At 39.4% G+C, this 144,179-nt stretch overlaps 2 protein-coding genes across 3 annotated transcripts; one reads left to right on the top strand and one right to left on the bottom strand.

Annotated features, from left to right (window-relative positions):
- Nucleotides 1–58,086: 58,086 nt before the first annotated feature.
- On the top strand, nt 58,087–65,288 carry NRSN1 (neurensin 1). Of its 2 annotated transcripts, none has more exons than XM_035549609.2 (3): nt 58,087–58,238; nt 62,587–62,784; nt 63,733–65,288. In XM_035549609.2, the coding sequence occupies exons 2-3, from the start codon at nt 62,596–62,598 to the stop codon at nt 64,129–64,131; spliced, it is 588 nt and encodes a 195-aa protein (XP_035405502.1). In that variant the 5' UTR covers nt 58,087–58,238; nt 62,587–62,595; the 3' UTR covers nt 64,132–65,288. The 2 variants fall into 2 exon arrangements, with proteins under 2 accessions (XP_035405502.1, XP_035405500.1); XM_035549607.2 differs by lacking the exon at nt 58,087–58,238 and adding an exon at nt 59,034–59,363.
- Nucleotides 65,289–74,343: 9,055 nt separating this feature from the next.
- On the bottom strand, nt 74,344–138,446 carry DCDC2 (doublecortin domain containing 2). Its single transcript, XM_035549610.1, is given in 11 exon segments — nt 74,344–75,942; nt 75,944–76,009; nt 77,228–77,581; nt 85,492–85,592; nt 105,811–106,012; nt 108,538–108,592; nt 109,741–109,887; nt 114,771–114,902; nt 115,025–115,101; nt 134,769–134,820; nt 138,154–138,446. Coding segments are annotated over 11 exon segments (1,521 nt in total). The 3' UTR covers nt 74,344–75,900.
- Between the last annotated feature and the right edge of the window lie 5,733 nt (nt 138,447–144,179).

The raw sequence follows: 144,179 nt of genomic DNA, 5'->3' as shown, positions 1-144,179 counted from the left end.
CCACTCTTAGAAGTCATAGAATTGCTTTTACCATAAGTGTGTTTTAGGTTTGATCCCTCTGCAAAAAATCCAAGGAGGCCTCATGAGGAATTTCTCCTGATTCTCACATTCTGAGTCATTAGTCAAAGCCATCCCGGATACTTCAAGCTGCAGAAGGGATCCATAATAACATTTAGTCACCAGGTGGCACTAGTACAGAAACTAAGAGGCATGGACAACCTTGTTACCCCCAATGGCATAATATAAAACAATCAGATTTATCTGTAAACATTATTTGAAAACCTTATCTTGAAGTTAACATTCTGAAATCCTCAGAGTAAATCGCAGTGTTGTCTAATCTTTAAATAAATATAGATAAGAAACTTTACAGATATCCATTGTGAATTTTGTTCTTTTTTTTTTCTTTTTAAACTATACAAAGAAGGGAAGACAGTCCCTCTATTACAAAACATACCTACAAGTACTTTAGCTGAAAACAGTAGCTATGACCAGCTATGTTCAATATGGAAATATTACATTTAATTCTGGCATACTTCTTTATTATGAAGCAAAGAACATAGCCATAGCAAAGGTTACTGCAATTACGAGTAGACATAAAAAGTGGGGCATGTGTCCCTCCCTCTCTCTTTCCACTTCCTATTTTTTAGCTGCATGTTAATACACTGTTGTGGGTACTTTCTTCAATGATTCTCCCTTTGAAATATTATCAACTCTTAAAGTAGCCAATGCAACTCTCCTAAGCTCTACGCAGCATCTTAATTCTTTTGTTCTTAATTCTAATGTTCTTAATTACATGTCTACATAGGACTGCTGGAGAATGCCTAGGTCACTTTGCAAACTCAGATACATTCAATTCAGCATTGTTTGTTAGGATTCAACCCCAGAGCTATCAACTGGGGACCCACGTATTTTTGTGTACTATTTTTTCCTCGAGGAAAAGTCAAATCTATGAGACTACTACAATACATACATTTCTCAGATAACCAAGATAACAGCTCTTCTTCCAAAGTAGTAGACATTAAAAGTGTTTGTGTTACCTGGGTATAGACAGATAGATTGAGACATTGAGAGTCTACATAGTAAGCTAAAGGTAAGTGCAACTTCTTATGCATAGTTTGGCAATCAGCTAGAAACACATTGTTTAACCCTTGCAACTGAAGTTGTTCCAACACAATTTCTCTTCAGAGCATGAAGTTTAACACTTGAAAATTACACATTCGGAGAAAAAAGAAAAACTAAGGGATAAAAATGAATATGGCTTACTAAATATCGACAGAGACATGAAGTATTAAAAAACTGGCATAGTAGTTCATGGGATTCAGGCAAGCACTAAGCATAGCTTGCTGAAATATAACAATTCTGTACCTCTGATCTATTCAAGATGGGAAGTGATTGTGCAATTTGGCTATGAAAACTAGTGCTAAAATACTTCACTGAGGTCAAGAGCTAGAAGATTTCAAAGAAGGATTAGATGTTTATATAACTAGTAGGAATGCATAATGGAAAAAGAAGAGGAGAAAAAAACAGAAAAACAAAACAAACAAAAAAAAAGAATTGAAAGGTGCATAATATTTGGGGCATAAATCAACTTCTGAAAAAAAAATAAAATAAAAAAGAGGCTGCATTTAGTTCCACTAAAGCATCGGTCATTATCAGAAACAACAAACAACATAACCTGAAACTTTAACACAATTTCTGTGTTCACACATTTTAGCCTCTTACAAGCAGACCACACAAAGAAAATGTGGAGTAATACAGTCATTCAGAATGAGAAGCAAGAGTATTTATATTAGTTATAACCCCTTACAAGGCAACAACTGGTCAGAGACGAAAAACAGCAGCTTGCCAGCATGCACATGCTGGCTTCAACACATCATACAGCTCCATTCTCTACGTCCTTTATTTTTTTAGATTTCTAAATATTTTACACTGATTTTGAAGCTCTTAAGTACATTAAGATAGAGGTTTGCAGCTTTTTGTTTAAGCTACAGAATATTAAGCGTCTGAAACAGCAGAAAAGGCAGGCTCACACAGGTTATCAGAAATTGTTGACTGAAGCAGTACCAAAAAAGGCCAGTAGGTTGAAAAAGCAATAGCAGTAACGGGAAGGAAAAAAAAAAAAAAAAAAAAAGGTAAGCAGAGGAAAAACAAATGAAGGTCACTACAGTGACATTCAGACTGCAGGAGGCATCTTCAGCTTTGACCATCACTAGCAGAAGTGAAGGCGTACTACGCTATCTCCGCAAACAACAACAACAACAAAAAAAAAGTCCTAGGAACAGGGTTTGGAGGCACAGGTCAAGAAACAATTATTTCAATTTAAACTGTACAAGAGAGATAAAAGCACTGGCTGGAACAACAGAAGTCAATCTAGGGGAGGAGGGAAAGGGGGGGAGATGAGAATAATTCTGTATAGACACATGGAATAGTTTTTCTCACTTCCCTATGGATTTGGTATACTAAGGCCAAAAAAATCTCAGCACTTCAAAGAAATAAGCAAAAAGAAATAATAGAGTGTGGTGAAGGAGAGAGAAAGTGAAAGGTGAAAGTTTGTTTTCCTATTAGGATTTTGTGAGGGCAGTTAATGTACTTTTGAATATTACATGAAAAAAAGTATATATATATATATATATACTTGGCATAATTGAATGTATTTCACTTTGAGCTTGTAAGCCTCAGGAAAGCAGATAATTCCTAAGACGATTATAATGGGAAATTGACTGTTTTGTGCCTGGCTTTTTGTTTGTTTCGATATACACTTTGAATGAAGGAAAACCATATTTTAATTTAAAGCCTAATACTTATTTCAAGTTGGTGGAAAGATGCAATCCTTGTTAACCATTTTCCTTTGTATACAGCTGAAAGGCATTTACATATGCTGCGTTTTAAAGGCAATGTAATACAATAAAGTAATGCTTACTCTGGGTTTGAGGAAAGAAGAAAAAGGCCTTTCAGCTACCTTCAGCACTTCAACAAACTAAAACAGATTCTCAAGATTTGTCTGAATCTCCTCCCCTTACAGCTCATTAAACCTGACCTTTCAAAACACTGAAGCAGCTGAAGCAAGAGGCAACACAGAGAAGATAAAACACAACCACTCCAGGGCTCCAGGCTGCCCAGATAGTTCCTCTAACACATCCACCACCAGCACACTCAGACAGGAAGGCTCAGGCAAGCTGGAGGACAGAGGGGGCACACATTTGGGGAGGTCTGGCCACTCTTTGGTGGCACAACCATTTTACCCAGGCATGGCTTAAAATGGATTTTTAAAATTTATCCAAATTTATCCACATGGCCCAGATTTCAGAAAGATTTGGGGGTCATTTTTAGTTTTTTTTGACCACATAGGTGTTCTTTTACATTTGTAAAGCATGACCAATTTATAAAGGTGCAACTTATCTTCACCATCCCTCTGAGCGGAGTATCACTTGTTGACTGATTTTCTTAGTGTGAGAGATAAAAACAAAACAAAACAAAAACACATTTCTAGTGTACTAAGTCCACCATGCCAAAAAAAAATGCATGTGTCAAAACCAAACCAGGATTAACAGCTTCCAGATTGGGATTCAGCTAGAAATATCCTCATTGGTACTCTTATTTACTCTAGGTACAAAGCAGCTGTACATGGATAAGAATGAAAAAAAGTCCTTAGGCTGCTTCCTGTTCTCCTTTCACAACTTTGCATTGGTGTCATACCACAGCACTGGTGGAACTACATCCTGTAAATATGTAGTACTGTGAAAGGCTTGACAACATTGGAAAGCACAGCCAAGTGTTTTGTGCTTGTAATGCAGGAATACAAAAGGCCAAAGAAAACAAGATGAGGAATTTGAGTAGCAAAGCCATGTGAAACATGTCATTTTTGCATATACTGGCCCAACCGGTCATCATCACATTTCCTCCCATCTGGCTTCTTCCTCAGTGCTCCTTCAATTTAGTCTTCTGGCTAGGTTACATATTGCATACTCATTCAAACACCAGCAGTGCAAATGACTCCCAAGACAAGTCAGCCTTCAAAGCCACCCTCATTATTGCTCGGTCCACCAACACACTGATTGGTACCTGATCAGCCCTCCCCCTTGGGGTCTCTAGGAGACCCTATCACTTCAACCAGTCATCTTATCCCCCTGAAGAAACAGCTTCTCTGCTCTTTTCTCCAGATGGAACGTGAACACTGAGCTTCTAAGCCAGGCTAACAAACAGTTCATTAATGGAGCAAGCTGCCCTGTCACAGCCATGCAAAAAACACCCATGAACTGATGAAATGAAAGGGAGTGAGAGCACCTGCGTGCACAAGCACAAAGCAACTGCCTCCACAGAGGTGCTCTGTAGCAACAGACTGGAAAGACTCTGGAGTGGGAACAGTCAGCATTATTAAAGCACCTGCAGAGAAAAAGAAAGGATTGGGGTTTTGTGCTTCTTGTAAAAGAAAAATAAGGAATTGTGCAATAGAGTGAGTCTGAGTTATAATCAAGCAAAAGGTGACTTAACTGGTGAGTGCTAGAAACTGCACACATTGTAAAATACCACAGAAAGAATACTGGCTGATCTTAAACATGATTTTATGAGTATTATTGCAAGTAATAACAGATAGTTGTTTACAAATCAATGCAGTAATGCTTTACTATATGGTTTGCCAATAAGTGATCTTCGTATGGCTTTTCAGCAACAACTTACTTGTCTGTATCATAAGCATGAGACATCAAGCTTATATCAGTGCAAAAGTTTTAAAAGTCAGCTTGTCCCTACAGTGAAATCTGATTAAGATCCCATTCTGGGATTTTGCTCCAACCTTTCTGGATGGTCAGTGATGCAGAGTGAAAGAATCAGTCTCTCCAACAGCAGAGCCTTCTTTATGGTAGCCAGCCACAATTTAGTAGATTTAAAAGAGGGAAAGCTAATTTCCCACTAGGTGGAATTCCATTTTCCACAACTCCACTTCATGTTTCTGTCTAAAGATACGCCTAGCAGTGGAAGTCAGCAGGCAGAATGTTTTCAGTGAGTGTTCCATGAACAATTTTTTTGTGACAACATTACATTGCATTTGATGATTCATTGGAAGTATTTGATTTGCACATTTTGATGAGCTTTTGTCACTGCATGGACTTGGAGAAAAAGCACATACTTTGAAATTAAATAGCTCTTCTTGCTCTCATCAACAATTTGTCCTAATTTTCCCAAGTAATTCTCTTTGTTTGGGGAACATCAGTTTTGATGACTGTTTTTCAGCTTCTCCCAAATGTGAATTGCTTTTAGTTCACCTGCATAAATTAAAGGGGACTGGGGAGGAAACTGGGAGATTTATTCTATGTGAAAAAGCCTCCCAGCACTGAGTCAACATTAAATTTGGAAAGTCAAGCACCTCGTGTCAAAACACAGAGGTAAGGCTGAAATCCCTTACAACCTTCACTCACCCAGCACAATACAGAGCAGCTTCCCTAGCAAAGCCTGACTGGCATTGTGAAGTTCCTGGAGAGAGTGGAGCCTTTTCCCCTCAGGAGTAGAGTAAATGTGAAATGGGTAACGCTATTGCCTTTGAGCAATTTACAGTTCAGATATCATCATACTTGAAATCCATCAGTCACAAACCACTATTTAGACACCTCCAAGTCTCAGGGTACTATAAAATCCTCTAGACAGCTTCTTTCCTACAAACACCCACAGGCAGCATATGCAAAGTATCATTTTAATGCTATGTAATGGGAACTGAGTTTAGTTCCAAAACTAAGAAAAGACTGTCTAATGTTTGAGTTACCAGTGTAACAAGTAACAAGTGTCCATCTTGGATGCAGTACAAAAATAGGCAGTTCTCAGATTTTGATATATATATATATATATATATTTTTTTTTTTTAATCTGCCTTTTGTTGCACAGGATAATATTACTGAAGTTTAGCCTTACAGACATCCTGAAACTCTGTGAGAATCATTTTCATGTTCTTCTGTATTTTTACCTACCATAATAAAAATCTCATTGATAGATGGCAGATTAAAAACAAGAAATAATCCAAAAAGACAATCTTATGGCAGATACGAGGGTATATTTATGAAGACCTAGCTGTAATAATCTGATACAGGCTTGGTATAGTCACTTGAACAGTTGAACTCTTATGGCTCCTCATTTTATCTGAGTGGGATTAAACTTCCCCTATTTTACATGAGAGCTTTTCTGTTAAAAGTTAAAATATCTAGAAAAAGAACTACAGACAAAGAACATAAAGAGAATTATTATACACTTTCTACATATATGAATCTCACTTCAGAGGAACCAGGTTTGCATCAATTTTCTTGTCAAAAGTAAACTCTGCAGCTACTATAACCAATTGGTTGTCTCTGAAAGGTAAGTGAGATCACAAGATCTTCTTTGGATGTGAAGTTGTGAAGGTACCAAAAAAAGAAAAAAAAAATCCAAGATTTTGTGGACTTTGTGGAAGGACTTCTTGTACCCAGAAAATGAGTACTGTTTTTTACTAACTGCATCAATTAGCTAATAAATGGGTAGTAACGGGTAGTACCTCTACATATGTTGCCTCAAACATATCATGGCTGTAACTGCAAAATCACTATCAGAATAAATAAATAAATAAATAAATAAATAAAATCCCACAAATCACTCTCTCTTTAAAAATGAAGATCATAACAGTATCTAGAACAGAGGATGGAAGAAAGAGAGCTCCCTTTGATCTTATTTCGTTTCTAGTTGCAAAATGACATGTGAACAGAAATCCAGTGAGTCATAGCCAAGTAACATGATTTTGTGCAACAGTAGGGAAGAATCATTAAGGAAACCAAGACACAATTTTAGATTAGTATGAACTTAGCTCTTTTCAGCTGTGACAGGAAGCATGGCAGTTTGGCTAGGTAAGCTTGAGACGGAGAGAACAAGCACAGAATATGAAATGAGGAATCGTCCCTTAAATGTTCAGATTGCAATTGCTCTAGGGGAAACATCTTTGTTTACAGTCTCTACTTGAATATTTTTAATGATGTTGCAAGAGAGCCAAAGCACCACCTTTCCACAGTAATTTTTCATCCAGATTTAATGATCTCCATAGAGTGGCACTGCACAAAACTTAGAAATAAATAATTGATGATTTTACACAGTCTGAGCTGGCTAAGTCATCTCAGATAGACTATTAAAACAGCATCATGAGCTCAGCTGGTATAACATGCCTAGAAATCCCCAATTCTTCCTGCAGCTAGAGCCTTTATTCCACTCAGACAGAGACAGTGAGAAAACAAACAAATTAAGGAAAACATGAGGTGTTTTGTTTTTTTTCTTCCACATTTTCATGAAAAAGTTCCTCTTCTAGTTCAACACAGATCAATTCACAACTTTTTCTGCACATATTATGCAGGTGAGGAAAGGAAACGCAATTGTTCCAACAAGACAGGCAGATTCCCTGTGCAAGAGGTGAAGTCAATAGTAGTGCTTCTGGGACACTTGCAGGGATGTGCTAAAATTGCAAATCGTGGCACTATGTAGCTAAAATGGAGTTTCTTTCTCATTTTATGAGGTAAATTGTATCATAACTCTGCTATTTATATTGAAGAGGGACTCTAGCCCCCATACTGTACATAAGAGTTAACAAATCTCACTTGCATCTTTCTGGAGGGAAGAGGAAATTACATCATTACTAGCAGGTCCTAGGCCATAAGACATAAGCACACCTCGTCACACCTCATGACTCTTATTAGAACAAAATTGAGTTACTTTGTATTTCACGCCTTCTCTAAACACAAGGTTTTTATGACAAGAAATAGAGTACACACAGAGCTAGAAATAATTTATCAAAAAACTGGGACAAAGTAGCCCAAATAGATGCTTTTATTTGGGCAGCAGTAGAAGTTTTACGTGCAAAACAGATTTTTACTGATTCAGTCTTATGAGAAGTTAATAGCACTCTACTAGCACACTTCTAGTGTATAGCCAGGCTAAAAGGACACTAGATCTGACAATTTCAGATCTACAGACTACTATATCAGTCAGGTTATGGGCCTGTCTGCAGGAAAATAATACTATCCATACACATATTGTAACTTGTCCTGAGGAGGGTTGCTACCAGAAGAACAGTCGTCTACTTGTCCCATAATTTGCAGTTTATCACATTATTCTGGGTATGCATACTTCTAATCAGGAATTATGAGTGTAAAACTGACATTGTCAAAACAAAACAAAAAACACACCCACACCTGCCCTTCAGTTCCACGGCCAATTTTTCAGCTTGTGATCTTCTCAGAACACTACATATAAGAGCTGATAACAAATGGAGGCCTAACAAATGAATTATTCCTAATACAGTAAAAATTAGGTACCAAAGATGATCTTGCGCTATCATGTCTTGTTCTGCAGAATTTGGATTTTCCTGGTGTCCAAATACCCCTTTCCACTGCCCTTTGAGCACAGAGTTGGAACTGTTCCCCATCCACACAGGAGAGGCAGGGTTGCTCTCAACCTCTCTTCAGATCAGAAGAAAGCTGTGGAACAGGAAGGGAACACCAGCTCTCTATCAACTAACATCATTAATTTCAGTAGGAATTGCCCTGAGACCAGTATAAACTCTGGAGCTGACCTAATCCTAATGCCTATTGAAATAAACAACAAAGAAACCAGTTCCCTCTGAACAGGGCACTGGAAACCCCATGCACAGAGAACAACCTCTAAAAAGCAGTTCACAGACTCCAGTATCCCATTTTCCTCATTTCCCATTCATATCTAATAATTTAAGCTATAGAAGCTAAAAAAAAAAAAAAAAAAAAGAGTCAGGAAACAACATACTGTATCTGAACTTCTTCCATGAAATTTTGTTTGAACAGTTAACAGTTTCCATGGCAAACGTAAAACAACAACAACAACAGAATACAGTATCCAAGCCCAAAAGATTCCACACCACTCCCCCAAGAACTCATAAAGGTGAAAACTGTGGAAAAATTCCCTCACAAGGAAAAATTGTTTAGAAAAGTTATACGTCTTCCATTTGAGAGGAAACAGATTAACCTGTTCCATCTAAAGAACAGTAGTAATCTGACCTCCAAAATTCAGACAACTAACACAGAAATCATGACTTCCCGAGCTAAACACATAGAAACCTACTTTTATCCAAGATATATCTGTTCAGTGTTATCTACTCATCCAAGCTCTCCCACACAACATGATCATCTGAACTGCTATATCCATGCTGCCATTTACAGAATGGGTATGGCAATATCTTATTAATTCTATAGAGCTAGCAATCAGAAATGATTACACTTTCATTAACGCAATAATCCTTGTAGACTGGGCTGGGACTAAAGAAAGAACACTTGGGTACAGCTAACAGACATTAGAGCACTGGATATGCTTAAAAAGATACCACCCTAAAAGACAGATATGAAAATCCTGAAGTCTCTTTATGGAAACTAGTCCTCATAAAATTACTGCTAATTAATTATTCAAAATGAAGTAGAACATCCAGCTCCTTTTTTATTGAGCAATATTGCAAGATTCTCTTCTTTCCCTGAGTCATCTGAACATAGTGGTTAATGAAATAAAAAACAAAGTAACTAACTAACTAAAAACATCCAAGTCCTCTGAAACCAGGGAAAGAGCTGGGGGTCTGGACAATAAAATGAATCACTTTTGGAAATCTGAGCAGTAAAAACACATTAAAAAAAAGCTACTTGTATATGACAGATTTCTGATGAAAGTAGCATGTTCAGAAAACATGGAAGTAGAGAAGGGAAAGGGAAACTTAAATGCTGAAGAAAAAAAATATAAATCATGAAGATATTATTACTAGTGCCAAGGGGAAAATCTTATATTTTTAAAAATTAGGTATCATCTTCCACTCTTTTCCTGTGTCCTGACAGTTTCTTAGTTCAAAATGTGTGCTGGCAGAAATATCCTGTTTTCTGGATACTATTCCAGTATTTCTGATCGGAAAAGATATGCTATAATGAATCTATCAATTTTGTGTCTTCCTTTACAAAGAACCTAAAACGCTCCCAAAAATAACTGAAACAGTTTCCTAGCTTAAAGTCTTAAAGTATTGCCAGTGCTAAGCAGCAAAGAGAAATGAACATTTCACTAGGTAATAACATGCAATCTAAAAAACAAACAAACAAAAAAAACTTTACAATGTACTGTGAAATTTTATCAGGCATTGGATGATTGAAGTTGTGTTCAAATAGAGATCAGCTGAGGCAATATTTTAAGTCTGTTTCATCAGAGGTAGTGGATCCTAACGGTCATATACAGAACTAATGAAATACACAGACACAGACACAGATTTCTAGGTTGGAAGAGACCTCAAGATCATTGAGTCCAACCTCCGACCTAACATTAAGTACTCCACTAAACCATATCGATAAGCTCTACATCTAAACGTCTTTTAAAGACCTCCAGGGATGGTGACTCCACCACCTCCCTGGGCAGCCCGTTCCAATGCTTAATAACCCTTTCAGTAAAGAAGTACTTCCTAACATCCAACCTAAAACTCCCCTGTCGCAACTTTCGCCCATTCCCTCTCGTCCTGTCACCAGACACGTGGGAGAATAGACCAACCCCCACCTCGCTACAGCTTCCTTTAAGGTAACTGTAGAGAGCGATAAGGTCGCCCCTGAGCCTCCTCTTCTCCAGGCTGAACAAGCCCAGCTCCCTCAGCCGCTCCTCGTAAGACTTGTTCTCCAGACCCCTCACCAGCTTGGTCGCCCTTCTCTGGACTCGCTCGAGCACCTCCATGTCCTTCCTGTAGCGAGGGGCCCAAAACTGAACACAGTACTCAAGGTGCGGCCTCACCAGAGCCGAGTACAGCGGGACAATCACTTCCCTAGACCTGCTGGCCACGCTGCTTCTTATACAGGCCAGGATGCTGTTGGCCTTCTTGGCCACCTGAGCACACTGCTGGCTCATATTCAGCCGACTATCAACCAATACTCCCAGGTCCTTCTCGGCCAGGCAGCTTTCCAACCAAAATACGGGCTGGTACATGCGGTAGGTCTGCATTAAGCTAAAGGAATCTCATTAAGATGATCAGAACTTACATATCTTCCAAATCTAACTTGTAAATCAAATCCTGCCTAACAAATGGATTAAGACTTGTTTTAGCATAACCATGATCTGGAAAATGGATCAGCAACACCACCACCAAAAAAAAAAAAAAAAAAGTGGCAAGAAGGAAGCACTCTCAGACCTAAGTCGGAAATTATGCAGCTTTAAGATCCAGAAATAAACTGTCATCTACCTTAGCATGAATTAATCTTTAAGTAGTCCTGAAATATATATCCACGGCAGATTTCTATTTTGCTACCTATCCCACAGGCAGTGTCACTCCCACCAAGTACTGCTCTTCCTTTGAATATCTGAATTCTTAACATCATACATCCTATCCAGGCGATTAGAAAATATACTTGGATGTCTCTATTTGCCTCACTACTTAAGTGCAACGGGTTTAAATATTACTGTAGAGAGAAGGTAACTCTACATAGCAGCAACACTTTCAGGAGGATTTGTTAGTTTTTAAAGCATCCACAGGCATTTCAGGTTTGCATTTGTTAGGGGATCCTATACAAACAATCTGACATCAGCTGTGATTTTATATGTCACACTTAACTTGTTTACTATGGCTTTATAAAAGCCCTGATGAAAGGCTTATTATAAAAATGTTCCATCTGATTTTTTTCCCCTAATAGCCCTAACAGACAAGATTCTTTACTCCCAGATAGTCTACTTACATTCCTGTGCAGCTGTGCTCTTTAAAAAGCTATTCAGCTGCACATGATTTCACCTATTTCTAGGTTACATGGCAGACACAACAACAATCCACAGGATGAACATTAAGAGTGGACTGCATTCCTACCGCCTGTAAAGAAATAAGGGCTTAGGTCAGCCAAGACTTCTGATGAAAACACGATGACTCTCTTTTCATAGCACTCATTTGTGAGTACATAATACTTTGAATTCCAATTTCAGTGTGCTAGGACAAAATCATTCTATTTCAATCCTCCTATGCTTTTAGAAAAACTACACCATACTGACAGATCAAGATCTGTTTATTCTGAAATTGAGTAAAAATGTTCTTTAAGAAGATTTAACAACATTTTTTGCACCACAGAAAAAGTCGTAAAAGGTCTCTTTTCTTTTTAGCCTGGGGAGATGCAATTTGCAGGCCCTTTCTGAAATAAAGTACAAGCCTCTTGGATGCAACATGAAAATTTCCAATAACTCATTTGTTCATGAATACATTTTGTGTGTTTACTAGGTGCTTGAACTAATGGAAAAATAAGTTCAGAACAGTAAAATTTATTTTTGTAGTTAATGATTTATCACACCTATTCCTTTAAAGAAGGTTATGCCTCAACAGAACATAGGTATTCAGAAAGTATCTATGAGGTAAATGAAACACCTATATTTTGAGTCATGATTTCACTCCAAAATTTTATAGCAGCTTATGCATTACCTCATTTCTTTCACGAGTAGATATTAAAGTACTTAACCAAAGAGATCAGTCCTATTATACTTAACTTTGATGTGGAGAAAGATTCTCATTGACATACACCATTTTGTCCAACGTGATAGTCTGGTCACTCTCTGAATCAAGAGAGTGCCATTCCCTATAGTAGATACTGTTTTGTATTCTTCCTTGTGTTGCTTTCCTGGCTATAAATTTGATATAAAATGCACAAACAGACATACTACATATAAGAACTATGTGGAAGTCATTTGTAACTCAAACTTGTGGCACATTGGAATCAGAGCTTTTTGGATGAATTTTATACCATTTCTATAAAACCTAGTAAAGTTGTCTGTAAGAGAATGCTAAAAGCTAACAGAATAATCTGTAGGATCTCCAACAATTGTTACAAAAACAATCTGATACTGTACTAAAAAAAAAAAAAAAGAGCCTTCATTCTTCATACTCTGGCATTGGATCTGGTATGAACTGGAAATGCACAATCAATTCATCATGTTCGTACATGCTCATTGCAGTGCACTGTCAGATAACCTCAAGAGACACCTTTGCCTTTCGATTGCTACAGATGTACAGTCATGCATAAACAAATGGCAGATGTCATTATTCAAATGATGCATTTATGCAATTGCTTACAAGCTTTAATGCTCTTGAGAAATGCTTTTATATTGACTTGACGTTAGAGAATGAATTAAACACTATGAAAGGCAATTGCTGAGGAGTATCTAACAATTCTTGCTTGTATAAATGTGTATTACCCTCACAAAATGTTTCCAAGTAGAAACATCTTGGCTTCTGCAGGAAAAGCTACTCAAGAACTATCGATAAGCAAGTTTCTTCCCACTAATCTAAAAACATTTATGTTAATCAACCTGTCCAATCATCAGTCTTTACAACCACAACAAATACAGGATTCCTGGGGAGGGTGGGGAGATTAAACAGTGTTCTAGATATTTGTCATGTGTTTCTGGACAAAATATTTTAATACTGGTGATACTTTGTAATAGAAAACAAAGGTAAAATCATCAATACATCTAAAACACACCGTGTCTCACTCAGAGACATCATCCATTCTACTTATTTCAGAAAGGACTGTTAGGAAGCTGTGTTGGAAAATACCTCTTTTCATTCAGAAGTTACTCTGCAAACGATATCTCTGATGTTCACAAGCATGAATGAACCCAGACACAGTCTGAGCAGGAGCACCGTGTTCTCAGGCTGTCTGTACAGTAGCAACATCAAACTTACAGTGGTCTTCCTTGATCTAAGACCAAGGGTAAGACAGCTTCCCCAGACAACCCCCCAAAAATGTGCTTCTTTAATCACTACCAAGATTGTTTCTAAAGGTCAGTACCCATCTTTTTTGAAATCCTATTCTAGAAAGGGAGCAAAAATTCCTGTGGAAGTTGTAGGTTATAGCTCTGTTAAACTCAAAATAAATAAATAAATAAATAATGGCTTCTATGGTTTGATGCTTTCGCATCAGCATATTATGTACTGCAGTAATTAGTGATCCAAAATTAAAAATACCTGCTCTGGAAAATGGATCTTTTAGCTGTTTCATAACGTCAAACAACCTGTGAGAGGGCAATGTTATTTCGCTATGTTGAAGGTGAATGAAAAAAGGAACTGATAAGCTGAATGCTAAATTTACCACTCACCATAAAAAAAAACATGAGTTCCGAAACCAAAATTGAACATTGCAATGACTAATTAGTGGATTAGCAACTTAAATGTTCCATCAATTTCATATTTTTTGGCAAATATTTTATAAGGAAAGTTTCCCTGCTCAGTTTTTATGTGCCAAATTAGATTCTCCCCCTCCACTCTGCTCGTGATACCCCACCTGGAGTGCTGTGTTCAGCTCTGGGGCTCCCAACGCAAGAAGGATGTGGAAATATTAGAACAAGTCCAGAGGAGGACCACAAGGATTATCAGAGGGCTGGAGCACCTACAAAGGCTGAGGAAGGTGGGGTTGTTCAGCCTGGAGAAGAGAAGGCTCCAGGTAGACCTTGTTGCCACCTTCCAGTGCCTAAAGGGGGCCTACAGAAAAGTTGGGGAGGGACTCTTTGTCAGGGAGTGGAGTGACAGGACAAGGGGTAATGGCTTTAAACTGAAAGAGGATATATCTAGATTAGATATTAGGAAGAAATTATTTATTTGGAGGGTGTTGAGGCACTGGAACAGATTGCCCAGAGAAGTTGTGAATGCCCCATCCCTGGAAGTGTTCAAGGTCAGGCTGGATGGGGCTTTGGGCAACCTGGTCTGGTGGGAGGTGTTCCTGCCCATGGCAGAGGAGGTTGGAACTCGATAGATCTTTATGGTCCCTTCCAACCCAAACCCTTCTATGATTCGGTATGCAGGTTTTAAGGCTCAAAAATTTCTAATATCACGCTTTTTCTTTAGACTACTTAGTCTGCAGTATATGGGCAATCATTCAATTTTACCTTTTCTGTTGTAGCATTAAGAAGGTGTTTCGCAACTGCCAACTCTACTAACCTATCTCTTAAACAGCAACAAACAAACTATCAGAGCTGTGAGGACACAGCTAGATGAACCTTCACCAGTACTTTTAGAGTAATTACCCAGAACGCAGAGGGTAGCCCCAAGTGACAAATTGCAAAGACAATAAAAAAAAGCAGATTTTAACCATTTCACAACTCTAGCCAATCCACCACTCCTGCAAGTGAGAGGTGAATGCTTACTGAGTGTAAAAAATTATTCAAATGAAGAAGGCTAAATTCCAGCAAAGTTAGTCCTGCCAGTACTCATCCTCTGCTTGGCTCCAGATGTGCCCCCTTGGAGTGGGTTGTGGTACTTCAGCTGCTGGCAAAAGACCACTGCCTGAATAAACACCTTACCCCCAGAGTAACACCTTACCCCCAAAATTTGTCCATGGGTAGCTGGGGACAGCTTATTCACCCACTAGCAGAGCACATTTAAGGCTGTTCTCAACAGAAATGCAGTAGCTCCATTTTTTTTTAAGGTACTAACTTCCTAAAAAGAAAAAGTTTTTTTCTTCTGATGCTGCTCCCCTCTCCCCACCCCCCCTTTTTTTTTTTTTTTTAAATGTTTTAGAGACCAGCATAGGAGTTGCCTTACAAGAGAACTGTTTGCAGGACAACTGTTTTGCCATTGCTCTGCTAATGGCATCTCTTTCCCAACAGAGCTCTTTGTTAAAAATGGTGGCTGTGAATGCTTTTAGACAAACAAGCTGTATATATCTTGCCAGACTAGAATGCAATCTGAATGCGTTGTCAAAGGCAGACCAGCGGTAGGGAGCTCACTCTTTCCCTGTTCCAGACTGTTTGCTTCCAACAAGCTCATTTCATAGGATAGTTAACAGAGCCTCTCATGATAAAGATGACTGCTCAGAGCATTTAGGATGGTGTTGTGTTAACACAATCTATAGTGAGGTGGTTGCAACAGGGAGTGCTACACTGTGTCTGAGATTTAACATCCTTCCAGAGGGGTTGGGGGGAAGAAGCTTGCAAAGGTTAGCTGAGTGGAACAAGACATCAAACCTTGTATCAACAGATCTCTTTCTGAGAGTCCAGTTACATCTCTTGATGCTATAGGTATTCCTCAGAAATATGATGTTTTCACACAGCACTCTATCTAAAGCAAATATAACTACTCTCGCAGATTAATTGATGAGGTGAAGACTTCACATGTGAGATTAGCTAATATTCCCCCAATTCTTCTGCTCCTTGCACACTTGATATCACTTCAGTGGTCTAATAAGATTATTCTATTTTCATTTTCTTGTGGGGGAAATTTTCTTTCTTTCCCCACTTGAAAATGGGGAAAATAAAAATCACTTGATATCACCAATTTGATGCATATGTCTTAATTTTACATCACCATCACTTATATAGCATTTACAAGGTGAAATGAAATTAAAGATTATACACAGCTACTACAATGAAGAAAATTTTAAGCATTAATAATGAAAATGGAAGAGAGCTCACATAAAATTCTCAAACAGAACATTTCTCTCATTTTCCAAAAGCATTTGGAAATATAGCATAGAGGTGGGACCATCATACTTGAACTTGTCATGCCTGTTCACGTAGCCATTTCTGAAAGTCTCAGCTATCTTGCTATAAAGGTCCTTTAATTTCATTATTGCTTGGATCCACTGGTCACTAGGTATCCAAAAGTAACAGAAAACCCATAATGTGGTGGTTTGTCCTTAATATTATCAGAAGCCATAAGTATTGTGATTGCTTGATTCATGAAGAATATCTTTAATAGCACGGAAAACAATAGATCACGATGATTTTGTTTGCAAGTTATATTTCTGCAGTCTTTATCTTAAAGGTATACACACAATCTCATGTCAGCTGGTCAAATAATGAGTCATTTGCTGTTATGCTGCTCCCATTTTCACCCTCTTTTTGTGTTGACAATTAAAAGGTGAGCATATGGATTGCACTGAAGGTCAAGATCCATTTTAACTCATGGCTAGCTATTTATTAGGAGCCCCCATCAAATTGTACTGGCAGCTAAGGTATCTGTATGATACATTTAAAATAAGCTCCAGGCCTCAGTTACATTGCAATATAAAGGTTCTTGGTCATCAGTCTGAGCTTCTTTCACAACTCCTTCATGGCAAATATAGAAACTGAATCATGAAGCATCCAGGGGAAAGCAGAGTCCCAAAAAAGCCTGTGATTCATTCAGTCTTCTGTTATTTCAGAGGAGTAAATACTATAACCAGCACTCATGACAATGAGCAAGCCTGACTTGGCAACCCAATTTTTTCCAATGCTGAACTCAGAAGCCTGCAAGAAGTCTTATTCATGGTTGCAATGCTCACAGGCTTAGAGACTGGTAGAGCTAATACAGACAGACACTGTTTGAGTTCTGCAACTTCAGTCTCCACAACTAAGTAAAGCATACATTGTATTTATAGTTTTCTGACTTTTTATGTTCTCTGGGTCAGTACCCACAGGAACCTGAGGGACTTTCTGCACTCACTTCAAGAGGCTTGAGATAAGGCCTTTGATTTATTTTTTTTTCAAGGATCTAAAGGAACACGAGCTTCAAAACAGCTGTTCCAACTATGCTTCAGTGACAGTGTTTGACACAGTCATGTTTTCATGAGTGAAAAAAATACAGCATATAAGGTGATTGCTGCAAAGTGCATCTAGTTGTCATATTAATATATATTTATATATATGTGAAGGGAGTAGGCATTTTCCTGTAGAGAACTTAACGCTTTACTCACCCCCATACCACTACTACCCTCCCTGGTAGTATTTTGGTACTGACAATACAGTGCAAATTAAGAGAAGTAAGCCTATCTGCAGGCAGAAATGGACTTATGAAGTTGACCTGAAGCTTCAGTAGGACTCTAAAGAAGCCCCTGAAAAAAAAATAAAATATATATATATATATATATATATATATATATATATATATATATTTATAAGAGACATGTGAAAGAAATATATTTCCTAGCCAAATCATCTTCCTTCAGAGACTGCAGGATGACTTATGGACATTAACCATTTCTATTGGCTTTCTGAATTCCTTCTTCAGGAAGCTGTGAGTGACAGAAAACTCAAAATGCACATTATCCCTTTGTATTGGAAAAGAATTTAAGAAGTAGCAAACAGGTGCCTTTTCTCTGCCCACTGAACAATCAAGCATGACCTTGATGATGTCAGTTCCTAGTTATTGCTCTGGACTAAACTTGTTCATGTAATTCATATATCTGTTTACATGCACATACACACAATCCAGAATATGAATATTATGAAAGGGCCCTGGTTCTAAAGCTCAAATATCAAGCTCCTCACAACTAGGGTAAGTGGATCTAAGGATCCTTCAGAGTCAGCATTAAGGATCACTGATGCACAAGCACAGCACAGTATGAAGAGATTTGTGCTTAATCATTTGTCTTGGACATAAAAAAACAGAATGGACCAGAAAAAGAAAGAAAGCTGCTCTGCAAACAGATTTCAGCCTACCTGTTTTTTGTACTTCTGTCCATAACTGTAGAAGCTGCTGCTTTTCCCTGGCATCGAAACTGTCATTGAATTGATTGCCTCAGTTTCTGAGGAAACCAAAGGGATGAGGCTAATACATACTATTTAGGACACTGAAAAGCTTAGCAAATAAAATTGTTTGACATGAAAAGAATGGCACCACAAGTTAGTTAACAGCTACCAAAGTCTTAGAATAGAAAAAAGAACTAGATAGGATTTTTTCATTTTCTTCCCTCTGATTTTATTTTATATATATATATATATATATATATATATATTTTTGGTCAGATACCTAGTTTTATGCACACCAACTGGCTTGACTGTCAGCATCACTTTGTAGTGATTGTCCTAGTTTTATTTCCAAACATAAATTAGCTCACACAAAAAGAGACCTCCTAATTCCAAAGCAGTGGATCTGGGCCTTTTAAAAGCATCACACACAATGCAAAATAGCATTTGATTTTGAGAATGCTCTCCAGAATTTAGAATTGTTATGTTAAACACATTTAAGACGCTTCCACCTTTGCTTTCATGAACTCTAACTTATGGAAGATTTTTCATAACTCCCATGGCAGACCTCATAAACCAAACTTAGGTTCCTGAAAGTATAATAATTTATAATATCTATGTTTGTATAGAACACATTTGTTATTTGGGGAATCCTAAATATTCCTGTCTATTACAAAAGGTCATATTAAAGCTGTTCAGGTCATATCTGATGCAAAATCCTGACATGACTTCTAAGCTTTTATAGCATGTAACTGTTTTATGATAGAGTCCTTCGTATACATTATGTCAGATTACTTCAGCTCATTTAAAAAGAAAAGAAAAAAAGAAAAAAAAAAAAAGACCTTTTTCCTAAAATATAGAAAAGTATCAAGGAACTGTGAAATATTTTGCCCTTTTCCACAAGCTGTATGTTCACAGCATGAGTCATATATATCAAAAGCAACCACACAAGTCTTGAACCTATACCAGAGCAAAGGATCAAGCTCTAGACACATTTATTTACAGAAGGCTTGAGGAGCTATTTCTGCACTGTAGTCACAGATGACCCGTGCTCAGACACCTCGTTACCATGGAAATCTCACACCACCACCACCCCCCGCCCTGCTCCCAACCAAGATCCTCCTTGCATCCCTCATGGTCCCTTGCCCACCCCAGTTCCTATGGCCCTGTGGCCCCCCAGTCTGGGCATGTGGCTGCTGGCAGGACTGGAGCATGTTTAGCCCTGCCTGGCACTTCCAGTTACAGGAAGGCTGAGGAAGTGAATTTTTTGGCCTACTACACCTGACTAAAAATCTTACACCACCTGACATTCTCGTGCACACAGAGGTTTCTAAAGTCATGTTTTACTACTTAATTAGTATTACATAGCAGTAATTATAGACAGTACTGCCCTTCTGTGCCAGACAGGGGGTTAGTGCACATATTAGGAAGTCCTAGCCAATTAACAAGAATGCATTTCCACTGGAAGGAAAGTGAAACAAAATTCCCTATGGCTGCTCATTCTCATGAGAGAGCCATTTATAGCGGCAATTCAGTGACAGAGTTCATAAGGTGCTAAAAATAAATAAATAAATAAATAAACAGAGTTTTTCTAAAAAAAAAAAAAAAAGTAGTAGTTAAACAACAAAAAGGTTGAAAGAGGGGGAAGAAGACATTCCACCTAAGTGGAACCTACCTGACCATCTGTTTTTCCCAAGGCCATCTGAATGTACTTAACCACCTCCTGAAAAAAAAGAACAAATGTGAGGATTGTCATTAGCAGTGTTCTTTGGAATATATGTGTTCTTGTATATCATTTGAGGGACCAGACTCACAAGGTTGCACATCTGGTGGTATCACAGAATGGTTGAGGTTGGAAGGGACCTCTGGAGTTCATCTAGTCCAACCCCCTGCTCATGCAGGGACACCTAGAGCAGGTTGCCCAGGACAGTGTCCAGATGGCTTTTGAAGATCTCCAAGGATGGAGACTCCACAACCTCTCTGGGCAACGTGCATCAGTGCTCATTTATCCACACAGCAAAGAAGTGTTTCCCAATGTTCAGATGGAATCTGTGTGTTTCAGTTTGTGCCCATTGCTTCTTGTCCTGGCACTAGGCACCACTGACAAGAACATGGCTCTGTCCTCTTTGCACCCTCCCTTCAAGTATTTATAGACATTGATAAGATCCTCTGAGCCTTCTCTTTTCCAGGTTGAACAGTCCCAATTCTCTCAGCTTCTTCTCATAGGAGAGGTCCAGTCCCTTGATCATCTTGGTGGCCCTACTTTGGTCTCTTTCCAGTATGCCCATGTCTCTCTTATGCTGGGGGGCTGAGACCTGGACACAGTTCTCCAGGTGTGGCTTCACCAATGCTGAGTAGAGAGGAAGGACCATCTCTCTTGACCTACTCTCAATTCTTTACCTAATGCAGCCCATGATACCCTTGCAGACTTCCTCATGGAAAGGGCAAATTACTGACTCAAGTTCAATTTGGTGTCCACCAGGACTGCTAGTTGTTTTTCTGCAAAACTGCCTTCCAGCTAGGGGGTCTCCAGCATGTACTGGTGCCTGAAGTTGTTCCTCCTCAAGTGCAGAACTTTGCACTTCCCCTTGCTGAATTTCACAAGTTTTTTTTCTGTCCATTTCTCCAGTCTGCCAAGGTCCTTCTAGATGGCAGCATGACTTTCTAATGTATCAACCACTCCCCACCAGCTTTGTGTCATCTGCAAACTTGCTGAAGGTGTACCCTACCCCATCACCCAGATCATTAACAAAGACGCAGAACTGGACCCACTATTGACCCCTGGAGTAATCTGTTCCTTACTGGCCTCCAAGTAGACTTTGCACCACTGATCAGCACAATCTTGGTCCATCCATTCAGTCAGCTTTTGATACACTTCACTGCCTACTCATCCAACCCCCACATCACCAGCTTCTCAATGAGGATCTTCTGGAGGACAATATAAAAGGCCTTAATGAAGTCCACATAGGCAACATCTGCTGTTCTCCCCTCATCAATACATTAGGAGGGATTGCTTCCAGGTTCCCATTTTCCTAATACTGGGAACCTTGGTGAGCTGTTTAAACCTCTACTGGTGGCTGGAGCCTACAGAACCTGAACATGGCCACCAGGAAGCTCTTCTCACCAGCAAGAGTCCCACCACTCAAGATCAAACATTGTAGAATAGCCTAATATTTTCTATCAGGAGGGCTGCTCTGTACAACATCTTTGCTGGCTGCCTAAGTACTTCTTATGCATTATCCCATTATAAAGCATCAGGAGGACTTGAGATATTTTTACATCATGTCTACAGGTACAAATCTCTACATAACAGAGAATAATTATTCCCTTTTTCTGTTGCAGCCATGCCTTTATTTTGGAGGCTACCCCAGAATCCTACATCTCTTTATGCATGCAAAATGTTGCTCTTTCCTAATACAATAAATAGGAACAAGGAAACATAAAATAGGAGGAAGGGATTTGGTGAGCTCATTAAAAGAAATATTGGAGAAGATTCTGTTATACCATCCAAAAGGATACAGGAAATTAAAATCACATATAAAGCACTTCCATTGGCATTGCCTAGTTGCAAACATTGGCACTAGATGATATTTCAAAATAAGGAAAATTAATAACTCTAGTGATTATTCTGCATACAAGCACACAATTTCATTTCTAGAAAGATCTCAGTTTTATGCAGTGTGTGGTCATTAACATTGCAATCTATCACTGTACACAGATTTGAAGCAATTTCAGTATGAAAATGTTATCATTACTGTTTAAATGAATGGAAAAAAAAATCCAAGTTGGCTTTAGGCAAAACACTGGAAAAAACTACCTTCCCATTGCTGCTGTTCACTTTTCAGTCTCTTCTTTGGCCTCGGGAGAAAAAGCTAAAAAACAGTGTTCCTGACACTTTTACAGCTTGCGAAATCTAAATGGCTCTCTTCATGGTCAAGACTGAAGGATTTTTTTATTAGTAGTCCCAGCATTAAAAATTAGCCCACTCCAATTAAGGCTTCAACAAGAAGTAATGTCTCCCTTCAGGGAATACAATGACATTTTAAATTTAGAAAAATTCCCACTAACAAGCCTATAAATCTCCCCAATAAACTGTATTTTTCACTAGTTTATGAGTCTTCTGCTCATTGTGACTGAGGGGTGCGGGGAAGGACAAGACCTCTTTGGAAGCTGCCTTCTGTTTCTCGTGGCAGAAGGGGATACAGATTCCCCCACCAACCATATTTTTGTTTGATGCATTTGAGCCAACCAGCACCTCAAAAGGCACAAGAAGCCTGCTAGTGCCACATATCCCTTGATCTGACAGCGATAATGCATACAAGTAGACCATGAAGCCAGGAAAACTAGCTTCACTGAACAAAATACAGAGTTAAATCAGCAAGATTAAGGCTGGTCTAAAGTCACAGGAGGAGGCTGATAACCAAGAGCCTGTAAGTGCAGTTATTTGGCACTAAGCTAAGTTTTGCACATGCAGAGAGATAATATTCATCTTCCATTATCAAAACTCACGCAGTCAGTCACCTAACGCTTAGACAACTCACGTATGAAGCTTACTCGGGACAGCGCAGCCACAGCAGCACACCATGCTCAGGCAGAGTGACCTTCCCAAGGTGACCATACCTCACAGCACTGTGCAGACACAGCCCCAGAGAAGCATGGCCACCATACTTGTTCGCTGATGGGGTTGCATTTACTATGGTCATTTATTTTTAGGCCAGGCTCATGGCACCAGAAACTGGGTTTGAAGACTGTGTTTCCTTTTTTGCCAACATTTGTTAACTCTGCAGGCACTCCTGCATTTCTGTTTTCCACAGAGCTGTGAGTCCTCTTCTATGAGGGCTCCAAAACCTTTGCTTCAATGGGTAAACTTTGCCAGACTTTTCTTGGGCATATACTGTGCCAGGAGTAGGACAGAGGCATGCTACAGAGAGTATATAATAATGCAAACTAATCAAAATAAATAATGATGTATTGGAAACCTGCCTCAAAAAATAAATCCTTCAGTATTTGTATTCTGTTTTTCAAGTTACATGTCTTCATAGCTCTAGGCATGCTTTGCACTAGAAGGGCCAGGAAGTTGGTAAAACACATCCTGAGATGTAGAAATTATTAACAGTGGTACAGATGATTCTCACAAAACAGTATGTTGTGGGATTGGAAGCTATTAGCACTTCTCCTGGCCCACAGCACAGAAAGCGTGGCCACAAGTAGAAAAATACAGGCACAAGCAAAATATTTTACTAAAAGCTCTTACAAAGAAAATATTGATGATTTAATGGCAAAGGAGAGCAAAATGATTTTCCCAAAGCTATTGTCCTGGGCAGAACTGAAGGAGGGGCTGGGAGGTAATAAACAAAAGAAAAAGAAAAACCACAGGCCCTCCCAGTAAGAATGCAACACATCTCACTGCCTCCCTTAACTGTGATATGAGGCAGAGTTTCTGTGGTGTGGCCTTTGCAAACTGGACTGTATTAATCAATCACAATTTAGATGCCAGCTCTGGTCACTGCAGTTGACCTCAGACTATGAAGTGAGAAGAAAGGGCCCCTTCCCAAGGAGCTCTAGAGTACTTGAGAAGCAGGTAGGAAAGGAAGTGAGTAATTCTGCAAATTTTTACCTCACTTGCTGAATTCAAGATGTCTTAAATCTGTCTCTATACATAAGGATAGTTGTGAGGAGCATCTGTGTTTGGAATATCCTAGACACAAAAACTACAGATCCATATGAAGATCCATGAAAAAATCTCATTCCAGTAACAGTAATGCACCACCAACTAAGTGGGTTTGGGTTTATAAAGCTTCCAATGCTCAATTAGGTCTGTTTTATATATATATATATATATATATATATATATATATACACACACACACATACACACACACCCTGCATAATTGTTGATCTTAATGCAGCTTCTTGTACTGGTCACATACAGCAACTACTATTGCTGCTGTGTAACAAAAAAAAAATGTCCAGATGGAAACCTTTCCACATATGAACCTAAGGGAGAGTGTTTGCCTCATTAGCCAGGAAACACCGTTATGCTCTAATTAACTCAGAAAATGGGCAACATATGGCACCACTCTTACAGATTCAGTTAAAGAAAAAAAAGAGTGTGTTTGCTTATATTTCCACTACTGCGAGGAAATCTCTACAAGTTTACCACCCCTTCTAGAGACACAGATGGCAACTTTTATAGGTACAGTTCACTCTGTTGAATGTGATGAAAACATAGACCCAGAGGCAGACCACATTTCATTGATGGCCAAAACTACTATGGCCATCATAAATCCAAACAGGAAAAAGAGGAATCACACATAATATAGATCTCTAATCAACTATTACCGCAATTACGACACCAAGAGTCATTTCATTGACCAGATACAAAGCAAAGATTCAATAACATTCCAACATGTTTGTTCTTCATAGCAACAAACTAGGAAAAAAACATACAAAATTAAAGCCCCTAATGAGACACTTCCATAAACTACTTCTTGGGTGAGTCCTACCTCTTCTTGTTACATTTTAAGCCTCATTTAAATAAGTAATTAAATGAAAAATTAAAAAGGAAACAAATAAGAAAAAAAAAGAAGAAAAAAAACTACTTCAAAGCAGTTGTGGCCTGGGTTAAGTTCTAGAAGCATAGTTTTCAAAGCAATTTTGCATGGGTAGAGAAATCAAGAATTAGAACCTCTGTACAGACTGGACAACTGCTTTGCAGGGCACTGCCCAACATGAAGCAACCAGGGTGAAACACAGGTTCCCACTATTCCCACATGTGACAGGGAGGGACATTACAGAAGTGCTATGTACCTGGCTAAGTGGGGAGAGAGACACCAGGGGCATGGCGCACCTCACTCACTCACTGTGGCCAGCCAAACAGAAGCTAAATTAGCTTCACATCACATCCTTCAAGAAGGTTCTTTCATTTTCCTTTTTCCTCATGTCAGAGGCCCTTACTATCAAAAGAGGTTTTTGGAAGCTGTACACGAAGCAAATATGCTTATACAATAAAAATTCTCACCTCCAAAGTCATCCTAGCAAGTCCATCTATTCCTTCTGAGTTGCAGAGCCTCACCTTGCCAAAGAAGAAAGTGCCCTCGTGGGAGCTGGAGGAGAGAGAGCGCAGCCCCTCCCCATGCAGCCTACTTCTTTAGAAAACTGATATAATTTACAGTATAATATATGTTTACTGTTACCGTTTTCCAAAAGAAGTTGTAAATCACCAGGACTTACATCCAGCCTTAAGAACTGAACTGCAAAAAGTGGTGAGGCTGAGCAGAAGGGTTCTCAGATGCCCATGGCTCAAGTCCCAAGAGGTTGTGGCTGCTTCATACACCACAGATCAACTGTGAAATATCTATTTTGAGTGCTTCCATGGGCTAAAGAGTGAAAAAGGTGGTATAGCTAGTTCTGTAGTCTAAAACATAGAGAAAACAGAGGAATTGTAAGGGTCCCACATCCAAAGGACCCATCTGCAACAAGCATACTCTCTGCCTTACCCAACCCTTCAGGACAAAAGGCATCGCAGACACCTGCTGTTATCAACCCTCTTTCCTGATCTCACAGCCACAGTGGGAACCACCCTATATTCTTCACAGACAGGTGACATATTTGACTGCCAGTTACCCCGAGCTTCCGTCCAGCTGTTGGATGCTTCCCTTCATCCTGTGCACAGAAGTCAGTCTCCCAAAGTCAGTACCTTTTAGAGGTGCTGCTGAACTTCCTTAAAAATGGAAAGGTGTCCAGAGAACCAACGAGAAACTAAACAACGTCAGGTAGCCTGACTCTCTTCTCCTGGGGGAGTTTTCCTCCCTTTGCTGTGGTCCTAAGTGACCTAACCAATGTAAGCTCTAATTCTTTCTACTTCACATTCATTTGCTCTCAGCTACAGTGTTTTATCTCCCTTCCATTTCTTTTATTTTCTTGCCCCTGTCATACACCCTTTCCATAGCCTTTACCACAGGAGAAACAAGCTGATTCAACAAGTGTGGTATGGAATGATGGATTGTGAACACCCAGTGAATTTGCACACACGGGGCACTGAGCCTCCGCCCTCCATCTTCTAGGTTCCCAGTGTGAAGGTAAAAATTTAGTGCCCCCAGCCCTTCCTGAGCTGCAGATATAAAAAGCGTCTTGGTCTGAAACGGAATCATAAAAATGTCACTTCTTCACTCCTACACATACAGTCAGACATGCCTAGGCTCTTTTCTCTTTCTACACATTTTTATGATTAATGAGCACTGCAGCTTGACCTCAAGGTTATACAAGAGGTGATGAACATACCTAACAGGAAAACAAGAAGCAATAAAGCAAGAAAAGGTAAAGTAAAACACAGCAAAACAAAAGAAACATTTCACATGAGAAGTCTCCAGTTCTCCTGAAAATAATCTTGAGAACAGCTGCCCCATCTTACACCAGAGATTATAAAGCTTTTTACAGTGACATTTCACACTTCTAAAGGCAAAGTTGTTCACTTTCCCCAATTTCCTTCATACCGGAATGTAGCAAAACAGGCCTTTCTTTCCCCAAAGGGCTGTCAGAAGTATTTTATATATTCAACATAAGAAAAGGGGCACTAAATCTTATTATTATTTCTTGCAAAACCCAGACAAGAAAAGTAAACATGAATGATATTGTGGGTAATGCTCTCCTTCAGTCTAGTAAGAGTCCACTATAAAGTTAACAGCTAGAACAAGTCTTTTTTTTTTTTTTTTCTCCCCAGTTATGTTCCTCAAAATAAATTAAAGAAAAAGCTGTGGAAATAAAAGTAGTACTGACTCAATTGACTTAATCGGGAAAGCACTGCACTTGTCCACACTGAATATTTCCTGTTATCAGAAATTTTAATATAAAAAGCAGTATGTTACAACTACTTCTCATCAAGATTTAAGAGATGAAAAGAAAAAAAAAAAAAAAACAACAACCAGAAAGATAGACACAGACACAGATTTCTAGGTTGGAAGAGACCTCAAGATCATCGAGTCCAACCTCCGACCTAACACTAAGTACTCCACTAAACCATATCGATAAGCTCTACATCTAAACGTCTTTTAAAGACCTCCAGGGATGGTGACTCCACCACCTCCCTGGGCAGCCCGTTCCAATGCTTAATAACCCTTTCGGTAAAGAAGTACTTCCTAACATCCAACCTAAAACTCCCCTGTCGCAACTTTCGCCCATTCCCTCTCGTCCTGTCACCAGACACGTGGGAGAATAGACCAACCCCCACCTCGCTACAGCCTCCTTTAAGGTAACTGTAGAGAGCGATAAGGTCGCCCCTGAGCCTCCTCTTCTCCAGGCTGAACAAGCCCAGCTCCCTCAGCCGCTCCTCGTAAGACTTGTTCTCCAGACCCCTCACCAGCTTGGTCGCCCTTCTCTGGACTCGCTTGAGCACGTCCATGTCCTTTCTGTAGCGAGGGGCCCAAAACTGAACACAGTACTCGAGGTGCGGCCTCACCAGAGCCGAGTACAGGGGCACAATCACTTCCCTAGACCTGCTGGCCACGCTGCTTCTTATACAGGCCAGGATGCTGTTGGCCTTCTTGGCCACCTGAGCACACTGCTGGCTCATATTCAGCCGACTATCAACCAATACTCCCAGGTCCTTCTCGGCCAGGCAGCTTTCCAGCCACTCATCTCCCAGCCTGTAGCTCTGCTTGGGGTTGTTGTGCCCCAGGTGCAGGACCCGGCACTTGGCCTTGTTGAACTTCATACAGTTGACCTCAGCCCATCGGTCCAGCCTATCCAGATCCTCCTGCAGAGCCTTCCTGCCCTCGAGCAGATCGACACACGCACTTAGCTTGGTGTCATCTGCAAACTTACTGAGGGTGCACTGGACGCCCTCATCCAGGTCATCGATAAAGATATTAAAGAGGACCGGCCCCAGTACCGAGCCCTGGGGGACACCACTTGTGACCAGCCTCCAACCAGATTTGACTCCATTCACCACAACTCTCTGGGCCCGGCTATCCAGCCAGTTTCTAACCCAGCGAAGCGTACACCAGTCCAAGCCGTGAGCAGCCAGTTTCTTGAGGAGAATGTTGTGGGGAACGGTGTCAAAAGCCTTACTGAGGTCAAGGTAAACCACATCCACAGCCCTTCCCTCATCCACCAAGCACGTCACTTTGTCATAGAAGGAGATCAGGTTCGTCAAGCAGGACCTGCCTTTCATAAACCCATGCTGACTGGGCCTGATCGCCTGCTTGCCCTGCAAGTGCCGCGTGATGACACTCAAGATAATCTGCTCCATGAGCTTTCCTGGCACTGAGGTCAAACTAACAGGCCTATAGTTCCCGGGTCTGCCCTCCGGCCCTTCTTATAGATGGGCGTCACATTGGCTAGCCGCCAGTCAACTGGGACCTCCCCCGATAGCCAGGACTGCCGATAAATGATGGAAAGCGGCTCGGCCAGCTCCTCCGCCAGTTCTTTCAGTACCCTCGGGTGCATCCCATCCGGCCCCATCGACTTGCGCACATCCAAGCTCCTTAGCAGGTTGCCAACCATTTCCTCATGAATAGCGAAGGCCACATCCTGCTCCCCATCCCCTTCCACCAGCTCAGGGCACTGGGTATCCAGAGAGACCCCGGTATTGCCGCTAAAGACTGAGGCAAAGGCGGCATTAAGCACATCCGCATAAGGATCCTTTCCTCATCCTTAACTAGGTTTCCCCTCGCATCCAGTAAAGGATGGAGATTCTCCTTAGTCCTCCGTTTCGCGTTGATATATTTGTAAAAGGATTTTTTGTTGTCTTTAACGGCAGTAGCCAAGTTGAGCTCCAGATGAGCTTTGGCCTTTCTAATTTTCTCCCTGCACAGCCTCGCTACATCCTTGTAGTCCTCCTCAGTGGCCCACCCTTTTTTCCAAAGATTATAAACCCTCTTTTTTTCTGTTAAGCACAAGCCGCAACTCTCTGTTGAGCCAGGCCGGTCTTCTTCCACGCCGGCTCGTCTTTGGGCACGTGGGGACGGACCGCTCCTGTGCCGTTAAGATTTCCTTCTTGAGGAGCGCCCAGCCTTCCTGGACTCCTCTGTCCTTCAGAACCGCCTCCCAAGGGACTCAGCCAACCAGCGTCCTGAGCAGCTCAAAGTCAGCCCTCCGGAAGTCCAAGACAGCAGTTTTACTGGTCCCCTTCCTGGCCTCGCCAAGAATAGAGAACTCTACCATTTCGTGGTCACTCTGTCCAAGACAGTTTCCGACCACCACATCTCCCACCAGTCCTTCTCTGTTTGTGAAGAGAAGGTCTAGCGGGGCACCACCCCTGGTAGCTTCCTGACGCAGCTGGTCAGTGAACCTATCTCCCATGCTCTCCAGAAACCTCCTAGACTGCTTTCTCTGTGCCGTGTTGTGTTTCCAGGATATATCCAGGAAGTTGAAGTCCCCCACGAGGACAAGCGCCGACAATTTTGCAACTTCTGTCAGTTGCCTATAAAACTCCTCATCCATCTCCTCATCCTGGTTCGGCGGTCTATAACAGACCCCGACCAGGACGCTAGCCTTGCCGGCCTTCCCACGGATCCTAACCCACAGGGATTCAACCTTATCATTCCCAGCCTGGAGTTCCACAACATCAAAAGATTCTCTAATGTAGAGAGCCACGCCACCACCCCCTCTGTGCTGCCTGTCCCTCCTGAAGAGCCGATAGCCAGGCATTGCAGCACTCCAGTCGTGGGAGCGGTCCCACCATGTTTCTGTGATGGCAACCAAGTCGTAGCCTGCCTGCTGCACGATGGCTTCCAGCTCCTCCTGTTTGTTACCCATGCTGCGTGCATTAGTGTAGATGCACTTCAGCTGGGCCATCGCCTTCTTCCCCAGCCTAGCCATTGTTTCCCCCGGCACAGCTCCAACAAGCCTTGTTTGAGCCCCGTCCCCCTTCTTGCCTAGTTTTAAAGCTCTCTCTATGAGCCCCGCCAGCTCCTGGCCTAGGATCCGTTTTCCCCTTGGAGATAGGGACCCGTCTGGGGCCATCAGGCCGGGTGCCGAGTAAAGCTCCCCATGGTGAAAAAATCCAAAATTTCTGTGCTGGCACCAGCCTCTGAGCCACCTATTAACCACGTGAGCTTTCTGTGTCCTCTCCGTGCCTCTCCATTCCCCCGTAGGGATAGACGAAAACACCACCTGCACTCCCGCTCCCTCCACCAATCGTCCCAGCCCTCTATAGTCCTGTTTGATAGCCTTGAGGCTTCTCTTTTCAAGATCATCACTGCCAGCCTGGACTATCAAAAGCGGGTAATAGTCAGAGGGGCAAACCAGGTTTGGAAGCTTCCTGGTAACGTCTCTGACCCTGGCCCCAGGGAGGCAGCAGACTTCCCTATGTGTGGGGTCAGGCTGACAAATAGGGCCCTCCGTTCCCCTGAGGAGGGAGTCGCCCACAACAATCACCCTTCTTTCTTTCTTGGTGGAGGCAGTCCTGAGGCGTGGAGTCAACTTCCTCACCTCAGGCATCCTCCTGGGTAGGCTTCCTACCTCGTCCTCACCCACCGGTCTCTCAAGCTCCAGGGCCTCAAACCTATTGTTCAAGGGCACCTGGGAAGGCGGCGCCGGAAGGGGAGGGCATCTCCTGCGAGGTCGAGAAGGGACCCGTCTCCATTCCTCCTCAACTCGCAGGTCCCCTCCCTCTGCCCGATGGCGACAGGGCAGGGGGTCCACCCCCCTTTGGGGCGTCTCACCCTGGTCCCTCTCCCTCCGGTCCTGCAGGGAGTTGCTCCACCAGTCTATCTCCCGCTCGCACTCCCTGATATCCCTCAACCTCTGCACCTCCTCCTTGAGTTCCGCCACCATGCGGACCAGGTCGTCCACCTGCTCGCACCTCACGCAAGCAGTCCCTCTGCCTCCCACCGATGGCAGCAAGAGGCTCAGACACAAGATGCTACATTGAAAGGTGTGGAAAATGTTCTGAAACATTAAAACCTTAAACTTTCAGATTAAAACAATATTTCTTAAAGCAGAAGCATTGTATCATTATTAAAGCTACTGAAACTTATTCACCATTGCCTTGGGGCTTGTTGAAGTTACACAATTGTAAGACGGATGTAAAACATCATTATAAAATGCAATTGCAACTTACAGGGATTTTCATAGAAGACAAAGTACCACAAAGAATCAGGTAAGGCATAAGTGACATAATGAACAGATCTAGAACTAACCTCATGGAAAAAAAAAAAAAAAAGTTTAATTTAGGGAGGAGAGCAGAGAGGGGGAAGGAGTTTGTGTGGCACGATAAAGATTTAGTTTAAAGATGGGAAATACTGAATAAATGTAAAAACTATACACATACTTTTTTTCTTGAGATTTAAAGAGACCTACAATTAGTTTTGTTACTTTCACATTTCTGTTTGCCTTTCTAGAGAAGGAGAAAGGCTGATAATCTAGGGAAATACTTTTGACATATTCAGAAAGAGCTTGAAAAACTCTGAAACTTATGGGATTACATTTTAGACAACTGGGAATCATTTTTCCCCAAACTCTTTCATCAAACCTTTCGCAGTAGGCCAACTGCCACTCATTGAAAGACATGAGACAATGGCTCTAGTAGGCATAACAGACAACAGCAGCCTGTACATGTCTCTTTCCTCAGAAGGAAGGTGGTTGAAGAATGAAAAGGCATGAGGATGAAGAATAGTCATCTGCCACCTCTCTCCCACACACATGTACTTTTAAAAATCCCCCCAGTAGACAGTTCCTGTACCTCTCTTCTTAGCTTTTCCTTACATTCAAGTGAGAGCTTCACTTTAGGAGGTGCTTCCAATGTTCTCTTCTGAATAGCTTGTGCTCTTCGCAACAACTCAAAACAAAGATGCTCAAGAAGGAAACTCTAACAGTAGCTTTGGCACGTCATGAAAAAGCAGTCAGATTTTGAGTCAGGAAATGGTGAAGACAGGAATGTAAAAGTGGAAAAACTGAAGGCAGAATGAAAGACATAAGATGCTGGCTACAAAAACACAGGGGCAGTTTGGAATGAGAACGACCATGAGCTCCTACCCTTGAAAATGAGCACATCAGAAATACTACTCAGTGGCCTGGATCCTCTCAAAATATTCAGCCAACAGAGGATCACCTTTGCATAATGGAGTGGCCAAGATCCATGGCCATAAGGTTTCTACGCCTTATGTACCCCAAATACGTGGTATCTAAGTTGTATCAGGGAATCAACATTGCACAGCAGAACCTGGATCAAAAGAACACAAAAAGAGTTTGATGCTACTTTTTTATATTTTTCTTCAAGTTTGCTGTCCTCAAATCAGTGAAGAAAACTGCTCACATCAGTAAAGCTGCCTGGGTGTTGTAGTGTTTCTGAGATGACATGTTCCATACTGCACACAAATATGATTATGTATATAGACAAAATGCTTCCTAAAGAAGCAAATTAGACACACACACACACACACACTGTATTGTCTAGGGAGAATGACATTTACTCTAGCTCTGAGCTTAAGAGTCACAGCTCCTAAATTAATAAGATGACAGCCATAGGTTTGCTCTTAGGATGAGAGCCTTATTATTTCCTACCACCCTTCATAGTTGCAGCATATATGCTGAATATTTCTGTATCATATGATGATACAGCTCCACAGCTATTCCTCAGTTACAAGACCATCCTGAACCCTAACACAATTAATTACCTTGGTCTCTCCTTTTCTGCTTCCTGCCTTTTTTCCATGACTGTTTTCTGTTCAATATGAATTTTCGTCCATCAGTGGCCATGGTAACATCCATAGAAATAGCAGCTGGCTAGACAGTGGCCATGAACAGTTCCCTAACCATGGAAACCTGCCAACATTTATCACAAATATAATAAGATATGACACAGAAGCAAAAAGCATAAAGACACTTATCCTTTTGCACATGCTTGACACATTGTGGTAGCCAGAGCAATTTGTGCAAATGGTAAACCTCCTGTCTGGCCTTTTTACATTTATAAGTGTATGGATGCACCTTATTGACATGTTCACAGCTACTAGGAACATAAATTCAACTAAAAAGACAGCTCCACATTAGCCATCAAATAATACTCGAGTCACCATGCTGTCAAAGATGCACTTGTGGTAAAGCATAGAATCATAGAACGTTTTGGGTTGGAAGAGACCTTAAAGATCACCTAATTCCAACTCTCCTGCCATGTGCAGAGACACCTTATTTGCCCAAAGCCCCATCCAACCTGGCCTTGAACACCTCCACGGAGTGGGCATCCACAAATTCCCTGGGGAACCTGTTCCAGTGCCTCACCACCCTTTGAGTAAAGATTTCTTCCTTATATCTAATCCAAATCTACCCTCTTTACTGTAGGCCCCCTTTAGGCACTGAAAGGCTGCAATAAGGTCTCCCCGGGCTGAACAACATGGCTGAACAACCCCAACTCCCTCAGCCTGTCAAAATAGGACAGGTGCTCCAGCCTGTCAGTCACACTCATGGCCCTCCTCGGGACTTGCTCCAACATGTCCGTGTCCTTCTTAGGTTGTAGGCCCCAGGGCTGAACGCAGCACTCCAGATGGTGTCTCACAAGAGCAAAGCAGAGGGGGAGAATCACCTCCCTTGACCTGCTGGTCACACTTCTTTTATTGCAGCCCAGGATATGTTTGGCTTTCTGGGCTTCAAGTGTGCATTGACACAAGTGCTCTCAAGCCATTTTCCACCCAGGCTATATTTCTCCTTAGGATTGTCCCAACCCAAGTGCAGGACCTTGCACTTGGCCTTGTTGAACCTGATGAGGTTTGCACAGGCCCACCTCTCAAGCCTGTCCAGGTCCCTTTTGATGGTATCCCTTCTCTCCAGCATGTTGCCCTCAACACACAACTTGGTGTCATCTGCAAACTTGCTGAGGGTGCACTAAATCCCACTGTCCACGTCACCAACAAAGTTGTGAAATAATGCCAGTCCCAATACTGACCCCTGAGGAACACCACTCGTTACTGATCTCCACATGGACATTGAGATGTTGACCACAATTCTTTGAGTGTGACCATCCAGCCAATTCCTTACCCACCAAGTGGTCCATTCATAAAATCCACATCTCCAATTTACAGACAAGGATATCATGGAGAATATCCTATCAAGGATATAGTAAAGATGTACAACACACTGTCTGCTTCCTGCTGAAAGAAATATTAAAAAAATTTAATTGGAAATTTTTGAAGATGCAGACTGAATATTTAAAATTCTTAGCATTGGGGGCAGGTGGTTTTTGGGTTTGGTGGGGAGTGATTGGGTTGGTTTGTGTGGTGTTTGTGTATTTTTTTTGTTGGTTTTTTTTTTTTTTTAATAACTTTTGTTGTGAGATTTTAATGGGGAGTGGTAAAATCAAATCCCCCAAAATTAATTATAATAGCCTGGAATCCTGTAGTGACTTCTTTTAAGACAAGCACTGATTGCCTCCCAAAGAGTCTGTTTACTGAGAATGTCAAATCATTAAATCTACAGTGATGAATCAAAATGAGTAGCAGATCCAGGCTTATTTGGAAAGCAGCCAAACTATGCTTACAATGGAAGATGTACAAGTCAAATATGCATGCCGTTAAGTGGTTCCACACAAGGACAGAGAAAATCTCAGTGTGCAGCACATAAGTAGTCCATCTAGACCCATGCGGAAATCAAGTCCAGATCTATATGCACTCTAGAGAAAGGTGCAAAAAACTCCATACCTGGCTGTCATATGATACTCAACTGCTTAATATTTTTCTCCCCTTCAATCAGCATAACATAGCTTATGCCCCAGAGCACAAAGATTCACATCCCCTATTCAACAATCAGGTTCATCCTTGGTCATTGCTTAGCAGCCCTTGCCGTTAGGTGATATTTTTCTCAGAATGTTTTCCACTATTGGAATGCTTGATCACCTGTGCAAATCTTCTCCTTTTCAAATTCCTGTCAATTTCCAAGCTATAAGTCTGTGGATGCACCAAACCTTGTACAAAACCTTCTACCATGGAGATTTGCTAATGGCAGTATTTTCTTATTTCTGTATACGGAATTGCCTACCAAAACAAGAAGTTGATTATCATAATTGATAACACCATTGATAGTTGTGATGCTTTACCTTCAGCTTCCAAAATGTGTTTTTATGTCATCAAAATGGAATGTCTTCTGTATAATCCAAGATATGAATTTAAACTGTTTTTACCACAGCAGTATAACACCCACACACATGCACACACACACCTATGCCAACACCTTCCCTTCAGAGCATCCTTATACAGGGTTGTGCTGCCCTTCATGCCCAACCAAGCAGGTTTTTTTTTGTTGTTTTGTTTTTGTTTGTTTGTTTTTCATATCAGGTATATGAATTTTACTAATGATAGTCCAATGGACAGCATGATATACAAATCTAAGCTGCTTGCTAAGTGGATTCTTCATTTCAAAAGAGTGGCAGAGATGTTTTGCCTTGGAATAATTTTTATCTCTTTTTCTTTGATCCTTAGATTGCATTTATATTACTGAAACAAGACAGCAAATATTTTTATACAGCATCTCTATTATCCTGTCACTATTCACATTAATCAATAAAGAGACTAGATTAAAAAAAAAATGGCTTGAGAAGTTTTATAAGTATAGCATGGTTTTTTACTACTTTTACCAAAATCAGCTCCCAGTTGTTCTTAGCAGTTCTAATAATTGACTAAATCACCATCCCAGAAATAGTTGTAGAATCAGTAACATCAAGTGAACTGTAAAAAGTAGTATATCTGTAGCTTCTAGCACTTTAATAATTGTTCTCTGCATAATGAATCTGAACCTTTTCACAAAGCTTGATGTTACTGCAGCAATTTGCCTGATGTAGCCTAAAGACTCAAAGAACATGATATTTTTTAGGAGTTTTATATTTATAGTACAATTTTAAGGATATAATTAAAATCTCACTTTCATGCTTTTCTAAGAAACTTGTCTCTTAGGATTTTGAGGAACAAAACCTACCCAGGCAGATGAGAAAGATTTTCACTAAGTAACAAAGCAGGAACATTAAGACTGAAATTAATTCTGTATGCTACCATTCCCAAGAACAGAAACTAGCAATAAAGGGAAATTGAGAATGCCATTGTAGTACTTGAGGGAGAAGGCTTCATTATTATGTTTCTCAAAATTAGCAATGGAATTGAAAGTTAGCCTAATTATTTAAATACCCCCAAAATATGTATATTAAAAGTACTGGTCTCTCTGTGTTTCTCTAAAAACAGTACTGTATTGGATTTGCGTGGCAAGGTTTTGATAGTGTGGGGGCTGCAGGGGTGGCTTTTGTGAGGAGTCCAGCAGCTGCTCTGTGTCAGATAAGAGCCAGCTCCTGTTAACTCCAAAAGGGGCCTGCTGCTGGACAAACCTGAGCCTGTCAGTGGTGCTGGTTGCATTTCTGTGAGATCAAATTTAAGAAAGGAAAATACTGCTGTGCAACAGCAGCTGGGAGAGAATTGGAAAACGTAACGAGAAACAATCCTACAAACGCCAAGGTCAATGAAGGAGGGCAGGAGGTGCTCCAGGCACGGAGCAGAAGTTCCCCTGCAGCCTGTGGAGAGGTCCCTGGTGTAGCAGGCTGTCCCCCTGCAGCCCATGGGTCCCACATGGAGCAGATCTCCACGCTGCAGCCCGTGGACAAGCCCCCGGTGGAGCAGGTGGATGTGGCCTGGAGGAGGCTGCAGCCCATGGAGAGCCCCCGTAGGAGCAGGCCCCGGGCCGGAGCTGCAGCCCATGGAGAGAAGCCCACGCAGGAGCAGGGGGTCTGGGGGGAGCTGCCGCCCATGGGGGACCTGTGCTGGAGCAGTTTGCTCCTGGGGGATGGATCCCATGGTACAGAACCATCATGGAGCAGTTCTTGAAGAAGCCCACACAGGATCAGTTTGGGAAGGATGGCATCCCATGGAAGGAACCCCACGCTGCAGAAGGGAAAGAGAGTGACCACAGAGGAGCAGCAACAGCAAAGGGTTATGGACTGACTGCAAATCCCCATTTCCCTGTTCCCCTGTGCCACTTGGGGGAAGAGAGAGAAGCGGGTAGATGTCAGGGGAAAGGTGTTTTTAGTTTGCTTTTAGTTTCTCACTGCTCTAGTCTGTTAGTAATAGGCAATAAATTATATTAATCTCCCTTATGCTGAGTCTGGTTTTCCCATGATGGTAACTGGTGAGCAATCTACCTGTCCTTATCCCCACCCGTGAGCCCTTTTTTATTGTATTTTCTCCTCCTCTTCCTTTGAGGAGGGGGAGTGAGGGAACAGTTTTGGTGGAGTTCAGCTGCCCATCAGGGTGAAACCACCAAAAACATCCTTGGAATGAGACTGTGATTATGGGAAATTCCTTCTTGATATTCCTTCTCAAAAGCAGTTGAGAACACAACTCCTAAAACAAATAAATATAAAGACAAACACTGAACCTACATAGAATCAAAGTCCAGCTGGTAAAAAATGCTAAGCGTTAGTTTATACAAACAAAGTAAATTTCAGGTTATATGTGTGTGTAGCCTGCAAGAGTTTGCAGCCCTTTCCACAGCTTTAGGTTGCATGTATGTTTACAACTTTAGAAATCTGCCTATTTAACACTGAAATTAGGAAGCAGCTATCACATGAATAATTAATGCTGGTTACCTTCTTAATTTTCTTTCCAGTGTATGCAGCAGGAGCACCTGCCCATTTGACTTTAGAAACATGAAATTCCAAGTTAACACCTTTCTTTTTTCTGACATTAAAAGCACCTTTGATAGAAACAGTCAGAGGTTGAGCCTGAGTCAGGTACATGTAAGACTGATAAATCATGAAAGAAGCTACCAGCATGAATTACTTTGGTGGAGGGCATGCACACTTCTTAAAGATTGAGCTGAACAATGCTGCAAACTGCCAGGGAAGGAGACAGTATGGCTTATGCTACAGAGTGCCAGAATCATTGTATGAGGGAGAAAGCTTACACCCAGACACAAAGCAGTTCAGACTAAGCTCTGTCTACTATTTCCACGGCCTTTGGAACAGCATTCTGACCTGAAGTATTTGTAGCATTTACTATCATCACAACATCCATCACTTGATTTTTGGTCTCTCTTATTCCAAATGCAGTTTAGTTGTAGAACACCCACAAAGGCAGTGCCTTTCATTTACTTTGCTGAGGAAAACTAGGTTCCCACTTCTCTTTTAAAGCTAATCTCTTAAAGTTGTCATCACAGCAATCAGAGCAATGCACTGCCGGATTCTGGTGCCAATCTTTAAATTTAAATAGAGGCGTAGTTTTGTATCCACTTCTATGGATTTGAATGCCTGTCATTCCTCTGTCACCTACTGGAGAAATGGAAATCCAGTTGCTTATTGCATATAAAGCAGATAAGCAAGCATAGCTTTGGAAGGGACCTTTGAAAGGCAGCCTTCTGTCAGTAGATTTGTTCAAGGCCTGATTCCAAATTTCACTTACATTGTTCTAGATGTCTCACAGATAAGGACCAAAGTGAGGCACAACTACCTCCTTCACATGCACTCAGCGTGCAAAATGTCATGGAGTGGTATCAGGTCATCATCCAGCATTCTCCAGGTTCAGTGGGCACCAAATACCTCACTAGTTACACAGTGAAGCTTCGTGCAACTTCATTTCTTACACTAGAGGCTTCTGAGCTCAAAATCAATCCTACTCCCAAACTGAATATTTACTTATAAGAAATCAGTACAAGGAAGGAATTGAGTTCAAACTTTATCATGTGTGTGAAGAAGAGAGGGCAGAGAGGGGAGAGGAGCCTGCTTGCTAGCTTAAGATTCCTCCCAAGTCCTTTCCCCACATCAAGCTGTTTGCAGAACTGGAAACTATTCATTCTGTACTGGAAATACATAATCTTCTGATGCAGAGTGGCAGGAATGGTTGACAAACGTTATATAGAACTGCTGAGCAAGTTGCATGCAGAATAAAGAAAGCCCGTTATTACCTTTAACAAAAGGGAACTGAGCAGCACTCACTGAACTTGATGAGAGCAAGAGAGATAAAAACACTGCACTAGGGTAGGGATTTAAACAAACACAGCTAGCTATTTCTTTGCTCTAACAAAATTACAGGACATGTACTGAAATGAAGAGTATGTGGTACTAGGAGGACAATCATGATGTTGAGTATAGTTGTTAATGAGGCAAAGGAGGGGGAAAAAAAAGAAGCAAAGGTCACAATATCAATTTTAAGTATTAACATGCTTGAGTATCAATCTACTCAAGAGAACTGAGAAGGGAAGAGACACATGACCTCACTGCAGGAACAAAGTTTCTAAAAGCTTACTAACCAGCAGAACAGGCTGACCGTCTCCTAGCAAACTGCATGTGGTTTATCTGGATGCAGGAGGGGAATGCATCCTTAGAAAGTTTCTGATGATAGTAAACTGGGAGGTGCTGTTGACTCTCTTGAGGAACAGGTGGTCTTACAGAGGCAGCTAGATAGCTTGGAGCACTGGGAGTCAGCAATGGCATAAAGTTTAACAAGAACAAATGCCAGTCTGCACCTGGGGCAGAATGCCAGACACAGGTACAGACTGGGAGGTGAATGGCTAGAGAACAGCTCGGCAGAAAGGGATAGGGGGTGCTGGTCAACAGTAGTTTCAACATCAGCCAGCAATATGCTCTGGCAGTGAACAGGGCAAATTTTATTTTGGGTTGCATTAAACACAGCACATCCAGTCAAAAGAGATGATTCCCCCACTATATTTAGCTCTGCTGCAGCTTCACTTTGAATACTTTGTGCAGTTCTGGGCTCTACAAAACAAAAATGTTGTTAAGGTCCTGGAAGGCATCCAGAGGAAGGCAACAAAGTTGGTGACAGGACTGGAAGGCATGTCCTATGAGGAGAAGCTGAGGACACTTGGGTTGTCTGGTCTGGAGAAAAGGAGGCTGAGAGGCGGCCTCACTGCTCTCTGCACCTTCATGAGGAGGGAAAGACGAGAGGGAGGTGCTGGACTCTTCTCCCTGGTAACCAGTGACAGAATGCATGGGAATGGCACAAAGCTGTGCCAGAGGAGGTTCAGACTGGACATTAGGAAAAATGTATTTACTGTGCAGGTGGTCAAACCCTGGAACAGGCTTCCTAGCAAGACGCTTGATGCCCCATGCCATACTGTGTTCAAGAAGTATTTGAACAATGTCCTCAATAATACGCTTTAACTTTTGGTTAGCCCTGAAGTGGTCAGGCAGTTGGACTCAATCTTTGTATGTCTCTTCCAACTGAACTGTTCTTTTGGGAATTTCCAAAAACAACAGTTTGATCAGCAGTTGCAGTGCCCTTGCAAGATCTGCTAACATCCACTACAAGAAGCACATGAGAAAACATTTCCAGAAGGCACCTTTTAAGTGCAAGAATCAATGGATGTCCACTTTTATACATGCCATAGCTTATCTGCAGTTTTCAGTCCAATATACTAGCATAAGCTGACATATCAGACATGTTCAGGCAACCACGCCACAGAAAGGAAAGTGTCTGAGGAGACAGATCTCAAGGGACTAGAGCACCTTGAGAGAGAGATTCAACACCTTATGAATCCCATTTTTAGAAAATATAGGAACAATTTATGCTCAAATTCACATCTCTTCAGTCATCATTTTAAAACCTTGGAAGGACTCATACTCAGATTTCTCAAGGGTATTTTAGGGATTTAAATCCCACTATCATGTAGGGGCTTTCACAGATCAGCACCTCGATGTGTAACGTAGGGGATTTTCAAGCACACTTTTCTCCCATTGGCTCCTGTGGGAGTTCATCATATAAAATGTAGGACAGGACTAATTATAGAACAAAACCTGACAGAGGTGGTTTATCTTAAGGAACTTCTTTGGGATGGTAATTTTAAGAACACCTATATTTAACTGTACAGCTGACTTCACAGTGAGGAAAGAGTCTCTGTTATCAAGACTAAAACTCTTCTTGCTGCACAGTATGTCTTGTTCTATGTAGCATTAGTGGGCATCTGATAATCCCATTTCCATAGCACTCTTGAAATCTTATGCACCAACTTCAGTTGCTACTTTAAACAAAACAAAACCAAAAAAAAAGAAAAAAAAGAAACAAAACACAATTCCTCCTTCATACCTCCTTTAAAGGGCATATTTCTCAAAGCTCTTAGTTTTACTACTTCTGACACTCTTTCTGGAAAGTTTCAAAACTAAATACAAGAATTCAGCAATTCCCCACTGTTGCAGGAGGAACATTACCTTATATACATCTGTCCTGTTTAGAAACCAGAATGGTATCTCCCTCATGCAAAAGCATCATATTGATGATTAGTTGAGTCTGTAGTCACCTTTAGCTCTCCTCCAGGTTTTTCTACTTTCCCTCCAGTTTTCTTCAATAACTTTAAAAATCGTGCCTCACATTTACCCTTTCCCTTTTCTGAGGTGACACCCATCCTGTAACAGTCCTTAAGAAGTAGCTACTAATGGTACCAGACCTGCTTTGCCTCACTCTTTAAACATCCCAGAATGAACACATCAATTTGAAGTAATTTGCTTTAGCCCTGCCTTTAAAAAAAAAAATCTAGCATTATACTATTGTAAAAACATCAAAGAGTTATTCAAGGGCAGATGCCCTGGTGCAGTCCCAAAATGTGACTGCAATTCACACAGATGTACTGAAGTCAGTCTTAATCCTAATTAAGCTCAATTTCAGCCATTGTATTTTTACTGAGGTTCATGGGCACCTGCTACAGAGCTCTGAAACTAGATTCTATGTGACCATGACTACACATTTCTCCTGATATATGAGCACCACAAAACTTAGCTACCAGATATCTCTTGAACCAATTGAAAAAAAAGATCTCCCATGTCAGCCTAGGTGAGATCTGCAGTAATGTCCAAACACAGCAAAACATGAATAGGAGAGTCCAGAACACATACATACTATCCTTGGGTGTCCAGGGCAGAAACAGTTAAGAGCATACATATTTTCAAAAGAATCCAAAATTCACTATGTCATTAAGATTTATAAATGAGTACTGCTTATAAACGTATTTGTCCACAGTACTGAAAATTCAAGAGGGCTGAATCCAAGAAAAGAGACCAAAGACAGAGGAAAGCAATGAGAAATGCTGAGTTGTGACCTTAACACCTGAGAAAAAAAAAAAAAAAAAAACAGTTAATGCCTAATACAAGACCTCTCTGTAGTAATCCAGTTAGCTCTTAATGTAATTATAACTTCACGGCATCCTGGGCCAGATAATTTAGAGCCCCAATACTTCCAGAATTCAGGCAGAATCTTCAGAATCATAGAATCATTTAGGTTAGAAAAGACCTTTAAGATCATCATGTCCAACCATTAACTTAGCATTGCTAAGTCTACTACTAAACCATGTCTCTAAGCACATCTTTTGAGTGCCTCCAGGGATGATGGAATTTTGTTACTGTCCCTTGCCACCATATCTACGCTAGCAAACTAGTACTCATACCCGTGTCCTGGCTATCTCATGACACTGCTTGTTGGCACACTGCCTGACGCGGTTTTGGCCCATGCCACCTAGCACTGTGCCAGACAATGTCAGGACATGGTTACAGGCAAGAACACAGGACAAAGCATGTTTCTTATATGCAGCACGGATGGTGGAGGAACTGGGAACAAACAGTCATGCAGCCCTATGGATGAAGTCATGCCAAGCCAAATCACCCCCAAGACCACAGTGAAGGACCTGGCCTGTTTTATTTACTGATATACATGTACTGTATAGAAGTACTGAGTTACAGAGACAATTGATTCCATTTTCAAGGAAGTCCACATATTGTAAGAATGATAACTGTTTCCTCCTTGGTCTAAAAAAACAAAAAAAAAAACAAAAAAACACCTAACATTCTTTTTATTTTTGACACAGATGAGTCAGCAGATAAGGAAGGCAGATTGCAAATATAGCTTCTTATGCAAGAGAACACAGCAAGAAGAAAATATGATCAGGAATTTTCCATCATGCGGATCACAACAATATATTGCTTGTGATGAGCCCAGTCAACCAGACAGCACTGCCTATTGTCAGCCATGCTTGAAAGATCCCTGAACTATTCCAGCAATGAGCAAGAGAAAACAGTATTTTGCCTGATAAAAAATATTAGAGAAAATTTCAACTGAGCATCTGTTAGCAATGGGCAGTATACCAGTACTACAACTCCTCTGCATTCCCACAGAAGGCTGAAGAAACAGGCTACAGTCCAGCTCCACAGGGTTACAGTCCAGCTCCACGGTTCCTGGCAAAGGCATTTTTCTCTCCACAAAGAGTAGGAGGAAGAGGGTTCTTTGCACCAGAAGAGAGGCATAATACTGTGGAGAATAAAAAGGAGGTTACAGGACACAACCACCATGATAAGATGGTGAGGGGAAGGGCTCTTCCAGGACTGGAAATCCTGTAGTATGTGGGATTGAAGTCTAAATGGGAAGTCCTAGCTCTCCATCTAGATCAGTTGGAGAGTACACACTTAGTGATGGCGAACACCTTCCCACTTTCACCACCAGCTCACTGTCCAAAAGATAAGTGACAATATAATACCTGCTGGTGTCAGAGTATTTTTCTTGGAATCAGCATCATCCAGAAAAGAACCTAGCAGTACCAATTAACCACTTGAGGAGATGACCTCCACAACAGTTATTCGGCCAATTTTCTGACATGGTTGACATGCAGTATCCAGTTGGAACAGGGACAAACAGTGACCAAATAGGCAGCTATCTGCCTTATTATATTGTTAGACTCCAACCAGATTTAGATAGGTCTCTACTAAAAGCATCTCCTCTGGATCATTTTGAGCTTTCCCTAGCAAAGATGTCTTGGAAAGGCACTGCAGACACACTATACTTAATATTACATACGCTGCTCAGCATCAACAATGAGCGCAGCAAATTTTGTTAGACTACAGGTCTATTCTAATTGTTGGCTATATTTCAGTGTTGTGAAACATAACAGTCCCATAACAGTCAAACAGCTTGTCCCTAGCTTGCCACCTTATGCTTCACCAGTATTCATAAAAAACAGTCACCTTAAAACACCAACCTCTATGTAAGATGAAAAGTATTGCAGTACAAATCACGTGTCAGAGAATTTCTGGCTTTATGGACATAGTTCAAGAAGAGAAAATTCATCACAGTTCTATCAACTTCAAGCAGAGCTGTATCAATTTAGTCCATAGAGGAACAGGATGTAAATAAGTACTTTTGGAGTCCTTCCTGATAAGATGTCCATGAAAAAAAAAATAATAAGATAAAATACTATGATGATTATAAGAGCTAACAACAAAGATTCTGGGATCAAAATTCCTTTTTCTCTCATATCTTCCAGACCCTAAAGCAATGATTGTAGAAATGCTTCTTAAACATCAGTACCAGAAAAGTTGTGTAAGTCATAATATAAGATGAAACTCATTTCCAGGGGCACTCTAAATACTTTTTAAACTACTGTGTCTCACTAGAATACTGCAACAGGTTTGAACAGAAGTGTAGTTTATTAATTTTTCTGTAATATTTATATACTAAGCAGAAGAGTACATGATTTTAGTAACAGAGTAAACCTACATAATGTTGAGCATAAATCATGCCATCTACAATAACCACCACCTCAGATAATCTTGATGAAGCTGTCAGATACATTCCATTCCTTAAAATTCATTGTCTGGTCTAAGAACGTGAAAATCTACAGAAATTTCCATCCGTTTCTAAAGTACTTGAGCCTTCAATATTGGATATTGTTTCTTATTCCTTAAGGATATAGTTTGTGCTTTCCATAAAAATGTACAGTTGCTAATATGCAATGAGAAATCACTACAGTATATAAAGGCAAACAACCAGATAATTTAGCAAATTATAGGTTGATTCAGGTCTCCAAATCCATGGGTCTGGAAATCTTCACCAAATGTCAAGCCACTTTAGCCCTATTTCCATCATCACCTCTCATCATTTCCAGTCACTCACTCAAAATATATCAGATGCTGAACATACATGACAAATGATTGCAATGCAGAAAGATGGAATGGATTTTTGAAGAACGTGTGCCAAGATACCTAACAGGCTAAAAAATAAGACCACTTCACTGCATTTTTTTTTTTCCATTTTGCACTCCCAAGTCTCTGAGTATGTTATCCAGAGTTACTTATTGAGCTAATTGTCTACCATGAGATATGAATATGTTGTTGGTAAGGTCTATTCCTTCTTGGGAACTACGTTAGGTTACCTCAGCGCCTCCTAGGGCTCTGGATGTTCCAAGAAGAAAAAACAATAGGTACAAGGAACCATTACCTCAAAGAAATGACCTTCATAAACAAAGCAATCGAAACAATCATCAGACCAAAAGTCAAGAACAATGTGCTCTTTCTTCAATCGTCAGCACTCACTTCATTTAAGCCTCATCAGATAAAGAGATGCAAACCAAAGGCTACTATGTTCTAGAGAAAGAAGACACCTGGAGTTTATAAAATATCTGGTCCAATTAAACATCTGATAGCAAAAACAAGTTTGTCTTGATACTAATGGATTCCAGTAGAGATTTTCCTAATTTACTTTATAAGTTCCAAGATCAGGATCACAAAGAAACATGAAAAGAAAAAAAAAAAAAAACATAATAGAAGAACGCCTATACATTACTAAAGCAAACAGACACACATAACAGTGAGTTCCTTGCTGGCCTATCTATATCAAGATGAGGACAGCATGAATTTAGTTAATATACAAGGGGAACAAGAGTCAAAACAAACTGAATCTCAAGAGAGGAAAACTGAGCAGCAGCAGCAGATGGAGACAGCAGTAATCATTAAAGATGCTGGCAAGACCCAGTTCTCTCCTCTGGCACTTCCGAAGAACTTTTTATTCGGAGCTACGAGTATATGTATATAATCGTCAGCTTACAATGCAAGCATTACCTCTCAAGGGATACCATTGTCAAGTGCGTGCACTCAATATAAAAGCACATGAAATTATAGCTGACACACAACTAGTGAACGAACTTTCTTCCTTCTAATGCAAACTAGATCAGGTGGCTCTCCCAGGGACAAAGCTTATTTTTAAAACTAACTGTACTTCTATTTTGTGGTATGCAATTTAAGCTGAGGCTTGAGAAACTACTTACTAACTATAACACACTCCAAAGGAGGAGGGGGATAGAGTAGGGCAGAAGAACGGAAAGATTTACTACTAGCATTATTTCACACTCATCACTTTGCAGCTCTACAACCTTTGTACTAACCTTACTAGGACAGAAGCTTTTCTTCCCTTTATAGCCCAGGTAACAGGTCTGAGAGAACCTCATAATGTACTCCTGAAAATGTGTTTAATTAGGGTAATAGAATAAATACCTATTAATTAGAAGTCAAAGGGCACAACAGTGTTAATCATGCATTCAGGAGGCCCTTGAGCCAACACAGCAGCAGGTTTTAATTGGCTTTTCTGTTGAGCCAATTCTTCCTTTGTGATTTATCATGAAGAAATTAAATAGCCTTATTTTGAAATGCTAATTCATTATTTGGCATGAGCTTCATTTAAAAAAGCAAACAAACAAAAAAAAACTCCTCTGAATAACATAACATGTCTGAAGAAACTAGCTAACCTCTCTGCTAAAGAAAGTCTAGAAAAACTTGCAGCACTTCATCTGTGTGTAGTAATTCTAAATACGGTAACCTGACTCAGTACAGCAGGTACTAGAGGCATTTGAAAGTGCCCCTGGCATCAGGCCTGAAGAAATCTGAGACTCGGGAGTACTACAAGACTATTATTCCATGTAACTGCACTGAAATTGCATTTGAATGCCATTGTTGCCACAGCCATAAAGGAAGTCAAACATCTTAGCAAAGCACTTTGATCAACCCCACTCATGCAATTAAGTTTCAGACTAAAAGAAACTCAGATTTTATTCCACACAGACACTTAAACTGAGGAAATAGCTACTGCTGAGCCAGTGGTAAAATATGAACTCTATTGAAATCATAGACAATTTTCTCATCAGCTTCAAAAGGACTACCCCGTTGCCCAATAAATAATAAGACATATTACTGTCTTTTAAGACAATCCTGAAAAGCACACAAGTCTCCTGTTATCTTCTGCATAACTCGAACTATAAGATTTCTGACAATTTCTGAATGAAACCTATTATTTCCTGGATTGAGGCATCTTCCAAAAAGACAGCCAATCTTGGTAAAGAAATAGAATGAGGAAGAATCTAGTATAATCCTAGCCACATTGTTAAAACAATTACTTAACCTTACAGTTAGAATAATGTTCCTTATTTCTAGTCTGCATTAGCACTTGCATTAGCTTTGAACTCCATTATCACAATACCTTATTTTCTCTTAGATTACATTCATTAGCTATCAGAGATTGCCTCTACTACAATAGCCAGTGTTGATTACAGCAGTGAAGGTGTTACAAATCAACTAAAAAGCCTACCCTACAAAAGCCATAGTCTAATGACATAGTTCAATGTCATTAAACAGATAATGACCAAGATGTACCACTACAAAAGAAAAGCCATTTAACCATTAGAATAAGCAACCAAGAAAGTCATTACCACTGCTAGACCTGAAGAAACAAAGGGATGATTGGTTTGGTTGCCAAACCATAAACATTTATTTTGAACTGGCACTAGATGAGAGGTTTTGTTTCATTTTGGGAGTATTCTTTTTTTTTTTTTTTTCTCTGTTCTTTGTCACACCTCCTTTTCTCTCTCTATCCTGGTCCATTTTTCAAACAAAACAAAACCACTATATTTAATGAAAGAGTCAAAGGACTAAGTTTCAGAATAGAACCATTTTGGCATTTCAAAACTAGACCTGAAATACTCCATTTTGAATAAAGTGTTTTATTAAAACGTTTTTCAAAATTTTTCCTTTCTCCTTCCATTTTTCAGTTCTTTCTCCACTGAACACAATAAAAAATAGCTCCTCTTCCCACCCCTAAAAAACCTCATTTTTTTCAGTGGATTTACAGTCTGCCAAAATAAAATTGTGTGTTCATTTATGTAATAGATAAAAATTATTCCAAAAGTTGAGGAAAGATTTAGAGAACAGAATTATTGCTCTTTGTTATGAAAGATATCGAACAGAAAACTGTAATGGTATCTTTCAGCCTTGAAATTGATACCATAAGCAAACAGAATTAAAGATTTTTCTTTGAATGCCAGGCATATCAGTCATGAATAGATGTTAGTTTTTCCACTTCTGTAGAGCATTTGGATTGGATTCAAAACTCCTAAAACTAGCTAACTAAAAAGGCATATTTGGTGACCCAATTAGAGTTCTAAGCTATCAGTATCCACTGAAGCATGCCAATGCCATCATGATCATCTTATCACCAAGCAAAAGATAGTTGGGACATTAACGTCCTGTAATGTATTTTATTTTACCACACATATTAAAATCCTCAGATTTAAATAAATACTGAACTGTACTGTTTAGCTAATTGTATCTCACTGGTTCTTCAGTGCTTAGTTCCCTTTAAAATCAGTAGGATAATGTTGCTTGAATGAGATCTCAAAGCAGATTTGAAGGTCTAAGCCTTGGCTTTCAGTTTTAACTTCAAAAAATATCCAGAGCAAGTACCTGTCCTGCGCATGCTATTATCTATAAGGCATAGAAATAAAAAGTGACATACTTCCCAGTTAAAAACTCATTCTTCAGAGATAGCTGGAATGTGAGTCCCTTTCACACTGATTTAAGGCCACAACCTATTCCTGCAGTTGCCAAAAGTATAAATGGATTCAAACAGCAATAAGATTCATAAGTTCACAAGCAAAAGTTCTTTAATGGCTATTAAATATGAAAGGGTGGCTATGACTTCCTCTAGTCCAGAAGTCCCTAGGGTGCAAACTTCCAGAAGCTAGGAGGCTAGAGTAACTTATATGATTTACCTATTATAATTTTTGCATGTGCTTGCTATTGGCCACCATCAGAAACAGGTGGATACAGGGCCACAGGACTGCCCAGTACTCTTACCTGATCTCTGACTTCAGAGGAATTACTCTTCTTTCAGTCCTGTGGGTTGCTGGAATATAATGGCATACAATAACTCCAAATTGGATATAAATGGATTTGACAGTTGAACAACTTGGTGGATAAGGAATTGGCTGGATGGTCACACTCAAAGAATTGTGGTCAACATCTCAATGTCCATGTGGAGATCAGTAACGAGTGGTGTTCCTCAGGGGTCAGTATTGGGACTGGCATTATTTCACAACTTTGTTGGTGACGTGGACAGTGGGATTTAGTGCACCCTCAGCAAGTTTGCAGATGACACCAAGTTGTGTGTTGAGGGCAACATGCTGGAGAGAAGGGATGCCATCAAAAGGGACCTGGACAGGCTTGAGAGGTGGGCCTGTGCAAACCTCATCAGGTTCAACAAGGCCAAGTGCAAGGTCCTGCACTTGGGTTGCGGCAATCCTAAGCAGAAATATAGCCTGGGTGGAAAATGGCTTGAGAGCACTTGTGTCAATGCACACTTGAAGCCCAGAAAGCCAAACATATCCTGGGCTGCAATAAAAGAAGTGTGACCAGCAGGTCAAGGGAGGTGATTCTCCCCCTCTGCTTTGCTCTTGTGAGTCACCATCTGGAGTGCTGCATTCAGCCCTGGGGCCTACAACCTAAGAAGGACACGGACATGTTGGAGCAAGTCCCGAGGAGGGCCATGAGTGTGACTGACAGGCTGGAGCACCTGTCCTATTTTGACAGGCTGAGGGAGTTGGGGTTGTTCAGCCTGGAGAAGAGAAGGCTCCGGGGAGATTTTATTGCCACCTTTCAGTGCCTAAAGGGGGCCTACAGGAAAGCTGGAGAGAGACTCTTTGTCAGGGAGTGTAGGGATAGGACAAGGGGTTGTTACCACTAACAGACTCTTCATCATAACTGTAAATATTTGAGCTCAAAGCTGAACAATCGTGCGATGCTGACTTAACTGTAAAGCACCTGCCTAAGCATAAGATAACAGAAGCTTTGCAATGGGAATATATGGAACTGCCTGCATGAAACAGACTGCTTCTTTATTCTTATCTGCTGAAACAGCACAATGGAGAATCTTGAGAAGAAAGATGAGACTGTGCACACCTCCATGGGACAAGGAGGAGCAGCAAAGACTTGACTGTGACCCCCAGGGGTCTTTAAAGACCTTTGGAGACCCTTGCCCAGGGCTGTGGCGCATTCACAACCAGGAGGAGCCTATGTAAATACTTTTGGGGAAAGTAATTAATATGTGTAATAACTCCGAGAATAAACAATGAATATGTATCAAGTAACATTAATATAACCTACCTGCGTCACTCAACTGGCATGCATGATCAGTGAAACGATCCCGCATGCATTCAACACCTTAATAAAGAATGTCTGCTTCTTAACATTACATTGATATTAAGGGTTTTATCTGAGATATTTTGGTAACAGGGTAATGGCTTTAAACTAAAAGAGGGTAGATTTAAATTAGATATAAGGAAGAAAATCTTTACTATGAGGGTGGTGAGACACTGGAGCAGGTTGCCCAGAGGAGCTGTGGATGCCCCATCCCTGGAAGTATTTAAGGCCAGGTTGGATGGGGCTTTGAGCAACCTGGTCTAATGGCAGGTGTCCCTGTCCATGGCAGGGGGGTGGAACTAGATTATCCTTCAGGGTGTCTTTCAGCCCAAACCAATTCTATGAATAGCAAGCAAGTGAACAGCAGGGAGGAGAATGTGAAACAGATTTTGTTAGGGAACACATATGCTGCTTTCTCATGAAGTCTTCACACAACAGTTTTCCTACTGCATTTAAATATACAAGTAATAAGGGCCACCCAGATGATGGACCAGAGCACCTCTCATTTGAGGAAAGGCTAAGAGAGTTGGGGCTGTTCAGCCTAAAGAGGCGAATCAGGGGGTTCTCATCAATGTACAAAAACATGAAGAGCAGGTGCAAAGATGAGAGCCTTGCTGTTTTCGATGGTGCTTAGTGCCAGGACAAGAAGCAATGGACACAAACTGGAACACAGAATGTTCCATCTGAACATCAGTAAACACATCTTTGCTGTGAGGATAACTGAGCACTGGCACAGGTTGTCCAGTATGGCTGTGGAGTCTTCCTCCTTGGAGATCTTTAAAAGCCATCTGGACATGGTCCTGGGCAACCTGCTTTAGGCGTCCCTGCTTGAGCAGAGGAGTTGGACAAGATAACCTCCAAAGGTCCCTTCCAAACTCAACCATTCTGTGAATCTGTGATTGTTATGCTAAGTGAAAAGACTATTAGCTAAGTGCAGGTAAATCATCTTTGGGGAGCAACAAAAAACTTTGTGTGTGTGTGGCAATGCAAAAAGCAACTTTAGAAAAGGGTCTACACTCAATTACCTCTACCAAGTGCAGAACACCACAATCCCTGTAAAATACAGTTTTACAATCAAAAGTCTTTTAAAACTCTATAGGCACAAGGAGAAGATTTACATCAACCTATTTGTCTTTGGGACATCTTTGCAAAGGTAGCAGTGTTTTAAGTGTCCTATCGGCAACTGGGAGGTAATGTCAAAAGGACAATATTCACACTGTACGCTTGCTATTTTATAAATCAAAGAACACATATTATTCCTTCCACTTTCAGGTTACAAGAGTGGAACTAGGCTGCTTGTGATTGTTGCCTGTTTGCTTTTGAGCATCATCAGTTAATTAAGGTAGAAAATGCCACAACAGAATATCAGTTATTTTTTAACCCAGAAATAACAGCTTGCATTCTGCTCTCTTGATGGTGCCTGCCTGTAAACCCACTGATCCCATGCTCTCCAAAATTCACCAGAGTCAAAGGCAGAACACAATTCTTACTGAGCTGACTAAAAAGAAAATAACATTTCCCTCGTGTCTTTGTTCAAACACCTTGGACACATTTGACATGTTTATTTTGTCACAACGTCTATAAATCATGCAAATAATCAGTGTGTGCTCTCCTCAGCCGATGGTTTGGGGCTTTTTCTTATAAATAGAGGTCAAAAGTTCCAGAGAGTCTTGTAAGAGCATAGGCACTGTCTTTGGGCTGCAATTTGATGTGTTCTCTTTAAAGTAATTATATAGCTGGTTACAAGAGCTGAGACTGTTAATCTGTTCCTCCTCACTTCTTTCAGAGAAACAACTGTTTGGAGAGAGACTTTCATTGTTAAAATCTAGCAGTGTTTTCTGAAGATATATAGACTAATAGACAATGACAGACTAACAATTGGCACTTAATACAGTGACTACTTGATGTAGTGATATTACAGCTATGGTGATTACACTGGTTTAGACAATAAACAATTATTTGAATGATAAGGTACCTTTGCACAAAGTTTGTGCAGTATCTTTCACACAATGCAAATCCCATCTGATTAACAGTTACTCACAGTGACTGTCAGTATACAAGGACAATAACAATATTGCAATGCTATCCGTCCCATCTTTGGCCTTATAATAACAATATGCCTTTTAAAAGTCCACTAACATTGATTAGACTGTGTAGTACCATCACTTTGCTGTGTTAACATTCAGATTATGCATAAAGTTATATGAGAGACCAACCACAGAGTAATTACATTATCAATTTATAATGACTGCATTATAAATGTCATCCACTTTATCAAAAGCTGATAGGAAACAGCATAATGACTTCTGGAATAGCAATCAGACAGATAAAATACTAAGACTCCAAGACATTTTGACAGTGGTTAGTAATGTTACCCTCATGACTCTCAACACTTATAGTAGAGGTCAAGTTTTCAGACACTGCCATTCCTATGTGGGCACCAAAACACAGAAGATTGCAGAGTATGACATGCTGAGCATCATTAGAAACCTCACATATGCAAACAGAAAGGACAGACATAAAAGAGTAACTGAAAGAAGCTTTGGTTCACACGTTTTACCTCTTATGCACAGGAGGTAGGAACACAGCAGAGACAGAAACTCATCTGATGTGGCCTAACTCGTTCAACCACAGTAAATCCCACACATGACAGCCACGCTTCAGCACACCTGAAAACTCAGCCCTCTAAGTAGCTGTCTCACTAGGAGCTGAGCACTCTCCTAAGTCTGCTCTTGATGGGGATGTTCAGTATTTGAATGCATCTTACACATCTCCTTTCAAGAAAACCGAGCAGATAGAATTTCTTAAACTGATTCTACATAGCTTTCCCCACACCTGCCCTTCTCTTTAAATTACACTTCCCTTGAGAAACCAAATTTTATATATTAACCCAAGTCACTGATCTTCATAGGCAGCGTATTTTAAAACAACACAGCTGTCTAGTGGTAGTACTAGCTGCTGCAAATAAAATGCTCACTGCTGCATACTTTTGCTGTCAAACACTTGACACTTCTGGAAAATGGCACTTTTGATATTCATTTGGATCTAAATTCAGAGGCTATTTGCCTCTAAACCCCCTCAACACACTGCATCTGCAAAGATTATTTGGAAACAACTAGGTCAAAGAGCAAGGAGATTTCATGTTGAACTGCGGAAACACAAACATCATGAATGGAAGAAGTTTTTGAACAAAGATGGTCATTGAGATGCTTCTAAGTCCTGGCTCTTATCCCTCTTTGCCCTCACAGGCAAATGTTCACTCCATCATACAAACTCTCTGTTATTTTCAAGTCTTTAATCACTTGTCTACTCATGTTTTGGATTAGTCAGCTCCAAACTATTGCCTGGTATCAGGATATTCAAAATCACCAGGAACAACAAGAATGAAAGAGAACTAACAATTTCTATCCCATATATTTTCAGGGTAAAACAGAAAAAAAGCACCTAGATAAATGGTGTGGATTCTCAGGAAAGCCCCTTCTGTTACCAGCTCAGGGAACAGGGACAAACTCATATAAAAAGATGATGGCAGAGTATTTTTGCTAGATTGAGCATTTTCAAGAAAGCTCTGGGAAATACAGCAATATTTGAAAAGCAAGAAGCTAAGCACAGATTTTTATGCAATATCAATAACCAAATCACCTCAGATAAAACGGGAATGGAGCAGCTGGCAGTAATCTGTCTAGAATATGAAAAAACAAACAAACAAAAAAAAACAAACCATGCCTTCAATTTGTAAATTACCCTCCACATCAGAAGTTTTAAAAGTACTATTTAAAAGGAACAACCAAAAGATGTCACCTGGTGGAGTGGAACATAGTGCAGGCCTACAGAAACCCCCTGAAGAGCCCTTCATACATCCAGATATCAACACAGACCATCAAAATGGTAGCTTCATACTACTACTGAAAAGCGCATGACAGCTGCTCTGGGTCCTTGATTCAAGTCAGTATGCAGGGTGAATGGCAATGGCTACCCCCCACAGAACTAGCCTGTCTCACCAGACATTGGTCCAAAAGTATTTGGAAGAGGACACCGATCCCTTTTCAGGCAGCAGAAAGGCAGGCAAGAACCCAACATGTTCACAGAGGCATTCATGTCTCCCAAGGTAGCTTTGCGTGTTCAGTTTGTACTTGTGCAAATTTGTCCTCCAGGTTTGTCCTCTGCTATCGGAAAATAGTGTGGATGTAGGACATCATAAGAGCAGCATCTGCTCTTAATGTCACATGGGAGAGACAACAGAAAGGGATGCAAAATTGGCACCCTTCTCCTCACAGCCTCTTCTCATTATTTTGAACTGCCAGAGAGGCTACAGAAAGAACAGGAGATAAGCACTACAGACCTGAACTGACCCCTACCTTTTTTGCCGCATTCTTCCCCAGTATTTCTGCCCACTTAGAGGTACCATCTAAACAGCAGCAACAGCCCCTTGCAGAGACGCACAGCCAGAAGGGCAGAACGACAGCTATTAGCTCTTGCTCCACATGGCCCCCATCAGCCACTTCTGCAGTGGAAGGAGCTCTCCCACCTCTCGGCCGCTGTTCCTTTACAGTGAAGAAGGGTGGGATCACCTTTAGATACCTGAGCTGCTCTTTGTGGCTCTGCATGGACAAGTCTCATAAAGCTACCATGATCTATTACTGAAGGCCATCTGAGAGGGAGAGAGGTGTCAAGGAATTCCTTGCACACAGAGTCATGTTGCAGCCAAACATGGAAACCAATTGAGGGTGGATATGGCCAGGACTTGAAGCTCTGGATTCCCCATAAACACCTGGAGGTATCCTTCCCTAAACAGCTCTGTGGAATGAGGATTTGGCCTCTATTCTGGACCTCTTACTTTTTTTTTTTTTTTTTAATTAACATCGCATCATTTTGCACAAACAGAGACAAATAAAAGAAACAAACAAGCAAAACAAAAATTTATTTTAAACTTCCCAGGTTAACTGAAGTTTTTCCAGAAAGTGGAAGCATTACAGGGCCTTGTTCTCCAGGTGAAAGTGAGCCAGACACTGGGAAAAGAAAGGCAAATGTGCCAATAATGTCACTATCGCAGAATTATTCAGGCCAAGGTTTTATGCAGCACATGAAACTGAAGAACAGTCTCTGGAAGCTTGCCAAGGCTGCTAAGCAAATATGGACAGACATCTGCTACTCAGTGAACATGACCCTCATACCAACTGCAGTATTTTGCTACAAGAGAAACGCATGTTTCCCAGAAGTTGTAATTCCTCCTATTCAGCACAGGCTCCCAGAAGTTAACTAAGCTGTGTTCAGCAAGCTGGCTGTCATGATCACTTCATCCCTCAGCATGGGAGAAGCCTATAAATTCTATGGCAACCAACACCTACAGAAGTTCTTGACAATACAGGACTTTTTCCTCTGAATGTTCGCTATTGTCCATCACATACCTTTAGCACAACCAGTGGAAGCTACAGAAAGCTTCCTTCTCCAGAAGTGAAAGAAATCAAGTTAACAAGTTCTACAGTTTGAGAGACAGAGACATTAAGCTCGCTCTCCACATCACTCCCAGCTAAAATCTTCAGTATAAACATAGTCTAAGTTTTGCGAAAGCTGAAAATTGAGGAAAAACTTAGATTTGGAAATTCTTTCCTATAACAACAGCTCATATCATGAGTCATAGGTATGACTTACATGTGCTAGTATCCTAAAAAAAAATCTGTACATTGATGTTACTAATTTATTGGCTAAATGGGACATTTATACTGCTCTGTTCAACATCTCTCATAACCACGTTCACTTATACTTCAAGCTCAGTTCCAATCTCAGATTGAGTTAATACCCTTCCTAATGAACATCTGTAGCTTCCTCCAAAACCTTTTGCAGACATACCTTCTCCCCTTTCCCTCCTTCATTTATTAGTTTCAGGTGGTGTCCAGCTATAACACAGCCATCTTCCAGCTCAGGTGTGTGTGCTTTGTCCTTGAGAACAGAGATGAGAGCAGTGAACCTAGCAACTTCAACAGCTGCCACTACCTGTTTACCGCGGGTGCTAAGCGCAGGCAGGAAGGGAGGGAACTCAAAGTCCATCAATAGCAAACAATATTGTCCTTTATTGACACAACGACACAACGCAGCCACGGTTATATGTCTAAAACCCACCTTCCCCTCCCAGCCAGCCATGGCTGCATCCAGATGTGCACTAAAAGCAACTTCTGAGATTAACAATGGTGAATCTTAAAGTTTGTTAGTTTGGAGTTAACGGGTCGTTTTTAGCTTTACTGAAAATGTCCCTATTGCTACAATGCTAATTTGTCATAGTTTGCTGACTACATTCCTTCTGTGTAAGAAAACAAAACTGTACCAGTTAACACATGTATTTCATCTTGTAATTATCTCCCTTGTCACTATGTAAATAATCAAAAGCTATGTTTGTGAGTAGAGGACAGCTCACATAGATTAACTACATTTTTTTATAGAATACATCTACTTGATTTAGCTTGAAGCAGCATTCAATCCTAACAGTGATACTACCTGTAAAAATAGGTGTTAGCTGTCCTTACAGGACAAACAAACAGAAAATCTGTTCTGATATTCTGTCCTGTTACTCGTTCATTTATGGCTTCACTGGATTTTCTGGATTTTTTTTCACAAATAATTGTCAGTTTACTGCCTTGTTAATTGCCTTGGGCTAGGGTATGCTAATACTACTCACTGATTACTGTACTGCTCTGGAAGGAGCTGTGCTCAGGTTAGGAGAACCATGTTCGTCATTGCTCATTAAATGAAAAGGGCACGTCAGCTTTGCAAGAAGAGGATGGAGCCCACCTAAATGAGCATTTTTTCTTCTGAATGTACTCCCTCACTTGCACTTTTCATAGCTATTCTTAAGATTCCTAGTTTGCAATTGTCCAACATTGCTTTTTGTTTGTTTTTTGTCATCAAGAGCAGTTTGTTTGTTTTAAAGGAGCTTGGACATTATTATTAATTAAACTACCATTAATTTTATTTTCCTCAGATACTATAGTAATTCAATCAAAAAAAAAAAAAACCAAAAAACTTCTTTTTCCTTCCATTTTTACTACCTCATTTTGCTTTAATGCACTTCCGTATTTCCTGCATGCAGTGACACTCTATTTTTTGTATGTATTTCAGTGTGGGATATTAAAATGACTCCTTAGCGTTCTTTCCACGTATTTATTTTCCAGGGGAATCGCACGTTGCCTCTTTGCGGGATACACCTTAGTGTCTTGTCATGCCTTCTAACTCTTCCCTCACTCCGTTCCTTACTCCCCCAAACTCCCTGCCTTGCAGACCCTCCTGCTGATCCCACAACCTCTCGTTATCGGGGCAGACCCAAGACATCAACGCCTTGCCCACCGCCACCCGGCTGAAGCCGGGCAGGGCCTCAGGGAGCTCCGGGCTCAGTGGGTGGCCGCCTTCGGCCCCTTCTCCCTGCTGGCCCAGCCCGGCCCGGCCCGGCCCGGCCGTGGGCGGCGTTGCAGCGCCGAGGCAGGGCGCGGCGGGCCCTGCGCGCTGGGGCCGTGCGGGGCGGCGCCGAGCGGGATGGGGACGGGGACGGGCCGGGCGAGCCGCAGCTAGCGCCGCCGCGGTGGGAGGACAGGTAAACCCAGCGGAAACGTGGGGCTCGGCCGGGCGGGGGGCGCGGAGCGGGGCCGGCCGTGGGGGGCACCGAGAGCCCCGCAGAGCCTTTCCTCCGAGCCCGCGGCCGGCCGGGGTCCCTCAGCGAGCGGGCAGCGGCGAGGCCGGGGCTGTCGGCGGTGCCCTACCTGGTGCCACCGGGTTCGCGTTGCGGTGCTCGCCCCCCGGAGGGCTCTGCCTCCCAGTTAGCGCGGTGAAATGGGGCAGGGAAGGGCATCCGGGGGGCCGTGGGATGCGACTGCGGAGGGGACAGGAGAGGAGAGAGGGGTTTTCTGTCAGGACCCTCCCCCAGAGCCGGGGGTCTGCGTTGGGTGTGCGGGATGCAGAAGTGGCACCCCCGAATTTGCTCTGCCTTCCTCATCCCTTACGGCTTTTAAAATGTGACCGACCCTTCAGTGGGAAGTAATCTGAAGGAGCTGCATAAACGTATCGGGTAATTTTTCATGGATCATGCTCATCTTTTTTGCCTGCCTGCTCGCCAGTCCGGTTACATCTCTGTAGATCGGTGGGGAATAGTAAAGCTCAACGTAAACAGGACAGCTTTTGCCATGGAAACAAAAGTTGCTAGGGGATGGGTTGCTGCTACGCAGTGGCGTGCGCTGAAGCTGTGGTCATCTATCCCGCATTTTCCTAGACATCTTGGGTTTAGACGCTGAAAATCCTGTAAAGATAAATGACTTCCTGCAGCCTGGGTGCGTGTTCTGGGCTCGTGGTTAATGCAGATTTGAGTAACAGTCAGTCTTTCTTTCCAGCAAGTTTCCCAACATCTCAGCGTTTAGTTTCTCATCCATGAAGGTGAGACATGCAAATAGACATCAACACTCAAGAGGACATACCTACTGCAGCACTTATTCACCCACTGTAAATCGATGCGGGCACTAACATTTATGTAAAGCTGCTTTTTCCGATCATGCTCTGACTGTTTCAGTTCCTCTGCCTCATCAGTACATAGCAAGAACATAATGTTTACACTGCAGCTGAGAAAAGAGACCATCTTAGGCCAAATTACCAGACTGCTTCAGTGAGTCATATAGGTCTGGGAAGCCTTCTCTTTCCTCCTCTCTAAGGGATGAGATTTTTCCAAAAGGTAGGAGATTATGTTCAGACTCTTCCATTTCTGATAAGTAAAGAAAAGATGCAGTAGCACTCATATTATGCAGCGCTTGAAAAGGACTAATGATGTTGACTAGATCTAGGCAAGTTTTTTTTTCCATTTTAAAAGGTCATAGTACTTGATGTTGTCACAGCTCTTTCAGACAAAATATCATTTTCTTTTGCTAGTATTCAACCTCCCAAGCTCTTATTTATCATTCTGCTCGTATGCCTGACCAAAACTGCCTATTAGCATTTTAGATTGCTACAGAAAAAGAATCTGTGTAAGATAAGTGATTACGGGTTATGGGGTTCTTGCAGGTAATTCATCATTAGAAACACCAATCCCCCCTATATCTTTCTCAACAGATAAACATACAGACAGTGCAGTGAATTCAAGAAAAATATATTTGTACAGGTTTCTGTCACATTGCATTGAATCAGCAACTTTAGTTTACTACATTTACATTAATTTAAGAAAATCCAAATTCATCAACGTGTGTTGCACCTTCTTTCCAGAATTCTGGAAGGAAAAAGGTGTTCTAAAATTGTTTCCTGGTGGCAGCTGGGTCTGGTACTTCCCTGCCTTGACCTTGTCAAGTCAATTACATCCAGGAAAAGTGCCTCCTATTCTGCTCATTGTGTGACACTAAATACGCTCACCTGAGTACATTAAATTGGCAAAAAGCTGCATGTAATTTAAGGAGGTAGCTTTGATATGAGAATAAAGATCAGAGTAAGGACCTGAGAGTATGATTCTTTGCAAAGCTTTGGTTGACCTCTTTATTTTCTTGTCTTTGTGATGTGGGAGATGCAGTGCTTGCTTTCCAATAACCAAAGGCAGGTTCAGGTATATGGGCGTAACCTCTTCCTATGTGATATTGAGGTATAGGCTGCATGAGTCTGTGTGTGACAGTTGAGGTGGTTATGGTAAAATACACTGTGGCTTTGTTGTGATGTGCAGTCCTACACTGAGATTAGGTACAGTGCTTTCTGGTTCTAGGTTCAGCACCAGTTTAGGATGATTTTTGGCAAATGGTATATGTAACTCCCCTCATTCTTTGAATGGGCACAGATAGTGGGTACGTGACAACTAAGATGACTTTTTACTGTCTGGGAAGTGTTTAGGAGTTAACTAGGAGTTCAGAACACTTTTTCTAGGTTAAGCCACTTCTCATTTTTACTGAATATCGTTTGTTACTTTTCCTTTGAATGGTGAAGTTTTCTATGACTTCTCATGGAAACACTCAAAACATACTTTGCTATCTCTTGTCAACTTGTAGAACTCTGCATATAGATGATCTTGCCATGCTCTCCTTTTACCCTGAGGTATTCTCTCTTTTTTCTTTTTTTTATCTGTAGTGGGTAGACAGAGCTCTCTTCATTGCTTGTCCTGTGGAAAATGGCAGCTAGCTAGCTATTGAAGAAATAGTGGCTGTGAAACAAGAGGACTTTTTCCTTTCTTTTTGGTCAAGGAATAAACAGAAGGAGAAACTCCCAAGGGAAACAAAAAGACCACCTTTGTAAAAGAACAAGCAGACTTGAAAAGCAGAATAATTTCCAGGGTTTCCCCATAAGGGTTCAGATTATATGCACATGACAATGTCATGCATATCCATGTTGCTATTTTGTTGTTGTTCTATCAAAAATAGCGATGGATCAGCAATTTTGAGCATTGAAAAAAGTTTTTTCAAGCTCTTTTATCAATGTCATCTTTGCCATAACTTCTCTGAAAGCCTTGAAACTTTGCCTTGAAACGCAGTAGAGAAACTTGCAATCATAAGATGTTGAGATCATGAAATCCCAAACTAAATACATATTAAATATACAAAGTAAATAAAAGCCAAGATGGTTAACAATAAAGAGGAAACAGCGAAGCCCTCTCTTACTGGGCCAAGAATGCAACCAAATTCCAAAAACTTAAAAGGCCAATATCATATCAGTGCTGATTTCAGAACCAGCCAAGAGCTTCAGCTGGTTGCCGTTACCTGTTAGCACATTCTGGCTTCTGCTGAAATTAAATGCAGCAGTGTCTATTTTTTCCCTTGCATAAACAGGTATTTCGTACCCAGCAAGATCAGACATTATTGAAGGGCAAAGGGACTGCAAGGCTGTAAAACAGAGGTCCTAGCTGCAATGAGCACATCAAACCTTCCTTCCTTCCCTCCCTCCCTCCAAGTAAAATTGCGGTGGCTGTGGCAATCAGGTGAACCCACTGAAGCTGTTTGAAGTTGATAAATTGAGTTGTGACATTCAGATTTGGGTATGAATTAGTAGTTCCCTTTGGACTAAGACTTTTTGAACTCATTAAAGAGAAGCCATTCAGCTTAAATAATACTGACCTATTGCTCAAGTGTTTGAGGGGCTGGTATTACTTTAATGAATTCGCTAGCATCATACCTGTGCAAGTTCAGACCTGCATAGTTAAATACTAATTTTCTAAGTTAGGATAACTTCAGCGAAGTGGAAAAAACGGGGAATTTTGTTAGCAGTTTCCATAGCAGGCAAAATTCTTATTTCATTAAAGTCAGCAGGAGCTTGGGTATTGAATTCTCCAAGGGAGCAGTGATTTGCCATAAGTTCCGTATTTGCATTTCACTGCAAGGTGAGCACATCAGTGCTGTTGTGCCATTCCATCTTTTTCATTTTCAACTATCTGTATTTAAGTGCAGGATATGTAGAGTTTCAATCTGGTTGGGACTTACTTTGCCTGCGTTTCTTACGGCTATGAATGTTACGTCAGCACATAGTCTTAAAGTTCAAAAGCTCAGGTGAAAACATATTTAAAAAAACAAAATAACAATAACAAAAAAAAAACCACTCATCCAGCAGTTTGAAAGTTTATAAGGTTGCAAACTCTAGTGAACTGATAGAACTAGAGTCTGCCTCAGAGGCAGTTTGAGCCCTTAAGGGATGATGGCTTTTGTTACCTGACATCTGCTTTTTTTCCATCTCCACAGAAACCCAGTAGCACGCTAGTGTGAAGGATGGGGACCAAGCACCCTACATATGGGAGGGGGTGTTCATGCAGCGTCTTTAGGCTGTGCTGCACCAAAATGCTCAGTGCCCTGGGTTTGCTTCAGCTGAGTCATTGCACACATTACCAGGCTCATTACGAAGGCTGTTTTTCTTCATGTCACCTGGAGCGTGTGTAGCTAGCTTTCATCTCCTGCCACGTCAATAATTAGATCTGCTTTGCATGAAACCTCTCATTGCAGGTCGGAAGGATGAGCTCCTATGCTGACATCTGTGGGACCAAGCACACGCAGGGCAGCACCGAGGGAGGTTACCAACGCTATGGAGTTCGGTCCTACCTGCATCAGTTTTATGAGGACTGCACAGCTTCAATATGGGAGTATGAGGATGATTTTCAGATCCAGAGATCGCCTAGCAGGTGGAGCTCTACGTTCTGGAAGGTACTACCCATTGCTGGGTACTGGAGAGAGAAACTCCTATGTCGAGATATTCACATGTAACTAATGATCCTAGGGATTCAGTTGCTCAGGTTTCACTGAGATGACTGAATAACCATCTGTCTTAACACAAAAGTGTGTGGGTTTTGTTTGTTAGTTTTTATTTTTTTTTAAACCAAGATACATCAGCTTCCAGGGGAGTTCTGGGGTTTTTGGATCCTCTAGCTTCTCTGTCATAGGGAGCCACATCACTGAAACCTCAAAGTCTTGTTATGGGCAGGGTTTTCCAAATTCAAGAGCTTAATAGTCCTGTAAGATAATTACAAATGGCAATGGTAGGTTAACAGTGGAACCATGTGACCTGGGGATTAAGAACAACAGTAAGATCTCCATTCATATCAGGGAACTTCAGAGAATCTGAGAATACCAGAGGTTGGAAGGGGGCCGTGGAGGTCATCTAATCCAAACCTTCTGCTCTGATGGTAGCCCATCCTGTGTCAATCAAATTTTGCACTAATGGGAATTGTGCTAGGAGTATTCTGTGAACTCTTCATGGCAAGTGGTGGATATGACACAGACTATCATCGGGGCCTGAACAGTTGGTGCTAAGCACCGCCTAAAGCTAAAGAAATAATCAGTCACACAGTACTGGGGTTAAACTGTGATCCTTTCTGTGACTGGCCATTTGGGTGTGAGGTGCTATGTAGAAGTATAGATGTGTATTCTGGTGTTTCCAGAAATGTCAATATCGAATTATATATGAGTTGTAAAAAGATAGTTCCTCCGTATATTCTAGTTCTAGTAGAGCCACCCAAAAGGAAAACATCAGCCTTCGCTTACAACAAAAAAAAGTATCTGCAAGGCACTGTAAAAGATAAATGTTCTCTAGAACCGCTTACTGACAGAAAACTAGAAGGCCATATTCATTGTTTAATTTTCTTTGTTTTCCAGGTCGGACTCATCTCTGGGACGGGTTTTATGCTGATAGGTTTAACGGTTCTTGTAGTGGGTTTTCTTGTGCCACCGAAAATTGAAGCTCTTGGGAAAGATGATTTTGTTGTGGTGGATACTCGTGCCATTCAGTTTAATGGGTCCCTTGATATATGCAAGCTGGCAGGAGCGATCTTGTTTTGCATTGGAGGGACCGCCATGTCAGCATGTCTGTTGATGTCTGCTTTTGCTAAAAGTTACTCCAAAGAAGAAAAGTACCTCCAGCAAAGATTTAAAGAAAGAATAGCAGATGTAAAAGCCCATGCAACCCCAGTCACAAAAGCGCCAGCACCCGGAGAATCAAAGATACCTGTCACTTTGTCCAAAGTTCAAAATGTCCAACCTTTACCTGAAACCTGACCCTTTGGTTTTGTTTCTCACTTGTAGATCACTTTACTGGAAAATATCAGCTGTTGTTGGCATACGTGCTAGTCAATTACAACATCAAGTGCTCTGCTATACAAATTCACAGCTGATTGGGAAGCTGTTCCAGTGCAAATTTAGGATTGGGAGAAGTGAAATTATGTGATTAGACCTGTGACCAATATATGCAGTGTATTCAAACATTTTAATCTGTGTTGAACCAGTAAGTCCTTGCAACAATGATTAGGTGTCTAGCTTACCAGATTGCATCCCTAGAAAATACAAGGTGCATTTATGACAGCTGTACCAGGAATACCTTACATTGCACTGTTTAAAGTTTAGATGAGTTGGTGTTTTGTTTTTTCTTGTCTTTAAAATACTCTTTACTCTGCCTGGTTCTGCTGTCCAGGGAGCCAAGGTTCTGCCCTTGTAATGTGCACTTGTCCTCCTATCACATGCTACAGTCCTCATCGAAGTAATAATGCACAAGTAAAACATACATGACATTGGAGTGCCCTTAGTTTGATCCTGGCACACTTCACTTCCCAGTAAGGTTACTTTCTGGGAAAGGCAAATTATACTTGTTCCAGAATTACAACTAGCCTGTGCAGAACTGCCACTTTTCTCTTAATTATTGTCATAGTAATAAAAAAAAAAAAGATAAGGAATTCATATGAAAGGAGGAACATCATACTTGTCTATCTTTGGTTTGAAATTGTTTCTACTGTTTTGTTGTATTATGGTTGAAACACATACAGATTGTTTTAGTTTTGGGTGGGTATGGATTACTAGGTGCGGTTTGACATGCCCAGGCCCCGTTTTCTGTCAGTACGTTAATGCCATGTTAGATGACTTTAACATACTTATCTAAAGACATTTTGAAATGCTGTTTATATTTTTATAGATGATAGAAAAGTTATGCTTACCAGATACGTTTGTGTAAATGCTTTCCTGAAGACTTATACTTTCATTGAAGACCCTTGATTATTTTCTCACCTGGGGCAATTATTTCACTGTCTTAATCTATGGATTTAAATTAAACTGTTTAAAGGAGGATGTGACATTTGTATTCTCTGACAATATGTGCCACCTTATAGTTCTGTCTATTTTTTGAATGGATTGAATAAAATTCTAGGCGTGAGCCAATCATGAAATTTGTGAAAAATCTCTTTCTAGTCGGACAAGTTTCTCTATAAATCTAATATTTCACTTGGAAAGGAGAAATTGGCAGTCAAAACTCAAATGCAGTCTGCATTTCAGCTTTCTTACATGAGGAAATCACTTTGGTGCTGAATCAAAAAGTTCCGACGTGGTAATGCCAGGTATGTTGTAACAGCTATGCTCCTGTCCTTGATGATAAAACATGTCATGTTCCATTATTCAGTTCAGACTTTCATAGCATACATAAACCTGAATACATGTGTAGGGAACTTTCAGCTGAATCTGTAGTAATTACCACGGCTAACAATAGCATCAGAAGTAAAATTTTCCTCTGAAAGAAATGAAAACTGCCTATCTAAGCAATGCAAGTGCAGTCTCCAAATGTTAGCACTAAAAAGATGCACAACTAAGAGCTTGTCACAAGCACAAGATTACATAGAATGAAATGAAGTAGGTTTTGGTGCCGCTGACAGTTTATTGGCGCCCATATATTACAAGTGCAAAAGCACATTGGACCCAGTGCTTAAATACAAGATTGTAATCTCAGGGTAGAAGCAGATGAAAATAGTGCTAAAGAGGAGGAAAGTGATAAGATGAGGAGCTGTGTATTATTTAAAAGGAAAGCCAGCAAGAATTTCATTATCAGGGATGAGCAGTAGTGATTACTTATGAGTGGTACATGGAAAAGAGCCATTGCCGCTGCTGTTTGTTAGTTACTCCAGGTGGAGAGAGTCCTTATCAGTTTCTTTTCAAGCTGAGAAGAATTTTGTTTACTACTACTTGCTTTCACTGCTGTTGGGTTATCAGTATGTGGGCAGCAGAGAGTCAAGCTGTCCTGACCTTTTCAATGCAGTTTTTAATTAAAAATTGTGCATGGAGGAGATGTGACATTTTAAGTTTTACAGTGAAGTTCACTGAAGGAGATTAGAATGATAGCTCCTGTAGCTATTACTGAGTGCATCTCTCCATGTACATTTCGTTAACGCTGTACTGGAAGTTGGGCTGAAAATCCAGTTGAAAAAGAAAGCATGGGTTGGGCTTGTTTACCCGAAGTAGCTATATGGGAATACAGTTCTCCTTTAAACACACTCCACACACAAATACATACGAGTGTTACTAAATTTTTGTCCATAGGAAAGATGACCTGACAGTGACTGGAGCTGAAACAGCCAACAGGCGTTTGGTCCCATGGTGCATCGCTCCTGCAGAACTGAACATCTTTGACATTGTGAGAAAGGATGAGTCATGCATGGCATTACTCAGGTGTTAAGAAAAAGAAAAACCCTCAAGGATCTTACTGAAGCTTGCTGGGATAGGAAATGTGTCAGGAATTTAGCAGCAGCCAAGCTGCTGACGCTGTAACAGGTAACGGTGCCACACACATTTCGTCTTGTTAAACCCTTGTTTCAGTTGATTAGAGATTTTCCAGCAAATTTTTTGACACCTCTGAAGGCTGAAATCCTTCACAACAGAGTTTCTGTTCCACGCAGGGCTTTTATGGAAATACTGAGCATAAAATTATTTTGTTTATGTTAAGAAGTCATACACCAGAAAGTTTAAGGCACATTAGAAAAGTTTTTGAGATTTGATTCCTTGTAATGTTTTAGCACCTTCGGCCTTTAGCACAGGAACTGAAGTGTCAGCAAAAGAGCAGTGGTGATGTGCTTTGTGCTGTTCCCACAGAAAATGCTGGTGATACTTCCTCCAGGTGGGGAGCAATGAAGGGCAGCCTAGCTCTCTGGGAACTTTCCAGTGAGGCTGAGGACAGTCTGTCCTTGCTCATATCTTTTCCCTGCCATATATATTTTCCCTTTTCCCATGTCCACTGAATCACAGAGCATGCACTCCACTCCAGGACTGCCTTGGACTTCACCTCCTGACATTGGTTGCCATCACTTTTCCAAAGGACATATTACTGGATTAACTAGTGCAAATAAATCATGGCTTGAACAGCAGAGACCTTTTTTTCCCCACCCACTGACCTCCTGCTAAACAGGTTTCTGTCAGTTTCTTCATGCTCACCCTATTTCTAGCCCTTCTAGCCTTATTTGGCTTAAAATTATAATGAATGCCCTTTTAGCCCAACACCATTTTCTTTGCAATTGTGGTGAAAGAAATCACATTTTGCAGCCTGACTGGTAATCAGTGACTTAATTTTGATTAATACATGCTCTCCCGATCGTTAGGTCTGCATCCTCTACTACACTGTGCAAAAGCTTCTCTTCACATCTGATCTTTCCTCCCCGCTCCAGGCTGCCTTGACCCCTCTATTTTCCATTTTTTCCCAATGCAGTGAATCACAAGCTAAGGCAGAGAAGCAGAAGTGTTCTCTCCTCCTGAGCTGCCTATAAGCACATTTAATTCTACAGTTTCTGCTACAGCCTCTGCCTGCCATTTCCAAGTATGAGGTTTGCAATTATGCACAAGTGCAAGCAAACAGCTCTTCATGAGAGCAGCAGCAGCAGCAGCAGCATCCCGACCAGCAGCCAGAGGAGAGAGAGGCTTGGCAGGGGGAGAGCAGCACACAGAGCCTGCACTCTGGGGGGCGGGCTGCTCAGCCCCCCAGGTATCTGGAAGCCCTTGGAGACAGCAAAAGACTGCAAGAGCCGAAGTTGGATGCACTTTGTCAGTGACCTTCTATCAAAGGGCTAAAATAAAGGAATTAGCACTTGAGCTCACTCAGCACTGACTGGTGATCCTGCCATTACACAGCGGGCTGCTCTCTAAGCTCACACACTGCCCAACAGGGTTAGCAAGACAACACGATGCTCCTTGAATGGGCTCTGGAGACACAAACTTGCCCCCTCCTCATCCCACCACTCCCACTGCTCTCTTAGCGGTGTTTTTAGTGGCATTTTTAGGGAGCATTAAACTGCTCCAGCTGCTTGGGGTTAATGTCCACACATCATTACAGAAATGGCATATGGGTTTTGCCAGGTCATCCCCACAGCATAGTTGGCCCCCAGGGAGCATCATCACATATGAGGAGACCCATGTAGCATCCTCCTATTTCCAGTATTTAGGGACTCTGTGTGCTCCTTATGGAGCCTTCTGATGCCTGGGCAAACAATCCACCCACACCCTCATTTTCCTCAGCTCTTATCTGGACACAAGGCAGACCACACAGCATGTGTTTCCTGTATTAGTTCACTTGATGTACATTAAGCAGGGCAAAGCTCAGTTTTGCTCTCAGATAATTTACAGAGGGACTGTTATGAAAATAATCTCTGCATATTAACAATAAGTCAGGCAAACATTTCTCATGGCCATGCAAACAGAAGAAACAGCAAGCAAGTAACTGGCTTTATTGTTTTGTCTAATCATTTGCAGCTGGTTTTCAAAAGCCTACTTTTTCCATTATTTACCATTTATGGGTTTTTGCAAATAAAGATGGAAGATCATTTTTAAACACTCCTAATAAGCCAGTCAATTTAACGGTACACCAGATATGCTGCTCCAGTAATCACTTGCAACTTCAGGCTGATGTCTAGCTAAAGACAGCCTCCAGTCTAAGGCTATGAGGATGAAATGGAGCGAACCCTTTCTGGAGCATCATTATTTCTCCATGCCTGATTTGATAACGATTTCAGCACCTGCTGCCCTTTCTCTCCTTGCCTTCTTCAGCAGCCTCATGCCCTGACATTTCTTTCCTAAGCCCTGCATCTATTTACAGCCACAGCAGCATGGCTGTGGAAAAGATGTCCTTGAGGATGAAATCCCCAGCCAGAAGCACCCAAGAGGTTTCACTACCTTAAATTCCTTGTCCTGGGATAAGCCATGTGGTCAGCAGACTTTTAACAATGAACCCTTTGGTCACCTTGAACTAGGCCTTGTGTTTCATGAAAGAGAAATAGTCTTCGCTCATTTCCCCTTCTCTATGGATAGAGACTACTTTTGTCCAATGGGCACAAATCCTAGACCTTGGGTAACCAAGTTAATTCCTGTTTCTTGCTAACTCTAAGGGAGCAACAAGAGAATGGCAGAGGAAGGTGCAAAGCTCAGTTTTTTCCTAGGACACTCACTTTGCACCAACAATCCCTAACCCACAAATAATGTAGAGCACAGGCACTATTTTTGGAAAGATGATTTCTCACAGCCAAAGTGGAAGAAACAAATGCAGCAGAGAAACAGAGGGATGGTGTGTGGTAATGAAACCATGACCCATAGCAGGAGAGGAAACAAGGTTAACTTCTGTGTGAGGACACCAGCCTGGGTATCTGGAGCGCATTATGACTGCTCATCTCTAACACCAACATTTCATCACTGGGGCAGAGGAAATTTAAATCAGCTCTCAAGTGAAATCAGTAGTCCTTCCCTACTGAGACAAGCAGAAAAATCTGCATATCAGTGAATGCTGAGGCCTGAATATATTTTCTTTCCTCAAGAGCAGGAGAAAAAAGCAACGGCACATGAAAGCGTCAAAGAGATAGGACCCATTTCCTAGGTGTCCCAGAGAGTCCCACCAGGATTATCTCCGGCTGAGCAACAGCAGCTCCCCTCCAGCCAGCTCAGCTGCAACTGAGCAAGAGGGAACCTCAGCCCCTCTGATCAATTCACCTGGGATGGAAGGTGAATCAAGATGAGGATGAGGGCTCAGATGGCCACCACTACTCCACAACATATACAGCTACTGCTTCTTCCTTGGAAGGGAGAGAAATAAGGCTGACTGTGGCTCGCTGTGACAAAGCGAGTGGTGATGGCTGAGCTGCCAGCGTCAAACTTGACCCCTTGCTCCTGCTAGCCACGTTCGTCTCATCAAAATTTTATCTGGTAAGCAGCTGGGCCAGCTACCAGTATTCACCAGGCATAGTCACAGTGTGGGCGAGTCTTGCTCAGCTACAGGAGAAAGGGGAGGTTGGGAGCAGTCAGGAGGTCTTAATGACTAATTTCTGTAAGAATAACCTCTTAAGTAAGATCCTTTAAGATTATGCCTTTTTTTTTCCCAACATCTTGACAGGATCTATCCTACTAGATAATGCATTGGATTTGGAGTCAGAGCAATGCTTTTTCATTCTGCAGAGTTAAACAGTTTTTGAAGGACAGAGAAACTCAAATGTTTTCACATTTGAAAGCTGAACTGTTTTTTTCTAGTTTTTGATGTAGACAGGATGGGTAAGAAGAGAGATGTAGACAGGATGGGTAAGAAGAGAGAAGTGGCCCTAAGGTTGCAAGATTTGAAAGCAATGCAGTGAGTCTTAACAAATACAGTTTCCCTTTAAATTTTCTTACAAAACCTTTTGTTCAAAGTCTCAACACACTCTCCCACCATTGGGAGGGTGTTTTTTTACTCTGAATGGTGAGGCTTGAAGTGCTTTAGATTTAGGGTCACAATTCAGGTGAGGGGCTGATGGTGGGGCGGGGAGGGACCATTTGTCATTTACAGCAAGAGCACTGATTTGATCTGTAACTCCTGCATTAATTCTGTATCTCTTTATGCACACAGCCTCCTTGATGAAACTCTTCAGTCAGTTACAGCCTCCACAGCTGTGATGCCCGGAGGTCACTCCACTGACTTCAGAAACGTTCAGGTTCATGGTGCTAGGCTGCGCCTCTGTATTTGGTGCCTTCCTTAGCTGCCACAATCAAGTATCTAGCAGTCAGTTTCTAATCCTTTTTTTCACACTTCTTTTTTTAGTAGGCCTCATGTACCCAATGCTCCTTTGTGAAGAGGCTGAAGGAGAAAACTCCAAACCAAAAGTACCACTACAAAGAAAAATGCACAACTCTCTTTATAGTTATGTGCTTTCTATTAATAACAGCATTCTGCCATTTTACAGTACAGGTTTTAATTTATACACAACTTTTGCAAGCTATACTTTATTTCACACTTGTTTAAAAAAAAAAAACTGACTTTGTGGCAAAGGGTTATGCTATTTTAGTTATGCTGAATAGCACATTATGCTATTTAAGCAGGACTGCCTCTTGCAAGTACCAACCAAAGTTTCTCTTTCCTGTGAAAGTCAGCTGCTTGAAATTAAGACATGAAGGGGAAGTATTTTTAAGTGGATCCCAAGTGGACTTTATTCTTCAACAACACCTAATTTTAGGCTAATTCTTAAACTGCTTGCTGAACCAGACAGTCCATTACAGGTGACTCAGCCAGGATCTCAGTTATTTCGTACCATACTCTGGAGGGCAATTTTTCTCCAGTCTCAAACTGGACAGCCTAGAGAAACTGGGCTAGTATACTAGTATAACCACTGAGGCTGAATGTGTTGAATTAGGTGGTTTAATTATCTGGCTGGTGCTTTTTGCACACCTGGAAGTCTGGAGCAGAGCAGGGCCATTCTCCTGGAAATCACTCGTGTTAGGAATGGGGTGTTCAGGAGAGGAATTTAGACTTTAACTTTTTTTTTAATTATTTTCTTATGTTTATGTTTTGTTTTTGGAGCCTGGAAAATAGCTGTAGATGACTGCAAGGAAAACATGAACATTTGAAAGCATTCATAGTAACTGCACAGGTTGCTGGATGTCTGCCTACTGTTAAAAGGTATCCCATTGCTTAAAATAGAAGTTACCTATGCAGTAGCCTAGTACTAAAGAATTTTGAATGTTGTGCTGTTACATTCTGTAGTAAAGATTTCTATTTTCTTCCTTGAATCTTCCAGCTCCTTTCCAATTCCTTATGACTCGCCTAGCTCCCAGGGAGTTTTAGGCTGCTATTTCCATTTTACTTCAGGGCGTCAAGTATTCTGAAACCTGTCTCAGCAAAGAACCAAAGTACACACTTTTAAAAAATATCACCCTTTTATAAAGGTTGCTAGATCTACTGATATTTTTCTTGTATAAGTGTAGGAAATTTCAGCTACAATCAATAGTATTTTTCCCCACTGCTAGGTTATTGTTTATGCAAATTATTTGTGTGTGCAGTATGCGTGAGCACACAAAAATGCACTCAGTTACTATGCTCATACACACTCCTTTAAGTTAATGCATGCAAATATGTGTATACAGAATAATCTAAGTACATTGGATGGCTTCAGTGTCTATTGCCATGTCTAAAGCAATTTCTTTGATTAAAATTTAGATTGAAGACTATCAGCCACCCAAAACAATACGTCCATGAGTTGCATCTCATTAAATCATTCTGATTGTTACCATTTAATAAATATATTCTTCCTAAAGATACTTCATTTTGTACTTACATTTATTATCTAATACTTTAACGTACCTTTGAGATAATCAATCAAAATACCCAAGAAATGTGCCTTTTTTCAGGATTTTCAAATAACCCAAATAGTTGCATTTATTATTTTTTTCTTCTGTGTGCAGATTTATTTATCTTTACTTTAGATGAGACTGAGGGAGGAACACATTTTCCTTATTTTCACCCATTTCTTTCCAGAAATTAACTTTATTTTGGCTCTGACATGTTAGAGCACTGAAGCATTAAATAAAATGTAATGAAAACTGCAGCCTTATGGGATTTAAGTATATGCTTTAGTGCTTTGCTGAAAATTAGGAATTAATTCTTGGATTTGTAGACTATATGATAGCCAAATTGTCAGTATATTTTCTTTCGCAGTTGTAATACCATAACTAACAAATCTATTTATTTATTTATTTAAGTTCTAGGTATGGAAGTATCCTAACAGCTAAAAATACCACCAGATTTATAAGTAATATCACTCATCCAAACATAGACTTAATGTCAAACTGGTCTTGATATGAAACAAAAACAGGAGTGTTCGTATGCTAGTTCTTTTTAATAGCAAATTGTTTTTAAAAATAACGTCAAAACAAGAAAACAATTCTTAAAAAAAAAAAGGAAAGAAGTGTTAGAAGCTTAATAAAATAACGTTATATAAGCTTAACAAAGTAACATATTTCTCATGCAAAGCTGATGTAAGCTATCACACAGCAAATTCACACACACACACACAAAACATTAGCAAGACAACCTGTATGTTTCTTGTTTAATTACTATATTGACATCAGAATTGTTATGCATAAGTTAATTTTTTTCTGTATAAGAGAATCCAATAAAAAAATACATGTTTTCAGTACTGTAAGAAGGAATGATGGTTATATCTCCATTTTCAGAAAGTCCAGTTTGCTATTCTGAAGAAAAATATTCTGTCTTTCTCACAAGATAAACAACAGAGGAGAAACATTTTAAAGGCAGAATAGCACTCATAGGGACTTTCATGTTCCCATTAAAGACAATTACCATATCACAGTTCACTAGAATTTAGTTTAAGCATTTAAATATTTCTTACTGATGTTTGTAGGTCTTTAAGCATGGAAGACAGTGAACTTTTGGGGAAAAAGGAAGTAATGATAAAAACCATTGGCAGACAGAAGCCACAAATAGAAAGCAATGAGAGAGTCACTATACAAATCCTTGTTTCTTCTCAATATTGTTTCTAAGTACAACATTTTGAAGTAAATATTCTCCTAATTAAGTATCTCCATTAGATATTTTTGGATGTCAATTTAATTTCAAACTTCTGAGGATGAAGAACATCTCAGAGGTTGTTCAAGTCTTAACCTGCGATACAATGGCAGCAAGTAGAGTCCTGTATTTGGGTACACCATTAACTTCTAGCAAAGAGCTAATTCATGGTAAGGTAAATACAAGCTCACTGTTGTTTGTCTTGATTCAGCAGCATATTTAAGACCATGCTTACTTTTAAGCACATGAGCTATTCAGCTCTAAGTGAGCAAAGATGCAGTGTTAGCCATTTTCCTTGGTGGTCTTTGCACAGAAAGTTTGGCAGGTACTCTGAAACAGAGCTGCTTGATCTGGCCGGTTTAGCATTGTTTGATGGCTTTCTATACTACTGCGTACGTTGTTCCACTGCAGGATTAGCTACAAAGGTATCTAGAGGATTGCTATGTGTCATTTTCTTCATTAGCACTTAGAGCTATTTTATTCATATTGTTTGGGGGTTTACTTTGTTGTTTGGTTGGTTTTACTTCTGCTTATTTTTAAGTGTCTTCTTAAATCCCAGTGAAATCAAAGACATCTGAACATAGGCTCAGTTGCTGCATCAAGTCAAAGAAGCATACATATTTGCTTAAGAGCTTGCCTAAATTAGCAGCTTATTTTGAACCATGGATGTAATTTTCCCCTAGATCTCTGACAGACAGTTCAACAAAGGACATGCAAATCAGACATTTCAGAGTTACCATAGGGCAAACCACTCTAACCCTGTTCCTATGGTTTTTAAGGTTACTTTTTTTTCTTTTTTTTTTCACTTCCATTGTCAATACTCTGCATATTTCTACTCCATTGGAAAAACTACTCCATTTCTAGTTAGTAGAAAAGTGCAGATATCTATATGAGTTTCAGTCATGACAAGTGACATTCTACACATTCTTCAAACAGTGCTTCAAGTTCAATTTGTTCATGAATGTAATTTTTGTCTTAATGGCATGAAATCAACAAAAGTGACATTTAATTTCTCATAGTAATAATTTACCAGCATTAATGATAAGGAAACTCACTATTTCTTTTGTATAATTAATGAAATTATGCTCAGGGCTGTATTTCATGAACTACAAATCATCGCTAACAGAGAAACAATAAGAGTAATGGGATTGGTGTCATTAAGAGAACTAATACTGTGGATCAATGCCTTATTTACTGATGCAAATTAAGCCACAGCCTATCAGGAACCATCTTACTCAAAAATATGGTAATATACTTTCATGCATTAAGGGCATGTAAAGGATTCATAAATACAACAACAGCTTCTGAGTTTTACAGAAAACTGGTGGGTTATCCTAATGTTAAAATAGTTCCATTAATAGCAACGATTTCACACCAATTTCAGTCTGAATCTGGGCCTCTTCATTTTTTTCATTAATAAATTACATTTCACAAGGACTGAAATACAAATGAACTAATCTGCTACATACCCCTCCCTTATTCTTTTTTCACTACAACTCACGGTTTAGTAAATCGGTGCAGGACGATCAACAAAACTTGTTGTTGCAAGTGGGAAGAAACTGCAGTACTGTGGGCTGTCAACACATCTTCACAATGCCAAATAAATGCTGTTTAAGAATGCAAAACCTAATGATCAAATTAATATACTGAAAATCCACTATTCGGTAATATTAGGACTGGCTTCTCATTATAGTACACCATGTTTTGTGTCCTTTAACTGAGGAAAGTATTATATTTATATCTTACTGTTATGCCTGGGAATCATGTATATCATGTGGAATTTTAAAGGAAAAACTACATATGTCCTCATTAAAAGTCACAAATTATTTTTCTTTTTTAAACAAGTCTGCAAAGATGTTCTGACATTTAACTTGTTTATTTATCCTTTTTCTGGAACAAAAATATATATATGTTTGACTCTGCTACTGCTAACCATTTTATATCACAGAATAGTTATTTCTAATATTAATATAGAACAGTCTTACATTTTCCCTGTCAAATTGCATCAGAAAGTCATATCTTGTAAAAATAATTCAATGCTCTTTTAATATCTACTAACATTTATTTTCTCTATCATTCCATATGGCATTATCATCTCAAGATGCAATACATGGGTACTCAACCTATCTTCCCATTTTAAGTTACCAATCACAAAAAATGTTTGTGATACAAGTATTGTATTCATTTTCCACTCATTACATTTTTTATATCTATGCAACTGCAGCATAGTCATTGCTCTGGTCCTTTTTTCCCATTTTCCTGTGGACTGGTGATTGTCACCCTCGGATTTGTGGATGTTTTTTCAATATGGGAATCAACCTAGAAAAAAAGAAGAGGTATTGTTAACTTCATCAGGTAACAAAGATTTTACTTCATTTCAATAGACTGTTATTTTGTACTAACATTTCCACAGGGAATTCTTAACATGAAAAAATGTTTTCTGAGAGTGATCCCATTAACATTTTTTTAACTATATACCTTCCAAAGGAGAAAGTACTCAAATGAGAGGTTTTCCTCCCAATTCATCAAATATCTATTTACCCACACATCTATTTAAGTGAATGCTCACTCACTTTCTCCCCTTCCATAAATAACTTCAGCTTTTCTAAAAAGAAACAAAAAATATCCATCAATATATCGAGGACAAAATAAATTCAGGGTCGAAGAAAAGATCATGTTAATAAGCTCTCTTTAACTTCCTCAAAAAATGTTTTTGTGTGTAATACAGAAACAGAAGAAAGACTAGGAGCGAGGAAGCAAGAAACCATTCCCGAGAGGCAGAGTCTGCTTTTTCAGCAGTCTATATGCAGGGTATATGCAGCAAGTTTTTCTGCTTCTAATACTTGATCCAGCTCTAGGAAAAGATGGATTCTTTCTATTAAGCACTTTGTTTCCCACATTCTGACATTCAAGGTAGTCCACTTGATTTTTCTGGGCTGCATAACTCCATCTAAGCCAACAGCATGTTACCAGCAATCCTAAGTTAACTGGATATTTGCTTTTAAGCTGACTAAAGCCCTTTGCTTTCAAGACATTGATCATCTCCATTGTCTCTTCAGATTTCTGAGAAAAAAGACATTAAACTTCCACAAAGCAATGGCAAGAACCTTTTATGAAATACAACTTCTGTGAAAGTCAACTCATCAAAATAATAAGGCACTGTGTTTTCATGAACACATCTTTCTCCTCTGTCCTAAAGGACAATAAAGTGTGAAAATATATAATGATTATGCTTTTTTGGAAATTGCAAGATTTTTTTTTTTTCAAAGTCTAGCATACTCAGGAAGCAGGACATGCAGTTTCATCGAACAGTGAGAAACATCTGCTTTCTCAGTTGGAGGGCATATAATGTAATTACTGATATAACAAATCTATATAGATGGGAAATAGCTTTTCCCACATATTTCAGTTCTATTAAGGACACTCAGAGACTTATCAGTAGTGAGATACTTAGATACAAGCTGAGAAGAAGCCTAAAGCTGACGCAAATGAGGAACAGTAACTTAAGAAAAACAAACTGAAAAAATAAACAGTTACCTGGTTCTGACTGTCAAAATACTCCTTTTCTTTTATGTCCTCTTTAGACTGAAAATTACCTTGGCTGTTCAACTGCTCAATTCCCTCACCATTTTCCTCATTTGTCTTGGAATTTAAATGGGTGAGTTCCTCTTCCTCTGCTTGGTCAACATTCTCTGTTTCTTCTGTGTCGTGTTTATAATTCCCATTTAATTTCTTCTTATTTTCTTCCACTTTATTTCTTTTTTTAACAATTTCCCTGCTTTCCTCTCCATTCATTTCTGGATATTCTTCCTTTAGTTTATATGCCTCCTCCTCTTCCCTGCCATCTTCCTCTTCTGCATTTTCCTCTTCATCTACAGTTTCTGCTGGCCTCTGATGAAAGGAAACACAGCAGCATTATCAGCCATTTTTGAACAGAATACGCCAAATAATTCAGAAACATGACAGACATTTCTGAGCAAGTCCAGTGGAGGGCTACTAAGATGATTAGGGGACTGGAGAATCTGTCATATGAGGAGAGGCCGAGAGAGCTGGGCCTGTTTAGCTTGGGGAGGAGAAGACTGAGAGGGGATCTTATCAGTGTGTATAAATATCTGAAGGGAGGATGTGAAGAGTATGGGGCCAGTCTCTTTTCAGTGGTGTCTAGCAGCAGGGCAAGAGGCAATGGGCACAAACTGATGTACAGGAAGATCTGGCTGAACATGAGAAACATTTCTTTACTGTGAGGGTGACAGAGCACTGGAACAGGCTGCCCAGAGAGGTTGTGGAGTCTCCTTCTCTGGAGATATCTAAAACCCGCCTGGATGCCATCCTGTGCAATGTGCTCTAGGTGATCCTGCTCAGCAGGGAGGTTGGACCAGATGATATTCAGAGGTCCCTTCCAACCCCAACGATTCTCTGATTCTGTGACTTCATTATTTCAGAAGCAGATATTTTCTTCCAGTTATTCCAGGTTTTCCAACATTGTGGCATCTGGTACATATTTTTCTATAAACTCCTGGCACAATAAAATATTGTTAAAAAATAAAATAACCTCATTGTTATTTTCCACAAACTGTTCCCCAGTTTTACGTATGGACCAGACCATGCCATACCAATCAGTCTGGTTGCAACTTGTCATCTTTGCATCCACAGAAAAGTAGCAAGAGATGAGGTAGACCTACTGGTCACTTACACAATGTCATTCCTCTTCCCCAAAACACCTGTGTAGGTTTGCATAGTTAGGATTTGTTTGACATTTAGCAATTCATCAGCAGACCATCAGATGGGAGGAACAGGATCTTATCCCATATTGAAGAAGACTAATTAGAAACTCACTACAAATAATGCTGCTAGTAGCATCATTTCATGACAACCTGCAAGACTGATGCACATGCTATCTAGTTTTTGTCATTTGTCTTCCAGTTTCAGCTTTCAAGATTCACCTGACTGTTCAGTGAACCATTGCCCCTACTGCCAAGTTGACTTATGTACTTGTGCTCATGTCTGAATCAAAATAAAGAGTAAAAATCCCACAGGATAGAAAGTGTGTCTGCCTCTCACACAGCCTCATCAGACTCTAAATCTAAAGCAAAAAAGCTGAGAGCAAAAGATAGATTCTCACTTAATGAAAAATGTTTGGAATTTTACTATCATTAGCAGATCTTTTAAGGAGGCAGGAATCTCCTACAATCTCTAAGTTCTGTCTTAAAAACCTCTTTACCTCACTAATAGTAACATTTCGAAAGAAATCTCTCATCATCTTCAGCACATTAGTAAAAGCCAGTTCAACAATACCAGCAATTGACTGAAGCCTCTTGATGAACCACCCTGCTTTTGCTTTGATATTTAAGTAGCAATGTAAGTCACCTGTACTATGCCTGTGCAAAATACCCCATTGACACAGCACCAAAAAGGAAAAGTTATTCCATTGTGATAATCCATAGAATGACAGATTACTAGAAATATTACATGGTCACCTGATCAGATAAGTAATGGCTCCAAAAGTACTTTTTGAAGTACAGTGGTTTCTGTCTGATTTTTATTCAACCTAACTATTTATTTTCCTAACTTACTTTCACCTGGTAACATCAAACTGGCCTTGTTACTACTAAAACAGAAATTCAACAAGCCAAGTCTTTACAGACACTGCAAAGAAGCTACCATGCAAAGCAAACTTGAGCAAACTCTTGTAACTACCAGCACATAAAGATAGCAAAGAATCTGTAGATCTAGTCCACCACGTGACCTACTAATCTATTTTCAATCTGCTATGGAAATTAGCAACTTTGGATTCTGACCAGAGCAGGGGAGGACTGGCCAAATTAAACACTTTGGACACTTCCAGCTAAAAGTAAGCATTCTTGGTTTTGCCTAATGACACCTGCTTGCTACAACATTACAAACATCAAATGAAAAGACAGCATTAGAAAAGAATAAAAATAAGCCCAGGCTTTCTCAGTCAGCGCTTGCAGTGATCTAAGATATTGTTATTTCCAGCTATACTGCTATTTCCGGAGCTACATCTCCAGACTTGAGTGACTGAGGTCTACTACCTCAACTAAAGAAACATGAATAACAAATATTAATATCAACGTGTTAACATGAGAGATTCCAGGTTGACAATAGAAAGCAAATGGCACTTCTAAAATTTATGTTGGAAGCACACAGCCAGATCTAGCCAAAGGTAACTAAACAGGTATACTGCAACGAAGTAGAGAAAAAGTATTCCTGTGTTACTATAATGCTGCTGTTCTTTGTGATGTGGACACAGGACAACTTGAACCCAACAGCAATAAACCTAGGACTGGAGAAGCATGAGGTGATTACATTCTTATTCCTTGGGGTAATAATCATAGAGGACTAAGTGACTTCTACGACAGGAAACCTTTCCAGTGACTGTGATGGACTATCTTCATTCTTCCTGCTATTCATAATAAGGGTTATATTCTGCCTTCTGTATGGTTGCAGGAAAATATGAAGTAACATTCTTCCTTTTGCAGCTGACTGCATTCTTTAAGTGAAGACAATGCTTTTGCAGTCACCCAGTTGAGGGTGTTTTTTTTTTCTTTTATAACACTAGTTTTTGTTTATTTATTTTATATTAGGGTGTTTTGTTTGTGTTTTTTGTTTGTTTGTTTGTTTTACACTAGTTAACTATTTTTCAAACCATATCTCCATGATTGTAAGCACAATTCTTTGCTTGTCATAGACTACCACTAAAAAGACTCACTGACAAAAGAATTGCATACATTCAAAGGTATAGTCAACCAAAGGCACATGGAACAACTAAAATCAATCTCAACTTCATGCTGAAAACATGGCCCCAGCTCGCCTTCTGGAAACCTGCTGACTTACTAGCAGGTTGATGAGGAACAGAGTGAATTTCATTTTGCATTCAAGAAGTATGATTGCTTGATGGTATTTTTAATCTCAACAAAAACACAGTGTTTAAAAAAGAAAGATGTATTCTAATTACACTCATCATGCTATCATTCATTAAGAGCTACATTACCAAATGCCATCATCATTCAAAAGCAATAAGTCAGGAAATCTTTAGACATTGAAGCATTTGGCTTCTTTTCCTCGAGGGATGCTAATGTAATCTCTCAGTAGGTTTGTACATGACTGATACTAGAATACTGAAAAGTGCAGTATCACAAATCATTTAAGGTAGAAATTATTTTATACCATCAATGTAAAATATGATTTTCCTTTATTGAAACCATTTGTAAATGTTTACTTGGCTAATGGTCACAACAGACAAACAATGAGATAAACAACAAAAATCTTAATGGTCACAAATATATCAGCATGAATACATCTCACAAATGAAGTATCAGGAACACTTAACTTTGATTGCAGCAATTGTCTCCAGAACAGAGCTACCCCTGCTCCCACCCAGCCAGGAATGCTTTGTAGCTGCACTGCACAGATTCCAGCAGCAAAACATTTTGTTCCTGAACCAAGCAGGGTTGCTAAGTGACAGCAGCCCTCTTCTCTTCCACATCATTTACAAAACCCAAGCACTTAAAAACAAGCAAACGAATAGTTAAGGTTCATCAGTCTTACACTTCCCACATAGTAAATGTGCTGTTGTTTCTGGAGGCAAAAAATGTCTTTATTACCACAACAAACAACTTTAAACTCCAACCTCTTTATGGGTCAGATGTGTTATTTTTACAACAAATTCGACACCTGAGTCCATAGAGTCTAATTTTTGCAAGGTCATAGCACCCAGAAGCCTAACCTGAATGAATGGAAGCTATGTAACTTGAAGCATACTGAAAACAGGTTTTCAAAATCCATTCCTCAGTTTCATTGTGTGGTAACTGGAAGTGTGCACAGCTCCCTAATCAGTAGAAGGCCATGGAAGAGAGAAAACATCTGATCAGATCCTTAATTTTCTAAGATGTACCTAAGCTAAGAGTATTTTTCTCCATCTATTGCATTGATAGTCATGTTTAGTTTTTCCATAACAACATTTTCCAAGAGTACATTAAAACCTGCCTAAACTTCATACCTTCACCTCTATAGACAATGAGAAAAATTAAAAGCTTTTCAAAAGAAGCCCTACAAAGGTTGCAGATATACTTTTTTTTTTTTCCCCATAAACAGACTGTTCTACAATGAATGAAAACCACCCTGAAAGTTAAGCAATTTGAAAAACTGTCTGCTCTAAGATTGATAGATTTTTTTTTTCCAGACAGGTGCACACAGAGAGAGGGAACTTCTTTCAAAGTGCTATCAACACTAACTTTATAATAGAACTGTATTTGCAGTCTTCACTCTGAAGAATCTAGGCCCTCCAACAGTTGGCTGCACAGATCTATAAAGAAAAGATCAGGCCTTGCTGTTACAGCTTCAGAAATCACAATTATCTAATGCAGAAAACTAGGAAAACTAGAGAACTCTGTTCTCACTCTGAGCTGCAAGTAGCCAATCAGAATAGGTTTCCATATCTCATGCACAAACAATTAAAAAAAAAAAAAAGCTAAGTGTAAATTAGTGGAGCTGGAAGAAAAACAGGCAGGGAAATGTCTTATCTGCTGGGTTGTCAGCACCCAAAATCCAGAAAGTTTAAATTACAGTGGCATCACTTGTAGCAAAACTTCAGCATAAAAAGTTTTTGTTTATTTTTTCCAAATGCCATTTTGAAATCCTTATGAATGTAATACAAAATGTTTCCTCATGAAAAGTTCTAGCCTTTTAATCAAGGAATGTCTCTGTAAGCATTCAGCCTGTTTTAATGTTTAATCAATGCAAACTTTAACATTTTGCCTTCGGCAACATGGAAGATAAACATTTTGTTCTGTACACTGAGGTGAATCTTGGGTCTCTAAAGTAAAACGTATACTCCATAATGAAAACTGCTAATGAAAGGTGCAAATTTTCTGCTACTGATGATATGTTCCACCTAGAGAGAGAGCACCTAAGAGAGCTCCACAATTTCACATCACATCACAGCCCAGGAAATGGAAAATAATGAGTGGCATCAAGGACTGCATTAATCAGTGGACACATCTGGAATAATGGAAAGCAAATGGCTAGTGAAAGAACCAGGAGCGTGAACATCAAAAACAGACCCCCAAATCAATGCCCATTAAACAAATTTAACATTCAGTGATTTTTACAAATAAACACAGACATAGAGAGGGAGATGGGGATGATGAATCTGGAGGGGAAAGAAAAAACAAAGAGTTCAGATTCATTCTGCATCACTTAGATCTTAATAGTCGGTATCATATCCCCCAAGGCAAAGAAGGCTGGCACAGCAACATGCCTGAATTCCTTGCAGGGATCATGCAGTGGACAATTTTGTATCTTGTAACTCTCATGCTTACCACACTTCCCAAGGGCTCAGTGCAGGAGAACAACAACCAGACTTACGGAAATGGATAAATCAATGGAAATTTCCAGTGTTATTTCAGTAGTATTAGTATCAAATGCTGCTTTTGTATTTCACAACTTACATAAAAAGTAGTAGTCTGTTCCAAAACTTCATTAGTTGGAATATTTTATCTCTCAGAAAAAGCTACTTTAAATATACCTATATTAGGAACAGCAAACTCAAAGTAATATATTTAATTAGCATTTCAAATATGAAACTTGTATTGTTTTGCTCCCTTCTTACCAAGAACTACAGTAGAACCACATTGTTCCCTTGCTATTTGCACAGCTGATTTCATAGTCTGTCATCAGTTCCCGTGGATGTTAACTCAGTGATGTAAATAACCAACCTGGAGTAAGTCTGCATGTCAAAAGATGAAACTATCCATTTTGTATTTGGAAGCTGAAGTCTTGGTACAGAATACAGAACAGAAGGCTATGGTTTGGTTTTAGGCAAAACACTGATTTTTCCTCCTTGATGTTCAATTACAACTGTCAGCTAGTCTGGAATAAAGCAAATCCTGTTCTTTCAATGTGTTCTCAGCTGGCAGACAGCATTTTACAGAACAGGACATAAGGTCTAGCCAGTATTACACTAAGTTTAGTTAATGGCTAATCTGGCATTTGTTCAACCGCGTACTTCAAATGGCAAGACAGAGAAGGTGCATAAAAATAATAATAATAATAAAAAAAAAAACTAAGCTCTATCTTCACCACCTCATTTATGTGGCTGATGGAAAAATGATAGCATATCAGAACTGTCAGCATTTTAGTGAAAGCTGGCATGTAAATATTTATGCATTATGCAAGATAGTCAAGACCTGTCTGCCTGTCCTTTTCCATACCTCTAGCACATAACAGAAAGTGCACTTCAGATAAGAAAAAGATATAAAGCTTTATATCACTGAATTAAAAACAATTTAAAATGTTCATTAAGAATCTGAACATTTAAAATGCTATATGTTTCCAAGAGCTGAGTAACCTCAGTTATCTGGGAATAAAGAGTACTCAGTACTACTCAGAAGAACCTGGCTTCTTGCCAGATTACCTAGGAAACATGCAATTTTAAAATGTGAAATAAACCATGACTTGAGTTCTCAATAAATTTTGGTGCTTTTTTTTGCATTTCTGAAAACATAAAAATCAGATTATTAATAGTGTGCATGCCTATTTTTTTTTTCCCCCTCATACACACACTTGCTTCCAGAGATGACAGTTCCTTGTCCAGGTATCAAAATTAGTTGGTAGCAACTGAAAAATATTTCCATCTGTGGACTACGCATTGGCTTCAGCACATGAGCTTAGAGGCATCAAGCAAGTGCCTAGCATTGCAAGCTTATCAGCACAAGGGATGCTCACTGGCAAAGGTATCAACACCCACAGCTCCCACTGCCAAGTACAGAAAAGGCAGCAGACAGTTAACTGTTCTTCCCTCTCCAGTGACTGTCACTATCCTGTAACTGAGGCAAACTGGCAAGACTGTCAGTAGAGTGGGCAAAGCTCTTGACTACGCTGTAGCATCTCTGTGGAGGAGTACAGCTGTGTTTCCAGAGTCCCTGGATTTCACAAGAATCACATTCAACATAAAAACTAAGACCTGAGGACCCAATTTTTACTATCAAATGCTTTACTCTACCCCAAGGAATTCTGTACACACCTTCAGAGGCCAATAAACAGGCTAATCATTTCTCAATTCAATTATTGTACATTAATCCCAGGGCACAATGTGCTTCATGATGTCACAAGGAACAAAGATTAAGAGGACAGGCAGTATGTTCTTCCCCAGTTTCAGTACTACCAGTACAATCCAACACACCCTAATTATCACAACACCTCATAAGGACAACTGCAATTAACAGGGCTGATGATCCCAATGGTGCTTAGCACACAACTCTCTGAGGCCAGGGCAGGTATTCACTGGGAAAAGACACAGCTGCAGCATTCCTTATATAATATATAATATATATATATAATATATATATATAATATATAATAACTGTGTTATTTCAACAGAAGACAGTGCTGGCAGCTTGAATAAAAATCTGATAAATCCATACGTGTTTTTGGCTCAGGACTGAGGGAATTCTGACCATGATTCTATGCCATAGTCCCTTTATGCTTTTCCACTGGTATAAAGGGTTCATCTATTTGGTAAAAAATCCTGAGGCCCTATAAAGGCTCTCAGATCAGTTTTGAAACAGATGTATAATGAAAAGGTAACTGATGTTTGACATTAACAAAGAAAGTCACATTTGCTAAAGTTCCCATAAGTGAAGCTGTATTGTTGAGCAGTTATAATCACCCCCCCCCCAATGCTGCTGTGCTCCTGAAATAAATTGGGGAAAGAATGAACACATGCAACCTGTGAAACAAACAAACAAACACAAAACATTTATTTAAAGTTTGATCAATACCTGGTCCAGAGGAACTTCTACGTGAGTGTCTTCATCTTCCTGCACTTCAGCTGCCCCCCACATTTCAGACTGCTCTTCTCTAACTTTGTAAATCCTGTCACCTACATTGGGAAAAGATGCAGAGTGGAAGGAAGTGAAGTCCAACTATGACACTGTGTGGCACAACTACTGAACTGCACTCGGTTTTGCTTAGAGCAGGTTTCTGAGCTGACCCACCATTCTCTATATAGTTTTTTTAATGGTTTTAATATCCCATTGCTCTCAAATTGTTTTCCTTTCCTTTTTAATAACAAGTAATTACATGCTACATCATTTGGGGAAGGAAAAGAAAACAGAGAGATTAAGCAAAACCTGGATCTTGAGTTCCTTCAGTTTTAGGAGAGGTTGGGAGTAGAGCTGAACTTAATATGTTACAAAAATAACATATTAGTTCTAGTTCTATAGTCAGTGATAGCACCCTCTTGAAATTAGCATAATAACACACATCTAAAAAAAATCTCAGGCTCTGAATCAACAATGAACACAGTGAACCAGGACAGGAGCAAAAGATAAACAAAGACAGTCGGAATTCATGCTGCCCCCAACCCTTGAGCCTGTACAAGAAGAGTTATAGCTAAAACTCCACATCTGCTTTTAAAAAGCTCATACACCTGGCTAACGAGGTTAATGGTTACAATGATATTCAATTCTGCAAATATTGTGCACCATTTACGGGTGGATTGATTTTTTTGTTGTTTGTTTGTTTTTTCCAAGTGTAAGTAACGAGTAGGGGGTCTAGGAGGTTTCTAACATGGGTCTTTTGGTATCAGCTAACTAGCAAAGTAAGACAAGTACATACAGAAAACAACCAATTTCCAAGTTATGCACATTTCCCTCTTCCCTCCCTCCAAAGCATAAAGAGCATAGAAATGAAAAACACAGGGGTTAGTCTAAATCACCTCCCTCTCTCTCCATCTATCTAATTTGGAGATACTATACCACTGAAAATGGATAACTGCAGGGGAAAGTGCCAACTTATGCCCTATATGTCTGTTGTCAGACCACTGACCAGAGCACCAGAAATGAAAGGTATTGTCACAGTTTGAAATGAAGAGACAAAAATATCCACAATGATATTCCAGACTGGGACTGCTAGATGCAGCTTAGGGGAGAGATTTTGTGATGGACACAGTAGCCCGAGTACCTGGAAGTTAGTCCTGCTGGAATTTCCCACTCGGCCCAAAGATCTATAATACCTGTCCTCTGAAAGTACCAGTGTATAGAATACCACAGGGCATTACAGGCTGAATTCTTATCCTAAGTATCTCACACAACTTGAAAAAGGTCCTTCTTCCTATCTTCACACTTCACATGGAAATAGCCATTTTCTTTTCTTCACTTCATTTTTTTTCCTTTTTTTTTTTTTCCCCTTTTTTGGTGGATTATTAAATATAACTCACCTGTTGTTTTATGTTCCATCAGAGACAACTAAGAGCATACAGTATTTGCTGGCAGTATAGTAAACCTTTGACAATCTACATGTGCATGTCTCATTACAGATCCCCTCTGGGGATTTTCAACAAATTTAGGAGTAAGAACTCGTAGTGGTCAAAAGGAGCAAGAAAACGCACCTGAATGGGTGCTGCTTGTAGTTTCCTAAATAATCCATACATTTCACATTTCTCATTTTTTGTGAGCTAAGGGACTTAAGGCTCTGTTGCTCTTACTTGATATTATGGAGAAGATTATCCTGGGCACCACTGAAAGCCACTTAAAGGATAACACAGTCATCAGACCCAGCCAATATGGATTCATGAAAGAAAAACACTAATTTGATATCCTTTTATGTTAAGATCACCTGCTTAGTGGATGAAGGGAAGGCAGTGGATGTAGCTTTTCTGAATTTTTCAAGGCTTTTGAAACTGTCCTTCACAGTATCCTTCTGGACAAACTATCCAGTTGTGAGATGAACAGGTATACAGTGAAGAACTGGCTGAATGATAGGGCTCAAAGAGTTATAGTGAATGGGACTACATCTGGCTGGCGGTCAATCACTAGTGGAGTTCCACAAGGCTCAAACTTGTGGCCAGTTCTATCAAACTTTTTTTGTCAATGATCTGGATGCAGGAGTGAAATGCATCCTTTGTACATTTACTTATGATATTAAACTGGGAGGTGCTGTTGACTCTCTTGAGGGATGAGAGGCCTTGCAGAGGGCTCTAGATAGATTGGAGCACTGGGCCATCAGCAATGGCATGAAATTTAACAAGAACAAATCATAGCATCATACAGTGTTTTGGATTGGAAGGGACCTTAAAGATCATCTAAGTCCAACACCCCTGCCATGGGCAGGGGCACCTCCCACTAGACCGGATTGCTCAAAGCCCCATCCAACCTCATCTTAAACACTTCCACAACTTCTCTGGGCAACCTGTGCCAGTGCCTCACCACCCTCTGAGTAAAGAATTTCTTCCTTATGGCTAATCTAAATCTACCCTCTTTCAATTTAAAGCCATTACTCCTTATCCTATCACTCCACTCCCTGACAGAGTCCCTCCCAGCTCTCCTGTAGGCCCCCTTTAGGTACTGGAAGGACGCTGTAAGGTCACCCTGGAGCCTTCTCATCTCCAGGCTGAACAACCCCACCTCCCTCAGCCTGTCTTCATAGGAGAGGTGTGTCAGACCTTTGATCATCCTCATGGCCCTTCTCTGGACTTGTTCTAATGGGTCCATTTCCTTCTTGTGCTGGGAGCCCCAAATCTGAACTCAGGACTCTAGATGGGGTCTCATTAAAGCAGAGCAGAGGGGGAGAACCACCTCCCTCAACCTGCTGGCCACACTTCTTTTGATGTAGCCCAGGATATGGTAAGTAAGGCTGGACACAGGTACAGACTGGGTGGAGCAGACTGGGTGCAGCACTGGGGATACCGGTCAACAATAAGCTCAAAATGAGTCAGCAGTGTGCCCTGGCAGCCAAGAGGGCAAACCATATTCTGGGGTACATTGAACCCAACATAACCAGCCAGTCAAAAGGGGTAATTCTCCCACTGTATTTAGTACTGGTGCAGCCTCACCTTGAATATTGTGTGCAGTTGCGGACTCCACAACATAAAAAGGATCTTAAGGTACCTTAAAGGATCCAGAGGATGGCAACAAAGCTGGTAAAAGGTCTGGAAGGCATATCCTATGAGGATACACTGAGGATACTAAGTTTGTTAAGTGTAGACAAAAGGAGGTTGAGGGGTGATCTTATCTGAGGAGGGGAAAAGGAAGGGGAGGTACTCATCTTTTCTCCCTGGTGTCTAGTTAACAGGATGTGTGAGAATGGCTCAAAGTTGCTCCAGGAGAGTTTCAGAGCAGACATGATGAAAAACCTCTTTACTGAGAGAGTAGCCAGACACAGGATTCCTAGAGAGGAGGTTGATGCCCCATGCCTTCCTATCCTTGCTTAAAAGGCATCTGAATAACTCTCTAAATTGTATGTTTGAATTTGGGGTCGGCCCTGAAATAGTCTGACAGTTCGACTCAATGATCTTTGTTGGTCTCTTCCAACTGAAGCCATTCTATTCTATATTGTCATTATTGTCTCTCATCATATATAACAACCATATTCTGAGAGGAAAATGTAACATGTTCCTTAAAAGCCACCATTGATGACCCTTCTAACTCAAGGCCTTCTCTTAAGTATCTTGAAAAAATAACCTCAGTGGCTTGCTCTAGATTCGTTGGCTCACTGAACTATAAGAAGTAAAATCAGCATCTGAGAACTGCATTTAATATCATCATAATCCACTTCACACTCTTTATCTTCAAGTTCCACAGTTATTTTAACCAAAAATGGGGATCTGTCCTCTACAGATAAAAGGACTTTAGTGCTGAGGCTCTTCTCAGGCAGGGCAAGAGAAGAGGTACAAGGGAAATGAACATGTGTTGGCCATGCAGACCAAATCTACAAAGAGTTGAGGGTTTTTAGTTTTAGAGCACCTCTCCTTTGAGAAGCAGAGGAGTCTCAGGGCTATGCTGACTAACCCAGCAACTAATATCCACACAACAGACGAGCTGTAGGAAAGGAGAAGACAATCATTTTCTACCTGAGTCATGCAACTGACTTTCCCGTTCAGACGAGTGTTTCCAAGAAGCTCGTAACAGGGGGATTCAACAAGCAAAAACTGAAAACTTAATGTGATTTCCACCGAGCATTTTCTAACAGGTGTCTGCTCAGAAATCTGGTGATAAATTAGAAGACATTAGTTGAAAAGAGCCCTGCACAATCTTCTAGCAGCTCTCAAGGACACCACTATTAGTGTCTTGTGTAGAAAGCACGCTAAAGTGAAACACCATTCCCGCTCTTCCATAGAACGGCTTGTGGTAGATGCTAACAGATGAGAAAGTGTCACAAAAATCACTGAAAAAGTTCAAGAACGGTGTTTTCAGGCAAAATGGGAAATCATACTATTTTCAGAACAGCTGTGTTCTCTAAAGAAAACAAGTAGTTAAAACGATAGCGTATTTCAAATGCATACAACAGAAGATATCATTAGTTGGTTTCAGAAAAGACAAAAATATATAAGGAAGTTTGAAAATCAGCAGCCAAAGAGAAATGAATTATTTATCTCTGTGCAAACATTAACAGTATGGAAGACAAATGTCCAAAACACATGTAGCATTAATAGTCAGGGAAGGAAAAAAAACATTTAGGTCTGAAATGTACCAAAATGCGTGAACTAAAAAATGACATTAATTGAAAAATGGGAAAGTTGTAACAGTGGAACAAATCCAAAATTCTAAAGAAAATGGCAAGGAATGAGATTAGGCTTACATCGGGACACATACCTTTCTTTTCAGAAGTGAAAAGAAATACAAAAACTGTAAAATAATGTAAAAATATTTAGCTTGATTAAAGGGAACATAAAGGAAATAGCTCAAAGAAGTAAACATTAGTAATGTTGCTAGTCTGTTTCAGACAGAAGTATTTACACTTTTTGCATGTGAATCTAAAAATATCTGGAGGAGGGCAGTTGAAAGGCCAATGCATTCCTTGTTTATGGGTTTCTGTGTCAAGATCTTGTCTGCAGGTGTTTGCAGATCATATTAATCGCTATTACCAGTTCCGTGAGTTACTCAGCTCCTCAAAAGCAATTATGTTATGTATACATGTTGGATATTTTTGCATCTTATTTTATACGCAATATTTCAGAAATGCTTTTTGGTTAAAAAAAATTCTTATCGATGCAATATTTCACATCTCTGTCTCCAAATCATTAGTCAGTTTCTACACACTTCTCTAAGGGAGGAAAAAAACAAGGCATTTTAGAAACCACTATAAATCACATGAAATAACATTTTTGTAGATCATCATTCTGTTCTGTTCTAAGCTTATAATTACATCCTCTGCTAACATTAGAAATAAGTAGTGTATCTCACTGAAAAGAGAATTCCCAGCACTTCCATTAGACAGAACAGTTACGTCTACCCCAAATGGTTAATAAAATCTAGTAGGTTAAACATGCTCCTCATGCAAGAGCTAGTTCCGACTTCCTGTGCCTCAAACTAATTGGAAATTTCACAGATGGAGGTGGCAAAAGTCAGGGTCCTGGCAACACTGCTCTAAAAGGGGGTAAGAAAAGAAGATAGGTCCAAGCCATAGAGTCAAGCGGTGGCATACTCTACCAATTTGCTCCAAGTTGAGTAGAAGATGATAGCAGCAAGGAATTAAAGGTCACTTTAAGACTCAAATGTCTCCCTACTACTTTGCCTGCTGCCAAGTATAAATTAGAGGATTTATTTCCATTTAGGGTCTCAGTTCTCCCTATGCCAAACTAAGTGCTGCTTCAGACAATAGGCCAAGCAAAACATTACTGAGAGGCTCCTGATTTTTCTATGAGGATATTTCTTCTGTGGTGCTTTCCATGGCAATAAAACAGGCTGCTCAGAGAAGCTGTGGAGTCTCTCTCCTTGGAGACCTTCAAACACTGTCTGGACATGGTCCTGGGCAACCTGCTCTAGGTGTCCCTGCTTGAGCAGAGGAGTTGGACCAGACAACCTTCAGATGGCTTCCAACCTCAACCATTCTGTGATTCTGTGTCCAGACAATGAGAAGATACTGGAATTTTAAAGATTTTGCCAGTCACTATCTGAAAACAGACTGCCTTAATTTAGAAACCACCATTTCCCATATCTCTGTATCCTATACAGAGAAAAGTGACAAACACCAATGTCATCTCCCATTATATCTGATTATTTTAAGGCATGGTCATGTTCAGTAATTCAGGAAAGATGGAGAAAGAAGAATCCACAGAAGGGCACAGAGTGGATCATAAGAGGAAAAAGGAATTCACGAAGAGCAGTCAACTTGATAGAGAGGATATACAGAGGCTAGAGGTTATGAACCCTGAGAGAGAAGATGAATGCAGAGTAACCTGAGAAGGAACATGCGGAATGAGGAACTATCCAAGAGCAAACAGGAAGATGAGGAAGCACTGGTGGAAGTTAAGGGAAGAAATGGGATGCAACACACTGTCAGGAGTGAAAAAAAAAAAAAAAAAAAGTTATGTGCAGTGGAAGAGCAGAAGCTTGAAAGAATTAGAGGAGAGGAAAGAACAAAGCAGCACGTACCCATGCCAATTTAAACATCTTAAAGGAATCTTCCTTCAGGAAATCCTAAGAAGAGGAATGACATTTTCCTAGTACCTATCTGCAATTGAATTTGTATGTTCAGATGCTCCCATACATACCTGTTTGTGACAGAGGTGCTGCAAATAGCAACAATAAAAAAAAATGCTCACTTTTCTCAGGCAAGTATTTTTCTTGACTTCTTCTCATTATTATTGTTTATTCCTACAACAAACACTTAGTAAAACTCTGGGAAAAGAATTCTTAGAACATTTTTTTTTATTCAAGCTGAAGGAGTAAATGAAAACTTTAACTGTGAGTGCGTTCCTATGGAGCTTCTTCAAGAGTTGTACTCTGCCTTACCTCTTCTCCAGCTTCATAACTGCACAGAGAGAAAGACCTATGAAATCTCAAGAGAATCCAGACTGCTTTAAGCTCTGAATTCCCCAAAGCCTTGTGAGGGTTAATGGGAAAGGGAACACCTGGAGCCTGATAACAGCTCTACTGAAGAAAGGTGGCAAGTGTTTCAAAATAGTGGTGAGCCAACTCAAGCTGCCTTAAGCAAAGTCAGTTGATATGGCTGTTGAAACACTGGCACCTACTGTATCGCTAACATCATACAGTTAGTGCCTTGGTCCTCTGTTGATTTCAGCAAAGTTAGGAACAGGTGGCACTGTATTACTGACATTACTTTTCTACCTCCATTACTTAGTTGTAAACAAGAAAATAAAACCAATACAATATAAGATCTTCATATTCAGTTTCCCACTCTGTCCTGTTGCCTGACCCATGCCAGCTATACTGACTTTGTAGCACCTGAGAATTCAACTGTGTGAAAAGGCAGTCCGCCACTGGCTGATCAGGGACGTTTTCTAGATATTTTATATTTCTGGCTAATCCCCCAGTAAGTACAGAGCACATTAATCAGCAATGGTAAAACTAAAATGCCCAAAACATTTTGACTAACGACATTTTACATGATACATGTTGTCAGCTGACTACATAAACAAATGTTCACTGTATCATGCAGTCGTTCAGCGTAATATGTACAGAAAGAAGCAATGAATTGGTGCAAATATAACTTGAGCAAAACTTGGCTACAACACAAACATCTTGTGTCTGATGCCATTCAGTATTTCAGCTGGAATCCTGTTGTATTCTTTGATAAACAAGAAAGTAATATGACTTTATTAAATAGTAATTGAGTTATACATTGAGCTAACTCATAAGAAATCTATATATTTTAAATAATTAAACATAGCAATTAATGGCTCTTGTATAAGCTCCTTTCCTAACCAGCATTAACTATAAAAGATTTATTGCAGCACAAATTACAACATTATACAGTCATTAATGCATTTCAAATTTGAAACCGATTGAAGTTTAGCAGTAAGGATAAGAAATCATCATAATAATAGCGTGCCCTGAATATTTTATGGAAATCAGAGGCATTTACTAACTGCAAGCTCCATATGTAAGCAAGAAAGTTAATGTGACTATAAAAAAAAATTAATGTGACTTACCACAGAGGCTGTCTCATAAAAATGTTAAGTCAAATTAAAAACAAAATATAAAAAATCTGTGGCTCATTAAATTGAATAGATTGCTATGAGGAATAGGGAGGATGTGCATTTATGCTTGTCTACAACATAATTTTCTGTTATTTATTTATTTATTTTTTCGAAGTATCAAGGCCCATTTCCAACAAAAAGCCACCACCCTGGTGACAGGATGTGTATGTGTGCCTGTGAATTCTGTCATCAAAAAATATCAGAATTAAAAAGAAACCGGTAGGAAAATACATATGAAACTGGTGGGAATATTAAAAAATATGTATTTTTCTTCACCTGATACTATTGCAAACTCAAGCTGCTAAGCAGCTATTTTCTCTGTGCAGAAAATATTCAAATTCTAATAATATTTCATACTACTATAGATTGCTGACTTCTCAATATCACAACAGAAACTACCAAAGGTGCTTCTAGAGTTTGACCTTGTACAAAGCAGTTCCCTTTACTGATAAGAAATGTGGTAGTGTTAGTGCAAAGGAAAAGCTGCCTTCGTCAGCTGCAACAGCTCATTCGTCTTTATGCATAAACAGCTACAAAAATAAAGGACTGCATGTCATAATATGAGTTTTTTTCTTCCTTCCCCCTACTTTGATTGTTCATCTCATTTATTCTCTTTGTTTCTAAGTATCTACTTTATTCATTTTTTTAAAATGACGTATCATTAAGATCATTCACATTTTGCAATTAATAAAGCAAATCCTGTTTAGCATTAGCTTTTTGAATTCCATGTCCATTCCATAAGTCAGTGTTTGCTTGGGTACAGCTTGGTCCTAAGGTCTTAATTGTCACAAAGCAAAGCCCTGAAAAGTCTGTTCTGTTCTAGTCACTCCAAACTGAGTCAGTACACCTACACTCTATCCTGCAGTGAGTTAAGCACCATAGCTTACCTGTTGCCCAGTACTATTTGCTCACTTTTTCAATGTACTCATCTTAGCAAAAGCAAACCTAAAGAAGCGTGACGTACTTGGAGAAGAAGGCCACAAGGGTTACCATCACCTCAGTTCCCCACTGTCATCAGCATATTCTGGCTACTGTGATTCTGTAATAATAATACAAACTAACAGCAGCAAGGGTTCTCACTTCTTATTAGAGACTGCAATTCTATCTTCTATTATGCATGGAATAAACCTCCAGGTCCTGTAAAATCTCTGCAAAAAAAAGAAACAAGATGAACTCCCTTTTTTCAGCATAGTTATTATCTGCACTGACAACAAAGCAACAATGATCTGGTCTATCCATCTCTGTTTCAAGTACAGTTTTTCAGTCGGAAAAGTTGTCAGCAGGACAACATGGACAACAGCAGCTCTAGTTCACAATGCACAGCTGACAATCAGTAGTTCAGAAGTATACTCCTTCACATGTTCACAATTTTATTGAAAGAAATTCAGAGCATGATAGCAGGAGCAGCTGCCATACCTGATGTTCTGTTCAGCTTTCCCTTTAATTAAGGGTTGGCCTCTTTCTTCCCTTTTTTAGCCAACTGTAACATCAAGAGATTGAAATGATTGCTAATTTCTAAGGCCTCATAATACCCAAAACTAGATGTGAAAAACCGTGAAGTGACTTAGCCCATCTCCACTACAATACTCTTCCAAATCATAGCCAGAAGTAAAACTTCACATTCTATTACATCTATAACTTGTTTGGTAGTTTGGATCGGGATTTATTTTGCAAGCAGTGTGATCACAATTAACCTACTGCATTTGAACAGAATAGGCCATAAAATTGAGGGTGCTCCCTTACAAGAATTTTCTGTTATGCTTCTAAATTCACTACTTTCCTGTTCAATTTCTTAAAGCAGTATTTACAGAGTGCTGGAAACCAAAAAAAAATGAGTAGGGTATTGTTGTTGTTGTTGTTTTAATCTTAAATCAAGATAATGATAACTAAATATGTCTTTGGTATCACTTTTATAAGCCTAAATTCTACTGAAACAGCTGCACTAATCAAAGATCTAAACCTCATATTTCCAGTTGCAATTACTGTTGCATATAATATATTCAATACTCTTTAAAGCCTTAAAGTTTACAAAAACTGAAGCACCAGCTTGCAGACTACTGAATTTGTTCTAAGAAGTGGTGTCTTTAAAATTTGCACAAAGAGCTTTCAAAATTGAGTAATTCTTTAATCATCTTGATTTGAGAGGATTATGACATGGATCAGTTGTAATATGAATGGCAGACTGGTGAAATTCTCAATGTATTAAAAAGAAACAACACTCCAAGTGAATACATGACTAGCCCAACTAAACTCTGTTGGAAGATTAGGTTAAGCTTTTAAATACGGTATGAGGATAATTCTTCAGATGTTAAGTCCCAGGAAACAATCACTTTCGAACAGTCTGGCACCCAGAGGAGAGAAGATTCCACGTAACTGCTAAATTGGCAGGGAGAACAGCAAAGAATATGGGACACATCTTCTATTGTGAATATTTTCTTTTTGTCTGTTTCAGTACATTCCGAAATGTACATGTGTAAACTCACTGGAGTTCATTAGTTGCAGATTAAAATTAATCCCACATCAGTGACAGACAAATGCAGCTGAATAAAATGCAAAGAGGCTTTTTCACTGTCCATCAGGGGAAAAAAATATTGTAAACCAGTGGTAAATGCTTCCCCTACTCAGCCCAAAGTCTCTGAATTTGACTGATTTTTTTGGAATAACCCTGCAAAGCAAACTGAGTAACTGCAACAAGCCTTTGGAGTAACGCTATACTGATCAAAACAGTACTTGGGAGCAATCATCATCACTGAAGGCCAGGAGCTGTCTTCTAGGTCTCCATCAAAAATCACCTCCATTTCAGAATAAAATTCCTCTCTCTAAAGTGAAATTGATAATGTCATAATTTAAGGCAGGAATCACATCTAATACTCCAGCACCTAGTGTAAACTAGATTTCAAATTTCTTTGTCAACTGAGAGAGTGGGCATCTCCAGTCACATTTGTCTCTCCTGGATGGCTGAAGCCTAGAATGCAAGCTTGAATTAATCCTCATGACCCTCATACAATGGGAGGTAGGCAAGAAGTGTCTTGCCCTCAACAAGTTTCCAGGAGCAGCTGAGGTCTGAAACTTTACCAAGGTCAAGAAGCCTTTAGGATTTACTGCATCCTTCCTTTCTTGCTGTCACAGGGAAAAAGATAAGACCAAATAGCCTCTTCAAATAAAAAGCTTTTTCAAAACTTCTGTACATGCCTTCTGAATGGACAGCACAAAGGTGAGGCCAAGTATACTACAGCTGGAGTCTTTGCAAATAATCCTATTTTAGTCTTGCTATGTGGAGTTTGAATGCAATTAGCCCAAGTAGCACTTTGGATAATAGCCAGTAATGCGGATGGAAAATGGATGTGCTAAGTCTGGTGTTCTTGTGCTTGCTCTTATTTTTGCTCTTAACCCCATAAGTGCAGTTCTTACAGCTTTGCATCTGTGGGCAAAGGCAAGAAGAGAATGCAAGAGACCCTTGCTCCTTTCCCTCTCAATTTCTGGTCCTCAAACACATGTTTGAAGCAGGCTTCAAAAAGCACTGGGGAACTAGGAGGAAAGCTGCAGTGCTCCTTTCTGCTAACTGAACCTAGTCAAAGTAGTAAAACTATTTGGTTTGGTATGGTTTTCTGCATAAGAGCTGTATCTCAAGCAGTCACCTTCAGGGACAATACAAGGGCCTTAATATCAAAAAAACCATCCCCATTACCATCTTTTAAGGCACTTCATCATCCACTTTGGTCTCACTCATCACACAACAGTTACAGGCGTCCATCACGCTCAGAGGCAAGTTAGCAAAGCAGGACAGAGTGTGGGAAAGATGGTTATTGACAGAGAGACTTTTCAGAGCACTAAAAGCATACAGGTTAGGAGAAGGAGAAGAGCTTGCATTAATACACAGAGAAATAGCCTATATTCTGCTCTTTCACTTTGGGGTGGATGTTAACTCAGGTCTTCAGTAACTGAAGAAGTACTGAAAACAAGTGAAGGAAAACAACAACCTTAGAAACAGGCATGTACCTTCAACCGCCCTCTGGCTCGTATCATGCCGCTTCAGCAGTGTAAGTTCCCTTCACACCCAAGGGGAGTGCAACGGGTCTTCAGCACGCATGCAAATAAAGCACACATGCACAGGTTAAGTACAGATTCAGACACAGCAGCCATGAAAGAAGAGAACACTGCTGCATGTCTGGGTGCCAGTTTAAGTCATGGTTACTCTTTTGTACTCTTTTAATTAACTTCAATGAAGTAGTTAGCTATTTTTTTTTTTAATTTAAAATTAAACAACAGTTCTTCATTTTTTTAACAAAAAGGTTTGCCTGTTGGTTTCCCCCCTGCCCCTTTTAACTGAGTTAAATATTCAGAGGGAGGTGCTCATCTTTTCTCCCTGCTATCTAGTGACAGGATGTGTGAGAATGCCTGCGCCAGGGGAGGTTCAGACTAGACATTAGGAAAAACTTCTTTATGCAGGGGGCAGTCAGACACTGAAACAGGCTTCCTATAAAGGTTATTGATGTCCCATGCCTGCCCGTCCTTGTTTAAGAGGTATTTGAATAATGCTTTTTAATGGTATTGTTTTAACTTTGGGTCAGCCCCGAAGTAGTCTGACAGCTGGTCTCAATGATCTTTGTATGTCCTTCCTGACTATTCTGTTTGATTTTATTCTTGTTCCATAGTTGTAGTGCAGCATTCACATTAACATCTACTAAATACTTAAAATGAAAAACAAAACAAAACAAAAAAAACACCAATATTATTTGTTCTTGCGAGTTCTTGTCACACTTCCATTATTGTAATATAAACTACCTGTACAGAAAATTACTTTTGCTTTAAAAACTCATCATGCATAAATCAACCATGAAAAGTACAGGCAAGAACTTTTTTAAGAGCACTGGGACATACACTTAATGGATATGTTTAAAAGAATAACTTTGTATTAGTCAGAAGAAAGTTATCTTTTACACTCTTGTAATGACTTGGAGCTAAAAACACTCCAAAATTCTGATAAATACTAGTGGACATTGTATGTTTTTCCTCTTTCCATAAAAAAGCAGGATCCTGGCTCTGGACAAATCCAATCCTCTCCATTAAGTCTAACTCAGATCAAGAGTCTTCAAATGTTAGCTAGGAACTACAGAAATGCCAATGTTTTAGAATCATAGAACGGTTTGGGTTGGAAGGGACCTTAAAGATCATGCAGTATCAATCCCCTAGTTGGAACAACTCCCACTAGACCAGGTTGCTCAAAGCCCATCCAACCTGGCCCTGAACACCTCCAGGGATGGGGTATCCACAGCTTCTCTGGATAACCTGTTCCAGTGCCTCACCACCCTCATAGTAAAGAATTTCTTCCTTCTATCTAATCTAAATCTACCCTCTTTCATATTAAAGCTGTTACTCCTTGTCCTATCATTACTTTCATGATAAAGTACCTGTAAGTCCTTTTTAAAATATTTCTGTCAAAAGGAAAAATAAATAAATACAAAAAGCCTAATACTACACAAATAGAACATTCACACCATCCTATTAAAAGGATTTTCACATATTTCCACAGCCATTTCATAAAAATTTAGGTGTACATTTTATATTTTAAATTGTACAGTTTACAATGGACAGAAGCATCCTTAACAACATTGTTACTCACTAAACAAAAAAAGAGAATAAAACACAAAGGTAAAATGGGCATATGTTTACACTGGATCACTGTATAGATAAGAGGGTTTTATAAGGCAGGGCTTATAAAAGATTTTTAAAATAATATATATCAATATCACTGACATTAATAGATTCTTTCAATTAATATTGTGATGCAGATATACTCATATGACCACATATGTGCTGAATAATATGTGTGGCGTGGAATATGTCTCTGTGAAATATATACCAGACACTAGTAATTCATATAGGAATGATATGCTTTCTTGATGTTTTATCATGAGCTTTTAGCTCTGTTCTTGTAACAAAGATTATAAATTGTCATATGAAATATTAACTGTTTTATCCACACTGTTAAATGATGATACAGAGGATAGAATGTGTGTGAAAAACTGACATTAAATAATAAATAATAAGACTAAATGAACTCCTATGTTTTCCAGATCGTGTGTGCATATATATATTAGGCTTAGCACACACATTCTGGAAAACATAGGAGTTAATATAGGAGGATAACATATATATTAGGCTTAGGATAATAGCTTCTTCTTCAAAGAGTAAGTCCTAATCTTCTTAATCCAAATTCCCATGCTTAAATTTAAGCACATGTGCAAGTCTAACAGACACAGTAAGTAAGTATGTGACCAATAGACTGTCTCTTCAAGAACACACTATTTTACTTTTGAACAAGAAAGTGTCAGAGTTTCAGTGACACAAATAGAACTAAAGCTGCGTGCTTAAAAATGGAAGCATGCATATTAGCGCCACATGGCTAAAGAAATAGACACAAACATATTCTGAAAGTGGTTCATCTTGACTTTGTACTCCATGCCATCTCCTGCAGAATCCTACATCTTTTCCTGCAAGAACCAGGGAATCATAGAATGGTTTGGGTTGAAGGGACCTTAAAGATCATACCATAAAGACCATAAAGAGTCGCAAGGGATAAGGACCTAGAGGGAAGACAGGCACAAGAAAGCTACTTAATATTCAAGCTCAAGAGTAATGCATCTGAACAAAAAGGAAGTCAATCAAAAATGTCAGGAGGCCTGAGTGGATGAGTAAGGAGCTGCTGGCCAAACTTAAAACACAGAAAGGAAGCCTGAAGAGGTTGAAAACAAGGACAAGCAATCTGGGAGGAATACAGAAACACTGTCTGAGCATCCAGGGATGGAGTTAGGAAAGCTAAAGCCCATGTAAAATTAGATATGGCCAGGGATGTCAAGGGCAACAAGAAAGGCTTCTACAAGTACATCAATAACAAAAGGAAGTCTTGAGAGAACGTAGGCCCTCTACTGAATGAAACAGGGGGCCTGGTCATAGTGAAGGGGCCAAAGTACTGAATGCCTTCTTTGCCTTAGTTTTAACCAGCAAAACCAGCCTTGTGGAATTCCAGGTCCCACCAACTAGGATGAAAGACTAGTTGAAAGACTAGTGAGGAACAACCCCAGGCACAAGTACATGTTGGGGGTCACCCAGCTGGAAAGCAGATCAGCACAAAAAAATCTAGGAGTCCTGGTGGGAAAGTATAGACATAGTCTACAGACTATGTCTATAAGGTTGGTGCCTGAAGGGAAGGTGCAAAGAGGAAAAAGACAGGCTCTTTTCAGTGGTGCCCAGTGACAGGACAAGAGGAAATGGGCACAAACTGGAGCACAAGAAGTTCCATCTAAACATCAAGAAACACTTCTTTCCTGTGTGGGTGAGTGAGCGCTGGAACAGGTTGTCCAGAGAGGTTGTGGAGTCTCCCTCCTTGGAGATCTTCAGAAGCAGTCTGTACATGGTTCTAGGCAACCTGCTCTAGGTGTCCCTGCCTGAGCAGGTTGGTTGGACCAGATGACTTCCAGAGGTCCCTTCCAACCTCAGCCATTCCCTGATTCTGTGATACCACCAGATGTGCAACCTTGTGAGTGTGGTCCCTCAAATGATGTATAAAAACACGTATTCTGAAGAACACTGCAAATGACAATCCTCACTTTTTTTTTTGTTGCTGTTGTTTTGTTTTGTTTTGTTTTGTTTTCAAGAAGGTGGTAAGTACATTCAGATGTCCCTGTGAACAGTGGATGGTCAGGCAGGTTGAACCCAAGCAGCCTACTGAGCCATGGACAACAGACTGTATGACAGACACATTAGATCATCTGGATATGAAAATATTTTCAATGTCTGCATATTATTGACATCTCTCTGTCCTGTTTCACTGGTATGCTAATTTAGTATGTCCAAAGAAGCAGGCAGAGAAGCCAGCCATGGCCTGCTTAAAGGAGGCAAGCTGGTTTGTTTCCTTGGGTAGCAAGAAACCATGTAGTAAGAATTCATCACTGGGAGCTTCTTTTTGGTAAGAAGAAAGGATTGCACAGGTCGAAATGGAGCCAGGTGACTCTCATATGATGCGCTATATAAAGCAATGCCAATGCTGATGAGGACGGAATGTTTCAGATTTTGCTTACTTTGATACATCTACTCATTTCTTAGATCCACAACTGCCTGAGTTCAGTCAGTAGGCTCACAATGATCATTTGGCTGAAGAGTCTCTCTAGGGAAAGCTTTTGAAGGGGACTATTTCACTGCTTATCTCTGATCCAAAATGTATGTTAAATCAACAAACTAAGAACTTCCACATCCCATTTATAGACAGATGATTTGGTGGAAATAGTTAATCAAGCTTCTGTACTATATTTAACTCAACAGATAGTGCCATGGGTGCAAAATATTCAGCTAGTGAGAAATAAAGAAGCAAGCTTGATATAAACCAGGGCATGAGGTCACAAAATACTATGCCTTTGGCAGTAAGTTTAACATCATCACAAATCACACAGCAGTTCAGTCACTCCAGATAATAAAGGACAGAAATATGCTGTAATGCTGACCTCTGCAATCTTATATTTTCATGGTCCAACATTAAGCTGAGAGAATGCCAGGACACTGACGCAAGGGAAATCTTTGACACAGAGGGTTTGTCTGGGACAGAGGATACTGAAGTTGTAGCACTCTACACTAACAGCTCTCAGCTCCCACAGCCTTGCTGGGCCTTCAGGTCACTCCATCTTAAGGTGTGACTAGAAAAAACAATCAGGACGCAATACCTGCATAGATGATGACTCTTTGGGGCCATGTATAGTACACGTTCTTTAAACTGTCATTACAAGCTACCTATGTTCTAAAAGCAGTGGAGCTCTTGCACAGGGTCAGACTTAAGTGAAAAGACCCTTGCTCTGTTTTTTCAGGGGTTGTGCTCCTTCCTCATATTTTGTCTGCAAATGCTGGAGTCTCTCACAAGCAGACAAATATGGGCAAAAACGTTCAAAAGCAGTTTAAGAATCCTTTGTATCACACATGGAGATGTTTATTTCCTAGTATTTTTGACCATACAGAGAAACGCCTGTCATTCATTTTCATAGGAAAGAACAGTGAAAAGCAAAACAAAGTGATAAATATTGGTTACCAAGCAGGGCATAGTGTGTTAACTCCTCTTACATTCCTAGGTTTCAACAGAGAAAAAAAAAAATCGTTCTGCATGCATAAAGAGTAGAAAAGTTATTATCTGAGTAACATAAAACCTACCATTAGTAGGTTGCTCAAGAATAAATATGCTCAAGAATAAATCCAGTTGTAAAACTCCTATCACACTAATAATTTACAATTATAGTTATTATTATTGTTATTGTTAATAATATTATTAATAAAAAGCAAGTCCAACTTACTCCAGAGTACCAGAAAAAAAAATGGAGCCAGAAAGGGAGGGGTAAAAAAAGTAACACATCATGAAATTTAGTTTGAATCATTTGGCAAAGAAATACATTTAAGCTGAACTAGAGGAATTAAATAATGAGGATGCACTTCTTATTAAAATACAAGCAGGGCTTAAAATCATTTTGAACTAGTGGCCTTATAATAAGAATATTAAGGCAACTGCTTCCTGGGATGTTTTCCACTTGATCCAAGTGAACAAATACTGGGGAACTGAATTAGGGAAAGATAAAATCTGTAAATGTTCATAAGCCTGCAATCCTCGTGGTGGCTGGCCTAAAGAATTACAGGAGCATGAAATGGTTTGGGTTTTGTGCTTGTAAAAGAAAGCCATTCTCATCAACAATACACCTTCTCATCAACTGAGACCAGGGATTGCACACCATCAGAAACTCATTACACAGCTCTCGATTTCTCATCCCATACTGTTGTTTGAATTCAGCCCAGAGACATTATCTCCTTCAGCAGCTGCCTGCATTACCAGCTAGGTCTAGATATGCAGAACAGCACAGACATCAAACTGCCCATTCCCACATCAACCAGTGGGTCTTCATACATGGAGGATAAATAAAGGTGCACAGAGATAACTGAGAGCTTCTCCCAACATATAGTTTAGCTCAAACCAGAGTATTGGCCTCCTAGATACACAAGACTCATAAAACATGGAAAAGGTAAAGTGGGAATAGCAAGCAATCACTTCTTCAATAAACTCAGTGGATTTCCAAACGTGTCTGTCAGCAGGTGGAGAAGCAATAATGCGAAATATGGAGAGAGGAAGGTCTCACTATATTTCCAAAGTAAGATTCGACTCTAAGTCACTGCCTGCTGAAAGGACAGGAAAACCTATTACTGCTTCTAGTAATCTTTTCACCATTGGGAATAGAAAGGAAGCAATCAGAAACCTGTTAAACTAATGCAAGGTCCACAAGGCATAGAGCACATCTTTCTTGCCTTGGCAAGAGTGGTCTGCTTGCTTCTAGAAGACATCTGCAGAAATTTTACCTACAAAATGTGCAGGCCAGAAAAAAAAAAAATATATATATATGTATATAGGAAATCAATATAATGTCACTATACCTATCAGGAAAAGTTATCTGCTTTGGCTGTTCTTAGTCAGAGATCTGACTGAGATCTACCTAATTACAGCCTAGATGGCTTTGCCGCTTGGACACAGTCCTGGACATTTTGCTCTAGTGTCCCTGGTTGAGCAGGGGGCTTTAACCAGATGACCTCCAGAGGTCTCTTCCAGCCTTAACCATGCTGTGATTCTGTGGTAAGTCTCTACTAAGAGCAGTTCAGTACTCTGAAGAGGATGCTAGACCACAATATATGGATTTTGAGCTCTGTGTAAAGAATTCTGTACCATTATTTCTCAACATTGGTCAATGCATCAATTTTTTAAAAAATTGAAAACTTATCAATGACTTGAGGTATCCCGAGTAGATAACCATTAAATATAAAAGCTTTTCACTGAGCTTTTAAAACAGGTAAGCCAAACATGCAAGTTCCTCTCTGAGAGGTTAGCTCTGCTACTTGCTCTCTTAAATGTTTTTAGCATGCACCACTAAATCCATAAAAAGTAGGGACACACTATGATAATTTCAAGCAAAAGGAACTATTCAGTCATTTCCTGAGTTATAAGGGATGAACATTTCCAGTCACTTTCATTTTAATATAATTACCATTCTTCAGCAAGAAAAAAAAATCGTAAATTTACAACTCATGATTCTAGACCAATGCAGATGAACAGAACTGTGTTGTTGGATGATGTATACTGAAGTTTTAAACCATGATTAACTATTGTGCACTTAATTATGAACACAAACAGCAGTACGAAGTGGTGTCAAATGCTATGAAAATTATAATTTATTTCTACTGACAGATATTAATTGGCCTTTATTAATTACTTTTGAAACTCTTATCAATGAGGAAAAATAGCCATTCCAGTATGTCAGCAGTATCTGTAGTGAGGGGACAGTCTTCTAGCCATTAAATAAAAAAAACACAGGTGATGGTGGTAAGTATAAAGCACAAGACAAGAAAAACAGTTTATGAAAGAGGATGTTGATGACTACATTTCACAGAATCCTAGAATGTTTTGGGTTGGAAAGGACATTAAAGATCATCCAGGTCCAACCCCCTGCTATGGGCAGAGACACTTCTCACCAGACCAGGTTGCCCAAAGCCCCATCCAACCTGGTCTTGAACACTTCCACGGAGGGGGGCATCCACAACTTCTCTGGGCAACCTGTTCCAGTGCCTCACCACCCTCCGAGTAAAGAATTTCTTCCTTATAGCTAATCTAAATCTACCCTCTTTTAGTTTAAAGCCATTATTCCTTGTCTTCTCACTACACTCCCTGACAGAGTCCCTCCCTGGTCTTTTTGTTATACAGAACCAGAGTGCTAACCAGGGAGCCTCACAGAAAGTGAAGTGTCCTTTGAGCAGGCCAGCTCTTTGTCTTCGCTGTTTTTTTTCAGTGCAGAACAGTGAAAGAAAGTGGTCAAAACATATTTTCTATTATGCTTATATCAAAAGAATAAAGATAGGGCCATATTAGTTTATTTCACTTGCAAGATATACTAAATATTGTACACAGCCTCCTGTTGAATTGTAACATCTTGCATAGGTACATTTCCTAAGCAAAAAGAACTTCTGTAAATTAAATCACCCAGAGTAAGCTGACAATTCAAGAACTATACTAACAGTGTGTCTCACTGGTTTAACAGAAGATAAAAAGCCACTATGCTATGATTAAACTTATCTTGGTACTGACCATTATCTTGAAGGACTCCTGTGGAGGCTGCTACTCTTATTGTTTGTTTTACTTTTGTAGACTTGTTAGAAAAGTGTCCTCTAGACACAGAATCCTCTGGATTATGGCATTTCTTGTCCTTCCCTTTTGGAGGCTGAGGTGAGCAATTGTTCTCTCCAGGATCACTGGATCCAACGGTAGATTTAGACTGCCGATCATTTCCCTGAAAAAAAAGTGTTCATAATTATCACTGATGAATTTAATTAAGTTCATTTTAAAATTTTAACTTTATTCCAACTTTTTAACATCTGTGGGTTGGTATCAGGTGTTACAGAATCATATTAATTTAAAATCAGTACAATTAAAGGATATCTAAAGCGATCTGAAAAACCATAACTGTCTTATCGACTTGCTATATGATCTGACTGATTAAATGCTCCTCAACAATTCTCAGAAGAAAACAACACATTTATTAAAAGGAAATATTGTTTCATCTGACGAAAGAAATGGCTAGGCAAATCTATACATGCATACACATAATATACAGCTATATCTCATCTATGCATATGTGTAGAAAGTCACTAGATACAGCATATATAACTTGTGAATAATTCATTGCCTGTGTAAATGAAACAAGGGTATTAATCTGCTAAGTGTCAAAAACAGCTGGAAGAGGACGACAGTCTTTGTGTGGCAGGATCATGCTTAGAAATGGGTCTGTCAGCATGTCACCTCTGAATTACCTCCAAGGAAATCAGCCCGTTCCTCTGCTTGTTCTGTTGTGTACCTAGAAACAGGAACAGAAACCTGGTCCTGATTTTCTTCAGCTTTGATGTATGTATGATCCTGAGTTTATCAATAATTCCAGTAGCTAGGGATTTTATCAATTTATAATTTTTCCTGAGTCTAAATCTGTTCACAAGAAATATAAAAAACTTAATTGTACATAGTAGCCCTATAGGGTGCTGTTTATATCATACTAGGCTGGGTTAAGAGTTTACCAACTGAAAACCCTCATTGTTGCCTCTCATTAGCGGCTGTCAGCCTCCTAATTCTGCCAGTCAAATGGCATGTGTAGTTTCTTACTAATCCAGTTCAGTCAAAATGTTCAATATAACAACAAAACACTAGAGCAGAGGACAGAAAATCTTATCAGCATCTGGAACCATTCACCTTATCACAGGCTTAACTAAATCATGGAAGACAAGTATACTGTGCTTTATTGTTTTGCTTAGTGTAGCTGCATGAACAGTTTATGCCACTTTAGAAACTGCACACCAGAAAAGCCTTTCATTGTGCAAGGGTCATGGACAATTCTTTTCGCCTCACTGCTGAAGTTAAAAGGCAGTGTCCATATAAAATGAAAACTGTTCAGAAAAATAAGTCCTGTATAAAGTCCTGCATCTCTTAAAAAAACTTGCATGCATGATTCTTTTTTAATGTGTTTCTTCTAATTTACATATAATCAGTAGAAATCAGTTCTGTTTGAAATATTTTACTTAAGTACCACGTAGGTTTTACTATCTAATCAAAGATTTATCTACCAGTACTACTGAATCTACCATTTACCCTGTTGATATAAAGAAAAATCAGGTCACAGCACTATTTCAGCCTTTTGTAATTCAACCTGTTACTCCCAAGAAATAGTAGTAAAAAAATGTAGAAACCAAACAGAAGTAAATAATTTAATGATCTATACCAGTTCAGCCTAAGTATTGCATTAGATATTTAAGAGCAGTATGACATATTCCTGCCTCCTTAAGTTTTGAAACTTGTTATCAGTGTGTCAAATATTCAAGAGCTGGTCTTTTGTTACAATCCCTATGGAATATAACTGATTATAAAATAATTTTCCGTGTATGTCATTAAGTACTAAAAGAAGGAGCTAAAATACTTAACAATGAGTTATTTTTAAGAATGTTAGAATTGTGAAACTCACATTTTAAAATGACACTATATTCTTTATTGAGATTTTATCTTCTGCATTTCAGCAAAATGGAACAGAGACTTGTATACTTTATTTTGTTTAGTGGCTCTAGGGTGGGTGGGGATTTTTTTGGTTTGTTAATAGTGGTTGGATATGACCAACTGCCATAATAAAAATGTCAGACTGCGAGTCTGACGCTGTGCTGTCTTGTACTGGTACAGTAAACTGCACTTATATGTAACTGGTGCAAGCAGACACTTCTATTCCGATCTGGCACTTCCTGAAGTCTACAGTGGACTCATTTTGTACACATATAAGTAGCTATACAGGACACAAAACAGTGGATACTCAAACTCTGTATAGTAATGGCTAGCTAGGGACAAAACACTGATCAGCCAGGAAACAGTTTTAAGGACTTAATAAGAATCAGCATACAGAAACATCATTTTCTGCAATAAGTTTTGTAAAAGGTCCTGTGTTTTTCCTTTTGGTGTATAATTTGAAAAAAGAAAAAATGAACCAATACATGAATATAGTAGAAAAGGATTTTAGGAAAGACCTCAAAGCAACAGTTGATCTTTGCTATGGAAGGTTTTATAAAAAATAAGACAGACATTATTGCAATAATATTTTCTTAGATTTCTTTTGTCTAACTGACGCTGCAAATAGCTACAGATACATCAAGCATTAATAAGCATTACACCAGGTGGCTGGGGACTTTTTCCCTTCATATTTAATTAAAACCCAAAGGACAAGGACTTTCCATCTGCTGGAATTAAGCAAAATTAGAAAAAAACTTTATTATGGCATTTGATACTTACACTGCCTTTAGATTTTCGAGATCCCACAATTGGAGGTAGTACAGATGCTTTGGAACTGTAGAAATAAGTCATATCTTAGAATTCTGTACACTGCCACTGTCATAAACAACATCCTTCTATAACCTAGAAAGATAACACCAAGCCAGCTATGCCAACAGAGTTGTTTTATCCATTGCACAGCTTTGCTAAGAATCAGTAAATTCTGTTCACTAGACTACATTTAAATGCATAATCATGAACTTATTCAAACAAATGCATTACATTTCTCCACAATGCACAATTTATGTACTGAAAATCCACACAGCAGTATTCAGCAAATTACTGTGTAAAATACTTAAAACTAATCCCATGAAAAGTTCCAGCAATTTCAATAAAATTCTGTTTATATCAGTTGATCAACACATCTTAAGCAACACTTCCCACTGTCTTTAAATTCATTTGTTCTAAATGTTGTTTCCCAAAATACTTTGCTAGTCGTATTGTCTATAGTTGCTTGCTAAGATAAATAAATAAATTAATTAATAAATAAATTAATTAATTGCACCCCAGTTTATGTGCAGATTGTTGCATAAATCCCCTAAATCATGGCAATCTGCGTGACAAATTTCCATTTATTTCTTTCCATTTATTTCATTGAAATGTCTCCTTATTTAGCTTTATATTTTCCAAAGATACTAAAAGCCCATGTTTTTCCTTACAGAGACCCTGTTTAGGGCTCCATTGTGCAATAATGCTGTCTAATAAAAAAAAGACCCAAACCTAAAGCATTCTTGAAGGAGTACATATTCCTTAAAATGTAACCAAACAAAAGTAGATTTCAATAGGTGTAGTTACACATAATCTCATTCAGCTCATAATTCATAATCTCATTTGTGTTCCAGGGAAAAAAAAAAAAAAAAAAAGATTAAGCCAAGACAAAACAAAAATTTCTTTTACTGGCAAGAATTTTATGATACATGATCAATGGCATGTTTACGAGGTGAAATAATCCTTTGAATTTATATTTTCTCTTTTATTACAGATTTCTATCTCAACTTTCTTAAAAGCACTCAGTAAAAATTTGCATCCATACAAGCCCATCCATCCTTTCCTTACAAACATTTTTGACATTATGATTTTGTACTACAGTGGTAGTACTTTGTAAATATATTGATACATGCATACGCAAGCATAAGAAGCATATCACACACATATGGAACTTACCCCTGTGGCCTTCTTATTGTAGATTTGCTAAACAGCAGATCACCGTATGGCAACTTCTTAAACTTTTCTCTACCCACTGCAACATAAAATTGCCCATTCTCCAAATCTGACCCATCCTGAACAAGTTTTCCATCTAAACTGTAAAGTCTGAAAAATACAGAAAGGTTTAAAATAATAAACCTTATCATTCCATAGTGTTTAGTAAAAGCACTGAAAGCTATGCTGATCTAATCATGTACATTTTCAGATTTGAAACCCAATAAAGTACAGTGGATACAATAAGTTGCAACATAAAAAATGACAAGAAAAGACATAGCAAAATGACCTAAATCACAGTTAAACTAATCACAGTTAAAGCTAATAAAATGTGAAGCACTATGACAGATAAAATACTCTCACCATTTGTACATAAGTATGAAGAATAAATTACTTTGTCTTTAACACCAGATAGATTTTCACCATAATCATTTCTGTTCGCACACTTTACTGAGAAGGAAGAAACATTACGGACTTAGGGGTGAGGGGAGTATGCATGACAACACATTATTTCTAAGCTATCCCAATCACTTCATTGGGATCACTGTCAAATTTGTAATTTTATTTAAGGATGATCAATGCAATAAGGAAAGGAGGAAACATTCTATAATGAATAAACTCTTTCCTATGAAGCACATTCCAAAATTTGACAATATTTAAGTTTAAATTAAAAAGCCAACATTATCACTTTTGCATTAAAATCCTGGGGCCCCCAGCACAAGAAGGATGTGGACCTATTAGATCAAGTCTAGAGGAGGATCACAAGGATAACTAAGGGCTGGAGCACCTCTCCTATGAAGACAGGCCGAGGGACTTGGAGAAGAGAAGCCCAGAGAAGAGAAGGCTCTGGGGAGAACTCATAGCAACCTTCCAATGCCTAAAGGGGGCTACAGGAAAGCTGGAGAGGGACTCTTTGTCAGGGAGGGTAGTGATAGGATAAGGAGTAATTGTTTTAAACTGAAAGAGGGTAGGTTTAGATTACATATAAGGAAGAAATTATTCACTTTGAGGGTGGTGAGGCAATAAAACAATTTGCCCAGAAAAGTTGTGGATGCCCCAGGGTTCAAGTCCAGGCTGAATGGGGCTGGATGAGGCTTTGAGCAACCTGGTCTAGTGGGAGGTCCCTGCCCATAGCAGGGGGGTTGGACTTAGATGACCTTTAAGGTCCCTTCCAACCCAAACCATTCTATGATTCTAAGTCTTTTAAATGCAGGAATGTTGAATGGCCATCTTGAATGGTTTTCTCTAAGCCTTCTACAGGAGCTACTTTATGTGTTATTCATAAATTTTAATAGTGCAAGGAGATATAATAAGATTAGGAGATATAATAAGATACATGCACGTACACAAAGAACCTTTTATGAAGAATATAAATAGCCTGCCTTGAGAACATCCCTGACTTATGAAATGCAAAAAAAATCAGTTTAACAGAGAAAAAGCTGCCTTTTAAGTTCATACACATAGTGGCATAACCTTGAATAAATACAGGAAAAAAAATGCAGTGCGTAGATCCACTTAGAGAACTACAAAATAGCTGAGTTTGGACAGGACTGCTGGAGACTGTGTAGTCCAAGTTCCCTGTACAAAGCAAGAGCAACTACAGCAGGTTGCTCAGGGCTATGTCCAGTTGTGTTTTGAAAAACTACAAGGATGGAGACTCCATAAACTTTCTGGGCAACATGTTCCAGTGTTTGATGACTCTTACAGTAAATTTTTTTCTCTCTTCTATTTAAGTTGAATTTTCTGTATTTCAGTTTGCTCTCATTGTCTCTTGTTCTGTCACTGGACACCACTAAAAGCCTGTCTCTGACTTCTTCACTCATCCCCAACAAATATTTATACGTATTGGTAAGATCCTCCCTGGGCCTTCTCCAGGCTAACCAATGCCAGCTCTCTCTGCCCTTTTTCACATAACATGCACCTTCAAGGCCTTCATCTTCATGGCCCATTGCTACACTTGCTTCAGCATCTCCATGCCTTTCTTATGCTCTCCACACGAAAGCACTTTGATTTTCTAGGTACATCCTGCACCTATAAAAGTACTGCACCTAGAAGTACTTCAGTTTTCTAAATGCTAAGACCAAATGTTCTCAGTGGAAAAATTGCCGCTTTTAAAAATCTTGATCATATTGCTGTTTCCTCACCAAAAAAAAGTATACTAATTCTGAAGCATTCCATCTGTACTATTCATATTTCATATTTACTTTATAGAGCAAACATTTCACAGACATCCCAACAATTTGAAGAAAAATTTGTTTCACTACCATTCAGATAACATCAGTTACACACAAACAATGATAATTAAAAAAAAAAAAGCAATCTAGACATAAGCAAAAGCTCATTTCTGAATTAATCTGACTGTATTTTGCTAGATTACATTTTGCTTTGTGGAACTTGCAAGAAAAAGGCAAATCGGTGTACTGTAGTATTGTTTTATATATTTGTATGGTGTTGCATGTACAGGTACATAGCAGTACTTACAAACATGATTTCATACCTGATCTTTCACTTTGATTATATTTTAATATTACTTTTAAAGTACAAAACTTGTTTGCTTAATGCAACTCCCAATTTTTTTATGGAAAAATATCTAGCAGTCTCTAGTTGTATATTTCATCCTAAAAATAATAATCATAATAACATAAGCATAATAAACATATCAGTCACTGAATATGACAAGGGAATTAAAAATGCATTTTTCAAATAAAAGGGAACTTCAGAGAAATATATAAGTAACTATTGACTTAACAAGTATCACACGATTCTTGTGACACTTACTTCTGAAGCTTTTTACCCACCCACCTGGTTTGAACCATTCAAACACATCCTGGTTTTGCTAATATTTCCCTGGTTAGTATTATGCAGAAGATGTCCTTGTGGTCATGTCTTCTGGTCACTGGGGGATGATCAAAGGCTTGTCCTGTGGGCTGTCAGTAGACTTCAATTTTCCCTCCCGAGTCCAAGCCAAAAAAGTGGCAGCCAAAACAAAGCAAGCATACAGACTAACAAGGCAGACAGCAAAGATACAGCTTGTGGAACCAAATATCTGCCTGTCCACACACCAGATACCTGCCAATCAGGTTGCTGTACCCCATCCCCAAGCACAATCTGGCAAGGAGAAAGGCTACTTCCTCATTGTCTTCTCTCACATATTTCTTATTTATGTCCCTATTCTGATGACGATGACTTTTTTTTTCTTTTTTTTTTTCTTTTTTTTAAAACCATATGTGAAACTATGTAAGACTTGGCAGCTTTGTATGCCATTTAATTACACGGAAAAGAAACATTGCCATATACCTAATGCAGGTTCTCGTAATTCCGCTTACCCTTCTTTAATGAGAAATTATATCTTCCCAGAATCAATGGTCTTACAAGACCTCCCCTAACACTGACATAGTTTCAGTAAACCCCAGCAATTAATGTATAACTTATTAAAGAACAACAATCACTTTACTAACGTATTTAATACGCATTTTAAGGAAAATAAAATGAAAACTGCATTAAAAGAAAACCGGAAAAAGGAAAACATTAAGTAATTCAAAAAGTCATGTACATTATCTTACTTTTAAAGGATTAAAACTGAATACAGAACGGAACTTCTTAAAATCAATTCTAAAAATGTATATAATTATATATGCTTTCATATACATCATTCAGATTTACCAAGGAGTGATACCAAGTAAAGAGAATAAAATGCAAAAGGTTTTTAAATCCCTAAACAACCTGGAAGCAGGAAAAAAATGATGTTGTGAACAGCTGTTACTCTGTTCACCTCAGAATTATGATAGCTGAGAATCAGATCCAGAAAACTGCAAAACGTGTTTAAGTTTAGTTTAAGGGAAGTAAAAGTGCTAAGTAGCCTGATAACACAAGCAAGGAAATGCCTGACTGAGAAGAAAAAACAGATGAGAGCTAACAGTCAGCAGACAGCATTAACTTCACCTTTTATGGTCTGTATCAGCTCTGGGAAAGTAATCAGAAGAACTGAAAGAGATTATGAAGATTTTATCTTCACTGATTTGAGAAAGAGATTGCAAGACTAGCCTCAGACATTGTGTAAGCTGTAAAGAATGATTCCAACAAAAGGCCCTTTCCTGTCTGAAGAATGGATTTCTGTAATGTGCTCTGCATGGGGCAATGCTGGAATGTCAGTAATTTGCCAGTACACACCTTGGCAGTCTGCTTACTCTGCAAAGTTTGTCATGGAGACTGCATATCATTTTGCTCTAAAACTTGCAAAAACTATCAGATCTTATTTTAGAAAGTTTATTTTCAGGCCTTAAGGTGATTGAAACTTATGTATCCAAGATGTCATCTGCTACTCCTGGGATACCACAACAATTCAGACCAGCAGAAAATATTGGAATTGGAAAACCCTCAACTACAGCTTTGGCCCTGGCTCTTATTAGGAGGCTGAACTGACTGAGTATAAAGCACACCCTTGTCAGAGCACAGGTCTTCAAAAACCAAAGGATCTAAAACATTCTTCTTGAAGTTGTTTGCCCCATTGACTTTAAAGAACCATCAAAATTAAAGGAAAACATGTCAGAGTAAAATAAATTACCTCCATAAAGTCAGTCAAAATGGACTGCATCCATTATTTGATATTCCAAATATTTTACTGACTTTACAGAGGTCATTGATTTTATACTGACATGCAACTTTATTATTAATGTTAAATACATTGCATTATTATTGCATTATTCCATATCTGTTAATAAAATATTTAATCAAGAAATAACTGTTGAAACAAATTGAGGGGCTTTTTTTTCTTTTTAAATAGCAGTTGCAATGAAACATGAAAGTGACTTGGAGTAAACATATTTCCATTTTCATAGAATCATAGAATGGTTTGAGTTGGGAGGTAGCTCTTAAGATAATTTTCTTATAAATTTCCCATAAAACTGGAAGGATCCATTATAGCTACTTAAGGAGTTTTAAAAACATATCTAAACATATCAACTGTATCTCACAAATATTCAGCTTCCTGATACCTGTGAACAGCTCCACTTCTGAGGGTAACTTTTGCTGTAACCATTTCGAGAATGTGGTCCCAGTGATTCAGTGTTTTCCTGGGAATAAGGAGTCGCACTACAGGGCTAATTAGATCTCCATTAGCAATCAGGCTGAAATAAAGCAAAGTAAAATAATTTGGAAGAGTATTTAAAACAAAACCCATCTGAAGTTAAGAAATAAATAAATAAAACAAAACAAAACAGATATGTTACTAACATAAAATTCTGCTTACAAAATAGTGTAGGGCTCCTGGAGTGGCTTTCGAAACCGCGCTGATGCAGTAATTCTACTATGAGTAACTGGCTTGACCTGTAAGGACAAAGAGAATTAGAAATTACTCTGTTTTCACATTGGGATAGAGCTGACCACCAGCAAGAAGGGCAGCATATCTGGAGAAGGGAGTTCCTGTTTTTAAAACATGTATTTTATTCCATTCCAGCTTCACCTTTTACAAAACATATATAATTACTATTGCAGGTTCATATAATTGTTGAATAACAACCACAGCATGGCACAACATACAGTGTCCAGTCAGAGATCAGAATTATATTGGCATCTTTTGTGACTTGTCCATCAATGTTCCTAAGCACACAAGGAAACACCTCCAAACACTGTTCTTATTTTCTTAGTCTTCACTGCTTGTAACTATAGCTCAGACAATTAAACTCTTATCTTTTTAACAATAAGTGCTATCTCTGGGTCTTTCTTCTATTACGTAGTAAGTATTTTTTTACTCATGTATAGGTCTTTCCCTCTAAATACATCAGTGATTTACAAAGGTTACTGAATACTATCCTCATTTTATAGAATTGACTCAAATGAGGTGCATTGCAGAATAAAACACAAACATTCCAGCATTATGCCCTGTACCCTTTTGTACAGATACTGTGTTGAGATCAAGAAGGTTGCTCAACATTAATCCCATTATATTGAATAGAAGGTTATGCAATACTGCCTAGCTATGATTCCCTAGCTATCCTAGCTATGATCCTAGCTATGATTGGAATTAATAAACATGCTTTCAAATTTAAAAAGAAAAAAGTGGGAAAATAAAAACAAACTCCAAAATCATTAGGAAAATTTCCTAATTCTCCATAATTAGCAAATGAAAGTAAGGTGTCATTCCCAACAAACATTCAAAAGTCACAAGTTAAATGCATTAACAACTTGGCAACGTTTCTACAGAAGACTATAAAAACTTAAAGGATTAAATAGCTGGCATGATCTGATAGAGACATTCTTTAAAATAGATGTATAAAGTATAAAGTTTATTTAAATTGGCAATGTTCCCAATTACTGTGTAAAGCAGTCTAATGATGTGATGTGTTGCAGCTTTATCACATTTTGTGCTAACTTAACCGATACTTCCCATTAAATTTAGGAAAAATGGTCTGAGCTCCAGTGCTTTAAATCGTTGCATGGGTTTTCACAAAACTTAATTTAGGACTAACAGATCTGCTTTCCAGATATTTCTCTTGCATAGACTGTAAAAAGAAAAAAATTAAAATTAAAATTAAAAAAAAAAAGAAATCAACCAAAACAAACAAACAAACACAAAAACAATAAAAGAGACGCCCAGTCTAGTAGATATTCCAAAGTGGCTAAAAATGATCTTTAAAATAATCACATCTGACATCCCACTTAATGCAAGTAACCTCACACAGCAAATTCTGCATCAAGCACATAAATTCCAGGGCTTAGGTATTTTTCTCAGGGAAAAAGCAACCAAGAAAACAAACACAAAATTTGCATTCCTTGGTGTACAAACACTTCAAGTAAAAGACAGCAACAGGTAAACCTTTTGAACAAAAACTGTTCTCCATTACTCTGCTAAAAAAGGGGGTGTTTCTATTCTGACTTCAATTCACTTTAGCATCTTGCCTTTCCCAGAGGCCCTTGTAAGCAGTGTAGCCCTCCCAACCTTCCATTTTCTGAGTCTTGGAGGACTTGAAAGCCTGCTCTGGTTGTGGACAGAGGAAGGTAGAATTAGCCTTCGCACAGCAAAGTGACTAAATGGAAGCAATCAGCAGCGTTAGGGTCGTGGTGATCTGAAGACCAGTATAATGGACGTTTTAGTGAGATTCTTCTTCAAGAGGAGAAACAGAAAGAAAGATATAGCTGCATTGTTATAGCAGTGCTTCTGGACCAGTCCAGGAAACGGGCCCCTGGCATGGCTGTGGACCTCCCTTTACTCGTCAAGCATATTTACACCTTAAGATCTGTTTCATAGATACATGTTTGTCTTGCCCTTATACAACGAGGTCATTTGCATTAGTCTGTACGTAAACTATGCCTTAATGCCTGAAGTAATTTTGATTCCCAGACTTGACATTAATTCCAGTGTGCTCTGAACTGGGTGGAAGATTCACACCTATGACTACAGGCTTGGAAGTGAGTAAGGTTGTTTGATATTTTTGCAACCTTAATGATTCTATTCTATATTTCTCATAATTATGGGAGGCAAAGATATTTTTGGAGATTGCCAAATAATGGAGGAACTCAGCCATTCTTGCAGAAACATTTAAAGCATATTTTTCAGGGCATAACTTGTCATTTAGGTCACTAAAATTTGAGATGAAAATTTACTAGGTCACAGGAAGAATAAGAAAACACACCTTAAACTGTAACATCTGAAAACATTTCTATTGCTGCTTGAGACATTAACGGTTATTTGCACACTGTAAGCAATCTAATAGAAAGCTTCAGAATTTGAAAAAATAAGGTAACTTTCTAAAGAGTATGTTATTGAAGGCAGAGGTAATACTGATTTACATCTGGTCCTAATATTTAGGCTCCAAACACAGGTTGCATCCAAAATGAGAATGACTTAAATCAGGCTGCCCCTACACCTCCCTGTATAGCTGCTAGGTTGCTAGGCTTATCCCTTATAAAGTACTTGATACGTAACTAGATTACAAGGCTAAAAGACTGAGTGATCCTATGCTTGTAGAAACTCCAGACCTAACTAACAATCAGATCGCTACATATGTCTTTAACCAACATTAGCCATAGGTATTAGAGAGCAAAAGGAAAATACTTAAAGTTCTGGAATACTTTTTCCTCATTAAATCCAAAATGCTACATTTGAAGACCTCAGAAGAGCAATGAGAGGAGATGGACTGTTAGCCCTTTCAAAAATCTGCTCACGCAGTACTCTCATTAGTAAACCTCAAAGCACTTGATACTGATTTCTCTAATGACAAAGAAACAAACACTGGAATAATGACACAGAAACCCATGGGAAGAACCAGGGCTATGTCTCCCAAACCCCACTCAAATCTTCAACACAACACTGTCTCCCAAGCACAAAGACTCTAAACTTGTCCCTCTAAACTTGTTTCTCACTTCCAGCAAGAGAAGTATTTCCCATCTGTGATACAATGCACATATTAAAAATTCTTCCTCTGCTTACCAGCATCTAATGATTCTTCAGCCTTCCACAGCAAGATCAATGTAAGATACCCAGAAACAACAGCACAAGAAACCTATACTGAGTACGCTTGATAATTCTTTAAGGACAGTAGGGATAGTTTTTAAGGGTCCTTGTCACATCTTGCTCTCCTGGTCCTTCTTTAGGTAACTGCTTTACTTTCTCAGAATAACCCACCTCTCATGTGCAACACTGTAAATGAATTTTGAACTTCTGCCTTATGTTATGTTTGTCATAGCAATACTTAAGAACTAAGTAATATTTAAGAACTAGTAATATTTAAGAACTAACACTTTGGCCCCAGTGACTGAGGCACTATATAAAGCTTTAACTGTTTCAAAACTACAGTGCTAAATACTTTTACCTCTAAATACTACTTAGATAACAAGCTACAACCTGAAGACATGGCATTGTTCAACTTTGTTAAGAAAGCCCTAATGGTTTAAGCAGTGTTCCTTTAGCCATCGGGGAGCAGACAGCATGGATGGGGTACTAGATAATCTCAGCTACACTCCCTTTTTCCATGAAAGGCAGAATCAAGAGGCAACAGGCACAAAATGAAACACAAGGAGAAAACACTTCTTTCCTGTGAGGGTGACAGAGCACTGAACAGGTTGCCCAGAGAGGTTGTAGAGTCTCCTTCTCTGGAGATATTCAAAACCCTCCTGGATGCCATCCTGCACAATGTGCTCTAGGTGATCCTGCTCGGCAGGGGGATTGGACTAGATGGTCTTCAGAGGTCCCTGCCAACCTTGGCCCTTCTGTGATTCTGTGATCTGATGGTCTGTTGAGGCTTAGGCTGATATATGATTCTAACCTACTGTGATTAGTTTGGGGTTTGCTGTTCATGCACAACTCCACCATCAGAAAAGCTTTACAGCACTTTTCCTAAAAGCTGATTCTTAATCCATTCCTGATTCTCACTGCTGCAGTTGATACCTATGCCCAAGCTCTCATGCATTCAAAACTGACCGTAAAGCCAAGTTCTTTGATCCAGTCTGCAACACTCAGGTTTCAATGATCCACACTTTACTGGAACTAGTTAGAAAACATTCACTAAATACAAAGAAGCCCTTTAGGATAGTCCCAGGTGTGTCCAATTATTTACTTGTTCCTGCGAGCTGATGAAACCATTAATTTTGATGTAGGCTTCTCAGAAGGCCATCATGTTATTGCACACAGCCCAATCACTGGGCCCCTGAGAAAACAAGCAACCTGACAGATGTTAAGGGCTCATTTATTATTCGAAGGATTGTATTTCTCCCAACAATAGATACTGTGGCATCAGCTTGCAAGTCTGTCTTTTAGGTTACTCTCTCAAAGAGTCATTAATATTTCTGACAGCCTTCTGTGGCCTAAAAGACAGCCCTGGTCTTAAACAAGAAAGCTGCAGGGAACTGTAAGATGGGACCAGCTTGGGCAGAAACTTAACGTTTTTCTTTTCTACCTAAATGTAGCCTAAAACAGAACAAAATACAAACTTGTGTTATTTTGCTAAGGATGTTTAAGTATAATTCCCTTACTGTATCAAAAAGAGAAAAGCGTATGTTAATGCAATATTACATTCGCTAATGTAAGGCCACAAAAATCAGCGCATCCAAATGCTATGATGACTCTGACAACATTAATGTGCTTAAAACACCCCACAAGTAATTGGCACAGTGCATAGATGACACCTCTGTTTCTGGGAGTTTAGAACAGAGTAGCCCAAACTAAATTAAGCAGCTACTGGACCATGTTGGTACAGAACTCTCCAAAGAGTCTTTTGTCACACCCAGCATGAACAGTGAAGGCAAGAATATTGCATCTTTCCTTGGGGTCCACACCTGCTCTGAGAGGAAAAAAAAATATAAATCATAGGAGAAAAAAAAAAAAACAAAAAACAAGCAAGCAAACAAACAAACAAAACCAGAAGGGAAACCCTGCTAAAGCATACAGGCGCGCACAACATTTTCAATTTTTAAACTGGCAAGCATGCAGATATGCAAGCAACTATAAAACAGTATTCTACAATGCTCAAGATATCATTCTTACAGATGCTCAATGTATGTTCTGTCTACAGCATAGCATATCAAGCTGTCCTAGTACAACAATGCAAAAACACAACACAAGCTACTCTACCCACATTTATAAAAAATCAGTTTGGCTAGATCTATACTGCACTGTAAAAAATAAACAAAACAAACAAACAAACAAACAAAAACAACCTATACAACATTCTTCTAATTAAGCTGTCTTATTATTTTTCTTTTTTTTTTTCTTCCTATATGGTCTTCAAGTTACTACCTCATATTGTTTAGAACGACTTCTGTGACCAATGTTAAACTACTTAAGGGTATGAAAAGAACTTTATTTTCTAAAGCAAGACAAATAATTTAAATATACAGAAGTAGACATTAATAAAATACCAAGTGCTCAGCTACTACAAATCAATATAGTTCCTTTGGAGTATACAGAGTTATGCAAAACCACTCCAGTGGAAGACCTGATCTGGGGTTTAATTAAAGAATACATGAGACTGCTCATATTTCTCTTGTAGGAGGTACCACAATATTGCACTGTCTGGAATAGCCTGACCCTCTGGCACTACAGAGTTACATATTAACAAGGAAGTGGTCTTGGGTGAAAGTTTGTGCTTACATTAACAGAACAGCATCACTAGACCCCTAAATCCTTTATTTTCTTTTAATTTCACCAGTCACATTCTCAACTGATGTAAATCAGCACGTTCTCATTTACGTCAGCTTTTGTAGGCGGATTTACATTAATCAATGGTTTGGTCCCATTATGATTTTATCTTCAAATTTTGTACATTTTCAGTTTGTTTCAGAAGACCCATCCAAGGGCAGCTTCCATATCCTACTGACAAATTTGTTGCCAATATTTCATAATTTGTGATGAGATACTCATCTGCAGTACTAAACAACAACATACAGCAGTAACACAAAGCATTTAGAACAGGAAGAAGAAAGCACTAGTACTAGTTGAAACTTAGAGGGAACTTTAAGCAAGCTTTAAGCAAGTCAGAGACAATTAATCAAATTGCTCTATAACAACATTCTATATTCATTTTCCCTTTTCAAATATGCTAAATATTCACAAAATTTAACTAACTCATGCAACACACTTAGCAAACATATACCACACACCACACAATCTACTTTAGGTACTTACATCTTCCACTGTTGACTGTTGGCAAAAATAAAAATAATAATAATAAAAAAATCAGCAGCCAAACTATTACCTCAGGTATACTATGACATATGAAAAACAGTTTTTCTATGAAAATCATTTTGAATTATCATGCCGATATCTACCATGTAAACATTTATATTTTGTGTATATATATATATGCATACATACAGAGCAATTTAATACACTTTTCATACAAAAAATTCTATTATGTTTATGTTCAGCTGTGAAAGACTGAAGATCAGCTAAAAATTTACTCTTTTTTCAAACATTATGCATGGGTTCAGCCATCAACAGATCAAGAATACTTTGCTGTGCAGTGTTTCTAACTCAAATGTTTTACAGCAACGACCAGGTTAGAAGTGTAGCACTCTAGGAAGATCATCATTGAGAATGGCTATTCAGGTAAGGTCTCTGAGCAACCCATACTTTGGTTTGAAATATACAGATTAAAAAGAACAGTTTTCACTTCTTCATAAATATGATAACTCGTAAATATGTTATATATTTATTTTGTCTTGTGTAAAGCTGTTTGCTTATCCCTATGTGTAAAGTTTTTGCTTCTGTGAATGCTACCCTGTACTTTTCACACATTCCACTCAAACCTAGACCAGAAGGTAGGACAGACCTAGCAAACTATTCAACATTTTGGCTGGGTACTCAGGACTTGCAAAAGGTGTGTGACACTTCGGAGAACCAATCCTAAACCAGAAAAGTATGCAGTTCACTAAATAGTATTTTAATTGTCCTTTGAAATTACCATGCTGCACATTTAATTTCTAAAAACAAGGTGATTTTAATGCACTTGAGAATAGTTTAAAGTAGAAATGTGACATTCTTAGCTTGGCTTTTCCATCCAGTGTACATCAAAAACTTAGAGACAAGCTAAATACAGAATTCTGGTGGCAATTCTACAGGCTGCCGTGAAAAAATGGGCTAGTTATCCTTAGACAGGAAATAGTATAACTAACTGATTTATTTCCTTTTCTTACCAGAAGAGAGCTCTGTCAGAGGGGTCAAACTGAGCAACTGCAAGATTTACAGGTTTACACGTATTTATAAAGCCATTCTGGATGGCAGCAAAACAACAGCCAGAAAGCCTAACCTCACTGAACTAGGTGCTCTATGCCAGTTTGATATAAATCTGGTTTAAGAGCTTGCCTTTCTTACTACTGTATTAATATAGCCCTGGGTGCTACTACCGTCTCACTCATGACTCACGTCACTTCATAACTAACCTATAACTAAGCTAAGTTTTAAATATTTCAACACAATGTTACATACCAAATTTATCAGCTCATGCAGTGACCCATGGCTTTACCAGCTTGTTACAATGGCCTGTCTGTTAATCAATGTGCACAGGAAAATTGAGAGCAAATATTTGCATTCCCTTAGGGTAGAACTGGGGTCAAAAGAACCAAAACCCCATTTATACACACCATCACCATCCTGTGATGTGAAAGAAAGGAATGTTCAAGGTTCAGTGATCAAAAGCAAATTAGAAAGATAAAAGTTACTTTTTCTAAAGCTATTACAACATAGGAAATATCTTACCTATTTCACAGAAACATGACTTCTTATAAACAGGCATTTTTATACACTTTAACTAAAGATGAAGAGTCAGATTCCCAGAGGAGTTTTGTCAGTACAAAACCATTTTGGTTATCTTACACAGTAATAATCCTGGATAATCTACTTTTCCCTTGCCACTTTGCATTGCTAGATGGTACACTGGATAGTACAAAACAGCCTTGAGCAAGAGACTACTAGCCTTTCTTCTCGAATGAATACAAAGCACCACTCAAACTGCTGTTACCTGCCAGGATTTCCAAGTTTACATAAATAGGTCACAACATCACAACTGTACACAAACTTCTCAGCCCACACAGAGAACAGGTGAACTGGAAATGAACTATGCCAGAAGGCACTTACATTGAGATTTCCAGATTACAAGGCTTCAACAGAACTCCCGAAGTGTTTAAAGCCACTCTCTTCCAAAAGAAATATCTGGGTTCCCTGCGTTTACCTCCAAGGTAAACCACCCTCCTTTTCAGCCATGGTAGGAGCTGGAGCTTATATGCCCTGTGCATCTGGGGGACAAGTTTTGGCCCTTCTAGCTAAACTCCAGAAAGTAAAGTTTCATTCGGGATCTGTCATAGTTTTGGGGCATTGTACGATGGGCCAAATCTTCAGTTGTCCTAGATTAGTCAATTGCATGTCCTTATCTGCCCAGGCACTAAGCCTGTGCAGTGTTCCAAAATATATCACGTTTGTGTTACTTTTGGATCCTAAGAATAGCATACTCTTCTTCTTAGTTGTATGATACTATACCCTACACTGCTTACAACACACACAATGATGGGATCAATAATGTATATTTTATCCAAGCAAAATAGATCCTGACATTTATTTCTGTCACTGACATAGTATTGTCAATTGTCACCATTTTTACCTCTCATGATTTGAGTATTTTCCCTGAATTCCTTACATATTTAAACTAAAAGGAAGTCTTTGACCTTCGTGGTTGATTAAAAGGGCCTGAACCTGTGAACAGTGACAGCCAAAGAACAAAAAGCAACTCCAAAAAGACCAAATTTTTCAAAGGTAAAAGTTGTTAATGCTTCCAGTAAGAAACATCAACATGCAGCAAAAAGTTTTTAATGAAACCAACATGCCTCATTAAAAGCTTCAGTGCTGGTATCTCTTCCCTTCCCTCCACCCTCGTCACAGTAACCCTACAGAATGAGGCAGACGTGCCAGCTGAGGAAGTGATGAACTTTCAAGTTCCATATCAAATGCAATACACACCATGAAATCTCCAGTGCCATGAACCAAGGCCTCTGCAAGCCTTTCTGTTGCTCCAAAATCCCCTAAAGCCAATCTGTAAGCAATCTGGTAATTAAAATACTCAGAATTATACAATTCAGGTATACAGAACTATACCAACAGTAATTTTATGAATCTGCAGGCCCAGTTAGAAAAAAGGACACAGCTCTGTTTTACCTGGATGTCTGGTCATTTCTTCTCTGATTCCTCCTGGTATTAGATTATGAACACTCGGGAAGAGCATCTGTTTTGTATGACTTGTTTTGCTAATTATGTTACCAGGATACTAAATACCAAACAATGTAATATAAAGTTTAACTATTAAAGATGCTGCTCAGGAGATTAAAGATGTATATCATAATTATTTTATCTTTGCATTTTGATAGTCTTATTCCCCATACTCCTAATTATAGAACTCCTAATTATATACAGCATCAGAAAAATGAGAAGTACCTCACTCAGTCTCCTACCAGCAGCAGAAGAAATCAAGCTGTTCAGATGTGAACTTCCAAGAGGGTTTTTATACTGGCATAGAATTATAAAGTGGACCTTTATACACAGTTTGTTTCCAGCCGTGAATATTCTGTATACAGTAATTTTGGGTACCACAATTTGCATTTGTTTCTTTCTAACTATTAGGAAAAAACTTATTCCTGTGAGTATAGATTGTTTTGGCATCAAATGGTTGTAGCTTTCACACACTGGGATCATTTCTAAGATATTTATTAGACAGCATTCTACTCATTGTTGGTGAGGTCACACATGGATTACTGTGTCCAGCTCTTGGCCTCCCAGTACAAGAGAGACACATGGATGTACTGGAAAGAGTCCAATGGAGGGTCACCACAATGCTCAAGGGACTAGAGCACCTCTTCTTTAAGGAGAGGCTGAGAGAGTTGGGACTGGAGTTCAGCCTGGAGAAGAGCAGGCTCTTATCAGGGCTATCTTATCAATGTCTATAAATACCTGAGGAGAGAGTGCGAGGAAGATGGAACCAGGCTTTTTTCTGTGGTGCCTGGTGACAGAGCTACAGGCAGTGGGCACAAACTGCAGCACAGGAAGTTCCATCAAACACTGGGAAGCACTTTGCTGTATGGATGACTGAGCACTGGAATAGATTCCTCAGAGAGGCTGTGGAGTCTCCCTGGATATCTTCAAAAGGCATCTGGACATGTTCCTGGGCAACCTGCTCTAGGTGTCACTGCTTGAGCAGGGGGTTGGATCAGATGGCCTCCAGAGGTCCTTTCCAACCTTAACCATTCTGTGATTTCCAGGCACTCTACCCTCAGAAAATTATATCCTGTACAGAGAAAATACGGATGAAACGTTTCTCATTGACAGCTAAAAATTAAAATGAATCAAGAGACCACTCACTGAAAAACAGCCACTTTTTTCCCATGATTAGAAGTCTCGGGTATGATAAATGTTAGGTTGGAAATAAACAATAATTACAAGTACTGAGATTTTTCATGAGAGCATACTTGGAAAAATATATGACTGTGTTAGAGACAAGGTATATCCAGCATTAATATATCACAATCATTTGTGAAGTCAAGACATTATAAACTTTAAAAATTCAATTTTTACAGATTCATACAATCATATAATTGCCCACAGATGAGTGGAGACTCCACTGTAGAAAGAAAAATTAACCTAACGGATACAGAAGAAATAATTGACCTAAATGATACTACAAAAATTACATTTTAAAATGTGGAGGAACAGAGGGAAACAGAAGTGACAACTCCTCAAAATATTTTTATAGCAACTTCTCAGGTGCATTTTGAGGAAAATTCTAATGGTAAATTCTGACCTATCAAGTCTCAAGCATTGTATTTTCCATCTCACACTGCCCTGTCAAGGTGCCTGCCTCTTCAGCTGACACTGGACAATGCTAGGGAGTCCTTCCTAATCCAGCATCCCACCGAGGATGGAGCACGTAACTGACCTAGACTGGGATCTGCTGATAAACTATGCCTGCCCCATAAGATCCCATAGCTGATGTGCTGCAGCTTGAGACCATCAGCAGGAGGCACATTCTGCCAGTCACAATCTTGTTCTGCAGTTACACTTCATCAAAGGACCAGACACACTCTGTGAAGTCCCCCAGCAGGCAAATGCACTCCACTGCATGTTCTAGCACATGATTGTGTCATCCAGCTTGTGATCAGCATGAGGGACTGACAGGCACTGAATCCGAAAAAGAAATGAAAAAGTTTCAAAATATTAAAGCACTTATTCAAATCCTTGTAATTATCAAGCTGTTTCGCTACAGAGGGATGTTCTGGGGTTGCATACAGATGCAAATACTCAGGTCATAAATGCATGAAAGTTTTGAGGAATTGTTACTAATCCCCTGAAAAACCATTAGTGAGAATACTAATTGTTGTATTCTACAAATACTCCTCCAAATATGACCACATCTAAACCAACCTATAAAAGAAGAATCTGCAAATGAAATAGAATAACATCAAAACATGCTTATGTAAAACAGTGAAAAAAAGGAATGTATCACAGGAAAAAAGTGACCAAGAAACACCTACTAAGTTTCAGGCAATAAAATTGCAGAAGGATACCCAGGGTGATCACGCAAGAAACGTGGAGGTGGAACAGTGATGAGTTATCTGAACCCATAGATGAGGGCTGGGGGAGCAAAGTCCCACCCACTGTAAGCAAAGATCAGGTTCGAGACCACATGATGGAACTTAACAGGTACACGTCTATGGGGTCCTATGCCATGCATACCAGGGTCCTGAAGGAACTGGCTGATGTAGTTGCCAAGCCTCTCCATCATATTTGAAAAGTCCTGGAAGGGAAACATCACTCCCATTTTTAAAAAGGGTTGAAAGGAAGACCCAGAGAACTACAGATCGGTGAGCCTCTCCTCTGTGCCTGGGAAGATCATGGAACAGATCCTCCTGGAGGGGAGGAACTGGATGATCTTTAAGGTCCCTTCCAACCCAAGCCATACTGTGATTCTATGAAAGGCAAGATAACCTCTGGTGGGTGGTTGGCAGAGAGACCCTAGTGCATCCCTCACACCTGGGCCCCTGACACGCATCACTGAATCTGGCAGTCCAAGACCATACATATACACAGTCACTTGTAATGCTAAATGACAGCACTCCAAAGTGAACCCACCACTCAAAGAATGTGGTTAATGAGATCCTTCCTCAACTAGCCCAACACTTGCCTACAACCAACCAGCTCTTACAGTGCCAATTTTCATACTCACTGCCTATACTTACTGCTCCCAATCAAAGGGCAATACTGTTATAAATACACTATCAATAGGCAAATATGTTACAAAGTGTGGAGCATGATGTTTCCATAGCATTGTCCCAACTGCTTAAACATCATAAAAAACAATGGTGAACCTGAGGAAAGGAGTCTACGTCACCCTTGTTTCTCTATAATATAGATCCAGATCTAGATATGGCTTATGTAGAGTAAGAAATATATGTAAAGTTTTCTTAAATACCTTTATAAAACTTTTTCTGGAATATAACTTGGTAAGAGAGATCCAAGTGCAATGACAATGAATCCTGAGCTGCACAAAAGATACTTGTGTCAGTGTTTACCACACAATCACCTTGTCCTATAAGCCCAGGAGAAAAAATGAAGTGCAAACAAAAAAAAAGTCAGTGTTGTTACTAACTAAGAAAATCTGTCTGCTATCAACCAAGGGCAAATCTATCTATATGGCCAGTAATGCAGCTTAACACAGGCCTACTATAAACTTAGGAAACCAAATCTGTTTCATAGAGACACTATTATCTTCATTTGTTCTTCCTGTTGAAAGAGACAGGTTCTTCGATATCAAAGTACATCAACTCTTCTTAGGTGCCTGCAATTCTTTACTTTTATAATAATGAATTGCAAAGATGATTTACTTCAGTATGTTCAAAAAACTGTTGGTCATACGAAGCCAGACAAAGAAAGGAGGTTTCAGATGCACACACATTTGTCTCAAACACGGAACTTAAAACAAATAGTTGCCCATAGAATCTGCAAATCCAAAAGCCAAGTTTTATTCTTTAGCAGATTACCCACAAACCAGCCCCAAGGACAATTCATCTTTTTGAGTGCACAAGGAGAAACCATCTAGATTAGAGAGAGTGCCTAAAGAAATATTAATGTCCACTCTTCATACATTATAGTTGGAAAATAATGTTCTGTACCTTTTACAAACAATTAAGCTTATAATAAGCAAATGGTAACTGTGTTGGTCCATCCTTCCTCAAGAGATTTGTTAAACTCCTCAAGCACATCATTTAACATGTATTTATATTCGCAGATCACCTTCACTACAAAACAAATCTCTCTTTCAAAACATGAAGTTCAGTTGCCAAAAAACATGAAGGACAGATACATATCTGAACAATATTTTGTATCAAAGCTTTAGCTTGGGTTAGGATGAAATATTTTTACTACTTTCTCTATCAGTACTGTAACAATAAAATGTTTTGAGACATATTATTACAGCATTAGAGCTCTGACAGGGGCCAAGAGCCTGGCTGCCGTCTGCTGAGTGACACACAGTTTTCCCATGCTCATGGGCCAAGTGTCTTCTTTCATCCTTACTGTTGTCTCTGGTTGAAAGAGGGAGTAGGGAGAAATCCAAACTTACTATTGCCACAATACCCTCCGGAAGTCTAAACTAAGATGGGATGTGACACTTCTGGGGGATTAGCTTGTTGCAGAAACCATCAAAAGGAAATTGAAAATCAGACTTTTTGTAGTAAGCTTGCTTCAGCCTTCCATGCAGACTAGCTACCATTACGTGGTATAGTGCAAAAGATATGTTGTCGCTTGTCTGATAGGATAAACAGCAAAACAGAAAGTAAAGAGTACTACTACCTCAGTAAAAAACTTGAGCTAGAGAAAAATTTGCTCATACAGACAGCCTGTCTCTCTTTACCACTGGTGCTCATTGCCTTATTTCTGCTTTGTTCTTTTCTTACTCCCTCTTCATTACCTGCAGCTCACCTTTCTGACTGTCACACACACTCCCATTCAAGTGAAGGTGCAGCACTTTGAAAATGAGCTGAGTGGCACGCTCAGGTTCTGGTGTCACAGCAGCATGAGAACTAAGGGGTTTTACCTAAACCACTGCTGCTAATGATAAGTGGAGTATAGTACAAATGGGCAAGGAAGTAGTCGATACACCTAACAGTGGATGAAGAACAGAAGACATGGTTTTAAAATCCCACCAGCTCTAGCAGAGTGCAGTAGGGTATAAACTTGTGAAGACATAACTTGACAGTTTCTCAAATGTTACTGAATCAAAGCTTATCTCAGAAATCCAGGAACTGAGAGCAGATGTTAATGTGAAACTAAACAACATGCAGACAGATGTTCGGAAATTAAAAGGATCTTGCAGGTTTTTCCTGTTCTAAACTCCTACCTTTCTTCTACACAATTATCCATTTTCTCTTGAACTATTCTCTTCATCGCATGCACTAAGTATGACAGTCTTATGATGATTTGCAACAGCAAAGATGGTAATAAGGTTTCTAACTATCCTCACAATCCAGTGACTGTTAAACAATATACTTATAAAGTATATAAAAATAACATTTTTTTTTTCAAAACCTACAGCATGCCATCTCCTTTCCTGCCCTGGGTATGGCTCAAAAGTCTGCTGAAGTCAATGATCACTGAACTAGACATTCCCATGAAGAGAATCTATTGGAGCTCTTGCTGCTTAGAAACATAATAAAAGTTAAGTACCATTTTCATGTGCTTTGCTCCTATCAAAGCACACCATTTACAGTAAGATGACAGAATAGCCCTCTCTCATTCCATACTGATGCTGGTTTATACACAAAACTTGACAGAAAAGGACTATAAGTTCAAGTCCACAGCTGGCATAGATTAGTGAATAAAAATAACTATTTTTCCATCAGCTGAACATTTGACTTAGATACTTCAGTCATTTGCCGGCTTTAGACTGGTAAAGAATTAGATTTTAAGGCACTGGATTAAATAAATATATAATTGATACTATAAATACTATCAGATAATGACATGATTTCATTGAAGACTGCATTGAAGCCTGATTCACATCAGTAGAGCGAATGAGGTCTTTTTAAATATTTTTGAAGACGCAACTCTTATCAATGATTGAGCCTCACTACTGGTGGGGGATACATACACTCTTTCCACCTCATTTTTCTTTGACCAAAGACAGCCCATGAAGTCTGCTGATGATATCATAATGAGGCATTTTGTGGTATAGACTCTCTATAAATCTATCTGCTTAGACAGAATAAAATGTGCTTTATCAAGCTATTTCAGCACTGACCCATCTTACAGACAATCACATCTATTTGCATGTTCCACTTTTCACATTAAATAGATGGATAGTGCTTAATGAATTATTGTGTGACATCATTTGTTCATTGATATATTGTAACAACATACCTACATCAAAAACTTCTTGGCCAAACTTTCCCCAAAGCTCCTCTTGTCATTTGTAAAGGACACACCAAAAAAAAAAAAAAAAAAAAAAAGGGCACTTACTTACTAGCTATAAGCTGTACATCCTTGTTACCACCAGATGTGTCAGGTAAGGCAAAGGCAGAATCATGGTATTTGAGAAGCTCCAGCTACAAATGAAACAGGGCATAACAGAGAGAACTAATACTGCTCTCATCAGGGGCAGAACCCATTCCTAAATGTTAAATCTCACCACCTTACAGGAATGGACACTAAGGGATTTTGTTAGATAAGCTCTTGGAAGCCTTGAGATAGAGAAGATTCCTTAATTTTTTGTTGGTGGTGGTGCTTGTTTTTTTCCTCAGGAACACTTTCCTAGAAGACCAGACTCACAGTTACAGATGTCAGTAGAAAAACCTATTTCTGATAGAGTACTTACTCTGTTTTGTCACTCCATGACAAAAGTGAGAAGAGAGCTTAGTAAATTATCACTCTGTATTTCCCATCTATTCTTCTTTCTGAATATAGGTCACTGTATTTACACCATATCCTGAACAAGAATTCCTTCTTTTTAATTCTAGTTTGACACACATTTTCTAGTTATATGCAAATTTAAAGTAAGTGAGATGCTGCCTTCAAAGAACATTAAAGTACTTGCAAAAGCAGATGTCAAACATTTAGCAGTTTAACTAATAACCTACAGCTGCATACAAATACACAATGTACAGTGACTACATATTTTTATTCCTTTTGCCTCTCTCTTCACTAACCAGAATTGGAAGTAGATATTTGTTATACTGGAGGAAAACCTACACTGAGAAACACTCATCAGGTAGGAAATGCCGAAGTGTGTGCTTCATACAACCAGAATTCATCTGCTTGTACATAAGCATGAAGATACCATCCTTAATTGTTGACCATGTATTTTCCAAATACTAATCCTGTGGCATCTATTTAACCCTTCCAGATCATTGGTGAACAGTACTATGCACGTACAGAGAAATGACTGTCATCACCACTAGGCCAGGCTCAGTGTGATTCCAACACTCGGTCTAGGGCAAGCCAGCACTAATAGCTTCAAGACCATCTCCTCCAATGGGGAACAACAATGACAAAAAATAAAAATAAAAAAATCATCAATTCTGAACATACCACCAGGAATAAAGAGGAAAAATAAAATAAAATAAAATAAAATAAAATAAAATAAAATAAAATAAATAAAATCTGTGATTGCTTACCCTTGAGGTCATGTTCAGAGAAAGACCAGTTTCTTGTGAGAGCTGAGTGGCTGCCAGGTGAGAAAGGTGGGAGGCAACCCTAAGGAGCATGCTTTAAGAGCAGTTACTGTTGTCTCAAGGCTCAGACTAACTGCAGCACTACTGAGATCATGCGAATAGCCCATGGTCCAGAGCCCTGGTAAATTCTATCACATCTGAAAAAATGTTTGGGGGAAAAAAAAAGGAAAAAAAAAAAAAGGAAAGAAAGAAAGAAAGAAAAAAAAGAAATGGAGCTAATGAAGGAGAGCTGGTTAATACTTCAGCACCAGCACAAAGAGACCAGGAATTGTCCTGGCAAAGATCACACCCTGATTTTAGCCTGGAGTTGTCTGTGAGTGCATTAGTGAGCCTGCCCCCACCCTCTTAGCCCACCAGAACACTATGACTCAGATCTGACCCACAAATTTCTCTGTAGGCCCAGATAAAAATCTGTAGACCAGTACTATGTTTTATTTCATTTTTAGGACTCTTCAAATAAATCAATTACATAAATTAAACTTAACGTGGAGAGCTCAACTCTTCACAGAGACCATGGAGATTGCAAATATTAGTCAAACAGGAGGAAAAAAATCTGATGTAACAGATAGCTTATACTGGTTTACTTCAAAGCCCTGAGATAGCCAAAAGTGTTCAGAATACAACAAGAACTGAATACAGAAGTAACAGAAGCCTCTCTTACCAAACATGCAACTGTAAATAATGGAAACAACTTCTACAACCAGTTCTCTAAGTGAAAAGAATTTCTATTATATTCAGAATCTCTGTATACGTATATACATATAATGTATGTATAATAAAATAATCCTCAGAGTCTGTTAAGGATTTGCAGCAAAATCAACAGACTTAAAACTAGCCTTAAAGTAGCAAGCCTTGTGGTTATCCTGATAAGTGGTAATATCAGAACTTGGTTAATATTCTTTCATGAAGACAACTACCTGCTCACCAACAGGCATATGGAATTAGTCACACTACACACTATTAATGGGAGTTGCACAAATTAGTGAATGCAACCAAACACATTTTCAGAGATAATTTGAAGCGATTGTCTCAGGTTATCTTTTTCTTGTCCTGAATAGATAAGAATCATTTTATTTTTCCTAGATACCTAGATAGATACTGTTTTTTTTAGATAGATAAATTTTTAGTATTGTTTAGCATTTAGTGTTGTTTAGTATTTAGTTTTGTTAGATAGATACATTTTCTTTTTCCTAGATACATATCACCTAGATAATGTTTTAGCATAAAGTATGGTACTATCCACAATTCAGATGTTCAGAAAAAAAAATAGTACAGACTGCTCATACACCCAAAGGTTGGGGTTTCTTTAGGTTCAGAGCTATCTTTTGTGTTGAAGATTCAGATAAATGCAGTATAGTTATTGTACAAAACTTTTCCCACTGAAAAAAATAAATATGATCTGTTACTAAGATCACAATTAAAAGTGATATGAATTACTTGATTCTGTCTGTCCACCTTGTAGTATCATGAGTAAATAGTTTCAGCAAAATTCACAAAGTTTAATCAAAGGAGACTCAGGGCTGGAATAAGAAAATGCTGTAGGTCAAAAATTGAATTTATGGATAAAGGATATCAGAAAGGCAGTGCATATGTGTGGATATGTTGCTAATTCTTAGATACACCTCAGAAACAGAGCATAACCCTAATGCTGACTCATCAGTGTTGAATTAGTTTTTCCTATTTTTGAAAATTGTTCTATTTCCTCTAGGGAAAAAAAAAAAAAGGAGACATGAAGAACTACACAAAAAAACAAAGCTCTCTCTACAATGCTCTTGTCAATTGCATAAATAAACTAGAAATTATTTACAGTAAATTTATACAGCACTTGTAGTAAATCAAATCTCTGACTTTCTGTTGAATTTGATCTTCCTGTTGACTGTGCCCATTTGAACAATTGAACAAATAAACAAACAAACACAGGTTACAAAGTCATTATCATTTATAAAATGCATGTGTCATATTTCACAGCCTCTGAATAAAAAGAGTCAGAGTATCACAGGAAATGTCATTTTGGCAATAAGCCCTCCATTTTGAGAGTCTTCTTTTACAAGGTGTCCTACTGTCTGAAGACACCTGGTACACAAAACATTAAATTGCTAGAAACATGGCATGAGAGCACAAGGCAGAAGAAATGGAAAAATTTGTGAGCTGATGCTTCTTGTCAGGCAGAAGCTGAAATTCAAATGTTTGTTTGGGAATCATTGCTATTCATATACAGAATTAAAAAAGTAAAAATAAGGCAGAGTCATGTGTCTCAAAACCCCAAACCCACTGAGTTTTTTGAAACCTGCAGTTGTGTCATTAGGTCATAGTGTAATGCCATTAATACAAAACTGTTGAGGTTGGAAAATCATGGACTAGAACTAGTTAGAAATTTGCAACTGACACTGGCAGTGACTGGAAGAGGCATTTCAATCAAAAATGACTCTTCTCCAGAGAAAATATTGTATTTTGAATAAAATTTCCTGGTCCAAAACCTCCAAAGTTCTAATTCCAATAATCTCTTCTGAACGAAAAAAAAAAATTAATGATCAGTGACAACACTATGAATTTTTCTTTGCTGAAAGTTTATGAGTGGATGTGGCAATTCAGAAAGCAGAATGGAAGACAGTCAGTCCATTATGTTCAGAGCAATCAGAGCAATAGTCATTGAAATATTACAACCAGAATGCTAGATAATTGTATTATTTCTGAACACAATAAATATATATTAAAAAAAAAAAAGGTGTAAATGCAGGCATGCCACTAATACTAACCGCAGGGTTATTTCTTAAATATTTCAGATATCCTACCTCATTGTTGACTTCAGCAGGTTTTTTCTTTGTTTCTCCTATGTCCAAATAGCTGTGGAAGGACAACACTATTGATTATCTACAGAAGCATCTAACTTACACAGTACAAATATTTTTACTTTTTTTTTTTTCACACTGAAGCTCTTAAAATTTATCATGCCTCATTATAACACAAATGGTAACTAATTCAAGATTTTAAAGGAGTGTTAATATAAATCTACACGATAGCGATTATAAGAAGAATAAGAAGTTGGTAAACTAAAACCCGAAAATGATATTAAAAATACAGAGCTGGTGGGCATCCATCCTGTCATTAAAACATGTCCAACAAAAATAAATCACTGCACAAAACGCAGAAGATGCTAAGAAAATTTCCATTCAGTAACAAGCAAAACATTTATCTCTGGGCCATTACAAAAGATGGGGGAGAGATAACCATCTAACTTCACATCACTGGTGATTAGTACAGACGGTCAGTAACCTAGTTGTCAGAAAGAAGCTCACATAATACTGTGAGGTGGATCAATAAACCTCAGCATGATATCAGTTTATCAGGGTTTTCAAAGTCATCATCTTGCCTCTTAGTTTCTCACCCTAAGTCTGATATATTTAAAGCCTCCGTCCATACCCAAGTTTAACCAGGACATTGGCTAGTTTAAGAGGATCTGTACCACTTGTGTTTCAACATGACTTGGACACACCTGAAAACTGTATATCCTGTTTTACTGCAGTTGTGATGCAAGAATAGAATATTCACAACTATTTTAAGAATAAACAAAATACAAGACTGGACAAGAAAACAAAATATAGCTGTTTGAACATTACTGCACTCCATTAGGGTACACATTCCCACAAAAACACTGCATTAACACAAAAGTGACAATTAAAATACACTGTGATGGACTAGGTGTATGTTGCCTTTCCAAAGAAAAGGAATTAAGTAAGCCTTCAAGCATGAGTAACCCTGAAACTGGCCAACAGACAGGTACCCAGACCACACTAACTCCGTTTCCTTATCAGAACTCTAAAAGCTTTGCGAGCTGGTCTTCTCATGAATTCAGCTTGCAGAAGCTGCAGGCACATTGAGCTGTTTCTACTTCTCATAGCTGTCACTGCTGTAGAATGAGACACCTCAGAAGTATCTATCTCAAGATGTTAAAATTGACAGAGGTTCATGTGGCAAAGGTGAAAGCAGTTAAGCTTAGAATTCACTGAGGACAGGGAAAAAAATGATTCAGTCTCAGCATACGGCATCTGCGAAGAAACAAATGCACCACTTGAAGTGGAATGATGACAATTTCAGCTCCTGCTTTTCCTTGGATATTCTCTCCTTTCTATTACGCTCCCACACATGGGTGCCACAAGTCGTCAGTCCAAAGTTCAGCCCTGCTTAGTCTATCACAAACGAATCTGACAAGCATCACTGAAAAAAAAAAAAAAAAAAAGTAAAAACGTACAAATTCTTGCTGCTATAAGACCAGAGTCAGATCCTTTATGACAGAAGCTCTGGTCTCCCACAGATGCAACTACTTTATCTTTGCCCGTGACACATACAGAAACATACAGAAACATACATTCATTTCTCTAATTCTTCCAATTTCTTCCAGAAAGCAATCCTTTCAACTGACCCCTCCTCTCCTCTGACCTGTCTGGCTAAGAAGGACCCCTAATTATCAGTCTACAATCTAGTTAAGAACAAGTTCAACATTAAACAATCCAGCCTGCCTTAAATAATGCTTGTAAAAGCATTCCCTACTTTTACAGTACTATATAAATACATACTAATAGTGAAGAACCCTAACTCTGAACAGAAGAACAGAAAAGATCTTGTCATCCAGTTCATCCTTCCCACAGTGTAGGACTATCACATGCTATCAAGGGATATATATCTAAAAGCCTGCTTTTACTGAGTGCTTTAAGTTAGCCTTTTTGAAGGTACTTTCTTCATTGACCTTAAATACTTCAGTATCCTGTTGCACGTTGCAATCATAAAAGTCCAAAAAGCTCTCACCACAAAACTCTGATCGTAAAATATGAAATGATAAAAATAAATGCATTTTCCCATCAAAAATAAATCCAGGGCACTCAATTGTCTACACAGTGCATGCTACTGTCAAACACTTACTTACTTTTAGCCTGTCTCTTGAACATAAAACACATTTAGAGAGGTGAAACGTGCTGAGAACTAACAGCTTTAACCCATTCACAGGACCACAAAATTTAATACCAAAAGATACAGTAGTTCTTGAATTGAGCACTGCATTTGACATGGAAGAGAGCAGCGTGGGAAAGGGGCTTATATTTAACCTGTCATACATCTTCTCTCTAACTTTGCCACTGAAGCCCAAGACACTTCAATAACTTTTTAGAAACAGTGACAAAAATGGTAAGGCTGCTGATAGAAAACCTGTTCATTACACACAGAGCTTTATTCTGAAACATACCGAGCTCTCCTGAAAAATGGTACATGATCAAGACAGCAAGGTTCTGTAGAGCGGGCACTTTACCATATAAATTCCCAACCACCCCCAGAAAGGGATTCCTAATTCTGAGATTATTTTTTAAAATGAGCTGTACAAAAAACACACACAAAGATTGAACAAAACTTGTAATTAGGCAGCTGAGACAACAAAATTCACTGCCAGAATTAAGAATCATTACTGATCACATTCAGAGCCACTCAGGAAACCACACATAAAAGCACAGATCTGCTCCACGATATTCTCCTAGTCAGTCACTAGAAAATAGAGAAAATATCAGTTTAATTCTTGGTGTCTTCACAGGGAAAACAAAGCAAAGTCATCTTTTAAAGAACAGGAGGAACTCAGCTATTGTCATCATAAGAAAGCCAAATGAACAGAAATGGATGGAGATGTGGACAGTTTAGTAGAATATTTTAGACTTTTAAAAAATAAGCAAGAAAGGAAAAATTGGGAATTAAATTCCCAGGCTCATCAACTTTGCTACAACACTGTCAACACTCCACCTTTCTAGAGCTTTCTCCCTATTAACACTGAGCACAAAGACTGACACTTATCCCTCCATGAAGCACATCCATCACAGCAACATGCCAATACAGCATGACCTTCAGGGTAAAGGACTGCTTCTCCAATTCTATCACCATGTCAAGGAGAAGGCACTGTGAGACTAATGATTATAGCAGGCTTTCTATGGCTCACCTCCAAAGCTCTTTTGCAGTATTTTCTGTCACAAATACCTAACTTTCTTGTTGCCTTAGAACACGGCCTTTTAGTCCGTTTTGTGCAATGCCTAATAAAAGGGGTGCAGGGAATGGGGGGAGGTCTCAAGTATTGCCACAGTGCAAAACCCCAAATGCTGGTATTCAAGTTCCATATAAATCTTAAGTCAATTTTCAGCCACTCACTTCAGTTTCTTGAAGGCTTCCCTGCCACCAGCCACATACTGCTCTCCACTCTGAAGCTCCTCCAGCTGCCGGACACGATGCCCAGCCCGGGGGGTATAGATGTTACGCACGGCTCCAAAGTGTGCCTTCACCCCACCTGTCACTTCTTTCAGGAAGACCTCAAAGTTGGACACTTTCTTCTCATTGATGACAATGCGGCGCCCCGGGAAGAAAGGATCCCCATTGCGATACACCAGCACACTCTTCACCATCGGCTGCGAGAGGAACGACCCCTTTGTGCCAGGACTAGTCATGCTCGGTAGCCCAGGACCTGCTGTGTAGCCAAATCCACCATGGGGCACTGCCTGTACCTGTTTATTTGGGAGAGGGCTCCTGCCTGAGCACCCCTCTCAGCTCCACCCTGAGAACTGCCACAGCAGGGCCGCGGCAGGAGGGCCCACCTCCAGGAGGCAAAGGAGGGAGCTGGCAGCTGTGGGGAGGGATCTCAGCCTCCCCTGGGTTTCCAGTACGGCTCTGCTCTGCCTCTCAAAGAGCAGCTCCTCCTAGGCAACCAGGTCTTGCTACTCCCTGGTGCACAGGAGGTTCACACAGATTGCACTCACCCACGCAACAAAACATCACACGAAGTGGATCCCAAGCAGCAGGGAAATAATGGACTGGGATAGCTGCGGGCTCATAGCCCCCCAGGGTCATTATCCTCTGGCTTTGCTGTCCTGGAAAGTGACTTGCCTCTATCACGCCAGTTCCCTCTGGATACTTTATCCTACGTCTGCTCTTCCTCCTCCCTGCCCAGCCAGGCGAGAACCCCTCAGGCGGCTGGCAGACTAAGCCCAGAACCAGCAGTCACGCCACAAGTTGGACAGCGTACAGCGTGCACAAAACCCTGCTGAATTATTCACCAGGCAGTGGCTGGGGGAAGGAGAGAGAGACGACGTGCCCAGAGGCGGGCAGAGGGACGGGAGGGCACAAGGCACTGGGAGCAGAAGGAACAGGACCGAGCAGAGCCAAGGAGGGCAGTCAAGGGCAGTCCCTACTCCTCTGCTCCGGTGGCTGGGCCGCCCCCTTGTGGAGGGGCACTCCACAGCAAGCTGGGGGCACCTGGCCACACAGGGCAGTGGGCAGGGAGAGGGGAGGCCAGGCCAGGCCAGGTGACATGAGGCAGAGTTGTCATGAAATGGCGGCGTGGGGCGAGCAGTCGGTACTGGCAGGTGACCGCTGCCCGCGGCCAGTCGTTGGAGGGGCTGCCCTCCCCATGGGTGCCGGTGAGTCCATGGGTGAGGCGTCTGCCCGCTTGGCCTGGCATTAGTTTGACCCCACCACAGGTCAAACACCCACCCCACCATAACGCCATGCTTGGCCCCACTGGGGCGGGCAGCACGGAGGAATGGTCTCAACACTGTGAACGCTGAAGTCATGTTTGAGAGGCGCAAGGTGTTTACCCACTGGACGAACCTCGGTCATACACCGATGGCCAATTCTCTGGGTGCATCCCTAAGCGAAGGTCTCCTGGGCGCTCATTCTGCAGCACTGTGGGGTGGGATGGCAGGAGCTTGGGCCGGGCTTTAAACTTGGTGGCCACGTAGTTGCTCCTCAGAATTTTAAGCTATTAAAATCTGGAAAAACTTTGCTGTCTTTTAAAAAAAGAAATAATCTTGACATCACGAGAAGATTGGGTGAAAAACACATCTTTGATCACATCTCACCAATTCATCTTGGGATTACTTGTTAAATGGTCAGTTTTTTCCCTCTCAGGAATAAAACAGACTTTTACTAGACCTTCAAGATCAAATTCACAAAAATGTTATTCAGTTGATCAGTGTGAAGACACAGGCAAGCCACAACAAACGGGTAAAAAAGGCAGTGTCTTCTTTTTGGTATTCCTTGATATTTGTGGGGAAAAAACAAAAACAAACAAACAAACAAAAAGATTATAAATAGAGCTGAAATTAGGCTTTCACACTTCACAAATTAATTACAAATATGTACAGTCAGTGGATTTTCTTTTTTTAATGAACCTACTCACATGATGCCCTCTGAATGTCTCTTTGAGATGATACGTAAATGTTACATATACTATTTGGGTGCTTTTCCCCCAGCCTACTATCTGAATGGGCAAAATTTGAAAATAACACAAAATTAAACTGCACCCTCCTAGTAATTGGGTAAATTTATTTAGCTATTTGCATTCCGGAAGTATTTAAAAGCTTTAAAGTACTTTTATCATTCTTTGGTTGAGCAAGTCAGATACAATTTGTTCTCTTCAGAATCAGGACTCTATTGCAAGAGCTAATATCACTTTTACTGAGCTGGCCCAAACCTGCAATCAGTTAATCAGATACACGGGTGACTTACCTCACTAAATGAATCTCAAATGCCAAAGACCACAAAGATATCCTTGGGCACAATTTTATTTATTTATTTATTTATTTTTACACAAATAAACCAACAGAATAAAACAGAAAGACAAAAAGTAAAATAACTCATTTGTGATTCAAAGAATGTAATATAAAGTCAAAGTGGGTTGATTCTGCATTCTTCTGAGTTAAACATTTTCCATAGTTCTATGTAGTAAACATGACATAGCACATATAATAATTGTACTAATATACACATTAAGGACCAGATCCAACCTCTAATATAATAAAAAGATTCCCTTGGATTTCACTGATAAATAGATCATGAAATCATCCTGATATAATCTCAACTTTAAGCTATTTAGAACACTTTGTAAACAAATGATCCACTTGAAGCTGTATTTTCCTTGCTCATCTTCAGCCAAACATGATCTCCATATTATCCAGTGTTTGGGAAGTAATTTTAGATATTACATTATCAGAATAATAGATTGTTTTATCTCCTCAGACTATTAAAAAATGATAATAAATTAAACAAGCATGCATCTCATGGGCTTACTCAATTAACAGATGAGTCTTTCATGTATCCAAACAATTTCTGACTACAGATAAGTTTTGTTTTCCTGAAAACACTTTAGACATGCATGACTTTAAGCTCTGCGTTCTAATGCTGTATGTTTTGCTTTGTCCAGGAAGCTGCATAATGAAATACAAAGACTTAGACTCTACCAGACTGTTGCCACACCTTGGGTACAAGGAAATGTAAAACCTGGCAGTAAATAAAGAGAAAATGCCTTAAATTCAATCTGAATTCCTTTAACATCTCCTTTTCCCCACTAATTGTTGCAAGACCAAAACTGCTTTAGACTTCCTGCCTGGAATTTTTTAGTGTACTGTAATGATGATTTTTCCAAATAGATTTCAACACATGTGATGGCAGGAATTTTTCTTTCCTTTTATCTTACCTCCTCTGATGGGAAAATTACCCCCTGCTGTGAGTTACAACAGGGCAGTTAACCATTACAAAAAGAGCAATTTCAGGGTGAGTGAAGTCAAATATACTACTGTTATTGGTTAACAGTTAAATTTCTGTAGACACTGCTGGCTTTCTTATAGTTAATAAAGAGAAACAAGCATATACCAGCCTTGTTTTAATACTGTTTAAAATTGATCTATTGCAACCTGAAATGAAAATTCATATTAAAAAACATGCTTTACGTATCTGTAAAAAACAAGTGCTGATGACCTTCACACTGTTCTGCAGTCATGTAGTCAATGTCAACTATCTACTATTTTTTGCCAGATTCTACCACTTTCAGTGATTTTGGGCCTAATTTGCAGTCACACAACAGCCTTGTCATAGGATTAAGCCACTGAATATTTTACTCTTAAACTCATTTTGACACTTCTGCTAAATCAAAATACTGTTGTTCTTTACATCTGACCAGGTTAGTAACAACCACTTTTGCAGATTGCAATGAAATAGCATTGCTAGTCTTAAAGAAGGCTAAAACTGGAAGGCAAAACCTTTGTCCAAACCTGTGAGTAGATTCTGAATCCTTTGAGGAATTGCAGTGCAGAATTTTGCTCGTATTTTAACCTTTACCTAGCTAATAGGTGTGCCTCGGAAAACTCCATCTTTCAAATGCAACTAGCTGCATTCCTGCCCTCTTTTGTTTACTTGTGGTGCATAGGAATCTCCATATTTTCTTACTATTACCTTGAAATTCAGTCCCTGAAAAGCAATCGTGACTGTCCAGTTCATCATGGTCTTCAGAGCCCACCATTTCACACCAACTTTTTCAGAATTGAACATTTTATTTAATAGCCGTAATAGGAACACACACACACCAAAAAAAAAAAAAAAAAAAGTGTTTCCAATACATTAAGTATAAAGTCAGCATGGTTTCCATCTTGCCTATGTATGACTGCTGCCTGAAAGCTAGGAGAAGCTCAAACACTGTAGCCTCTGAGAGCAGGGCCTTCATCCATGAGAATCTGCTCCTTCCAGCCTTTCCAGGGCCTGACCTTTTATTCCCGCTATTGTTTCAGTTTCTAAGCAGTCTCCTATCACATTCTCAACAGTAACAAGCCAAGCTACTCAGCCCCCTCACACAATTAAGATAAATGTGAAGAGATGCATAATCGGTTTTTGACTGAGTCATGTCAGACATCTCACCTTGCTGGAGGTCTATGCATGAGGCCACGTCAGTCAGGCCATGCATCGGGATCATACGATGGACATGAGGTCATGTAACCAGTGTATGTTGGGACAAGTGATGAGTCCAACACTGTGGCATAGAGACACAGCATCAAGCAGCGTCCCTTTTTCCGCAGCAAAACACCTCAAAATATCTGCCATTCATGGACCAGGAAAGAATTTGCAGCTTGTTGCGTGACCCTGACAACAAGGCTCACTGACTGCAAAACACGAGGTCTTGAAAACATAGTGTCCTAGTCCAGAAGAAAGGGCTGACAATGTACAGAAAGGGTAAGGATTAAGTTTCTAAACACAGAGAATGAAATTCAGCTTGTTGTGTTGCACACCAAGCTGGGAATCACACATAATAACTAGACATTTGTACAGCTTATCTAAAAATCAGACTAAACAACAGCAGCCACTGCATTTCCAGTTGTAATTCAAGAGTAATTGGACTGTTTGCACATACAGTTTTAAATACCTAAATACCAGGTTGTTCAGCTTTCATGCACACACTCTAACTGGAAGAAATAAAGTACTGATGCAGTTTTAAATTTTAAAACCTGTGTCAGAGCAATTTAACCTGCTTATATTATACAATTGCTAGATCAAAAAATGTTTAGCATATTATGATCAATTAGTTTTGCTAAAGAAGATTAAAAGATTACAGTTTAAGCTACTCGTTTTGATGATACAAGTCGCTTTAAAAAGTATTCTTGAGACAGCTCAGATGTTAAGGGGCTGCCCTGGGAAAGGGCTTTAGGAAACCCTTAGAGACCCATGAGGAAATAGTTTCTCCATGGAGAAACAAATTCCAGGTGGCTATCTTAAGTTAGGAAAAAGGTGAAAAATATCTTTCATTGGGTCTTTTTTAAAGTAATGAAAGTGAAGTCATACCTTCTAGGCAAAGACCTCTCTGTATCTTATTATAGCTAACTCTGGTACAGGCACCTGAGATTATCAGCTGAATACTCCTGATTCTTTCACAAAAAATAATAATAATAAAATAATAATAATAAAATTACTCTAAATATGATTATTATGTATTTATTTTTTCCATGGTGCCTTTTCTTTTATCTCTCTGTAATCATATTATGATTTAGCTACACTTATAACCTACCAGACACGAATCTACTGTCTGGAAGCAAATTTATGTTTTTTGATTAATCTGTTATTTTTATCTTAACATGAACAAAATGGGGCTCCTTTGAGTATTTCTTTCAGGAGAAGAAACGGGTAATGGGTTCAGGCACAACTTTGCAAATACATCTGAATAATCTTTGTAAATAAATCTGAATCTCCAAATTGATTAAATGTACAAATCCTGTCTTCCTTGAACATGGAACAAATCAAACAATGGGAGATATGTCTGTATCTTTTTCTACCATAATTTTACCCAAAAGTTCTCAGTACAGAATTTTCAGGACTTTTCTGATACCTGATGTTCTTCTCTGTGTTTTTCTTTGGTGTCT

The sequence above is a fragment of the Cygnus atratus genome, chromosome 2 (genome assembly GCF_013377495.2).
Source record: "Cygnus atratus isolate AKBS03 ecotype Queensland, Australia chromosome 2, CAtr_DNAZoo_HiC_assembly, whole genome shotgun sequence".
Lineage (NCBI taxonomy): Eukaryota > Metazoa > Chordata > Aves > Anseriformes > Anatidae > Cygnus > Cygnus atratus.
This window is presented reverse-complemented; position numbering and strand designations above follow the sequence as displayed.

Coding starts and splice junctions, on each gene's coding strand:
- NRSN1 (XM_035549607.2), top strand. Junction 62,785..63,732: donor GGAGCTCTACGTTCTGGAAG/GTACTACCCATT, acceptor TTTGTTTTCCAG/GTCGGACTCATCTCTGGGAC.